Genomic DNA, 144,179 nt, shown 5'->3' with positions numbered 1-144,179 from the left:
TTTGGGAGGATATGCTATGGGGAGGAAAATTTCCCCAGGGAAAAATCTGGGAAAGATGGTATTTCAAGAGGGCTTTGAAGATAGGGACAGTGGTGGTCTGACCAAAAGGAAAGGGGAGGGATTCCAGATGAGGAAAGGGCGTGAGCTAGAGGCCAGAGGTAAAAGAGATGAAGGCAAGAGGTTCCCTTGAAGCCAATGGTCAGGAGTTTTTCCTTGAAGGGAAGAGGAGTAGGTAGTTATTGGAGTTTTTGAGGAGGGGAGATATGTGAGCAGAATGACATTTTAGATCAGGGAAGAGGTTGGAGGCAGATATATTCATTCATTCATTCAATATATCTGTTCCAGCATCATGGATTCTTCAGTATGGGTTTTTCTTTGCTTGGTTGTGATCACTTTGTTACTCCTAATAACTCAGTTAATAATAATAATGGCATTTATTAAGTGCTCACTACGTGCAAAGCACTGTTCTAAGCACTGGGGAGGCTACAAGGTGATCAGGTTGTCCCACAGGGGGCTCACAGCCTTAATCCCCATTTTACAGATGAGGTAACTGAGGCACAGACAAGTTAAGTGACTTGCCCAGAGTCACACAGCTGACAATTGGTGGAGCCGGGATTTGAACCCATGACCACTGACTCCAAAGCCCGTGCTCGTTCCACTGAGCCACGCTGCTTCTCACAGCTAGTAGATAACTAACAGAGAAAGAAACTAAATCCAGAAAGACCAAATCACACATTCTAGAGTCAGTGAGAAATTTGAAATCAAAGCAAAGGCATTAACCCAGGACTCTGAGTTCCAGGTTTTACTGAACCTTACTCCTCAGCCAAATTACAATGGGATAAAAAGGAAATAAATATCATCTCACACTCATTCAGCTGCTACAAAATTGCCCAAATCCAGACTGGATTCTCACACTAAAAACAGTAGCAAGTGGCAAAGAGCATGGTTTTGTTTCTAGAATGGATTATTTTTGTAGTTGTGATTGTTGACTGGAAAGTTGAGATTTAGTGAGACCATTCAAAACATGGTTCTTCAGGCTTTCAGAAAGCAATAGGTTAACACTAACTGTCTTCACTGACCAAAAGTACAGTCTTTTTCACCTGAAACAGCTAATTGAAATAGGAAGCAAAAAGGCCAAAGTAATACAAATATTGAGGAAGGAAAAAAGAAAATACAGAGATAGAGCTAAGATTGATTCATCTTTTCATCCTTAGAAATCTTGAAAAGGGAACTCTATCCCAGTGCAAATTGCAATGAAGAAGGGCGATCTGGTGGATAGATCATAGCCCTGGGAGTCAGAGGACCTGGATTCTAATCTTGGCTCCACCATTTGTCTGTAGTGTGACCTTTGGCAACTCACTTCACTTCTCTATGCCTCAGTTCCCTCATCTGTAAAATGGAGATAAGACTTGTGAGCCCCATGTGGGACATGGACTGTGTCCAACCTAATTAGCTTATATCTACCTCAGTGCTTAGTACAGTGCCTGGCACAAAAGAAGTGTTTAAAAAACGGCATAAAAGAAAATTAAATCCCAGTAGCTTTAAAGCCACTCAGTAGCCTGTCCTGAGATGTTCTGCAGGCAGTATTTGAAATAGAAAGAAGTCAACTAGCATGTTTGCCCATGACATGATATGGAGTATATTTCCATCTGACTCCTGCTCACTCACAGACAATTTTCCATTTCTAATTATATTATTGCAAGCCTTAGGGCTGTTGTTTCTTGTTTTTGTTCTTTATTCCTCTTAATCCACCTACTAATCTTGGCCCAAATTCCCTAATTCAGAAATGTACATGAAGCCAGAGAGGGAAGAGTGAGGTGGAACAGGGAATGATCTGGCCTACCAGAAATGTGGGCCAGGCCAGTTTGGAGAACACTGAACAAGACAGTAAAGTTGGTGAGAGTCTGACGGATCTTGGCCATTCAAGAGCCCCGGGAGCCTTTCTGTTTCCTTCACTTTCCTTTGTCATGCTACATGATTAAGTCTTTCAGTTAATGAGAACAACATTTGTATTAAGGAACTCTAAATGCGTTCTCATGAAATATATGAATTGGCAATGCTGCAAATGTTACAAGTTGAGTTTAGATTCATTGTGAACCAAGTGTGGGTTTTTAATCTTTGTCATTGCTACTGAATGGCACAGTAGCTTCCATGACAGGATTTGAGAGCTGGAGTTGCCTTGAGGAGCTGGTATGATAGAGGTTCTCAGGAAGCTGGGAAGAATCAGACTAGGGTCATCTCTGCTTGCCCCAGAGTTAAGTGATCTCCATTATAGGGCCTTTAAGCAAGAGGGTTTAGTCGATCCTTTCTATCAACTGGCTGTAGACAGCATTGTTCTCTGTCCAATCAAGTGGCAGAAAAGTGAGAGCGTTTTTGTCTTCCTAAGGTCACTGACCCCATTGCTGCAGCCCAGAAATAGGAAATCGGCTGAAAGAGGAAGCGGTTTTGAGAGCAAAGGTTCCTCAAAGAAAATCAGACAGGAGAAGCAGGCTCGGGATTTGTTGTCACTGGAGCTGCAAAACATCAAAGTCTGATCAAGAAGTTGCAAGGAAAAGTCTTGGAAGCAGAACCTGTGGGTGACTCAAATTTATTTCCTTGAAACCACAGTTCTGCTCCAAAGAGAGACACTTTCTGGGAAGGTTGTGCTTTGTAGGGTCACAGAATAAAAGTGTGATTGCTTCTATTTGAATAAATACTAGGCTTTAAATCATGGAGAATCTCCTTCTTTGTGGGGTCATGGAGAGGAGGTCAAAGGTGACTGAAGGGAGGTTCTCCATGGCTGCCTGATGTCAAAATAGAAGGCAGCCTTTATGTCTGCTTCTACAGACCGACAGCGAGCAGCATTCCTCTAAGACATAGAGAAGCAGCATTCCTCTAAGACATAGAGAAGCAGCATGGCCTAGTGGATAGAACACTGGACTGGGAGTCTGAAGATCATGGATACCAATCCCGGCTCTGGCACTTATCTACTGTGAGACCTTGGACAAATCACTTCACTTCTCTGGGCCTCAGTTACTTCATCTGTAAAATGGGGATTAAGACTGTGAGCCCCATGTGGGACAGGGACTGTGCCCAACCCAATTATCTTCTGTCTACCCCAGCACTTAGAACAATGTCTGGACCATAGTAAGTGCTTAACAAGTACATAGAATGGCATCTCTTCTTCTTTCACCCTGAAAATGGGCTGATTCCAATCCCTCCCCAGTGGCGTAGGTCTCAAAAGATCTGCTCTCTGCAGAACTAGGTGCTCCAGAAATCCTGTTGATGGTGATTTGCTGATGTTCAGACAGGGAGATAGTCAGGATGATATTGTAGCTCAAGGTTTAGATTCACGCTAGTGCTGGCCTGAGATGTAGTTCAGGCTAGCATCTTCAGATAAATCCAGGACTAACTCTTGAGGAAAAGCAACTCCAGGCAACCTGAGAACTGCCCAAATTTCTGAGAGATCCTCCAGATGATGGATGATCCTCAGCTTGGCCAGGCCTCCCAGTTCCCCTCCAGAATAGGATGCTCTCTGGAACACTAAGAGAGATGAGGCTCCCAAGGACCTGAACATTAATAAGGAGTAATTCTTCTCCAGGTGGGATTTTCACCTACTTTGGCTCCCATTCTCCTTTTTCCCCCAATTACCCACTGCCAGGTGCCCTATGGGAAATAAGCTCTTGGAAAGCAGAGCTGGCGGTAGGAAGGGAATCGGTAGACAGGGCTAGGAAGGGAGTTGCTACTCCCTCTTAAACATTATATTTGGTTGGACCTTTGTATGATTTGTCTGAAGTTTTTCTTGTTTTGATGTGGCCTCATCTCTGCAGCCACATTGAGTGGGTCTGGAGAAAAGGTGGTCCCAGGATTCCCTGGAAAGAAATCCCATAGTTCATTCATTCATTCATTCAATCGTATTTATTGAGTGCTTATTGTGTGCAGAGCACTGTACTAAGCGCTTGGGAAGTACAAGTTGGCAACATATACAGACGGTCCCTATTTAATCACTGTACTGATTCCATCCCCTAATGGGAAAAAGGGCATCCAGAAATATCCCTTACCAAGCAAACCACCATGTCCAAAGCCCCTGGTGTATCGTGAGCATTCAGTTATTCAGCATATCCAGTTATATTTTAATTGAGACAAATATCCCATCATTTCCACCCCTGCACAGTCCAAAATTTAGACACACCCCACTGCTCACAATCACTAACCATTAACAGACAATCCATCCCCTATTAGTGACAGCTGGCTAAGCCTTAAAGGAATTTAGTAAACAGGATGGGTTTTCCACCATCTCTCAAAGACTTGGCTGACAAGATATCAGGCCCCAGAGCAAGAGGATGGACTCTTGTGCATCTCAAGATTCTGTACAACCCCTGTGATTCTGTGATCATGTCACATGCCTTACTAAACCGAAGAGCAGTGTGGCCTAGTGGAAAGATCACGGGCCTGGGGGTAAGAAGGATCCAGGTTCCAATCCTGGCTCTGCAACTTGCGTACTGAGTGACCTTGGGCAAGCCACCTCACTTCTCTGTGACTCAGTTCCTTCATCTGTAAAGTAGGGATTAAGACTTTGAGCCTCAGGTGGGACATGGACTGTGTCCAACCTGATTAGCTAGTATCTACCCCAGCGCTTAGTACAGTGTCTGGAACATAGTAAGCGCTTAACAAAAACGATAAAAAAGAGCTTGCCTCTCAGAATGTCTCCAACACTTTAGCCACATGATGAAATGGTCTCTTAAAATTGACTGGATCCAATCAAACAATAAATCAGTTCTTCAAATTCTTGTACTCTCCTAAATAGTTAATACAGTGCTCAGCACATGGTTGGCATTCCGTGAATATGATTGATTGATTGATTGAAAGCAGCGTGGCTCAGTGGAAAGAGCACAGGCTTGGGAGTCAGAGGTCATGGGTTCTAATCCCAACTCCGCCACTTGTCAGCTGTGTGACTTTGGGCAAGTCACTTAACTTCTCTGTGCCTCAGTTACCTCATCTGTAAAATGGGGATTGAGACTGTGAGCCCCATGTGGGACAACCTGATTACCTTGTATCCTCCCAGTGCTTAGAGCAGTGCTTGGCACATAGTAAGTGCTTAACAAATGCCATTGTTATTCATAATTATTATTATTAACCACTACTCCCAGTGGGATCAATGAGCAAAGTCCTGAGAACCTGCAAATGGTTTCTCCAGTGCCAATGGCTTCCTTGCCGTCAGTCACGTTCCTGCTTGGGGGCAGGGTGTGATGAGGAGCAGGCTGACAAGGGAAGCACCACTTTTCCCCACAAAGGTTTTATTTTTTACTTACAGGACCCATTATGACTGTTGTAGGGTAGAGCCATGACCCAGCAGCTGGTTGTCTCGGTAGTCTCTGCAGCTCTCATTGCCCACATTAGCTGGCTTCTTTTCAGGAGTCCTCGTAATCCGACAAAGAAAGCCTCTTTTCTTTGGAAATAAGGAAGTCTTTGACTAAGGTGACTGCACCTTCAAATACGGCCAAAAATATTATTACCCGTGGAAGTAAGAGATAAGAATAGTAGATAACCCAAAGGCCCATATAATCCCCAAACCTCATTTAGTCATTAGTTTCCAGATTCTTCACCCAAACTGGGAGAAATCAAGCTGTAAATCAATCAATCAATCAATCAATCGTATTTATTGAGCGCTTACTATGTGCAGAGCACTGTACTAAGCGCTTGGGAAGTACAAATTGGCATCACATAGAGACAGTCCCTACCCGATAGTGGGCTCACAGTCTAAAAGGGGGAGACAGAGAACAGAACCAAACATACCAACAAAATAAAATAAGTAGGATAGAAATGTACAAGCAAAATAAATAAATAAATAAATAAATAGAGTAATAAATATGTACAACCATATATACATATATACAGGTGCTGTGGGGAGGGGAAGGCGGTAAGGCGGGGGGATGGAGAGGGGGACGAGGGGGAGAGGAAAGAAGGGGCTCAATCTGGGAAGGCCTCCTGGAGGAGGTGAGCTCTCAGCAGGGCCTTGAAGGGAGGAAGAGAGCTAGCTTGGCGGATGGGCAGAGGGAGGGCATTCCAGGCCCGGGGGATGACGTGGGCCGGGGGTCGATGGCGGGACAGGCGAGAGCGAGGTACAGTGAGGAGATTAGTGGTGGAGGAGCGGAGGGTGCGGGCTGGGCAGTAGAAGGAGAGAAGGGAGGTGAGGTAGGAGGGGGCGAGGTGATGGAGAGCCTTGAAGCCCAGGGTGAGGAGTTTCTGCCTGATGCGCAGATTGATCGGTAGCCATTGGAGGTTTTTGAGGAGGGGAGTGATATGTCCAGAGCGTTTCTGGACAAAGATAATCCGGGCAGCAGCATGAAGTATGGATTGAAGTGGAGAGAGACACGAGGATGGGAGATCAGAGAGAAGGCTAGTGCAGTAGTCCAGACGGGATAGGATGAGAGCTTGAATTAGCAGGGTAGCGGTTTGGATGGAGAGGAAAGGGCGGATCTTGGCAATGTTGCGGAGCTGAGACCGGCAGGTTTTGGTGACGGCTTGGATGTGGGGGGTGAATGAGAGAGCGGAGTCGAGGATGACACCAAGGTTGCGGGCTTGTGAGACGGGAAGGATGGTAGTGCCGTCAACAGAGATGGGAAAGTCAGGGAGAGGACAAGGTTTGGGAGGGAAGACAAGGAGCTCAGTCTTCGAAGCTGTCAATGCTGAAGGAGTCTGATAGGCATATACGGTGGGACTTCTCACTATGGCCACCCTCTCCTCCTCCTTTTTCTTCTTTCTCTCCCTTTACAATTGCCACTGGCATTGCTAGGTGGGGAAAAGGGACTTACACACATGAGCCCACTGTTGGGTAGGGACCGTCTCTATATGTTGCCAACTTGTACTTCCCAAACGCTTAGTACATTGCTCTGCACACACTAAGCACTCAATAAATATGATTGATTGATCCATCAATCAAAGGCATTTATCGAATGCTTCTGTGAGCCTGTCTTCTAGACTGTGAGCTCGTTGTGGGCAGGGATTGTCTCTATTTGTTGCTGAATTGTACTTTCCAAGTGCTTAGTACAGTACTCTGCACACAGTAAGCCCTCAATAAATACGATCAGATGAATGAATGAATGTTTACAGAGCATTGTACAAGCATTTTTTTTATCGTATTTATTGAGCGCTTACTATGTGCAGAGCACTGTACTAAGCGTACAGTAGAACAGAGCTGGTATTTGCGTTCCCTGCCCACAGTGAGTTTACAGTCTAGAGTGGGAGAATATGGTGCATATATGTGCTCCAAGAAGGAGGAGGAGGTGTGCAAACTTTGGCCTAGAGGTCCACTGATTTTCCTCTGCCCCAGGGCACCAATAAATCAATCACTGGAATTTACTGAGCATCCATTGCCTGCGGAGCGCACTGTACTAAGCTCTTGGGAGAGTATGATACAAAAGGGTTGGTAGAATACACCAGAGGTTTAATCTCACCCTGCCTTGCATTAGACATTCAGACCTTTCAAGTAAGGCCGGATTATTCTTTTGACTATATATCAACCCACTGAAATCATTGAGAAGTTTGGCTCCTACACTCCTCTCTCTTTCACATATAAACTTCTTTAGGAGGCTAAGAATGCTATAGAGGATCAGTTCAGTAGTCCATCCAGTCAAGTTTCTGACAATAGCAACAGAGGTCACTTTCAGAGGAAATGTGATGCTTGGCCCCCTTGACATCCATCCGCACCGTGTGGATGTACTAATGTACCTTCCCTAACTTTTCCTCTATAATTCATTACAGGTCTCTCCACCCATTAATCTTTTTGACCCTTCTTGAACTAACTTCAAACTAACAGTCCCAACATTTCCCTCTCAATACATTCACATCCACACATGTCCTATTCACAAACCAACAACATCTAAAACCATGTCTTTGATGAACGGGGATTTGTTCAAAAAATATAGTGTGACAATCGCTATAGCCCAAAGAGTTTGCTCTGAAACATTCAGAGGGACATAGTGCTATGTTCAAAGTGGAAAAGAATACAAGATTTGGGGCAGCCACCCATATTTAGCCTACTTTAGATATGATTTTTATAATACATTTTTCTATAGCTACTGACCCGTCCACCATGATCGGCAAATTATTCTTCCTAATGTCAAGAATTTCCATGACACTGCTATTTTTTGCTTCGAAAAAATAACCAGGGATGTCTAAAACAGTTTGGTTTTTCAAATGTATAAATGATTTTTAAAGGGAGATAGATTAAGTTTAAGTTTAAATATAAAGGAAATGTTTCCTAAATATATTAGCTAACACACTAGTTATGAGTTAAGCATTACAGTTCACTTCATTAAACAGTTACCTACTCTCCATAACAAGAATTGAAATGATAATCAAACTCACCCAGTGAGGGTTTTTCTAAGTGTTCAAGGTAGGTAAGCAGCCACCCTCAAAAATGCCATACTCTGCACATTCAGTAGTTTGGAAACACTTCAGGGTCTATAGCTCATGTTATATGTAACTCTTTAGCTTTTCAACCTTTTTCAATTAGCAGAGGTTAGAATTCATCCCCCCTGCCCAGGTTTGCTTTCACGACAGAGTAGCAGCAACCTGAGAGCTGGGCAAATGCTCTTCCTTGTCCTCTGGAGGGGTCGGTAACCTCTGCTTGAAGATGAACCAAAGTGGTACGTGTGGAAAGAGCCCTACAGTTCATGGCCCCCACCCACATAACATTTGATGTCATGAGGGAGAGGGGAGAGAAGGGGAGAAGCAGAGAGAAGAAAAGGGGGGAAGCAGCATGGCCTAATGGCTGGAGAACATGCCTGGGAGTCAGAAGGACTTGGGTTCTAATCCCAGCCCTGCCACTTGCTTGCTGCATGACCTTGGGCAAGGCACTTCACTTCTCTATGCCTCAGTTACCTCATCTGTAAAATAAGGGTTAAGCTGTGAGCCCCAAGTGGGACATGGACTGTGTCCAACCTGATTAGCTATTATCTACCCCAGGGCTTAGTATAGTGCCTGGCACGTAGTAAATGCTTAACAGATACCATTAAAAAAGAAGGTAGCGGGGAGGTTGTGGGAAGGAAGAAGGGGGCAGAAGGGTGCCCAACACCGGGTAGGCCCCGCGGAGCACCTGTCAGCCAAAGTCGCATGTCCGGGGAACTCCGCATGGAAGGGCGGGTGGGCACCGACTATCAGAAGGCCACAGACCCAAGCACTGCCTCAGGGCCGGAGAGGCTCTGGGGGACCCTGGGGCCTGGACTCAAGCCCCTCTGAAGAGAGAATCTTCATCCAGATCCACTCAGGGGAGGAAGTTTCTTCCCCAGGTGTCAGCGGGAGGGAGGGAAGCCCCCCGCCACCTCTCCACCCTGCATGCTCCCACGCACTCAGCAGTTTTTCAACCCTCGCTCGACCTGCCACTCCTCCCACTCCTGCCCACCACAGACCCCCAGTTTCCCCCTTCCCCTTCCCTCCCCCAGGTCTGGAAAGCTGTTGAGCAAGGAGGGAAGTAGGCAGGTGGTCTCTGGGCCCCCTCCTCCCGCTCCTCCCCACCCACAGGGCCATTTCAGAGATGATTTTAGTGCCCGCAGGAAAGGCTGGGTGAGAAGGGACAGAGAAATTTGGAAATCATCGAAACAAAGGGCCAATAACAAGCTCCGGAAACCCTGACTCAGCAGGGACAGCAGGCCATTTTGGCACAGACACCTGCACACTGACATCCTCCACACTGATCCTCTTGGATGAGGACAAACCCTGTCTATAAGCAACTTTATAAATGTTCGTTCAAACAGGAGGTTCCTAGGTCTATGCAATGAGTATATTTGGTCTAATAAATGTGTCAGACACAGGGTGAGTGGGGCCGATATCAGGGGAACCTGACCCAGGGCAGAAGCAGGGGAATGTCAAGGTGGAGTCACTGATGACATGGCAGTTGGGCAATCAGTCAGACTGTTTCCACTGAAAAAAGCTAAAATGACACTGAGGTCAACTTAGCTGTTTTTCCTTATCCTGGCAGCTTTGCAGGCAGGCTCCAGGCTGCTGCTGTTGGGCTATTCTCCCAGAGGACTAGCTGCACGGGAAAACACCCGCCAGAAGGGAGGAAGACAGAGGCAGAGGATGACCTGTTTTCTCTCTGTGACCAAGCAGACCTTATCGAGCACATTCCTGTATGCCAAGGACAATGGAGCTGAACAAACACTCCGATAGGTCTGATCTTCTGCAGTCGGAAATTTAACTGGAACGATATCAGAGTATGTCCCAGAGGAGTCTGGATAGGGCAAAGCTGGCTAATATACCGTCAGAGGTAGGGCAGAGTGTGAGAAGGCCCGTTCTGGGCATTTCCCACAAACCCATGCTTCACAATAATAATACTAATTATTAGTAATTGAGGCATTTGTTAAGCACTTACTATGTGCCAGGCACTGTACTAAGCACTGGGGTGGATACAAGCAAATCGGATTGGACACGGTCCCTGTCCAACATGGGGCTCACAGTCTTAATCCCCAGTTACCTCATCTGTAAAATGGGGATTGAGACTATGAGCCCCCCAAGGGACAGGGACTGTGTCTAACTTGATTTGGGCGGGGTATCCACCCCAGCACTTAGTCCATTCATTCATTCATTCATTCATTCATTCAATTGTATTTATTGAGTGCTTACGTATGTGTTGCCGACTTGTACTTCCCAAGCGCTTAGTACAGTGCTCTGCACACAGTAAGCGCTCAGTAAATACGATTGAATGAATGAATATGCAGCTCACCACGATGGGGAAAGCCTGGGGATAAACAAACCAATGCATTCTGCTCCCTGAACTAGGGATCCTGAGGTCAGAGCCCTGGAATTGTAGGCAATATGCTAAGCTAGCCTTACAGCCCCTGCTATGCCCTTCAACATCCTTTTTTCTCTAAGATTCAGTTTCCATCAGTAAAAATGTTGGGGTTTTTGGTGGGGTTTTTTCTTATGGCATTTGTAAGTACAGGAACTTGTTAGAACTTGTTACTAAGTGCTGGGGTAGATACAAGTTAATCAGATTGGACACAGTTCTTGTACCAAATAGGGCTTCACAGTCTTAATCCACATTTTACAAATGATGCAACTGAGGCACAGAGAAGTTAAATGACTTGCTCAAGGTCACACAGCAGACAAAGTGGCGGAGCCAGGATTAGAATGCAGGTCCTCTTACTCTCAGGCCCATGTTCTTTCCATTAAGCCGCACTGCTTCTCTAATATTATTCCTAAACCTTTATAGATGCCGGAGAATTATCAGTGTTAGCATCGGTTGATTTTATCAAACATCTACTGAGTGCAAAACATCGTACTTGCACTGAGGAACATACACAAATATAAAAGCAGAATACCTCAAAAATCTTCTATGCTAATGGAGAAGAAAGTAGACATATATGGTATACATTGCATGGTTAACAGTAAAACAACAGATTTAAATGAGTGACAGGCGATTACGTTCACACATGTGAATATGCATAGGTACATATACACATATAAATTCCTAAGTAACAAATAAATCAACAAATATAAACACATGCTGAGATGCCTGTTGGGATGATGTGTAATCACAACTCGCGGAGGGACAGGATTGCTCAAGGGGTGCTGAATTTACCTTTAGGAATCTAAATGATTCCCTTCAGAGAGATTCCCAGCCCTAAATTCCTTTTGAATGGTTTAAGGTTGGATCTTCATTTACGATGGAAGACTTCATCCATGTCAGTATGGAATAATACAGGAATGTTTCTGGGAGGAGGTGACTTGTTAGATGGTCTTTGAAGAATGGGCAAGATGTTATTTGGTGAAATCAATCAGTCGTATTTATTGAGCGCTTACTGTGTGCAGAGCACTGGACTAAGTGCTTGGGAAGTACAAGTCGGCAACACATAGAGATGGTCCCTACCCAACAGTGGGCTCACAGTCTAAAAGAATGAAGAGTGAAACTGAGTGGGGAGGATGTTCCAGATAGTGGGGATAATTTGAGCAATGGGCAGGAGGTCTAATCCTGGCTCTGCCACCTGTCTGCTGTGTGACTTTGGGAACTAACCTAACTTCTCTGTGCTCAACAAATGTCATTAAAAAATGTGCAGGAGAGTTAGGAAGATGCTTGGGAATATTGAGGAGCACAAGCGAGACTGTCCATATTATTTATTTGATCTTTACTAGAAGAGAGCTGTTTTTTCATATTTTGTAGGATTTCCATTTTCATTACCTTTCTTTGTTATTTGTTGCACTGCAGTTTGTTGTGAACTGTGTAATACATGGACACAAACTGTATGGTTGCACATGGGTGTGTACCTCACACTAAAGAAGATGTCACCAACAGTGAAGTTTACCCAGGGTGTATGTGTGGTTGAGAAAGCCAATATGAGGCCCATTGTCCTATCAATGCAGGGAAAACCTAAAAATGCCTTTGGATGCTGTTGGATTTTCATTTTCAGTGCCGAGCAGTAATTGTTCATTTGACTTCTCTCAAAGCTTTGGTTCAAAAGGTCACTTTCTGTCTTGATTTCTGCTCACCACGCTAATCTGTTTCCCACTTGTGTCTCAGTTTTCAGCTGAGAAATGATATTCTCTCAGGTTTTTGCATCCGAGAAACAATTCCTATTTTCAGTGCCCCGATTTCAGCTCATATTACAGCAGCCGTTTGGGTTTTCCAACAATCATCCATTCTCCTCAAATGTTCGGCCCTCAAAGCTGCATTGAGGAACGTAGCTTCAGTGTGAAGAGCCTGACTTGGTTGCAGGACTTTGTTGCTTAATGATCCTGTCTTGCCACTCGATGCTGAAGATGGTCCGTAAATGACAAAATAGAACTGTTCAAAGACGCGGTTCCCATGACGAGTCCTGGTCTTGCAAATCTTGTGTAGAAAGTTAGAATAATACAACTCTGTAGACCACCACCTTAAGTTGAAATGTGTTGCATTGCCACCACATTCTCAAAGGATGTGTTGACCTTTTTGATTCTGTTTTCCTCTTTGTTGTTTATCCTTGCATCAGTAAACGGTGTTTTGCATCTGTAGCAGAATTCTGTGACCCGGTTTCACTCTGTATTTCCAAATAGATCTTTTTTTCTGTATGGAGGGCTTCTTGATACAGGCTGATATGTTGTTTCAGTTTTCTTCTGACATTATCAGTTCATTGTTCCTGACTGATTCAGTAAGGCAGTTTACAATCATTTCCATGTCTTCTTGGAAATGTGCTTCTATGGCAACAAGCAGTTACTCTTGAATACTGCCTCTAGGACTTCAAATAATGTTCATGTTGAAATCTGGGAGGTTTTTATGCTATTTTTCTAGTGCTTACTTCTAGACTGTGAGCCTGCTGTTGGGTAGGGACTGTCTCTATATGTTGCCAACTTGTACTTCCCAAGCGCTTAGTACAGTGCTCTGCACACAGTAAGCGCTCAATAAATACGATTGAATGAATGAATGAGTTAAAAACTGTTCTAAGCAGTAGGTTCTAATCCAGGTGCTGCCATTTGCCTGCTGTGTGACCTTGGGCAAATCACCTAACTTCTCTGTGCTTCAGTTTACTCCCTGGTAAATGGAGATTAAATATCTGTTCTACCTACTATTTAGTCTACGAGCCCCATGTGGCTCAGGGACTGTGGCTGATAATAATAATGTTGGTATTTTTTAAGCGCTTACTATGTGCAAAGCACTGTTCTAAGCGCTGGGGGGATACAAGGTGATCAGGTTGTCCCACGTGGGACTCACAATCTTAATCCCCATTTTACAGATGAGGAAACTGAGGCACAGAGAAGTTAGGCGACTTGCCCATAGTCACACAGCTAACAAATGGCAGAGCCGGAATTTGAACCCATGACCTCTGACCCCCAAGCCCGTGCTCTTTCCACTGAGCCACGCTGATCAAATTGTATTGTCTCAATCCTAGGGTGCAGCACAGTGCTTGGCATATAGTGCAGAACAAAGTCCACCACTGTACTTCAAAAACCATGTATGCTGTGCCACATTATGGTCTGGAGCTCCAGTGATATTCTGGAAATGTGTGGTCAGCAAACTCCTGCAGCAGGCAGTCCAAGTACTCTCCCAAGTGCTTAGTACAGTATCTTGCACACAGTAAGAGCTCAATAAATATGATGATTATTAATAATAATAATCTTCCAGCAAATGGAGAGTAATGAGATGGCACAATAATAGTGGCTATCTGATCTTCTGCCTAGGGGAGATGGTGGGATTTTTGAAATCCCACAGCATCCCCTCATGTTCCAGGTGTTGAAGAACACTTAAGAATTTAAATGTGAGAACTTTAAAGAGCATAAGGGCCACATCAATCCTCCCTGATACTTGTAGCTAATCGATTTTATGAGCCCCCTCCCCTACTCCCCATAATGCTTGGAGTCATAATGCCACATTCATTCAGTGGTATTTATTGAGCGCTTCACTGTGTACAGAGCTGGAAGAAACTTCAAGTCACTTAGTACAATTCTCTGCCTTGGCACATCAGCTGTTTCAGATAGATGAATGGTTATCCCATTTTTTAAGGCATCCCTAAAGCATTCATAGAATTTGAAAGAAAAAGATAGAGCTCGTCCATGTCCTACCTCAAGCTTTGCTCGCAGTTTTCGATTCTGCTCCCAAGGAGCTTGAGCAATCAGTGTTGAATAGTTTTTACAAGTGCCAGCCCTTCTTTCAGAAAGTCTCCCCAACAACTGAAGCCTAATTCTGCCCTCCGATTCTGTGCAGACAACTTGGGACCTCAGCTCTAAGCCAGCCAGCCAGCCAACCTTTGCCCCTTCCGTCGACCAAGGGCTGTCTCTCAGATTTTACCTCTGCTAGGGTTCAAAGGCTTTGCTCCATCCTTCCCCCTCTATGGGCAGGCAACCCTTGCCCCCATCTCCAGTATTCATCATCTGGCTTCACCCAGCCTCGGGCTTTAAGGCAAATTCTCACTGCTGAACTGTCAGTATCCCGCTCGGCCAACTTGCCAGGCAAGTCAACTGACAAGATGTGAGTCTCCAGACCCACCCCCAAGAATTGACTGGTGAAGCAAAGCAGAATGTTGGCAATTTCGGCCTGCCAACTCCAACCTCCAAACTGAGGCAGTAGACAGGCTAAATTTAGCCTTTCTGTTGCAGCCCCGTTATCTAACCGGCAGGTCTGACCCAAGCGAATCTAGGTCAGAGACATGGGTAACCAGCCCAGGCATGGATGGCTGGAGCGGGATCCATTTTCCAGCATAGGGAGTCCATTCCCAATCCATTTGGGTTAAATAATTATAATAATGTGTGGTATTTTTTAAGCACTTATTACATGCCAGACAATGCACTAAGTACTGGGGTAGGTATGAGGTAATCTGGTTGGGCGTAGTCTCTATCTCGCATAGAACTCTCAGTCGTAATGCCCATTTTACAGATGAGGGAACTGAGGCACAGAGAAGTGAATTGACTTGCTCAAGGTCACACAGCAGACAGGTGGTGGAGCCGGGATGAGCACCCAGGTTCTTCTGGCTCCCAAGCTCATACTCTATCCATTAGGCTTCCTGCTTCTCATGCCTCCCAGGGATTGTGGGGGTCATAACAGCGTGGCTCAGTGGAAAGAGCCCGGGCTTTGGAGTCAGAGGTCATGGGTTCGAATCCCGGCTCCGTCACTTGTCAGCTGTGGGACTTTGGGCAAGCCACTTCACTTCTCTGTGCCTCAGGTACCTCATCTGTACAATGGGGTGAAGACTGTGAGCCCCACGTGGGACAACCTGATCACCTTGTATCCCTCCAGCGCTTAGAACAGTGCTTTGCACATAGTAAGCGCTTAACAAACACCATAATCATCATAACACCCCGGCGATGTGTCAAGAGAGACTCTGAAAGTGTCCAGGCTCCAGGGTTTGAGATATGGAACACACACCTAGAGAGAATAAAGAGATCTGAAATCGCATGCTCTGAGCTTCCAAACCCTACACCCAGGAGTTGTTGATGCTTAACCCTATCCCTCGTAGAAACCCACATGCTTAGCTGATGGAAGACCCCAAAGGAGACGCCATTCTAGGGAAGTTGTTCTGCCCCTTGGCACATATCTCACCTCCAGATGGAGGGAGAAAACAGAAATAGGGAAAGGGCCATGATATTGGCTCCTCAGACTACTTGCCCCCTTTCTCTCATTCCAATTTTGGTTCCCAAATCCAGATCACACAAATGTCTTTTAACTTTTTTTAACTTACATTTTATTTATTTTTATTTTGTTCTTTCAGCTGATTTCTTCCCCTTCTCCTCCCTCCTCAGGCTCTCCCTTTCCCCTCATTCTTTTCATTAAGACCACTAGAGCTGCAAATGTGCCAGAGTCTTGCAATTATTGTGCAATGGTTATTGGCCAGGTTTTGTGTTTTTTGCAATGATTAGGGCCGAGGACCAAGGCAAGGTGGGTTGTTCCCTTGAAATGATGCAAAAGGGAAAAAGAGGGGAGAAAAGAATGAAAGTTCACAGGAGAAGGGCTGATGAGATTCCAGACAGGTGAACATCTCAGAACCTCATTTATGCTGTTAAAAATAAGGGCACATACCCTAGAACACTGAGGAAGATTGGCAGGAAAGGTTTGATACTTGTAGTGTTAGGCTACTAAACATCAGGACACAAACTCCTGGAGAAAATGTCTCTAACTCTAGACTCTAAGCTCACTGTGGGCAGGGAATATGTCTGTAACATTGTGCTGTACTCTCCCAAGCACTTAGTACAGTGCTTTGCATAGAGTAAGTGCTCAATAAATATGGTTGATTGATTGAACTGCCCTTAATAAAGCATATGTGGAAGCACATGCATAGAGAAGCAGCGTGGCTTAGTGGAAAGAGCCCTGACTGGGAGTCAGAAGGTCCTGGGTTCTAATCCCGGCTCTGGCACTTGTCTCCTGTGTGACCTTGGGCAAGTCACTTCACTTCTCTGTGCCTCAGTTCCCTCATCTCTAAAATGGGGATGAAGACTGTGAGCCCCACGTTGGACAACCTGATAACCTTGTATCTACCCCAGCGCTTAGAACAGTGCTTGAAACATAGTAAATGCTTAACAAATACCATTATTATTATTATTATATGTTTTTAAATACTGGACTAGGCTAGTGAGGAAGCTTGTTAAAATCTTCCTCAAAGTTCTTCAAAATTAGGATAACTACCCGGCCATCTAGAAAGTCAAGCCAAAAGGCCCCTCGATGGGCTGGACAAATGCCTCAATTTATTTCCAACCTTATGATCCTATAAGTATAACAAATTACCTACAGCTCACACTATAAATTTGTTAAAATATTCCACAACTTTCAAAACGTATGAATGTAATCCTTGTGAAACCACTGTTGCGTCCCAAATCTGTGTGTCTTGTTACAAGTAAATTATGGACATCAATGTACTCCAGACCAACCTGTTAAAAAATTTCAGCAATGATTAAAAAGAAGCCAGTGGTGTGTGAAATAGAATGAATGATCGGGAGCACAATTAAAAGTTAAAAATGGTTATGGGGATTGTTAAATTCAAACATCCTTTCATTAACAACATTGACTGAAGTGGTAAATCATTTCCAAATAGTCACTTCAAAAGGTCAACTGGAAGATGAATTCCCTCTGAATCGAATTCTATTTTTGTTAATTATGTGTCTAGACTCATCTTTCGTCCAGTAAAAAGCAGAACTGGCTTCAACCCGAAGTTTCTGGAAATCTATCAAGCGCTCAGAGTTTCTGACTTGTTTTTAGGGGTTGAGGCTTTGAATAGGGGTAATGTATGATGAGCAGACCAAGGTTTATCACAATGCCAGTAGATTCCTTATCTCTCTCTCATACACACATACACACACACATATACACATACATTCTCACACAAACACGCATCATGCATATCATGCATATACTTAATGATACGGACTGTCCCATTGAGAATGACAAACAAACCATAGCCATGAGACTTCAGTTCTGAAGGCCTGTGCAGAGGTCTTGATTATAGCGAAATCAATCAATTGTGAGTGCTTACTGTAGTGATTTGCTTTATTTGTTTGCACATCATCATCATCAATCGTATTTATTGAGCGCTTACTATGTGCAGAGCACTGTACTAAGCGCTTGGGAAGTACAAATTGGCAACATATAGAGACAGTCCCTACCCAACAGTGGGCTCACAGTCTAAAAGGGGGAGACAGAGAACAAAACCAAACATACTAACAAAATAAAATAAATATCATGGTTGTCCTATGGACCCTACATTGTCCTTTTCAGTCATACCTTCATTCATAGCTGAATCTCACCATAATAACCAGTTGCTTAGAACACATTCAGTTTTACATGGCTAGAGAATACCCCGGAGAGAAATAGAGGTCAAGGGAGAATCAAGGGATCAGCGAGTCTTAGATGTACAAGTGGGGAAATCAATCAATCATACCCATTGAGTATTTACTGTGTGCTCTCCCTCTCTAAATTCTCAGCTTATTGTGGGCAGGAATGTGTCTGGTTGTTGTTATATTGTAATAATAATAATAATGACGGCATTTATTAAGCACTTACTATGTGCAAAGCACTGCTTTAAGCGCTGGGGAGGTTACAAGGTAATCAGGTTGTCCCACGTGGCTTACAGTCTTAATCCCCATTTACAGATGAGGTAACTGAGGCCCAGAGAAGTTAAGTGACTTGGCCAAAGTCACACAGCTGACAAAATGGCGGAGCCAAGATTTGAACCCATGACCTCTGATTCCAAAGCCCGGACTCTTTCCACTGAGCCATGCTGCTTCTCTCCCAAGCACTTAATACAGTGCTCTGCACACTGTAAGCACTCAATAAATACGATTGATTGAATGAATGATAGTGGTGCACTGTAATAAGCGTTTGGGAGAGTGCATTACAGAGTTGGTAGACACATTCTCTGTCCACAACAAACTTAAAGTCTAGAAGGCCAGTGACACAAGATTAGCTCACCAAAGAGTAATTCTGGGGGAGCAAAACTAACATTTGGAAGAACTCCTTCACTTAGTAGTTGGGAGAAGACAGAAGAGAGGCCAGCTATGGGGTCAAAAAAAGGAGTTGTCAGAGACTTAATGAGAACCAGGTGAATAAAGGAACTTTGGAAGCCATGGCTGAAAAGTCCACCGAGGAGAGGAGAGGGTCAAAAGCAATGGAGAAAGTCAAAAATAAACACAAGAGAAGAGGCTGCTGGCTTGGTCAGGAGGAAATCACTTGGAACCTCAGCCAAAGCAGGACTGAAAGAGGGATAGGGGAGAGTCGAGTCTTGTGATTCTTCTTGACCACCAATACCCCTGAATGTTTTTTAAAAAAACAGCAATTGTATAGCACCTTCCAAGCAAGGAATTCAGAGCACTTGCCCAACATCAACGCTCACAACAAACCCATGTGAACTACTATTATCTCCATTTCACAGGGAAGAAACAAAAGCTTTCGAGAGTGTCCTAAACCACCCTATAATTTGGGGCAGAACTAGGACTGCACCGCAGAGGCTTTCGTCCCAAATAGATTCAGTTTGTAGTCTCCTTGGCTGAGTTCCTGATCTCGTTACATGCATTTTTCCCCCATCACACTGGTTCCCTCCATATCCCATCTCCTTGTGTAAGCCACAAAGACTGTTTGAAAACATTATGTCCTGCTGTTCTGTGGTGCCCAACATCTCAGTATCTTTAAATTAAAATGCAAATACAAACTATCTATTTTAACCCACATAGACAAAAATGTATTGAATCTTGTTGCCTCTTCAATCAATCCCAAAACAAACCCACGACAAAAAAAAAAAAGGAATGACAATTGCAGACCGAAAATCCTAACCCCAAGCGTTCTACTCGCTAAATAAAACAATGCATGTCCTCCACATGGTACTGTCTCACAGTATCTGATATCTGACGATTCTGATGGGAAATAACTCTTTAGGCAACATGGTGTCCGGTACCTTTCTCTTTATAATCATAAAGACCCTACTGCGTGGCAGATATCCGTCTTTTTATCATCATCAATCGTATTTATTGAGCGCTTACTGTTTGCAGAGCACTGTACTAAGTGCTTGGGAAGTACAAGTTGGCAACTTATCCAAACTCAGGCATGCACATAACTTCACATCTCCTCCAAGAGGGCTTCCCTGACCAACCCCTCATTTTCCCACTCTATTCACCCTCTCTTCTGCATTGCGTCCACACTTAGGTCTGAACCTCTGAAGCATTTTGATATTCACCCCACTCCCAGCCCCACAGCACATAGACTTCTGCACATAGCCTTGTAGTCTGTTGTTTCCCCTATATGAAATTTATATTCATGTCTGTCTCCCCCACCCATCGAGGCAGTAAGTTCCTTGAGCCTAGGGATCATGTTGACTAGAGTAGGGACTGTCTCTATATGTTGCCAACTTGTACTTCCCAAGCGCTTAGTACAGTGCTCTGCACACAGTAAGCACTCAATAAATACGATTGATGATGATGAAGATATTCTCCCAAGTCTTTAGTACCACGCTCTGCAAACAGAAGCCCACAATAAATACCACTGATTGATTGATCCCTATTGAAAGCTCACCTCCTCCAGGAGGCCATCCCAGACTAAGCCCCCCTTTTTCTGTGCCCCACCCGCCGCCGCAACTCACTCCCTTTTTTCTACCCTGTCCTCACCCCACAGCACTTGTGCACATATGTACATTTTATAGTTCTATTTATTTTTATTAATGATGTGTATATCATCATCATCAATCGTATTTATTGAGCACTTACTGTGTGCAGAGCACTGTACTAAGCACTTGGGAAGTACAAATTGGCAACATATAGAGACAGTCCCTACCCAACAGTGGGCTCACAGTCTATATATATCGACAATTTGGTTTATTTATATTGATGCTATTGATGCCTGTTTACTTGTTTTGATGTCTGTCTCTGCCCTTGTAGACTGTGAGCCCGTTTTGGACAGGGATCGTCTCTGTTGCTGAATTGCACTTTGCAAGCACTTAGTACAGTGCTCTGCACACAGTAAGAACTCAATAAATATGATTGAATGAATGAATTGACTGATATAACTTGAAGAACGAATCAGCCTGGGCATTTCAACCACTGGATAAAGGGGCTGTGACCCCTCGATTCACTGGTTCTTCTGAAAATCTGGCCAAATCCAGAGAAGGGCAATCTCCACATGACAGGTATGTCAGCAAGAAGTATCTTCCCCAGCGCTTAGAACAGTGCTTGGCACATAGTAAGCGCTTAACAAATACCAAAATTATTATTTTGCATGGCTCAGTGGAAAGAGCCCGGGCTTGGGAGTCAGAGATCATAGGTTCTAATCCTGGCTCCACCACTTGTCAGCTGTGTGACTTTGGGCAAGCCACTTCACTTCTCGGGGCCTCAGTTACCTCATCTGTAAAATGGGGATTAAGACTGTGAGCCCCATGTGGGACAACCTGATGACCTTGTATCCCCACAGTGCTTAGAACAGTGCTTGGCACATAGTAAGCGCTTAACAAATACCAAAATTATTATTTTGCATGGCTCAGTGGAAAGAGCCCGGGCTTGGGAGTCAGAAGTCATGGGTTCTAATCCTGGCTCCACCACTTGTCAGCTGTGTGACTTTGGGCAAGCCACTTCACTTCTCGGGGCCTCAGTTACCTCATCTGTAAAATGGGGATTAAGACTGTGAGCCCCATGTGGGACAACCTGATGACCTTGTATCCCCCCAGTGCTTAGAACAGTGCTTGGCATATGGTAAGCATTTATCAAATGTCATTATTATTATTATTATTGGGACTTTGTTAGGAGGGTAGGATACCATACCGACAGCTGAATGCTCGGAGTGAACAGCCAAGGAAGGGAATGTTTCATCCAGAGAAGCATCTGCTAGTGATTAGGTTTGCATTTTGCAAGTATTTGCCCCTAAGAATGTAGAAGATGGTCCAGAACTTGTCCTGGACTTGTACAAGCTGTAAAACTGATTTACTTGTAAAAGTGGTATAAATGTGCAGTATGTAAACAATACAAGAATGCCTGTTTCATCCTCTCAAAAGTACATAACAATCTAATTTAAATCCCAAACCAAATCCAGCAGAATTGGGCCATCCTTTGCAGCCAGAAGCAGAGAGCTGCCTAAGATGAATGAACGGCAGGGCAAGGTCGTCGGCTCATGATGTAAGGTGTGTGGACAGGGGATTTAGCAGAAAAGTGGTTGATCCTGCAGGAATAGTTATCTCTCTATTCCTGCAGCCAGGAATCAAATGTCGGTGGGAAAGCGAGGGAGGAAGTCTCAGCCCTGTATTCTGGGGTGTTACGGCCAGGAAACTGAGTAAGCATTTTTTTCTGATTTACCACAATCCATAGTCCCTAAATTAAAATTCAAAGTTCTGATACCATTCACTGCAAATGATGCTCTGCTATGGACCATAAACTGTGGAAAGGATGAGGTAGGTGTGATTTATATAGAAAGCAAACATACCATTCACTGATTTTCTGTTTCTGTTTCACAGGCACTGCCAGTAGTGCAGAATCGAGCCTTAAATCAAAACGTATTTCTCAGAATTGGAATCTTTTTTAATAATTGCAGAGAAATAAGAGTCATGGGCATATTCTTCTAACTAGAATAAATCAATCCACTTTTTAGACCCTGCAAAGAGCAAATGTTCCTGAATTAATTCTAATTGGGTTATCTATAAATTAACATTAAGAAGAAGGAAATCTTCTCAAAGGGTAATGTTCTTCATACTAAGAAGTCATTGCCTCATAAACCGGGTTACTTGGTCACTTTGGATAAATGAACCAATCGATTAATCAATAATATGTATTAAGCATCCGCTGTGTGCAGGACGTTGTACTAAGCACTTAAGAGACTACAATAGAGTTAGAATCAAACAATCAGTGGTGTTTACTGAGCAATTATGGTGTGTAGAACACTGTACTAAACACTTGGAAGAGTTGGTAGGCACAATCCTTGCCCTTAGGAATTGACAAACTAGCAGGGGAGACAGGCACAAAAGTAATTACAGATCGTAGGATGGATTTGAGGATATGTTAGTGCCTAAATAGGAAACAGTGTAAGTCTATATGTCCAGAAGTGTTACGGGTGGTTTTGATTACAGAAGTGTGTAGGTGGCAGTGGAGAAAACTTAAATGGAGTCAGCCTCCTGAACGGTGTGGGATTTCTGAAGGTTTTGGAGATGGGCAGAGCTGTGGCCTGTCAGCTATGACGGGGGGAAATTTCTAGGCAGAAGGGAGTCAGCAAAGGTTCAGAGCTGGTGTCAAGAGAAGACCTGGTGAATGGGTGCATTTGAGAGGAACGGAGAGTGCTAGCTGAGGTGCAATGGGAGAATGACACAGAAAAGGGAAAGAGTTGATGGAATCCCTTAAAGAGTGTCTTGAGAAGAGCACGGGCCTAGCAGTCAGGAGACCCGGATTCTAACCCTGGCTCTATCTCTTCTCTGCTCTGTGACCGTGGGCAAGTCATTTAACTTGCGAGTGCCTCTGTTTCCATATCTGTAAAATGGGAATTAAATCCCTTTCTCCCTCTCTCTAGACTATGAGCCCCACGTGGGAAAGGGACTACATCTGATCTGATAATCTTGTATCTATCCCAGTGATTAATACGATGCTTGGCGCATAGTAAAGGCTTAAATACCACAGTTGTCATTACAGCCGGTTTTAGGACTTTCTACCTGATGCAGAGAGGAATGGGTAATCATCGAAGGTTTGAGAGGAATGGAGAGAAGAGGAATTGAACGGAATAATATTTTAGAAAAATGATCCAGGAAACAGAGTGATAGATGGAGAAGCAGCATGGCTCAGTGGAAAGAGCCCGGGCTTTGGAGTCAGAGGTCATGGGTTCAAATCCCGGCGCCGCCAACTGTCAGCTGTGTGACTTTGGGCAAGTCACTTCGCTTCTCTGTGCCTCAGTTCCCTCATCTGTAAAATGGGGATTAAAACTGTGAGCCCCCAGGGGGACAACCTGATCACCTTGTCACCTCCCCAGCGCTTAGAACAGTGCTTTGCACATAGTAAGTGCTTAATAAATGCTATTATTATTATTATTATTATTATTATTATTATTATTATTATGGGGTGGAGAGGGGAGAGTCTGAATGCTGGGAAACTAGTGAGGAAGCCAATACAGGATTCTAGCAGCGAAAAGGAAAGTGCTTGTACCAAGGTGGTGATGATTTGGATGGAAAGGAAGGGCAGATCGGGAAGATGTTGTGGAGGAAGAACTGATAGGATTTAATGACAGAATGAATATTCACTCAATCGTATTTATTGAGCACTAATGTGTTAAGTGACTTGACCAAGGTTACACAGCAGGCAAGTGGTGAAGGCAGGATTAGAACCCACATCCTCTGACTCTCAAGCCCGTGCTCATTCCACTAAGACATGGAAACACTGGGGATGTGGAGACTGCAAGGCAGTGAAGGAGGGGAGGTCGCAGCATTGGTTGGGGGGAAGTGGCCCTTCCCATGTGGGATGGGGCATGGGTGAGGCCTCAGTCCCTGCTTTCTACTGTTCCTGGTCATCAGGAGTGGCAGCCCCAGGTCTACCTACCATTTAACTCTGTCTCAAGGCCCGGGGCTTCATGCCTTTAGTACAGTGCTCTGCACACAGTAAGCGCTCAATAAATACGATTGAATGAATGAATGAATCTCTAGTGGCTAGCCATCCCTCTCACCAAAAAAAGCCAGCTTATTTACCACCACTGCCACTCCACCTGAAAACCCACTTACTTCTTGGGTGATGGTAGTTACATGAGTGGCAGGAGTGGGGCCAGGAATTAAGAGACGGTGCCAGGAATGGGTGGCAGAGTCCACCAGGGTTCAGTTAGAATTTCTGTTTTTAGCACTGGATAAATACCAAGATTAACGCCTTCAGAAAGAGGGAGGATGGTGGTGTCCTCAACTGTGAAGGGAGTTAGCTGGAAACCTGCCTGTGCCTCCATTTCCTCCTTGTATTATAATAATAATAATATGCTTTAAGCATTTATTAAGCAAGAGAAGCAGCGTGACTCAGTGGAAAGAGCACGGGTTTGGGAGCCAGAGGTCCTGGGTTCTAATCCCAGCTCCACCACTTGTCATCTGTGTAACTGTGAGCAAGTCACTTAACTTCTCTGTGCCTCAGTTACCTCATCTGTAAAATGGGGATTAAGACTGTGAGCCCCATGTGGGACAAACTGATCACCTTGTATCCCCCCCCAGCTCTTAGAACAGTGCTTCGCACATAGTAAGTGCTTAACAAATACCATCACTATTAATGCCATCATTATTTACTAAGTGCCAAGCACTGTACTATGTACTGGAGTAGACACAAGATAACCAGGTGACACATGGGATTCACAGCCTAAGTAGGAGGGAGAACAGGTATTGAATACTGAACAAAGTTGTTAAGTGAGTTACCCAAGGTAAGTGGCAGATCTGGTTATAGAAATCATTTCCTCTGACTCTCAAGCCCATTCTCTTTCCACTAGGCCAGACTACTTCCGCACAGGGAGTTGACAAGGGCAAAATGAAATAACTGAAAACTCTATGGAAAAACAAAATAGTGATGTACAAAATCATGCTAATTTAATAATGCAAATAATTATACTTTTAAAATATCATAATTGCATACTATCATATTTTATCCTCTATAGCTATTATCCACTGACAAGAGTGGTGTTATTTCTAAATAATTTCCTTCAGGTAAAATTTGGGAATCTATTGAAAGCACAAAAGTGACACTTCGCTTATAATTAAAGAGTAGTTTCAAAATTTGAGCAGAATGACCATATAGAGATGATCTCAACCTTTAACATTTGTCCCAATTGACAAACATTAACATTACTCATTGCAACTTGGCATATAAAGATGGATCTTGACAAGTGAGTTTTCTTCTCTCCTGCCTTAAAGGCACTTTAACCTTTTTAAATCATTAGATGACGAAGAGACACATAACTGCTCCATTTTTTCACCTAATTTTTGTTACCTTAAAAAATAGATGGGGCATTTATACAGCTCATATAAGAATGTACCTTAGCAATAAGAGTACATCTACATCTCCTCCCCTGATCTCTCTCCCTCTCTCCAGGCTCGCATCTCCTCCTGCATTCAAGACATCTCTACTTGGATGTCTTCCATTCACGTCAAACTTAACATATCCAAAACAGATCTCCTTATCTTCCCACCCAAACCCTGTCCTCTCCCTGACTTTCCCATCACTGTAGACGGCATCACCATCCTTCCAGTCTCACAAGCCCAAAACCTTGGTGTTAACCTTGACTCATCTCTCTCATTCAACCCATAAATTCAACCCGTCACCAAATCCTGTAACATCTTGGAGTCCCCTTCCTTCAAGCCAGCAAAAAACGTATCCTGTTTTTTTCCCTTTATAATTATATAAAAAAACCCATTAAATCCTAGAAATTCTCTGAGGTGTCTTGTGATTAAGCCCTAGGGATGCTAACTTCTATTGCATTGTCCAATACTTGTAGCCTCCAGAGATCTTTCCTAAGTTCTTCTTTTACCTTTAGGGAATAGTATTGTCTTAGGACAACACTGGTTGTTGTGCTCCTCCTCCTCATCAATGGTATTTATTGAGTTCTTACTATATGCCGAGCACCATATCTAAATCTTTAAATCCATATTGCTAAGAGTAGTTCTTATCGAATTTTGATTTTACAATTCTCAGGGTCACTAAATCCACATAAGCAAAGACCAGTGGGTTTCGTATAACTCTGGCCTTATCCTAGATCCTAATTATTTGTTTTAGAGCTTCTCAGAAACTCAAACCACTTCACTATAAACTTAGGCAAGCCAGAAAGTTTGCAGGTAGAGCCAAGCCAAAGGGTCTGGTTTGGGTCACGGAGCCAAAATATGAATCGAGCCATTTGAGCTGACTAGACACATATGCATAAGAAAATACATAAATTGATATATATGTATATATATTCATATATGTATATTATATATATTTAGAAAGGAAGAAAGAAAGAGAGAGAAGGAAGGAAGGAAGGAAGGAAGGAAGGAAGGAAGGAAGGAAGGAAAGAAGGAAAGAAGGGGAGAGAGAGAGAGAAGGAAATAAAGAGAGAGAGAGAGAAGGAAAGTAGGAAAGAAAGAGAGAAAGAGAAACAGAGAGAGAAAAAAAGAAAGAAAGAGAAGGAAGGAAGGAAGGAAGGAAGCAAGGAAGGAAGGAAGGAAGGAAGGAAGGAAGGAAGGAAGGAAGGAAAGAAGGAAGGAAGGAAGGAAGGAAGGAAGGAAGGAAGGAAGCAAGGAAGGAAGGAAGGAAGGAAGGGAGAGAGAGAGGGAGGGAAGGGAAAGGGAAAGGGAAAGGGAAAGGGAAGGGAAGGGAAGGAAAGGAAAGGAAAGGAAAAAAGGAAGGAAGGAAGGAAGGAAGGAAGGAAGGAAGGAAGGAAGGAAGGAAGGAAAGGGAGAGAGAGAGAGAAGGAAGGAAAGGGAGAGAGAGAGAAGGAAAGAAAGAAAGAGAGAGAGAAGGAAAGAAGGAAAGAAAGAGAAAAAAGAAAGAAAGAGAGAGAGAGAAGGAAGGAAGGAAGGAAGGAAGGAAGGAAGGAAGGAAGGAAGGAAAAGGAAGGAAGGAAGGAAGGAAGGAAGGAAGGAAGGAAGGAAGGAAGGAAGGAAGGAAGGAAGGAAGGAAGGAAGGAAGGAAGGAAGGAAGGAAGGAAGGAAGGAAGGAAGGAAGGGAGGGAGGGAGGGAGGGAGGAAGGAAGGAAGGAAGGAAGGAAGGAAGGAAGGAAGGAAGGAAGGAAGAAAGAAAGAAAGAGAGAAAGAGAGAAAGAGAGAAAGAGAGAAAGAGAGAAAGAGAAAGAAAGAAAGAAAGAAAGAAAGAAAGAAAGAAAGAAAGAAAGAAAGAAAGAAAAAGAAAGAAAGAAAGAAAGAAAGAAAGAAAGAAAGAAAGAAAGAAAGAAAGAAAGAAAGAAAGAAAGAAAGAAAGAAAGAAAGAAAGAAAGAAAGAAAGAAAGAAAGAAAGAAAGAAAGAAAGGAAAAGGTCACCACAGCCAACAGGGAGTAATGACAGGAGTATTTTCACTGGCTTGGCTTCACCTTGGCTCATCTTCATTTTTGGATGCAGAGTGAAGTCAGGGCCATATTCTAGCTATCATGAATTCGCCTACCTCTGGGTTTTTGACATGAAGAAATAGAAACTGCAGGAAATTATTTCTACAAATGGGACAAGTCTTGGTGGGGATTTTACTCCACTTAGAGGTATCCCTCCATTAATCCATGCTTACCAGGGATCTCTTCAGCAATAAAAGGATCATTCTGTAAATAAGGAGGCTTGTGTGGTATCTGAGTGAAAATGTCTGTAGACTACTTTTGCTTCTTGGAATTTAGGCAGTTTTTTTTAAATATTTGTAGGGATCTTAACCTTTATTTGTTCATTTTTCCTTCCTCCAGGCCTCTGAGGTAAATCGATATTGTTTTTCCTGATTTTCAATTTTTCTGATAAAACTGAAGCCCAAAAGTGACTTTTCTTTTAAGGTCGCATAGCCTCAATGAATGGGCCAGGAATTGAAACTCTAAAGTGAGGGCGGGCCCGGGGCACCGGCCAGGCGGAGGGGCAGAGCTGGAGGCTGCTGATACAATTGAACGATGACGCTTCTCTGCATGGGTCTGAACTGGATTCCCCCCCATGTTCAAAGGTTGGGCCATGGATCTCTCCCGGCCACTTTGGTGGGGTGGGGGGCGGGGAAGAACTGTACTTTCCAGGCGCTTAGTACAGTGCTCTGCACACAGTAAGCGCTCAATAAATACAACCGAACAAATTTATTTTATTTTGTTAATAAGTTTGGTTTTGTTCTCCGTCTCCCCCTTCTAGACTGCGAGCCCGTTGTTGGGTAGGGACTGTCTCTGTATGTTACCAACTTGTACTTCCCAAGCGCTTAGTACAGTGCTCCGCACACAGTAAGCGCTCAATAAATACAATTGAACGAACGAACGAACGAGGGGGCACCCGTTGGGAGCCACAGAGACTCTGGCTGCTCTGGCCTCTGCCCCCGCAGTCCACCAGCCGTTCATTCGTTCAGTTCATTGTCTTATTTATTGAGTGATTATTTTGTGCAGTGTTCTAGGCGCTTGGGGAAGAAAACTATCACCCTAAAAACAGACATCTTCCCCGCCTACGACGAGCTACAGTCTAGAGCTTACAGTCTGCAGACATTAATATATATCAGTAAATTACAGATAGGAACTTAAGTTCTGTGGGGCTGGGCCAGTGGGGATGAACAAGTCAGGGCAACGCTGAAGGGACCTCCTTCCCTTCCCCACAGCACCTGGATATATGTATATATGTTTGTACATATTTATTACTCTATTTATTTTACTTGTACATATCTATTCTATTTATTTCATTCTGTTAGTATGCTTGGTTTTGTTCTCTGTCTCTCCCTTCTAGACTGTAAGCCCACTGTTGGGTAGGGAGTGTATATGTTGCCAACTTGTACTTCCCAAGCGCTTAGTACAGTGCTCTGCACACAGTAAGCGCTCAATAAATACGATTGATTGATTGATTAAGTCCAAGTTATCTTGGTTGTGTCCAGCCCACGACAGCACGCTATCTCAAGTATGTAACAGAGATAAGCATCCTTCAGTATTGCTAAGAAACAGTGAAGATAAGCAGCGTGGCTCAGTGGAAAGAGCCCGGGCTTTGGAGTCAGAGGTCATGGGTTCAAATCCCGACTCCGCCACGTGTCTGCTGTGTGACCTTGGGCAAGTCACTTAACTTCTCTGAGCCTCAGTTATCTCATCTGTAAAATGGGGATTAAGGCTGTGAGCCCCACATGGGACAACTTGACCACCTTGTATCCCCCCCCCCCAGCGCTTAGAACAGTGCTCTGCACATAGTAAGCACTTCACAAATGCCATCATTATTATTATTATAAAAATGGTCCTTGTGTAGGGATGACAGACAAATTCAGGAAGTGTTCCGTATTCTTTGCTTAACAAATGCCATCATTATTATTATTATAAAAATGGTCCTTGTGTAGGGATGACAGACAAATTCAGGAAGTGTTCCGTATTGTTCAGTCCATACCACACTCTGCTCCCCTATCATTTTTCTACAATTTCTTTCAATTCACATCACTCCCCTCCTCAAAATCCTCCAGCAGCTTCCCATTTCCCTCAAAAGCAAACAGAATCTCCTAAGCCATTGCCATTACTATTCTCCGGAATCTCTCTCCCTCCTACACACCCGCTCTATCTCCCAGTACCTTCCAGTTTCTTCGTCATTCCTCCTCGGCATCTTGTTCTAGAATTTTCTTCTCTGGCCCCTTGTTCATGCCTGTCTTCCTACCTGAAACTCCCTCCTCCTTCAATCTGCCAAGGCTTAGTCCTCCCTGTCTTCAAAGCTCTCCTGAAAGTCCATCTCATATAGGAGGCTGGCCCTGGCTGAATACCATGACCACAGGTCATAGTACTAATTGCATATTTCTTACTGGTAACTGTTTCTTACACTCCACTTTACTCACTTTTTATATATTCACTTTTCTATACTCTTGCAATTATCAATTAATTATACCTAGGTTCTTCCTCCCAGGCCCCTCTATTTGTAAATGTCACGTCTCCTCATCTCTCTCATTAGATTGAAAGCTCTCGGAAAGTTGGGCTTCTAAGCAGTGTGGCTTAGTGGAAAGAGCACGGGCTTGGGAGCTGGAGGTCGTGGGTTCTAATCCCGGTTCTGCCACTCATCATCATCATCAATCGTATTTATTGAGCGCTTACTATGTGCAGAGCACTGTGCTAAGCGCTTGGGAAGTACAAATTGGCAACATAGAGAGACAGTCCCTACCCAACAGTGGGCTCACAGTCTAAAAGCGGGAGACGGAGAACAAAACCAAACACACTAACAAAATAAAATAAATAGAATAGATATGTACAGGTAAAATAAATAAATAAATAAATAAATAAATAAATAAATAAATAAATAAATAAATAAATAAATAAATAAAGTAATAAATATGTACTAACATATATACAGGTATATATATACAGGTATATATATACACTCATCAGCTGTGTGACTTTGGGCAAGTCACTTCACTTCTGTGTGCCTCAGTTATCTCATCTGTAAAACAGGGATTAAAGACTGTGAGCCCCACGTGGGATAACTGATTACCTTGTATCTACCACAGCACTTAGAACAGTGCTTGGCCCATAGTAAGCACTTAACAAATACCGGCATCATCATAATTATTATTATTATTCTTACTCCTTCTATCGTTCTCTCCTAGTAGTAATAGAAATGACATTCATTGAGCCGCTGTAGAGCAAAATGCACCGAGGAACGGTCTGGCCCCGCGGAAAGTACAGGAATGGGAGTTGAGAGACTCAAATTCTAATCCCAGTTCTGCCCTTTGCCTGATGTATGACTTTGGGCAAGTCATTGAACTTCTGTGCCTCAGTTCCCATACTTATAAAATGAGAATTAAATGCCTGTCTTCTCTCCCCCTTAGTCAGTGGACCCTGTCAGATCGACAGGGACTGTGTCTGATCTGATTGCAGTGTATCACCCCTGGCGCTTACTACAGTGCTTGGTACATAGTAAGCACCTAACAGATAGTTAGCAGTAGTAGTAGTAATAGTACTCTCTTCCTCCCTTCAAGGCACTGCTGAGAGCTCACCTCCTCCAGGAGGCCTTCCCAGACTGAGCCCCTTCCTTCCTCTCCCCCTCGTCCCCCTCTCCATCCCCCCATCTTACCTCCTTCCCTTCCCCACAGCACCTGTATATATGTATATATGGTTGTACATATTTATTACTCTATTTATTTATTTATTTATTTATTTATTTTACTTGTACATTTCTATCCTATTTATTTTATTTTGTTGGTATGTTTGGTTCTGTTCTCTGTCTCCCCCTTTTAGACTGTGAGCCCACTGTTGGGTAGGGACTGTCTCTATGTGTTGCCAATTTGTACTTCCCAAGTGCTTAGTACAGTGCTCTGCACATAGTAAGTGCTCAATAAATACGATTGATTGATTGATTGATTGATTGATAGTAGTAGTATTAACTAAGCAAACCAATATGCCAGAAGTACACCAAAGGCAAAAGCCATGTTCCCTTTGTACAAGAAGCTTACCCTCAGGCGCTTAGTTCTGTAGGTGCTCAAAATACCAACTGACTGACTAAAAATATTTTTCATGCTTCTTAACTGTATTCCATTTCATATTTGAAAATATCTACCCTTACCACCTTATTTGACAACACTGTCCCTTTCTTCATTGAATACGCTCTGAATCATTATACATAAATGGTCACAATTTGTAAGAGATAATAATCCCCAAGAAGTACCTCTTCCTGTAAACTAGATTTTTGAAGCACTATAAAAATACATAGAATTTTTTAAAAAATTTAAAACTCTGAACCTAACCTTAGAGAAAATTAAGGAAGGCAGATTCTCCCAAATCCTTAATGTAAAAAAGCTTATCTGCAAACACTTTTTTAAAATAATATAGTTTTAATCAGTGGAATCTTTAGTATTTAAAAACTTTTGCCACATAGCATATTTTGTGCACTTTAGGCTTCAAAAACAAGCTAGGAAAGAACTCTCTTTCCCACCACCAGAACAAGTAATACCGATTTTTCAATAGAGTGACATTAAAGAATAGGATGGGTTTTAACACACATTTTCCATAAATGTCATCTTTATATTTGAAGGTTTTACCATGCCATTTGATAGTATTCACAGCCCAGAATGCTAAAGATGACGTTTGTCCAGAGGGTGAATTCGAAGTTCCCAACAGATCAAGATTGAATGCCCGAGCAGTAATAAAAATAGAAAAACACTATTCTTGGTGGATTTTTTTCTTTGGTCTAATGTTTGAAATCTTTTTTTTTTCCCCAACAGTCTCAGTTATTCGACGGAAGCGATAACTTTGTTGATATGACTTTTTAGTATCTCGAATATTAGGGCCTATTTAATAGAATATTGCTAAGGGAACGTAATTGAATCAATGATTTTTCATCTCTGAGTTGTAATGGAAGATTTAGATTGGGAATTGGAATTTGTTGGATTTGGGTTGGTCTATGGCCCTGGTCTTCTTCAAGCTGACAGTCATCTCATAATGCTCTATAGACCCAGCACAACTTTTGCCATGTTATTAGTAGAAGTAGTAATAGTAAGAGTAATATAGTTTTAATATATCTACTAATAATGGTATTAAGTGCTTATGTTCCAAAGCACATGAGAGAAGCAGCACGCACTAGGGGACAGAGAGTCAGAGGACCGGCATTCTAATCCTGGCTCCGTCACCTATCGACTACATGTCCTTGGATAAGTCACTTAACTTCTCTGTGCCTCAGTTACCTCATCTATAAAATGAGAATTAAGAATGGGAGCCCCATGTGGGATACGGACTGTGTCCAATCCAATTAGCTTGTATCTAACTCAGTGCTTAGTACAGTTCCTGGAACATAATAAGTGCTTAATAAATACCATTTCAAAAAGCACTATGCTAAGCATTGGGGTAGATATAAGATAATCAGATTAAACAGAATTTCGTGCCCTACAAAGAGTAGAGAAGGTAGTATGACTACTTCAAGGGCATATTTATTACTCTATTTATTTATTACTCCATTTATTTGTACATATTTATTCTATTTATTTTATTTTGTTAATATGTTTTGTTTTGCTCTCTGTCTCCCCCTTCTAGACTGTGAGCCCACTGTTGGGTAGGGACTGTCTCTAAATGTTGCCAACTTGTACTTTCCAAGCGCTTAGTACAGTGCTCTGCACACAGTAAGCGCTCAATAAATACGATTGAATGAATGAATATTCATTTCTCTAAACAAATGTCCAAAAAAATCATAGTTTAGAAGGGATCCCAAGAGGTCACTGAAACATGGCACTTGGAAAATACAAGGGTGTGGTGTAATTACATCCAGGAGTTACATTGAAAGTTCCCTGTGTCAGGGATCATGAATCCCAATTCTACTGTATTCGCCCAAACTTTTAAAACCTTGGCAGTAAGCACTCAATCAATCAATCAATCAATCGTATTTATTGAGCACTTACCGTGTGCAGAGACCTGTGAGAAGCAGCGTGGCTCAGTGGAAAACAGCCCGGGCTTTGAAGTCAGAGGTCATGGGTTCAAACCCCGGTTCTGCCAATTGTCAGCTGTGTGACTTTGGGCAAGTCACTTAACTTCTCTGGGCCTCAGTTACCTCATCTGTAAAATGGGGACTAAGACTGTGAGTCCCACGTGGGACAACCTGATCACCTTGTAACCTCCCTAGCGCTTAGAACAGTGCTTTGCACATAGTAAGTGCTTAATAAATGTCATTATTATTATTATATATGTATATATGTTTGTACCATTTATTACTCTATTTATTTATTTATTTTACTTGTACATATCTATTCTATTTATTTTATTTTGTTGGTCTGTTTGGTTTTGTTCTCCGTCTCCCCCTTTTAGACTGTGAGCCCACTGTTGGGTAGGGACTGTCTCTCTGTGTTGCCGACTTGTACTTCCCAAGCGCTTAGTACAGTGCTCTGCCCACAGTAAGCGCTCAATAAATATGATTGATTGACTGATTGATTACTAAGTGTTTGGGAAGTACAAGTTGGCAACATATAGAGACAGTCCCTACGCAACAGTGGGCTCACAGGGATAAACCCCATTGGTTGATTGAATGCTTGAAGATTCAGCTAGTGAAGTGGAAATTCTTCTGAGATTATAAATGGAGCATAATGTCTTCCAATCAAGACAGTAGTGAAGCTGGTAAATCATGCCAAGCTCCTGTCTACCATCATCATCATCAATCGTATTTATTGAGCGCTTACTATGTGCAGAGCACTGTACTAAGCGCTTGGGAAGTACAAATTGGCAACATATAGAGACAGTCCCTACCCAACATCATCATCATCATCAATCGTATTTATTGAGCGCTTACTATGTGCAGAGCACTGTACTAAGCGCTTGGGAAGTACAAGTTGCCAACGTATAGAGACAATCCCTACCCAACAGTGGGCTCACAGTCTAAAAGGTCTGAAAGGTGATGAGGTTTTCCCACAGGGGGCTCACAGTCTTCATCCCCATTTGACAGATGAGGGAACTGAGGCCCAGAAAATAATAGTAATGATGGCATTTACTGAGCGCTTACTATGTGCAGAGCACTGTACTAAGAGCTTGGGAAGTACAAGTTGCCAATGTATAGAGACAGTCCCTACCCAACAGCGGGCTCACAGTCTAAACGGTCTAAAAGGTGATGAGGTTTTCCCACAGGGGGCTCACAGTCTTCATCCCCATTTTACAGATGAGGGAACTGAGGCCCAGAGAATAATAGTAATGATGGCATTTACTGAGCGCTTACTATGTGCAGAGCACTGTACTAAGCGCTTGGGAAGTACAAGTTGCCAACGTATAGAGACAGTCCCTACCCAACAGTGGGCTCACAGTCTAAAAGGTCTGAAAGGTGATGAGGTTTTCCCACAGGGGGCTCACAGTCTTCATCCCCATTTTACAGATGAGGGAACTGAGGCCCAGAGAATAATAGTAATGATGGCATTTACTGAGCGCTTACTATGTGCAGAGCACTGTACTAAGCGCTTGGGAAGTACAAGTTGCCAACATATAGAGACAGTCCCTACCCAACAGCGGGCTCACAGTCTAAATGGTCTGAAAGGTGATGAGGTTTTCCCACAGGGGGCTCACAGTCTTCATCCCCATTTTACAGATGAGGGAACTGAGGCCCAGAGAATAATAGTAATGATGGCATTTACTGAGCGCTTACTATGTGCAGAGCACTGTACTAAGCGCTTGGGAAGTACAAGTTGCCAACATATAGAGACAGTCCCTACCCAACAGTGGGCTCACAGTCTAAAAGGTCTAAAAGGTGATGAGGTTTTCCCACAGGGGGCTCACAGTCTTCATCCCCATTTTACAGATGAGGGAACTGAGGCCCAGAGAATAATAGTGATGATGGCATTTACTGAGCACTTACTATGTGCAGAGCACTGTACTAAGCGCTTGGGAAGTACAAGTTGCCAACATATAGAGACTGTCCCTACCCAACAGCGGGCTCACAGTCTAAACGGTCTAAAAGGTGATGAGGTTTTCCCACAGGGGGCTCACAGTCTTCATCCCCATTTTACAGATGAGGGAACTGAGGCCCAGAGAATAATAGCAATGATGGCATTTACTGAGCACTTCCTATGTGCAAAGCACTGCTCTAAGTGCTGGGGAGGTTCCGAGGTGATGAGGTTGTCCCACGGGGGGCTCCCAGTCTCCATCCCCATTTATATTTTACATTGATGAATAAATAAATAAATAAATAAATAAATAAATAAATTAATTAATTAATTAATAAAGTACTACCCTGTACTGATCCCAAGGGCATGCTCAATTAAACTTATTCCCTTATTCCTGGTGCAGGCTGCCCCCTGCTGGAGGTCCACTTCCTCAAGCAACTAAACGTGAAGCCATCCAGGAGCCCAACTAGAAAGAGAATCCTTTGAACATTATCAATAAATGGTATGAATGAGTGCTTACTGAGCACTTTGGAGAGTACAATACAACAATCAATCAATCAATCGTATTTATTGAGCGCTTACTGTGTGCAGAGCACTGGACTAAGCGCTTGGGAAGTCCAAGTTGGCAACATATAGAGACAGTCCCCACCCAACAGTGGGCTCACAGTCTAGAAGGGGGAGACAGAGAACAAAACCAAACATACGAACAAAATAAAATAAATAGAATAGACAGAGTTGGTAGACTCTTTCCCTTATCATCATCATCATCAATCGTATTTATTGAGCGCTTACTGTGTGCAGAGCACTGGACTTGGGAAGGACAAGTTGGCAACATATAGAGGCAGTCCCTACCCAACAGTGGGCTCACAGTCTAAAAGGGGGAGACAGAGAACAAAACCAAGCGTACTAACAAAATAAAATAAATAGAATAGACGGAGTTGGTAGACTCTTTCCCTCATGACTAGGAACTTACACTCTAGAGGGGGAGGAAGTGAAAAAAATTCCAAAATGAATAATTCTTCCTATCTAAATTAACCACTTCCCAAAGTAGCACTAATTCTGTTTATTAAAAAGGAAGGCACTGAATGAGGGGTGGGAGGGAGGGGCTGGAATGGGATGGAATGGGATCGTCCCTGACTCCCCATCAGAGAGGGAAAAAACTTGATATATCTCCCCTGCATTTGCCAGAAAATATGGTGGGGGAAACCAGTGAAACAAACTACAGAATTTAGCCAGAAACGGGATTGGCCATGCCAGAGGGGAATGCACGGAAGCAGTTCATTCTCCCCTCTTTCCTGATCCAGTCTCATTATATTAATTAATTAATTAATAATGGTATTTGTTAAGCACTTACTATGTGCCAAGCACTGTTCTAAGCACTGGGGTAGATACAGGGTAATCACGCTGTTTCACATGGGGCTCACAGACTTAATCCCCATTTTCCAGATGAGGTAGCTGAAGCACAGAGAAGTGACTTGCCCAAAGTCACACAGCTGATTAATGGTGGAACCGGGATTAGAACCCACGACTTCTAACTCCCAAGCCTGTGCTCTTTCCTCTAAACCACCCTGCTTTCCCCAGAAATTGACACATAGTGAGTGCTTAACAAATATTTGGTAGTATACTTAGTAGTAGTAGTAGGGAAGCAGCATGGCAAGTACCATCATTATTATTATTGGTAGTAGTAGTCTCGTTAATAGTAAGAATAGGAGTAGTAGTAAGGTTGAGTGTGCATGCCCATACAACCATTTCTTCCTACACCAATTCTACTTGTGCCAATTTATGGATCGTGTTATGCTGAAGCAGACACATGCTGCTGGAGAACATTCCCTAATTTTTCCATTATGTTATGTCCAAATTTAATAACGAAAAAATGTGTTGTCACCAAAATGGATGTATAAAGTTACTCCACTTCTATCTGCCTGGTGCAAATTTGCAAGAGAACTCTCCCCCCCCACAACTCCCTGCTGCTTTTATATTCAAATTCTGGCTGTTATCCCTTGAAATGAAATCCTAAAGAAAGGCTGGATTCTCTTTCAGATTTCAGGTACCCCGAAGCAATGCCTGGGCTTAGTCCTAAGAATTTTCACACCAGTCAGTATTAGCTTCAGTATTAAACAAAGTCTCACTGATCATACACTCCGAATTTGGGAAATGAGGCCAACAGCTCCAGACTTCATTTAAGCCTCTGAAGAATTTCACTGGAATAAATTTTTGTGCAGATATGACAAGAAATCTTGTCAAATGATGCCTTCACAAAGCACACTGGTCTAGATCTTTTCAAATGTAGGCAAACTTTGTATGTAGTTTATAGCTCACAACATAATTTGTAATCTTTGTTTCCTCCACATCTCATTACTCTTTATCATCATCGTCATCATCAATCGCATTTATTGAGCGCTTACTGTGTGCAGAGCACTGTACTAAGCGCTTGGGAAGTACAAATTGGCAAGATATAGAGACAGTCCCTACCCAACAGTGGGCTCACAGTCTAAAAGGGGGAGACAGAGAACAAAACCAAACATACTAACAAACTAAAATAAATAAATAGAATAGATATGTAGATTTAGATTTGACAGGTAGTTTAATAAGTTTCCTCCTTTGTAAAATGGGAATTCGATACCTGTTCTCCCTCATACACAAGACTGTGAGCCTCATGTAGGACAGGGACTGTGGCCAACCTAGTTAGCTGGTATCTACCCAGTGCTTAGAACAATGCTTGCTCCTTTTGTTCTTCCCCCCTCCCAGCCCCACAGCACTTATCAATCAATCAATCATACTTATTGAGCACTTACTGTGTGTAGAGCACTGTACTAAGCACTTTGGAAGTACAAGTTGGCAGTTAGGATGCCTGTCTACTTGTCTTGTTTCGTTGTCTGTCTCCACCTTTCTAGGCTGTGAGCCCGTGGTTGGGTAGAGATGGTCTCTGTTGCCGAATTGTACTTTCCGAGTGCTTAGTACAGTGCTCTGCACACAGTAAGCGCTCAAGAAATATGATTGAATGAATGAATACATATCTGTAATTTATTTATTTTGATGTCTGTCTCCCTGCCTGTAGACCGTGAGCTAGTTGTGGGCAGGGAATGTGTCTATGCTCTCAATCAATCAATCGTATTTATTGAGCGCTTACTGTGTGCAGAGCACTGTACTAAGCGCTTGGGAAGTACAAGTTGGCAACTCTCCCGGGTGCTTAGTACAGTAAGCGCTCAATAAATCTGATTGAATGATGAGTAAGCACTTAACAAATACTATAATTATTCTGGGCAATATTGATTGTATTAATAAATTCACAAGCTAGCACTTTTGATGATTTTGCAGTAATTACACTTTAGCCATTTTAAAAACTCAGGTTTGCTCTCTTGCGTACATCTGGTACAAACTAATAGCTGGTGACTTTAAAATGCCGGATATTTTGACTTGTGCTTAGTAACTTAACAACATACTCTATTTATTTATTTATTTTACTTGTACATATCTATCCTATTTATTTTATTTTGTTAGTATGTTTGGTTTTGTTCTCTGTCTCCCCCTTTTAGACTGTGAGCCCACTGTTGGGTAGGGACTGTCTCTATATGTTGCCAATCTGTACTTCCCAAGCGCTTGGTACAGTGCTCTGCACCTAGTAAGCGCTCCATAAATACGATTGATGATGATGATGATATACTGGTATTTGGTTTGTGCTTATTATGTGCCAAGCATTATACTAAGCACCGGGGTAGCTGCAAGCTAATAGGGTCAGGCACAGTCCTCATGATCATTAGGCTTACAATCTAAGGGAGAATAAGAATGAGTATTTAATCCCCACTTTACAGATGGGGAAACTGGGGCTTACAGAAATGAAGCAACTTCTCCAAAGTTACACAGCAGCTAAGTGGCAGAGCAAGGAATGGAACCCAGGTTCCCTGTCTCCCAGGCCCTCGATCTTTCCGGAACCCAGTTTCCCACCTAAACTGCTAGTGGGTCAGACGACGGTCTATATTATTCATCCAGACTCCCGCCTCAGCTAGTGGCATTGGATGATTAGAAGAACACCGTGATTATTTCCCACTTTGCCATGCATGCTAATACTTAGAGATGCAGCAACTTGGTAGTTCTGGCCTGCTGTGCTCCTAGTGCAGCAAAGCTGGGCAGTGAGAGGATTCCTTGCTCCCCTCACACTCCCCTGAAGCTTCACTGTTTCTGCAGTGCTTCTAGGAAACATACTTCCAGTAACCCAAGCTTGACAGGGGGCATGTGGATTCTGGACCCTGTGAATATTGGCAAGAGGCGCCAGAAAGTATACAGAGAGGCAGAATGTTTTAAAAGCACCGGCAGGAAACAGATAATAATTGCAGCAGACGGATCAGGTGAGAAGCAGCGTGGCTCAGTGGAAAAGAGCCCGGGCTTTGGAGTCGGAGGTCAAGGGTTCAAACCGCGGCTCCGCCAATTGTCAGCTGTGTGACTTTGGGCAAGTCACTTAGCTTCTCTGGGCCTCAGTTACCTCATCTGTAAAATGGGGACTAAGACTGTGAGCCCCACGTGGGACAACCTGATCACCTTGTAACCTCCCCAGCGCTTAGAACAGTGCTTGGCACATAGTAAGTGCTTAATAAATGTCATTATTATTATTACTTTTAGACTGTGAGCCCAATGTTGGGTAGGGACTGTCTCCATATGTTGCCAATTTGTACTTCCCAAGCGCTTAGTACAGTGCTCTGCACATAGTAAGTGCTCAATAAATATGATTGATTGATTGATTGATTGATCAGGTCTACTAACCCTATTCTACTCTCCCAAATGCTTCTTAGTTCAGTGAGCCGCATACTAAAGACTTAGAGAAGCAGCGTGGCTCAGCGGAAAGGAGCCCGGGCTTTGGAGTCAGAGGTCATGGGTTCAAGTCCCGGCTCTGCCACTTGTCAGCTGTTTGACTTTGGGTAAGTCACTTCACTTCTCTGTGCCTCAGTTGCCTCATCTGTAAAATGGGGTTTAAGACTGTGAGCCCCCCGTGGGACAACCTGATCACCTTGTAACCTCCCCAGCGCTTAGAGCAGTGCTTTGCACATAGTAAGCGCTTAACAAATGCCATCATTATTATTATTATTATTAAATACATTTAATTGAGAAGTGCTTAGTACAGTGCTTTGCACACAGTAAGAGCTCAATAAATGATTGATTGACTGATTGGCAGACATCCCTCCTCCCAACTGCACAGCACACTGTGGAGAGTAAGAAAGGGAGTGCCAGGGTCAGGGACTGTTATTAATAACAGTAGTAATAATAATAATAAGAATTGTGGTATTTGTTAAGCACTTACTATGTGCCGGACACTCTCCTATGGCCTGGGGTGGATACAAGCAAATCAGATTGGACACAGTCCCTGGCTCACAATCTTAATCCCCATTTTACAGATGAGGTAACTGAGGCACACAGAAGTGAAGTGACTTGCCCAAGATCACACAGCAGACAAGGGGTAGAGCCGGGATTAGAACCCAGGGCCTTCTAACTCCCATCCACTAGGAGATGGGATGTCATCTAGGCCAGTAGCCTGACCTAGGTGTTCAAAAGAATCCCGCTCAACACTTACTGAATCCATGGAGGGAAACCTCGGTGAGTTTAATGCTAGAAAATCTCTAAAACCAAAACAATAGATTCGATTATTGCTGAGAAATAGCCCTTGTTTATCATAACTAAAGAATAGCAGTTAAAACATAAAGGAGCAAAATAATGCTAAGACTAAAGCTCAAGGTTTGACTAGCAAATTAAATGTTAAAGGAATGCAAACAGACATAGAAATTTCCAAAGATGTTAAAAGCCACCTTTTATTTACTTTTGAGTCATATCAGATTTCACATGAAATCTAAGTTTCACAGTAACACAATTCTGTGTAACAGCAGATCATTTAAAACAACTCTGATCACTTGATAGAAACTGTACTAAAATCATTAAGTTAATGTTGACAGTGAAAAGCAGCAGCCAATTTGATAAGCCTGTGGAAGTTTTCAGGGACTGTTTATGGGATGATAAAGGAATGGAGTCACAAGTCTCATATAGAAAACTGGAATGCTTGAAAACCAACCGATTAAATATATACTTTGGTCAATTTTCAGTATTTCTTTCCAATATTTCTGGCTCCAGACCTTGCACAGATCCTGAGACTGAGCCTCAAACCCTTGGTAATCTTTCTGCATTGCTACTCCCTCTCTGTAGTGAATCTAGGCCACACGCATAAAGTCTGACTTTATATACACCAGATTGCTCTGTACTACTTAAGGAGGAATCAGTTGTATTTACTGAGCACCAACTGTGTGCAGAGCACTTTACTACGCTCTTGGGAGAGTACAAGATAACAGAGTTGGTGGACATGTTCCCTCCCCACAGGAAGCTTACAGTCTAGAAGGGGAAATGGACATGAATATAAATATATCATCATCATCATCAATCGTATTTATTGAGCGCTTACTATGTGCAGAGCACTGTACTAAGCGCTTGGGAAGTACAAATTGGCAACACATAGAGACAGTCCCTACCCAACAGTGGGCTCACAGTCTAAAAGTATATATATTATGGATATGTATGAAAGTGCTGTAGAGCCAAGGGTGGGGCGAATAAAGGGTGAAAATACAAGTTCAAGAGTGACGCAGAAGGGAGTGGGAGAAGAGGAAATGAAGGCTTAGTCAGGGAAGGCCTCTAGGAGACATGTTTTTAATAGGGCTTTGAAGGTGGGGAAAGTGATCGTCTGTCAGACATGAAGAGGGAGGAAGCTCCAGGCCAGAGGCAGGAAAAGGCCGGAGGTTGGTGGCAAGATAGATGAGAACCAGTGAGTAAGTCACTGTCTTTTTAATCACTTGATAGTCTCTTCAATTTCTGCACTTAAAGATGTTTAACTCACTTGTTTTCTTATTATCAAGTGTCGTGGAGTTGTTTCCAATTCATAGAGACTCTATAGATATATTTTCTCCAGAGCGTCCTGTCCTCTGCCACAGTCCGTAACTTCTCTAATGGTTCTTCCGCTATCATTGTTATGGTGTCTACCCATCTAGATGCTGGTCTGCCTCTTCCACATTTTCCCTGGACTTTTACCAGCATTAGTGTCTTCTCCAGAGAATTAGTCCTCCTGATTCTGTGACCAAAATATGCTAATCTAAGTCAAGTCATTTGGCCTTCCAAAGACCACTTTGGCTTAATAGATATGCTTACTGTGTATTGTACTCTCCCAAGGGCTTAGTACAGTGCTCTGCACACAGTAAGTTCTCAATAAATACGATTGAATGAATGAATCTACTCCCGTGCCCAGTATAATGTCTGGCACATAGTAACAAAGTAACACAGTAACAAAGGAGAGTCTTCTGTCTTCTGCTCCCCGGGGACAGGAAAAATAGTCATTTCAGCCTTTATCATCATCATCATCATCAATTGTATTTATTGAGCGCTTACTGTGTGCAGAGCGCTGTACTAAGTGCTTGGGAAGTACAAATTGGCAACATATAGAGACAGTTCCTACCCAACAGCGGGCTCACAGTCTAAAAGGGGGAGACAGAGAACAAAACCAAACATACCAATAAAATAAAATAAAAAATAAAATAAAATAAATCTAAAAACCCTTTAGATGGGTTTTGTAGTTCAGCTACAAAAGATCCGCTTCTGGGATGAACTGGTCAGGAGACCACCTATGAATTGAGCCCATGGGATGGAATCTCTTTCAAAAGTCGACTTTCTCTCAGGGTGTTAGAAGAAACCACCCCATGACTCCAATACTGGGAAGAGTCATCACCGGATCACAGTAACAGCTGGGGCTAGGGAGGCCCCCTTTCCCATGCAGAGTCTCTGATAAGTGTTTTTGTTTCTTGGTTTTGTTCAAATCATATCCAAGTTATGGTTTCAAAATTTCCCCAGAATCAGCTCTGAAATGGAGTCACTAGACCCCTTGAACTGGATCCGCTCCCACTAACTGCATATCAATCCTTTCTTTGTCCAATGCTCAAACCAAACCAAATTTTTGAGGGTTTTGAATTTTCACAAAGCTTCAAGTTTTCATGAACATTATTACACTTCCTGATTTTTACTGGGTCGGGCAGTGGAAAAACTGACCTTTTCGGTGCCAGCCCAAGCACTGAGATGATACGGAAGCAAAAACGTATGGCTAAGAAGCGAGCATTGGAGGTCTTTTTGGATAAGGCTAGATTCCTGCTACCCATCGCTTTTTCTTGGGGTAGATTTCTATACTAAGCCTTTTCTGTAAATCAGTTATTTTGGTTGAACTCTCCTACGGTGAGTTCATGGGACCACTGTGGTCACATAAGGAATCCTGCCATACTGTTCACTGTGATGCAAAGGTCTCCTACAATTTGTTCAGCTTAAATTGTAATAGACAATAAAATGGATTGATAAATCTCTTGTACTGGCAATACAAAATATATTAAGAATTTTTAGTTAAAACATTGTTGCCCCTAGTTTCCTTTGCCCCTTACTCTCAGTCACTTACCATACAGCAAGCACCCCACTGTTATCCACTGTGTACATCTGTCTTACCCATAAAAGCTGGATTGAGGTGACACATCTTCAATGACTGTAGACTGATTTCTATCCAGGGCCTCATTGTTTGTGATTCTTTTTTGCCACTTAATCATGAGTATGGTAGTTGAAGAATTCTGGTGAACTTACTAAAACAGATGTAGTGTTGACGAATGCCTCACAACTCTTATTGACTGCTTACCGTTTGCAGAGCACTGTACTACGTTCTTGGGAGAATACAATATAACAGAATAGGTAGATGTGATCCCTGGCCACAAGGAGTTTAGTCTCCAGGGAAAGTCTACTTATAACTCACTCTCCTCAAATCCACCACATCTTAGTTCTCCCTGTCCGCAATGCCCTTTTGAAATTCTGCTTCTTCCCGAGGTCTTTTCCAGATCTCGGATTCCTCCCTTCAAGGTCCTACTGAGAGCTCACCTCCTCCAGGAGGCCTTCCCAGACTGAGCCACTTTCTTCCTCTCCCCCTCGTCCCCCTCTCCATCCCCCCCATCTTACCTCCTTCCCTTCCCCACAGCACCTGTATATATGTATATATGTTTGTACATATTTATTACTCTATTTATTTTACTTGTACATATCTATTCTACTTATTTTATTTTATTTTGTTAGTATGTTTGGCTTTGTTCTCTGTCTCCCCCTTTTAGACTGTGAGCCCACTGTTGGGTAGGGACTGTATATGTTGCCAATTTGTACTTCCCAAGCGCTTAGTACAGTGCTCTGCACATAGTAAGCACTCAATAAATACGATTGATGATGATGATGATCAACTTTCCTTCTCCCCAGGCCCACATCCATCCTATTGCCATCCCAGTTAATCTGTATCACCTTAGTTCTTTTGAAAATCACCCCTAATTATAATTCAATCAATCGTATTTATTGAGCACTTACTGTGTGCACAGCACTGTACTATGTGTGTATACCTTTATTTGAGCACTTCATCCTCTTATTCGTAACTTCTCTTTATGTCTATTTAAGACTTTGAGGAAAGGATCATGTATTCTTCTTCTCTGGCCCTCCCCCAAGCCCTTAATTCAGTGCTCTGTGAACAGTATAAATAGTGTTGATTGTTTCTGAAAACATGAATAGGTATTGTAAACTGGTTGTCAGGACAGAGATCATGTCTTTTACCACTATTGTACTCCGCCCAAGCACTAAGTAATAATTATGACAGTTGTTAAGCACTTTACTAGGAGCCAAGCATTATAATGAGCACTGGGGTAGATACAAAACAATCAAATCAGACACAGTCCCAATCCCAGTTAGGGCTCAAAGTCTATGTAGGAGGAAGAATGGGTATTTAATCCCCATTTTACAGATAAGGAAACTGAGGTTTAGAGAGGTTCAGTGACTCGGCTCCTCGCCCCAAGCCGCACAGCAATTAAACAAGTGACAGAGTCGGGATCGGAATTCAAGCCACCTGACTCCCAGCCCTGTGCTTTCCACTAGGACATCCTGCTTCTCCACTGCGCTGCAAAAAATAGGCTCTTAATAGAGACAATAATTGATGGATATGAGACGATGAAAAGAGATTATGGACTACTACAAGGGAGGGAAAATGTCTAACTCATATTTTTGAACTTCTCAAACACCTAACACAGTACACTACATTAGGCTGGCGACAGATAAACTGGATAACAGATGACTTTAAAGAATCAAAGCAGTGCTCCGAGGCAATCACCACCCTGAAGAAAACTAAAATTACGTTATCGGCTTTCGGTGAATATAGAATTGAGGATTTACTACAGTGGAAGGCTGCCACCAGTTTGTTTGCCTAAAAGCCATTCCTACTAGATGGGGAGCCCTAGGTAGGACCCAATTATATTGAATCTACCCCAGCCTTTAGTACAGTGCTTGGCACATAGTAAGCACTTTAAATACCACAGTGATTATCAAATGGTGAAGTCAATAAAAAAGACCCTGAAAAATACGTTAAGGCATTCTGCACGTCTTTTGGCAGAATAACGGAATATGGCCTGGTAGAAAGAACGTGGGCCTGGGTTTCAGGGACCTGGGTTCTAATCCCGGTTCTGTACTAAGCGCTGGGGTTGATACAAGATAATCAGGTTGGACACAGTCAGGTCCCACATGGGGCTCAAAGTCTTAATCCCCAATTTACAGATGAGGTAGCTGAGGTGCAGAGAAGTCAAGTAACTTGCCTAAGGTCACACAGCAGACAAGTGGCAGAACCTGGTTTAGAACCCAGGTCCTCTGACCCCCAGGCCTGTGCCCCGTACGCTAGATAACCCTGTCTTTCGTAAAGAACTTGAATGTTGTTTTTCTTGTTCCAAGGAGGCTACGAGAGGGCTTTGCAGGCTTCTTTGTTCTCTAAGGTCTAGGCATTGAGTAATCTTAATGACTGGATGCTATTTTTGATACATTGATGGTTTTGTTAGCCTACATTTAGAATAATACGAGCTGAAGAGCAGTCCTTCGCTCAGCACCTTGCTTGGCAGCAGTGAGACCCATCTTGCTTTAAGTCGCACTGATGATCAAAAGGATGCCTTTTCCACATTTGGGAATGGCTATCTCCCTGCGCATCGGAATTTACCAATATTATCAACTAATCAGATTTGGATATTCCCGAAAAGAACCGTTCCAGAGCTTCAGAAAGATTTCTGTCTCTTTCTTGCTGTTCGACAATGGCAGGATATCTATGCTAGGAAGAGGAGCGGAGTCCCTTTGCTTTAAAGGCAAGTGGAGGGTCATGAGGCGGTCACTCGTCTGATTGCAAATCCACATCTGGATCTGATTGAATTCCTGCAGAATGTACAAGCAAGGAAGGGACTTAACGCTTCGACTTCCGTGCCAACTCTTCTTTAATAAACGGAACACTGAAATAATGCTACAAGGCTTCAAATATGCTGTCATCAACAGCAACTTTGAGAAGAAAGGTAAGAGAGCCGAATGGGGAGATTAGAGGATTAACTCACTTCTTCCCACTGCCAACATGATTCTAACCAGAATCACACTGCACCTTCTCTGGCCCCTTGCCATTCGGTCTGATCTTCGAACCAAAGGACGATCAATCGGTCAATCAATCAATGGTATGTCTTGAGTGCATACTGTGTGCAGACCAACTTTATATAACAGTGTGGCTCAGTGGAAAGAGCACGGGCTTTGGAGTCAGAGGTCATGGGTTCAAATCCCAGCTCCTCCAATTGTCAGCTGTGTGACTTTGGGCAAGTCACTTCACTTCTCTGTGCCTCAGTTACCTCATCTGTAAAATGGGGATGAAGACTGTGAGCCCCACGTGGGACAACCTGATCACCTTGTAACCTCCCCAGTGCTTAGAACAGTGCTTTGCACATAGTAAGCACTTAATAAATGCCATTATCATATAACGAGAATCTTTCTCATCAGGCCACTGATGAAAATAGTTGACCTGCAATGTGATGTCAGACTTTGCCACATAATGGATATAAAAGTGCAGGGTGCCATTCAAAAGGTTTCATAACGCTTCGGGCCATGAACCTCACTGAAAATTTTTGAAAGCGTTCAAGAAAGGCCAGAGGCAGATGATTATCCCCTTGAGATCCAAACACAAGAAGATAGATGAGAATGAATTGTTTCGCAGAGGCAGCACGCTCCTGTGAACAGACATCAAGCCTGAAAAATACCTGAAGTTATGTATGAGCCAACAATCATGACACACAACTAGTGATTTCCATTAGCAAGTCAGAACTCAATTCTGTCAACGAATATTGCCACGGATCATCATCATCAGTCGTATTTATTGAGCGCTTACTGTGTGCAGAGCACTGTACTAAGCGCTTGGGAAGTACAAATTGGCAACATATAGAGACAGTCCCTTACAGATGTGGGCCATTTTCCAATGATGCACAAATAGACAATGAAATAGAGCAGCAACATGGCTCAGTGGAAAGAGCACGGGCTTGGGACTCAGAGGTCACGGGTTTGAATGCCGCTCCGCCCCTTGTCAGCTGTGTGAGTTTGGGCAAGACACTTAACTTCTCTGTGCCTCAATTACCATTGTAAAATGGGGATTAAGACTGTAAGCCCCACGTGGGACAAACTGATCACCTTGTAGTCCCCCCAGTGCTTAGAACAGTGCTTCGCACATAGTAAGCGCTTAACAAATACCATCATTATTATTATTATTATGGCCTAATGGAAAGAGCGCAGGTTTGGGGTCAGAGGACCTGGGTTCTAATTCTGGATTGGCCACTTGTCTTCTCCTGTGTGGCCTTGGGCAAGTCACTTCACTTCTCTGTGCCGCAGTTACTTCATCTGTAAAATGGGGATAAAGACTGTGAGCCCCATATGGGACAGGGGCTGTGTCCAACCTGACTTAACTGTAACTACCCCAGCACTTAGGACAGTGCCTGGCACATAGTAGGCGCTTAACAAATACCACAAAAAAGAAACAAAAACAAATACCATGAAAAAAATAGAGACAGAATTAGAAAGATAAGCCTGGTTTTTGAGAGACTGACAAAATAAGACAAAAATAGGGCATAAAGGTCTAGGAGTATCCAACTTCCTCTACAGCTGAGACCTGGGCCTACTGCAAAAGATACGTCTAGCTCCTTGAGCGGTTTTACCTGTGCCAACTAGAAACCATATTTAACGTCAAATTCATTAATTCATTCATTTATTCAATGGTATTTATTGAGCACTTACTGTATGCAGAGCACTGTACTAAGCCCTTGGGAGTGTACAGTATAACAATAAATAGACACATTTAGATTGTTAATAGGACAAGATTATCGATAACATGATTCTAATACATGGATAGCTTATTGAAGGCACATCTCCTCCAAGAAGCCCTCCCTGCCTAAGCCCTCATTCCCTCTTCTTCCACTCCCTCCTGCGTCGCCTGTGCTCTTGGATTTGCTCCCTCTTTTCACCCCTCCCTCAACCCCACAGCACTTATGTACATATCCACAATTTAATTATTTAGAATAACGTATTTCCCTCTAGACTGTAAGCTCTTTGTGGGGAACGTGTCTAGCTATTTTGTAATATTGTACTCTCCCAAGAGTTTAGAACAGTGTTTTGCATACAGTAAGCACTCAATAAATACGATTGATTGGTAGATTAAAATAGAATTGAGGATATGTTCACATTCAACCAGCTTCACTAGGCAGGAAATGAGAGACTAGATTCTTCGGCAACTACTAATTGGTGACCCAAGAGTTTGGAACAGTGTTTTGCATACAGTAAGCACTCAATAAATACGATTGATTGATAGATTAAAATAGAATTGAGGATATGTTCACATTCAACCGGCTTGACTAGGCAGGAAATGAGAGACTAGATTCTTCGGCAACTACTAATTGGTGAATTTTAGTGGGGAGAGAGCAAGCAATGACAAAGTGAAGCCCAATCATAAACAATGTGTTATAGCACTAGACTACTGGGAAATGATATTAGGAAGTCTAGCCTGGTGTGAATCAGGAAAGGAGTTGTTCTCCTTGAACAGAGGTTTCCGGGAACTTGGACTACCAAGAAGCAATCCCAAAACAGTGACAAACTCTGCAAATAGTAAATGCAGCAGTGCAGCAAAGAACTATCTTGAAGTGTATATACTATGAAATGGATTTTCAGTCTCCCACAGCTCTTTTCAGCCACTCTCACATACATAGTAAGGATCTCATCATTAGTAGTCATCTTACAAAATAAAAGACTCCTTTATATAGATAGAAAGGAGAGCTCCAGTTAACAAGCTTCAGGATACGATGGCAGAGGGATGTTGAGAGTAGGGAAACACAGCCCCCTTGATAACCTAGCTGCATTTAAAAAGATGATTGTAGGATAGAAGTGGTCCAGAAAAAAAAACAAACCTAAAAACATTAGGGAAACATGGTGCTTGGAGACATAACCGCCTCAAGTACTATAGTAAAACTGTACTTAAAAGAAATACTTTTACTTTTAAGGTTTTTCCTAAATTCAGACCGGACTTGTCCCTTAGTCTGAACTAATGAATTGTACTTTTGAGAAACTTTAAAGATTACCCTAAAGTTTGGGGCTTAGGAGACAGGGAAGACAGTGGAAACAGGGTAAGCTTTGACAGTAGGACAGAAACATCGTTTCCATTTATTAAGCTCCAAGCAGTGACAGGATAGCAATCAATCAGTTGTATTTATTGAGCGCTTACTATGTGCAGAACACTGTACTTAGTGCTTGGGAGACTACAAGAGAGTTGCTAGACACATTCCCTGCTGGCAATCCAAGCAGCTATGTCCTAAAGCCAACCTGATATCTGTATATAGATATAGATATCTGTATATAGATATAGATATAAAGCCAACCTGTATATATGTATATATGTTTGTACATATTTTTTTACTCTATTTATTTATTTATTTAATTTATTTGTACATATCTATTCTATTTATTTTATTTTGTTAGTATGTTTGGTCTCTGTCTCCCCCTTTTAGACTGTGAGCCCACTGCTGGGTAGGGACTGTCTCTATATGTTGCCAATTTGTACTTCCCAAGCGCTTAGTACAGTGCTCTGCACATAGTAAGCGCTCAATAAATACGATTGATGATGATGATGATGATATCTGGGCCGATGAAAAGAGAAAGGTCATAGATGGAGTGTGATACTTGACAGCTTTTGTGTACAAGAGCTAGAAGAAACTATGAGAATGGGTGAACTCTCCAGGATAGGAAGTACAGAGAGGAAAAGAACTATTTAATTGGTCCTCGCCGAAACTTACTTGAACCACACCACAAATAGAGTGATTGAAGAGAAAGAGAAAATTTGTTTTTCAGAAGTTTTACTACTATGTTGTTTGTGCTTTTGTCCATGATTTTCAGTTACCTAAGCTCACAATGAATCGCTTGGGGGCATTTAATTCTAACACCAATAAAAAAAATCTACTATGCTCCATCGCACATCACAGTAACCAACATAAAAAGTCTTTTTTTAAACTTGGATTGCTTCTACATAATTAAATGGTTATGGGAAAACCTCATAATGTCCAAGGCTTATGAGAGTTAAGAAAAAATAAAGGAAAACATGAACCAGCTTTTTTTAAACCTCAGAATGGTTTTGTCTCAATTTGGGATGATTACTAAACCCAATCTTCCAGCCATTATTTTAAACATCAAATATAATGGAGTTGAGCTTTATTAACACCATCATACTACCAGAACAGTGTCAAATTCAAAGATCCTTTTTTTCAAATTCCTTTGTGTAACAGGCAAACTCATACTCAAGATAGTGGCAAAATAACATCAAAAAGATAAGGACTCGGGGGAGAGTTTTTGTTTGTAAATACCCTTCCCTGTGGCTTCAGATGATGATATTTACCATACGGGTGACCTAAATACAAAATAAAAGATCTTAAAGGGATCAGATGTTTTGGTGATAGCATTCATATTATTAGTTCACTGAATTAGTCAGTACCACAATAGTACCACAGTGAATAGTCATTCTATAAATGTATTTTGAAGGAAATGATAGAGGGGCAGCATGGCCTAGTGGAAAGAGCAAGAATCTGGGAGTCTCAGAACCAGGGTTCTAATTCTGACTCTTCCATTTGCCTGCTGTGTGACTTCAGGCAAGTTACTTAACTTTTCTGTGCTTTGGTTTGCTCATCTGTAAAATGAAGATTCAATACTTATTCTCCCTCTCCCTTAGGCCCATGTGGGCAGGGTCTGTTTTCAACCTAATCATGTTGTACCTACCTCAGTGTTTAGAACAAGCCTGGCATACAGCAAGCACCTAACAAATACAATGATTATTATTATGGTTGTTTTATTACTATTATCTTATTGGGATTAGGGTCTTGATACGTCTTAAAATGCATTCAACAATGCGCTTTCTTCCTGAGAGAATTTTAGCATTAATTCTGGATGTCCTTCTTTCAATTCTGAATTGATTAAAACAAACAGTTGAGGGCTATATCGTTAAATAAGAACATGATAGCCTTAGCAATAACATACTGAGTTCCATCAAGTGCTTAGTACAGTGCTCGGCACATAGTAAGCGCTCAATAAATACGATTGATGATGATGATCAAAGGTCCACCCTATGCCCAGAGAATTCTGTTGCTGACAGAGGCAATAAGAGACTTGGTAGTGGTTTCCAAATGCATGCAGAAAGGTTATTTTACTAGAGTAGCTTTCAATAAATGGAAGACCAAGATTTTAGTTTTGCATTAAATGAAGTGACTAAACTACACAGCCAAAAAGAATGGTCAAGGTCATACATTTTCAATCAAAGATTTCATTTACTAAAGCCAATTTTAAAGTAATTACATCTTCATCGGGGATTAGACTAAATAACTTTAAAGGCTGTCATCATCAAAAGAAATTGACTAAGTTTCAAAAATGATTTACCAGAAAATCCTGCCATAAAAAGGAGCAAGAGAGATTATGATGTCCTGTGGTTTGGGTTCCTAATAACCCATTTACAAACCACCACTAATCTTCTTACATAACAGCATTCTACAGAGATTCATCAAATCCATTTCAAGAAAAGTTACACTTAAAGTTAAACAAAGCTATACACCATTAAAGGCTAAATACATGATTAGCAATATAAGAGATTAGTGTCCTTAATATATAAATCTTGCATAAAAGGATGCAGGCATAAGCCTTTTGAAGTGGTTCCTTTTCACTCTGGAAAATATATAAAGGTAGGAATGATTTACGGTCTGTCAGTTTACAAGATAATTTATCTTTCTTTTTAAATCTGTTTCCTCTCCTATGCAAACACATAGCAAATGAGAATGATAAGAATGAACATCTCATCCTACATGCTATTCCTAACTCTTTTTCTGTTTTCCCAGGGTTTTTTACTTTCAGCAACAAAAGCTATGCGAAACGTAGAGGACGGTGGCATGCTACTGAATACGTTCAGCCTAGGGAAAGCCCTTCAGAATGAAGATACAGCAGAAAAATCAGGAGTTTCTCCTTCTCTCGAGCATTTCAAAGCAGAGGAGAGCAGCTTTATGAATGATGAGGAAAACAGAAACCCAAAGGTATGCATTTTTATTGACTTCCTACCTTAATGCAAATTTGAAACCTAAGTAGTCCATTTAATAAAATTTAAAACTGGTGAATGGATCTTTAGGTATTTTTAACATGCAAAGTAGATGAAAAATGCACTAAAATCACTTTAAGACTTGTGGCCTTGATGAGCACTGGTGAGCCAAATGCCTGAGGAGCCTATTCTGCGAAAAAGGTATTTAAACATCAAATGTAAGGCAGAGCATCTTCAACTGATGTGAGGAATGTCTACGTCAAAGGTGAAACTTTTATTACTGATGCCAAAACTAAAATATAACTGAATTCTTTCCCTCCAGAATGAAGTCTCCAGGCACCATTTCTTAAGCCATGGTCTGCCGTTGAACCTGGCTTTTAAACAGTTACCTTACCTTGCGCTGAAAGGATCAGTAGCAGTTCCAGCTGATAATGGAGTTCAGAATATTGAATCAGCACAAGAAAGGAGAGAGACTGGGGATGAGGAAAACTCAGTTAAATTTCCTATAGGAAGGAGAGATTTTGACAGTGAGTATTTTTTTCCGTCTTGATTTTATTTCATGTATAATGCTTAAAGTGAATCTCTAATGCACACGATAATGAAAAACAAAATCATAAGCTTAAATACAATTCTGACTGATTTAAAGTGAAATGTTGACCATGTTGATATTAAACTTTTTAAATTATTATTTTATTTTATTTATAATCATTCCATTTCACGTCTAGAATCATGAAAATCTGTAGAATCAGAGTACAATCCTTTTAACAATCTAAATTTTAGGAGTTTTTTGGGTTTTTTTAATTCAGTGCTTAGGTGCATGCTGGGAAGAGTCTACCGACCTTGTTGGCAAATCTGATACCTGTTGGTCCACATCATCATCTCTGAAGAAAACAAAATCCTGCGGTGGCCAGTGAAATAAAATCCTTATGTTGCTGTGATTTTGATATTGTTATAGATGTGTACTCAGTAAATGAACGTATTTTGAACCAAATGCTTAAGATTTTCTTTAGGTGATCAAAATGTAACAATCTTGTTGTATATTAAAATGAAGAATTCTGCACCAACCCTGACTTCCTGGTATATTTGACTGATAATTAACATAATAGACTTCTTTTTTCCATTGAATTTTAACAGGGGAAAAGTTATCTGTGAACTTTATACTTTAAACTTTCAAAGGCTCATAGTATTTTTTGTGCAGGTTTAATATGTGGTAGGGAGGGGGAAGGCAGGACAAATTTAGAATCTAAAAAATGAAGTTATTTTTGCCTGGCCAGTAATCAATTTATTCCTGGCTGTAGGTTTCTTGCCTTTTGCGGCTCCAGGTGGTTTGCTGTACAGTTTATTCTGTGGGTTGCTTGATGTTTTAGATCTCTTAACATTATGTTGAGGTGGTTCATTGTCATTATCACAGCAAGTGTTTTCACTATTTAAATCCACCTGTTCTCTATTTGAGTTCTTGTGTAATGGCTGACAACTTGATTTTCTGGGTACTTTTTCCCTTTTCCTTCTGTTCAGATCAACATTTCCACAACTCATTCCAAGTGACGGTTTTTCAACAGTTGAGTTCACACCTATTATGTAAGATGCATAAAAAGGAGTAGACAAAAATAAACATTTAGGATAATTATTCAGAATAGTTACAGTTCAAAAACATTTACGTTTTTAAAAACATTTTTTAAAAATGCTATTCTTTCTCCTAAAAGTGTTTCTTTTAAAACTGACCAAAGAGGGGAAAACGATTAACCTGAAAGGAGAAACGTGATATTTGGGGATATTGGGTAAAACTACGGGATGTGTGATTTTACAACGTACTCAAATAATTTAGATCAATTCATCAATCAGTGTTATTTATTGAGCACTATCTGCAGAGCACTGTACTAAATGCTTGGGAGAGTAAAATATGACAGAGTTGGCAGACACGTTCCTTGCCCACAATAAGCTTACAATCTAAAGATAACAATGTTCGCCTCCCTCCACCTCCAAACCACCATTTTTTCCTTGTCATGTTAAACTCATAAGGTGATTATTTTGGCAATTTTTCCTCCTCACAGAAGAGCATGAGAGATATTTTTAAGTTGTGTGACACCCTTAAACCACCCAATTTGTAAGGTTAAAAAGCATCTAGCACTCGGAAAACTCTCAATAGGTTATTGTTGAAATCAAAATTAACTGCCTCAGAAGATAGTGGCAATGTAATATGAAGGAATTAACAGCCATCATTAAGCTGGATCAATATGGAATCAAAATCCAAAGTCATATCTTAGGTACATTTTACAATTTTGCAAAAAGTGAGCTTTATTTGGTTATCTATGTGTTATTAGATCTAAGGTAGATATGAAATGTTAATATATTTCAACCTAAATTACCAGATAGAGGGGCATTTTCCAAGTCAAGAGAAAACTCTTGTTTCGATCCTTGGTAAATGGAAATCGGCAACTGATTCATACTTCCAAATTTATCATTCTTCTTGGTCATCAAGTCTTCTTTATATGTGCAGGCAAATTGTGACTTAATTAGAGTTTGTTTTAACTGGTGAGGGAAGAAAAGGAACAGTTAGTTTAATTTAATCTTCATAAAATAAAGGGAAAAGGTGAAATTTACCATCTCTTATTAGCTTAGTTGCTTAGTTCTTTCAGGGAAAAGGTGAAATTTACCATCTCATATTAGCTTAGTTGCTTAGTTCTTTCAGGCTGGAAGTTACTATCTCATTCGTTCATTCATTCATTCGTATTTATTGAGAGCTTACTCTATGCAAAGCGCTTGGGAGAGACACATTATCGGCCCACAACAAGCTCACAGTTGGGGTGGGGGGACAGACATTAGTAGACGCAAATGAATAAATAAATTACAGATATATACATATATGTGCTGTGGGGATGGGAGGGAGGATGAATGAAGAGAGCAAGTCACGGAGACGCAGAAGGGAGTGGGAGGAGAGGAGGGCTTAGGAAAAGCTTCTATGTCAGCATTCCCACCTATTGTATCCTACTCGTATGCACTATTAGATGGTGCAATTAATCAGTAGATGATATTTATTAAGCATTTGCTGTGTACAGAGCATTGTACTAAACTTGTGGGAGAATACAGTGCAACGAAGCAGGTAGACTGGTCCCTTCTCACAAGAAAACTGCAGAGTAGATGGGGAGAAAGGAATAAAAAGAAATTTCACATGGCTATATACATGAATGCTGGGATGGGTGGGGTGAAAGTCAAAGTGCTTAAGGGATACAGAATCAGGTGCACAGATGACACAGAAGGGAAGGTGAATAAGGGGCAGGAGGACTTAGGGAAGCCTCTTGGAGAAGATATAATTTTAATTCAAATGATCAGTAAGGGTTGTTTATGGTTCGTATACTTGACACTGGGTACAGAATATACTTTTTTAAACGAAGTCAATTATTAAATTGATTTTACAACTGAAACGTTTTAAAATGCTGTGTACAAAATCCCCTTCAAGTGTTCTCACTGAAAATTGAAAAATTCTACAGTCTAACAGCCACCGAGATCACAGCTTATTCAGAAAAAGTTAGAAAGACCAAAAATATAACCGAAAACTTAGAGAAAATTGATTAAAGCAGAGGGAAACAGGAAGGAAAGGGAACTGGTATCCTAGGAAACTGGAAAATGAAAGAGGAAAAGACAATCTGTAAAGTTGGTAGAGGAAGTAGCCAGAAAAAAATCTTGAAATAAAAAGTTTGTAGCTTGGTCTAAGACGTAAAATATTTTATTTAAAAAGGAAAGTGCTGCAGGAAAGCCTCCCCAAATGACATAATGTTAAAAAAAAAAAAACCGAGGGGGACAACTCTACAGTAACACTATTTTTGAACTCTCCTGTAGCTTCACAGTACTTTTCCTTCTAAGATCCCAAACTGCTTCAGAGAACATTATTTTATTCATGCATACCACAACCCAGCAAGGGAAAAGGGGCTATTTCCCCCAAAAAGGGTGTTTGAAAATAGGTAGTTACATTGGTTTCCAACTATCCATTAGATTTAGCTAAAGTAGTTATGGCAGTGGTACATGGGGGATGCCAGATCAAGGAAGTAAATTTATTCCAGAGCAAAGTGACTCCCATGGCTAATACTTTCTCTCAAAACCAAAACTTACAAAGCTCCAGCTCATGTCAGCTTTCTTCTGGGGCCATAGGAGAATGGTCATTCCTAAAATATATTTGGTATATATATATATATATATATATATATATATATATCTGAATTGCATCTAGAAACAGGTTATGAAGACCTTGTGTCCTTAAACATTGCACTGTCTGGCAAACCGTTTGATACAGGATTTTATGAGGAGTAATGAGTGCATTGGTGTTATCTAGTCCAGAATCTGCAAAGGAGTATATATTAAACACAGTTAAATAGATTCAGTTAAATACATTCAGTTCCTCCTCATAGATGCCATCAAGAAAAGTTAGTTTCCATATATATATATAGCTTCATATTTTTTTTACAAGTGCCTCTTCTGACTGCTTTTTATTGAACCCTTTGAGTTGATGTTTGCTCCAGGTTTTTGCATTTGGTCTTGACCAAGACCTCCATGACCAGGGATTTCTTTTATGATGGATCTATCCCAAATGCTTTCCCTCAATGTTTTCTTTTATGCATATATGTGAGCGTGTGTGTGTGTGTGTGTGTGTGTGTGTGTGTGTACGTGCATGTGTGTGGGGGGTTGGGAGGAGAGAGAGACAAAGAGAGAAAGAGATGGACTTGAACCAATTTTTTTGATCCCAAGCCCTTAGGACAAGGGATCATCGAAGTTCTGACAGGTACGTTTAGTAACCAGTGAGAGGGAAGCCTTTCTCATTCTTTTCTCCCTTCAAGTATTTTGTGGAGAACCATAGTATTTTCAGAAACTTGGTGTGGGAATTCCAACTGGTTAAAAATGGCAGGCAGCAAGGCCCAGTGGAAAGAACACTGGGCTAGAAGTCAGCAGATCCAGGCTCTACTCCCAGCTCTGCTACTGGCCTGGTGTGTGATTTGGGGCAAGTCATTTACCTCTCTGGGCTGTTTCCTCATCTGTACAATGGGGACAAAACACCTACTGATAATCCCTCTTACATTGTGTATATTTTTGTACATATTTATTACGCTATTTATTTAAGTATTTATTTTACTTGTACATATCTATTCTATTTATTTTATTTTGTTAGTATGTTTGGTTTTGTTCTCTGTTTCCCCCTTTTAGACTGTGAGCCCACTGCTGGGTAGGGACTGTCTCTATATGTTGCCAACTTGTACTTCCCAAGCACTTAGTACAGTGCTCTGCACACAGTAAGCGCTCAATACGATTGATTGATTGTGAGCACTATGTGGGACAGGGACTGTGTCCGATCTGGAAATCTTGTATCCAGCCCAGTGCTCAGCACAATGCTTACGCATAAGAGCACCTAATAAGTGCCGTAACAATAAAGGTGAAAATGTGGAAATTTTTAAAATAATCTGTTCCTTATCCCATACAGCACTATAGAAGAATCCTCAATTAACTAAAAGAGAATGCTAGTTGCTTTTTTTGCTATTCAATGGATTCTGCTCCAAAATAAGAACAAATTTGGTGGATCCTAAGATGAATTCATTGACTCCTCCCCAATTCAAATTACTTTCTTCAATTCCAAATGATTCATGGAAGCATTATCTATTTAAGGATGGAAAAATAAATCCCATAAATTTGTTTGCTTCACTAGACTGTATTTAAAGATGTTTCTTTTTCTTTATAAAAACTGAATTTCTGTTCACAAGATTAGTGGTTAGGTAGAAGTGGGATAACTTCCTGTTGCAAATCTTCCAAATCTCTGTTTATTTGCTTTGGAATCACAAAAAGGCAATACAATTCTTCCTCAAAACAGTTTTGAAGTACCAAACACCTAAGAATAATGTCCAGACTCACACATGCTGTTAAAGCCATTTTATGTTCAAGTCACATGAGAGAAACAGATTGAAGTTTTCACTTTGTAGAGCTGGTTTTTTTCCACTTGGAAAGATTACTCTACTCAGTAAAATTGCAATGAACTTCAAACTTGCCAAGATTTGGTACAGTCTTTTGCCACAAACTCTTTTCAAATTAAAATTATTAGTAGGTTCCCAGTTTGAGGAAAATAGTACCTCATATAGGAAAGCCTGACTCCAGTTATAAGAATGAGTCAAACTAGTGAAAAGTCACTGCTATTGTCATAAGCCAGATACACCAACAATGAAATAGAGGTTCTAAATTCACATTGCATTTCTAAATACATCACCAAACTTGAAAAAAAAGGTCTGAAGAAGCTTTTTAAATCTGTAACTAAAAAGCTAATTTAAACATACTTTTTCTTCCTCCAGTCATTTTTCCTGCATTTCTAACTAGTAAAAAGTTTCCCAACTTTCCTCTATTCCTCAGCATAGTGCCCCTTTATGACAATCTTTTTTTTTTTTTACTTTCCATGGTGATGGAGAGGTGGGGAAGATATAGTTTCCATATTCTTATCTGACCTTCCCTCTTTTCCATTATTCTAAATTATAATCATTTACCCTTCAGGGCTATATCTCCATGGCAACTACTATTGCAGCCAAAACTTCAGCTCAGTTTTGGTTCAGTTCAAAGCAATAATGGTTTAAACCTATTCATACTGGAAAATATTGCCCCAAATATATTTTTTCAGTTCAGTTCCCAGATTGAAGCTAAAAAAAATAATAATTCAGGTTCAACTGCAGTTAGCAGGATAAAACCACACCGGCCAAAAAGGAAACCTCACCATTTGGGCTGGACTTTGGTTCAATTCCTCAATTTGAATATTATTAAATATTTGTGCTACAATAAATAATATTGAGTAATGATCTGCGAGTATGGAGATTAGGTTCCATCGTTTGATCCACAAGCTAGCTAACTCTGTTTGTTTCCTGATCACAAGTGGAGATGACATTATTTAGCACTTAATCAATCATAGGAATGATTTTGTGGGGGTAAACATTAGTTCATTACAATATCCTCTAGTTAATAAATCTATCTGGATACATATGGTAAAATGTTTTGAATTCCTGAGGAGAATTCGCTGTACAGTGTCTTCTCCTCTTGATGATCACTGATTGAAATTTCTACCAGATGTCTTCCACAGTTACTTTAGGGAAACCTCGTCCGAGACAATGTTAACTTTGAATTGATGCATTTCCCTTTAAATTGAGTTTACTGATTGAGATAGCAGAAATAGTCTTTAAATGAGTATACCCACCACTGGATGATTGCAGGGGATGGATATTTCCAAAAGCAATATCAAAATCACACTGTGAAGCACTGTGGCTACTGGAAAAAAGCATGGGCCAGGGCATTCAAGACCCGAGTTCTAATCCCAGCTCTGCCACTGGTCTACTGGGTGACCTTGGGCAAGTCACTTCACTCCTCTGTATTACCTCATCTGTAAAAAAGGGTCTAAAAAACTGGAAGTTCTAGCTGGGACAGGGACTGTGTCCAACCTGATGACGTTGTATCCATTCCCACGCTTAGTACGGTGCCTGGCAAATAGTAAGAGCTTAATAAGTACCATTTAAAGAAAAAAATTCATCAAAATTCCCAATTTACTCACGCTTCCTACTTTTAAAATCCTCGTGTTCAATTGCTAAGAAAGACAGTGTAACATTGCAGATCATGTACTCTTTCCTCTGTCAAGGGAGTCATAGCAACATAAGCTTTACAAGCTGCTAAACTGCCTTGCCATGGTTACCTTGGTAGTAAATTTTTGCAACATTTTTGTTATTCTAAAAACTGATATCCCTGGCTAGTACTGGGGTTGGTGTACACCTGGCTAAAGAATCCCTTTAGCGCTTGCTTAAAAAGAGTTTTACACTGTAAAACATGTATATAAACACCAACTTGATCCTTCTTTTCTGTTTGCATTTTGCAAAGCTGTTAATAGTTACAAAGAAACCAAAAATGTTCTCCAACAAGTTTTTAACAAATGTTTTTTCATTCGTATAGAAAACATTTCAAAATAGGCCACCCTTTGCAGAAACAACTTGATTTTCAAAAAGCTCTAAACGAAATACACTGCAGAAACTATTTTTACACCTGTGAAAGAAGTGTCAATCATTTTTGTATTACCACAATGTTGAGAAATATAAAAATACTAGAGACATAACAACAGGAGAAAATTTCATTTCATTTTCTCTTAACCATTCCTCCCTTGAAGTTCTGTGAGGATGAATAAAACAAGGTAAATAAGCCAGGACTGTATAATTCCAAGATGCTTGTAATTGACTGAAAATTTTAAAAGTATTTCAGATGATTATTAAATGGGGATAAGGCAGATCAGAACTAAAGATGACTCCAGAGACATAGAACCCACCGAAAAGCATCTTACTCTATTACTTTCACAGTTAATCCTAAAAATAGATAATTGATCTGAGCTGGTAGATGAGTGCCTATGGGAATAAATTTAGAAATGAGTCAAGTCTCCATCCATTTGATTCTTGAAAACAAATGTACGTATCTGACATTAGATTTAAGACTGGAGAGCAGCAGGCTGAACTGAAAAGCAGTGTGGCCTTGTGGATGGAGCATGGACTTGGAAGTGAGAAGGACCTGGGTTCTAATGCTGGCCCCACCACTTTTGTGCTGTGTGACCTTGGGCAAGTCACTTCACTTCTCTGTGCCTTGGTTACCTCACCTGCAAAATGGGGGTTGATACTGTGAGCTGGATGTGGGACACGGATTGTGTCTAACCTCATTAGATTGTATCTTATGTTGCCGATTTGTACTTCCCAAGCGCTGAGTACAGTGCTCTGCACACAGTAAGCGTTCAATAAATACGATTGAATGAATGAAGGAATCTACCTTAGGGCTTAGTAAGTACAGTGCCTGACACAGATTGAGCTCTTAACAAGTACCACAACTGGGTTTTTGACTGTTTATAATCCATAACATGCTGTCTTGTCCAATTTTCTCAGCACTTCTGAGGGTTGTTATAAATGGCTGTCCATTTTCTGCTTTCATCTAATGGCACGATTATGTCATTGTGCTTGCCACTTTCCCCTCATTAGCCTTAAAACCACAAGCTCTTCGAGGGCAGGGCAAGTGTCCTTTTTCATCTTAAACTTCCTCTAATCATGTAGGTGCTTTGCATAAGTAATCGCCCAATAAATATTAATTTTGAACCTCTTATAGCCTTCATTATTTTTGTTCATTTAATTGTGCACTCAATTACGTATCTCAATTCCTCTATTTTAAAATATTATTATGGTTGCTTGGGGCAAGGAAAGTGACATTTCTGATTTTTATTTCCCAAGTCAATCAATCAAAGTGCTTACTGTGTGCACAGCACTGTACTAAGCGCTTGGGAAGTACAAGTTGGCAACATATAGAGACGGTCCCTACCCAACAGTGGGCTCACATTCTAGAAGGGGGAGACAGAGAACAAAACAAAACATATTAACAAAATAAAATAAATAGAATAGATATGTACAAGTAAAATAGAGTGATAAATACGTACAAACATATATACATATATACAGGTGCTGTGGGGAAGGGAAGGAGGTAAGGTGGGGGGGATGGAGAGGAGGAGGAGGTGGAGAGGAAGGAAGGGGCTCAGTGTGGGAAGGCCTCCTGGAGGAGGTGAGCTCTCAGTAGGGACTTGAAGGGAGGAAGAGAGCTAGCTTGGCGGATGGGCAGAGGGAGGGCATTCCAGGCCCGGGGGAGGACGTGGGCCGGAGGTCGATGGCGGGACAGGCGAGAACGAGGCCTAACGGTGAGGAGATTAGCGGCAGAGGAGCAGAGGGTGCGGGCTGGGCAGGAGAAGGAGAGAAGGGAGGTGAGGGAGGCGAGGTGATGGACAGCCTTGAAGCCGAGGGTGAGGAGTTTCTGCCTGATGCGCAGATTGATTGGTAGCCACTGGAGATTTATGAGGAGGGGAGTAACATGCCCAGAGCATTTCTGGACAAAGACAATCCGGGCAGCAGCATGAAGTATGGATTGAAGTGGGGAGAGACACGAGGATGGGAGATCAGAGAGAAGGCTGATGCAGTAGTCCAGACGGGATAGGATGAGAGCTTGAACAAGCAGGGTAGTGGTTTGGATAGAGAGGAAAGGGCGGATCTTGGCAGTGTTGCGGAGCTGAGACAGGCAGGTTTTGGTGACGGCTTGGATGTGAGGGGTGAATGAGAGAGCGGAGATGAGGATGACACCAAGGTTGTGTGAAGAAGGTTCACACATTGCCTAGAAGGTTTAATATATTATTTTATTCCAAACAATTATACTGCACCTTAGCTTTTTTCTCTTTCCCTATTGCCTTTTGAACACGTTCTCTCAGAGGCTTCAGAGATGGCCCACTCAAATGTATGGGAGATCTATAGGAGAAGAATGAAGAATTCAATCAGTCAGTGAATCAATGGTATTTATTGAGCACTTACTGCATGTACAGCACTGTACTAACTGCTTGGGAGAGTACAATACAGTAGAGTTGGTAGAGACAACCCCCATCAACAAGTAGCTAGAAATTATAAATAAATGAAAATTCAGAGATTTCTTCCACTGACTTCTGAAAATATAATCTCATAAGAAGTGACTACCACTGGCTGCCAGCAGTAAACTCGGGTGGATTGAATGAAACTGTTCTCCCACCTAGCCCAATCCGATGCTACATATCCACCCGCTTCAACCAAGCCTGAAGAAGAGAATTGAGCTCAATAGATGAAAATCAAAAGAAATTTAAATTGCATTTCCATCTCAGCGAGAAATTATTCTCATGGACCAAATACATTTTAGGGTATTGTTAAGACACAGAATGCAATTGTGCCAAGGGGTCAGAACAAGTTCCAAAACACTTTTTGGAATGCCAGAAGTCACGTAGACAAGAAGCCATTAAAGCAGACAAATTATACAAATGGACAAGTAATAAGTTTAACCGAAATTTTACATACAACCACAGGGTTGAATTTTACAGCCTCAAATCATACGGGTTCATGTTCCGTGACTACAATTTGTTGATTGTAATGATGATGATGATGGCTGGGAAAAACTTTGCTGGTGAAATGGTCTACCAATCGATGGATTCATGAAATTAATGTGCAAAATCATTCTACATTAACCTTTACAAAATGGCTTTAAAGAAATATCCTAGTGTTTTCCTATTTAAAAATGAAAATATATTAAACTCCAACACCTAACAGTGACCTTACTACTCACGTGAAAAGTGTCAAGATGGAGATACCAGGGCATGAAGTTACATTTTCAGCACCATGTAAAAGTTCAGCTTTATTTTTGGTAGGAGGACTGGCGGCTTCTTCATCCAAAAGGACTAGTAAAGCCTTCACAGTATCTCTACCACAATATGCCGTGCCATGATTTATAGCATGTGGTTTTGGCTGAAAACAAAAATATTTTCAAGTAAATGTAATACTAATTATTGTCACACCCCTCTAAAGAAACCCCAGAAAATACCACTCATAGGCATGCAATTTACAACAGGAAATGACATTAAAGGTAAATTAAGACACCAATTTTTAAATGTCATATCTGTCCAAATGGAATTTTTCTTTTCAGCTTGTCAAATGGCACATCAAACAGCTGGAAAAACCTAAAGCTAGAAAGCTCTTCACTAAATATATCCACAGACTTCTTTCTCAAGGAACTGGGACACCAATTTAAATAGAATACTGAGAGATAAAGCCACGGACAAGAACTAAGTTATGTCAGAGAAAGTTCCCATAAATGAAACAGGAACGAGGCAACCAAAAAGCTGATAGAGGACATGCAGTGTCACCCCAAACTCCCAAAATGCTACTGTCTTCTGATAAAACTGGCCAGTAGTCAAAGATAAATTACAGACCGATAACTAGAATCTTGAGGTTTCAGAATTACAGGTGTATCCCACAATTCAACCTGGTTATGTTCCTTGAAAAAGTGATTGTACTATGAATAGTTACATCTTGGAGAATGTTTTCCAACAGATTTGCATGTTGTAAATTACTATTTATTCTAAAATGTCAGGAAAAGTAATGTGAAAGTCCTTAACAACTATAACCCGCAATGACAAGAGCCACAAATCTACTGTTTACTAAAATAATTTGGGGCAAAACATGACAATATTTGAAAAAGGCGAAGATGTTATATGCTCAGTCTGCAGGAGGCTGCAGAAACGATCTGTCAGAGTAACAGCTGAAAGTATAACTGCCACTAGGCTTTGGGGGGAAGGGGGTTTAATGGTATTTGTTAAGGGCTTACTATGTGTCAGGCACTGTACTAAACGATGGGATAGAAACAGGCTTACCTGGTTGGACACAGTCCCTGCCCCATATAGGGCTCACAGTCTTCATTCCCATTTACAGATGAGGAAACTGAGGCCCAGAGAAGTGAAGTGACTTGCTCAAGGTCACACAGCAGACAAGTGGTGGAGCTGGGATTAGAACCCAGATCATCATCATCATCATCAATCGTATTTATTGAGCGCTTACTATGTGCAGAGCACTGTACTAAGCGCTTGGGAAGTACAAATTGGCAACATATAGAGACAGTCCCTACCCAACAGTGGGCTCATCTATCCTTCTGAGTTCCATCCACTAGGCCTTGCTGCGTCTGTAGGTTACCCCGCTGGAGTCTGAAGCGGTGTCCGGATAAACGGGGGTCTGGGACAGCCCTTCCTTGAATATTCAATTACTTTTACTTATTCTGCTATTTCATTCCAATCCCAATCAATCAATCGTATTTGCTGCACTCTTACTGTGTGCAGAATGCTGTACTCAGCCCTTGGGAGCGTATAATAGGATTGGTAGGCACATTTCCAATATGTTTGAACTATTTCTTGGAGGCAGTGTAGCTTAGTGGAAAGGGCATGAGACGGAGTCAGAAGGTGTGGGTTCTCCACCACTTGCTTTCTGAGTGACTTTGGACAGGTCTCAAACTATGTCCCAGTTTCCTCATCCCTACAATGGGGATGATACCTATTCTCCCAACCTTTAAGACCATGAGTCCCTTGTGGGACAGGGACTGTATCCAGTCTGCTTATCTCACATCAATTCTAGTGCTTGGCACCTAGTAAAGACATAAAGGATATCATCATTATTACTATTTGTAAATCATTTTTGCCAGTCTTCTTCCCCATCTTCCCGTCGGATTATGATCTTCATGAAGGTCCAAGAATGTGTGCCTTGCTTCTTCTACAATCTCCCAAGTGTTTAATACAATGCTTTGCACTCAGTAAGCACCCAATAAATACCCAATAAAGAAACTGAGGGGATCACAGTGGCTTCAGAGCAAGTTGGGGGTTGGGAGAGGGGATCGGTGTTCCCCTTGAAGAAATGCTTAGGTTACACGACTCTTGCTCACAGCTATGACATCGTAGGAATCGAAGGGAACAAATTTTTCCCCACATCATGTTGGTCAAAGGATCCTGCTAATTATGGGAGTGGTTTTTCAACTTTAGTGAAGAATTTGTCCTATTTAGGTTTCGGGTCCTCTTTTCTTCCTAAAGTACCTTGTAACAGGCTAACCCTTTCTGAATACCCACTTGTACCTTTGAATTTCACTGTCCATCAGCATCTTCTTCAGTCATTTATAAATTCACCCATTCTTTTGAAAACTGATGTATATTGCAGTCCACACCCCCACTTTTTTTTTTAACCAAAAGGTTTTCTCAAATGTTTCAGAAACGACCTGACAATTCCATGGTTTTACCAAGAATGCCAAACAAGGGCTATACAATCTCCACATAATAGCAGCCCTCTTTAAATGGGAAAATCAGAACTTTAGAATTGCTGTTGAATTTCAAGGTTTACGATAATTTGAAAGAAGAGTAGAATGAAAGAAGTTCTAAGAGCTAAATCTGACACACACACACACACACACACACATATATATATATATATATATATATATATATACATAAATTGTTTTCCTTATTAATTTTGGATAGAATGCAATTGCAGAATCGGTAAATATTCCTGACAACACGCATCTGTCGGGGTACAACACCTTACAAATTCAGAAGCAAGAGTTTGATATGTGCGCACACACTATTAAATGGAGTAACTCGCAGCCATGGCCAATTTTTTGCTAATCTTTTATATGTATGGCATCATTTCTCTCACTAAGATAAATAGATTACCTCAAAACCAAGTTAGGACAGAGCCAAGTTTTAGACTGATTTAAAAGGGATTGCTGTAAATGTCACCGGGTAGCTAGCTGTGCTATGGAGTGCAGAGAATCAATCAATCGTATTTCCATCAATCAATCAATCGTATTTATTGAGCGCTTACTATGTGCAGAGCACTGTACTAAGCGCTTAAGCTTAGAGAAGCAGCGTGGCTTAGTGGAAAGAGCCTGGATTTAGGAGTCAGAGGTCATGGGTTCTAATCCCGGCTCCACCGTTTATTAGCTGTGTGATCTTGGGCAAGTCACTTAAATTCTCCGTGCCTCAGTTACCCCAACTATAAAAAGGGGATTAAGACTGTGAGCCCCATGTGGGATACCCTGATTACCTTGTATCTACCCTAGCATTTAGAACAGTGCTTGCCCATAGTAAGCGCTTAACAAATATCATCCCCATCATCATATGTGTCTTTTGTAAATACTGGAAGAGAATAATATTACGGAAGGAACATCTGTCATGTAGCTATTACTGTAGATAACTCATAAAAAAGATAAAATTTAACCCCAATCTTTAAAATTTAATTTAAAAAAGCACAGTTACCCCGGTAATGGTATTTGTTAAGTGCTTACTATGGGCCAGGCACTGTACTAAGTGCTGGGGCATATATAAGCTAAGCAGCTTGGATACAGTCCATGTCCCACATGGGGCTCATGGCCTTAATCCCCATTTTACAGATGAGGTAACAGACACAGAGAAGTTGAGTGACTTACCCAAGGTCACCCAGATGAATAGCGGACCCAGAATTAGAAACCAGGTCCTTCTGATTCCCAAGCTCATGCCCTATCCACTAGGTCATGCTGTTTCTCATAAATGTTTTTTAAACTCCTCAAATTCATACTATAAAATGGATTTGGAAGTTTGGGTAGTATGAAAGCATAAGGACATTATAACAGTATAACATTTGGACAAATTTTCTTTCAAAGACTCAGTGCAACGTTAATACAAAAGAAGTGGCCTAGGTGAGGGGATTTTCTGCAATAGAGACTAAATCAAATTTCTAAGTTTTTCAAAAGATGATGTTTTCCCTTTAAAAGTTAAAAAAAAAAAACGGAAGGAAATCCATTACCCGTGCTGGGCTAATTCCAGGAGTGCTAAACGTGTCTTCTTCTTGAGAATTAATAATATTTTCAATCTTCAAATCCAAATCTTGAACAACTTCCTCTACCGCTAAACAGAACGGATCACCAGGACTTCTCCCCTTTATCAACTGCATTTTGATTATCGATAGTATTCGATTTCCTGCAATTCTAAAGACAGGTATTAGTTCATGTCACATTAATTTTTGCAGTGTTACAAAATACCTATTAGTTTTTAAAAGTCTTTATATTTTATAAGTGCTACAGAGTACCCTAACACTGATCCTTATAACCACCTAATAAGCATTTTTGAAATTTCTAGTGTAAATTTATCTTCTTGATAAGAAATCACTTTTTAAACACTTGCTACACAGTCATTTTATAGACGAACATTCATCTATACATTTAGGGCTCATTAAAATGTACTGCATAATCTTAAGCGCTTAGTACAGTGCTCTGCACACAGTAAGCGCTCAATAAACATGATTGAATGAATAGTAGTGAAGCAGTGGAAAGAGCCCGGGCCTGGGAGTGAGAGGACCTGGGTTCTTATCCAAGCTCCACCACCTGTTCACTATGTGCCGTTGGGCAACTCCTTTCACTTTTCTGTGCCTCAGTTTACCTCATCTGTAAAAATGGGGTTCAGACTGTGAGCCCCATGTAGGACATGGACTGTATCCAACCTGATTAGGTTGTATCTACTCCAGCGCTTAGTACAGTCCCTGGCACACAGTAAGCTCTTAACAAATACCATCTTAAAAAATAAACAGAATAAGGCTTGGGAGCCAGACTCTAATCAATCAGGTCTTGAAAGTCTAAAAGTAATGCTCAATCCAATATAACTTCAGTGAAGACAGTGCAAATGGAGGATGGATGAGAGTAAAATACCCTAATAACTTTTAGACTGTGAGCCCACTATTGGGTAGGGACTGTCTCTATATGTTGCCAACTTGTACTTCCCAAGCGCTTAGTACAGTGCTCTGCACACGGTAAGCGCTCAATAAATACGATTGATGAGGATGGACAGTGAAGAGAGGATAATAAAGCAAGACAGAAGAGTTGTTTGGAAGATGCAGTGAAGCACAATTTCAAATAATGAGAAGGGCGAAGTGGGAAGGGTGGGGAGCAGTGCTTTGCACATAGTAAGCGCTTAACAAACGCCAATTATTATTATTATTACCCACCCTGTCGCCCTGTTTTCTCCAGAAGGAGCAGCGTGGCTATCGATGCCTGTCTACTTGTTTTGTTTTGTTGTCTTTCTCCCCACATCTAGACGGTGAGCCCACTGTCGGGTAGGGATTGTCTCCATTTGCTACCAAATTGTACTTTCCAAGTGCTTAGTACAGTGCTCTGCACACAGTAAGCGCTCAATAAATACGAATGAATGAATGAATGAATGAAATAATGGGGTACAGCTGGAATTTTCAGAGCCCACAGGGATGACGGATAGATTAGTCCAGCATGTAGTATTCAGAAATGGGGTGGGTGTTTCAGAGCAGACTTCAGAAGATAACAAGATGCAAAATTGAGTATGCTGCCCGCCACGTCAATGCGCAAGTAAAGCAGCAAAGCAAGGAGGTCATTTTTAAGGGAGAATTGTGAGAATGTAACAAACGCCAGTACCCTTTCTCCTCACTGCCATGGAAGGATTTTGGGAGGAACAGTGTGATGATGGCCCTCCTTAGATATCTAACCATGATAATCAAGCAATCATATTTATTGAGTACATACTGTGTGCAGAGCACTGTACTAAGCACTTCGGAGACTACACTATAACAGAGCTGGTACACACGTTCCCCGAGACGTCATTTCTATTATTCCTGTTACCTCTAATAACCTCGTCCTTGAAATGATCCAACCTCTTTCTTGAATTGAGCTGTTTGACACACCCATAATAAACGAATTATAAGTCGGCAGCATCACTGTTTGAACTCGATACTCAGATTTCGGAGCCCGGGACCATCTTGCCTAAATAATCTGGATGAGGAGCAGAAGAAACATCCCTCCACCAAACAAGTCGTTCAAAGGAAATGAAGGAGATGTGAAATCCAGCCAGATTCCAAAAGGGAACTCTGCAGGAGTCCTTTGAAAATCTGTAAAGCAATCTGTGAACATGTCTAAGAGAGACTGTCCAAACCCAATAATTGTCAGCAAATGATACTTTACTCAGAAGGATCTTCTTGAAAAGGAATGCGGGGGGAAACTAAGACTTGAACCAGAAAACCCAGACGAAAACCACAAACCCTTATTTCTCAGGTCTACCTAACCCCAAGTACTTATTAGGTGATAGAGAGCTTTCTTACCACACTGGAAAACACAGGAGCTGCTGCTCTCAGCAAGGTCAGAGCCAAGAGGGAGTCAGGCCTTGGCTAACTCCCTCTGAGAAAACTCTGGGAGCTTGGCTTCCCCTAGAAAAGCACCTCCAAGAAAAATTGGGGAACTTGGCTCCACTCTGAACATCCCCTTTCTACTGCAAAATGTGTAGTCAGTCAGCCCCTTTGCCTATTGGAAAGTGGAGTTTCCCCTTTCCTTCTCTGCCATCACCTTGCCCACCTTCAACAAGGGACCTGCTTACCGATTTTGAAATCGCACAGCTTCCACAAACTAGTGCTATGTACTTAAATACAATCAAAGTAATAACAGCAGTAGATTACTGTAATAATAATAATGATGATGGTAGTTGTTAAGCGCTTACTATCATCATCATCAATCGTATTTATTGAGCGCTTACTATGTGCAGAGCACGGTACTAAGCACTTGGGAAGTACAAATTGGCAACATATAGAGAGAGTCCCTACCCAACAGTGGGCTCACAGTCTAAAAGGGGGAGACAGAGAACAAAACCAAACATACTAACGAAATAAAATAAATAGAATAGATATGTACAAGTAAAATAAATAGAATAATAAATATGTACAAACATATATACATATATACAGGTGCTGTGGGGAAGGGAAGGAGGTAAGATGGGGGGATGGAGAGGGGGACGAGGGGGAGAGGAAGGAAGGGGCTCAGTCTGGGAAGGCCTCCTGGAGGAGGTGAGCTCTCAGTAGGGCCTTGAAGGGAGGAAGAGAGCTAGCTTGGCGGATGGGCAGAGGGATTGGGGGTATTCCAGGCCCGGGGGAGGACGTGGGCCGGGGGTCGATGGCGGGACAGGCAAGAATGAGGTACGGTGAGGAGATTAGCGGCAGAGGAGCGGAGGGTGCGGGCTGGGCTGGAGAAGGAGAGAAGGGAGGTGAGGTGGGAGGGGGCGAGGTGATGGACAGCCTTGAAGCCCAGGGTGAGGAGTTTCTGCCTGCTGCGCAGATTGATTGGTACTTACTATGTGCCAGGCACTGTATTAAGCGTTGGGGAGGATACAAGCAAATTGAGTTGGACCCCAAACTTGCCCCATGTGGGGCTCACAGTCTCAATCTCCATTTTACAGATGAGGTAACTGAGGCCCAGAGAAGTGAAGTGCCTTGCCCAAGGTCACACAGCAGACAAGTGGCAGAGCCGGGATTAGCACCCATGATCTTCTGAATCCCAGGCCCCGTGCTCTATGCAGTATGCCCTACCGGCATAATCGAACACATGAAAGTCGTAAATAAAGATTTCATGTGTTAAGGAAAAAAGGAAAGTTCTTACAACGGGAAAGATGCTCACAAATAAAAGAATGACAATCATGATTATATTCAAATCCAGAGAAACAAAATTGAACTTGGAATATGAGGAAAGGTTAGGGACATTACACCATTGTACTTTCTGCAAATCTAAAAGAAAGGGAATGGTTTTTCCACTAATCCAGTACCCTGAGCCATCATTGTCTATGCTCTCTTAATTTCTATTTTAATATTAAAAATAAAGCTATAGAATAAAGAATATGACACGTAGCCAACATAAAATAGATAGTTCCTACAAATGGGATGCCATTATATGACTCACAAAGTTGTGAATATGAAACTGACATGGCAGATAACTATTAACAGCTTCATTTTTATATGACTATAATAGATCAGTTTAAAGAAGTTTAAGAAACATTTAACTTATTCCAGATCTGGAAAAACTTAAGATTTTGATCAATTTAAGACAATAGGATAAAGAAACATGTAGATAAAACTTCCAAATAAATTAAGATACAGGCTCACTGATGCACTAAATGGATTAAACTCTGTGTTTAAGAATCTCATTCTCTCCTCAACTGTCACTGCCATCTGAACCAGAGGGATACTAAGCAATCCTGAGATAAGAGTTAAGCATTGGGATCAACCCAAGAACCTACTTCTGCCCACATATATCCAGGAACGGAAGAGGGGAAAAATCAGCACAGAAGCATCAATAAATAATATGAAGGACTGGACCTCTCGTTGTTATTACTTCTAGCTAAGGAACATGTCCCTGAAATTGTGTTTACTGATATTTGGTTTCATTTATTACTCTGCGTAACTCTATCTTGTGAAACTGCATTTTGATAGTCAGTGAACACATCTCAGGCGCCTGAAGGTCTTTTCTTCAGTACTCACAAAACATGAAACCTGCCTGATACGGCAACATTATTTGTCACAGGGAAATTCTCACGAGGCACTGATTAATCAAGTAATCTCAGGGTTCATTCAGGGAGCAGTTTCTGAGGGACTTATTTTTGGCCTTGGAAAATTTCAGTACCAGACAATCAGAATGACACTAGCTAGAGGCCCCTGGAAGAGAAACTGAAATGACAGCCATTATTTTTAAGTGCCTCATTTTTACATATTACCATTTCTGAAATCATTTTTTCAAAGGCACTTTCTCAGGGGCAATGATATTTTTCAATGTGACACTGTATCACAATAACAACATGATTAACATCAGGCATCTTAATCCCAAATTATTTACAGGACATCTAGCCCTTGATAAAATGGATATGCATCAGATTCTGCTGAAACAAAGACATCATGGCACATAATTTATTTAACAGATTATACAGTATGCATCCTTTCTGGGAATAAGTCCTTATTGGAAAAAGATTAGAGGAGTCTACAGACAAAACAAAAAGCCATGGGTATGGACAATATTCAAAGGTTTGATAAAATATAAAACAGACTCCTAATGCCTATTCCAAAAACAGGAAAGAATATGTCAAAACTTTGTTACGGCAAAGTCAGTATTTTTCACTTTGTCCAATTTCCTTCACAGGAAAACAACAAACTTAATTATTTGACATAAAAACTGGGGGTGAATGGATGTAAATAATGGTTCCCAGGGATCAAAGCTTTGCTAACAGAGTTCAAATTTGGGCTGGGATGGGAAAACACTGAAAGAACTAGCTCGGGCTCCTTGTGTACGAACTGAAAGTTGGGCATGTGGAGAGCTGCCAAATTCTTTAGCCAGTCAGTGACCATCGTAATCTCAGTGGCCTGGGATCTTAATTTTGAGTCCTGGTCCTACATACTCACAAACTCTCAACGAGTTCTACAGACTGAGGAGGTCCGTGAAAGTAGATGAGGAATTGGCATGGCTGCCACTCAGCCTTCATGTTTCTTTGGGCCCCCGTGGATAAATATAGATGAATGGGAGACAAGGAGGGGGTAAAAGGTACCTTCACCATCATTGTGAGCTTGGGAGCAAAAGCAAAAAATTTGAAGATAGCTGAATTCCTCAAATGGGGCCAGGACACAGCCACTGTTGCCCAGTAGGAATGAGCTCAGATACTAGAACACGTCTCTGGGAAATAGAGGTAAAATACATATAGCAAACATAGGCATAGTATAATGGAGATGGTCATATTAGGCTTAGGAGAGGTACAGAAAAGGGCAGACAAGATGATCAGGGTCACGGAGAAGCGCTTAGTACAGTGCTCTGCACACAGTAAGCGCTCAATAAATACGATTGATGATGATAATAATAATAATAATAATAATGGCATTTATTAAGCGCTTACTATGTGCAAAGCACTGTTCTAAGCGCTGGGGAGGTTACAAGGTGATCAGGTTGTCCCACGTGGGGCTCACAGTCTCAAGCCCCATTTTACAGATGAGGTAACTGAGGCACAGAGAAGTTAAGTGACTTGCCCAAAGTCACACAGCTGACAATTGGCGGAGCCGGGGTTTGAACCCATGACCTCTGACTCCAAAGCCCGTGCTCTTCTCCACTGAGCCACGCTGCTTCCTGATGATGATGGAGAAGCTTCTGTGTGCAAATGGTTCCAAACGATTAGGACACATCACACAGGAAAGATGAAAGCAGAAAGGAAATGGGATCGAAGTTTAAAAAATCAGGAAGAATATGGATAGGGTGAACGTGGAAGTATGATTCCGCAAATTCCACAACAGTTAGATAGAGGAGCACACAATGAAGCATGAAATTTCAAAACAAGCCTAAGGAAAGACTTCTTCCCACAGCAAATAATAAATACATAGAATTGAAATTATGATGTCTGAGTGAGATTTAGGAGAAATGTAAGAATTGGGATGTGTTAATTTCCTTTAAGTGAAAGGAAATCATGATCACAAATCCTAACACCTTCCAAATAAAAGAAAAATATCCTGGACACACCCACAATCTAAACAGTGGCATCTTATCAACTATGTTGCAGTGCAACAGAGGGATCTTGAGGATGTACAGATCCCAGCGGCCATGCGCGGAGCAGAACGTTGATTGGTCCACATTGCAGGCTCATACGGACTACGTGTCAAAATGAGACCTCCAGACTATCAAGAAGGCTAAACATTCAGCTCCTGGAGAACGAAGACATCTGCACAGAACACTGCGGCAATAATTCAACAGCTCAGTTGGAAGAGAATCCACAATACAAACAACGAACGGGCATTTTCCCAAGATACTGTCTGCCCTCTAAAACAGACACGTCAAACTTGCACGGGAGGGTCCGCAAGATGTGTGAGGGTCCGTGTGAAAGTTGACTGGAAGATGGGAGCAAGGAGGAACCTGAGGCGGTTACACCCCTACTCAGCCGGTTCCTGGCTCCTGGCACCTGTCCTGAGCCGAAGCCGCTTCCGGTTATGGAATTCTGGAGCCATTTTGCGCTCGGCCCTCTGTGTCGGAAAACTGGAGAGAGTGGTAGCAACCACCGCGTTGGATCTTGAAGCGGGGTTGCTGGGCAGAAGAGAGGGGTGCGCCTCTTTCTGTTGTCTCTATTTCTTGCTGGTTCTCTTCGACTACTGAATCAATCAATCAGTCATATTTATTAATAAATATGGACAATAAAACAGAGCTGGTGGAGGGGGCTGCACTTACCCCAGCTCCGAGGAAGTCATCGCAGAAGTCAGGGTTATGAAAAATACAACAGGTATGGAGGGGCTTCTTTCCTTAAACACTGACACAAGCCCTTCTCAATAATTGGAATGCTAAGGGGATGCCACAGGATCGCAAAGATGCCACCGCTACCATCACCACCTTCAAGATGCGGCAGTTATCGAAGAATATCATTACCTCCACCTTGGCCGGAAGTTAGTGAGAGCACTCCTGAATCGACCACTGACAAATATAGTAAACTGGACACTTCCTGAGGACAGCTTAGCACATGCTCTTTGCTGCAAGTCAGCTGCATAAGGCATCAGGGCTTCTATAAGCTTTTCATAGACCATTCAAGAGCATATGAATGTCTCCCCCTTCTAGACTGTGAGCCTGTTGTTGGGTAGGGACCGTCTCTATACGTTGCCAACTTGTACTTCCCAAGCACTTAGCACGGTGCTCCGCACACAGTTAGCGCTCAATAAATTCATTCATTCATTCAATCGTATTTATACGATGTATACATAGATACATATATATTCATTCATTCAATCGTATTTATTGAACGCTTACTGTGTGCAGAGCACTGTATTACACATATATTCATTTATTCAATTGTATTTATTGAACGCTTACTGTGTGCAGAGCACTGTACTAAGCGCTTGGGAAGTACTAGTTGGCAACATATATATATATAATATGCATACACATCTGTGTGTGTGTGTGTGAACATATATATAGGAAAAACAGCTACAAATGGTCACAGAATTCAGTCCTTTACGCAGTGCACAGACCAACAACGCAATTGTAGGCAAGGAGGTAGAGAAAATTGAATCAGAGTGTGTGGGCAGTGTGATATTACATGTCAGACCTAACTAATGGTCTGAAATAGCGCTGCCTAAACTTCTCTTTAAACTTTTAGACTGTGAGCCCACTGTTGGGTAGGGACTGTCTCTATATGTTGCCAACTTGTACTTCCCAAGCGCTTAGTGCTCTGCACAAAGTAAGCGCTCAATAAATACGACTGATTGATTGATTGATTCTCTAAGACCAAGACACCTGAGCTCCCTAGACACTATGTCCAACTTCTGAAGCAGTTCTATAAGAATCACTTACGGACCACACATCAAATAGCAGGACAGGAACACAAACGACAGTCTTAGAATGAAATGTTTGATCACGTGCTGAATTGCAAGCCAGTCAATCTCTGGTTGGAGCTATACTGTACGTCAAGATACTCAATCAAATCTGTTGATGGTGCAGAGAAGGAAGGAGAAACTTCATTTCCCAAGGGGCAAAGTAACTATTTAATCACATTTCATAGCTTTAAGAGGTCGTTCTTGGCAGAACCAAGCTCCCAGAATTCTCTTGGAAAGTCTTCGCAGCAGCCTCATCCTCTTTTCTCTTCAACCCTGTGGCTGTAACTGAGTGCTCCTTTTGTTACGATCCCAGCCCTGAGAACACACAGTGTGTCTCCCTCAACACAAAATCGATACTTGTGGGAAATTCAGTCAAAGGAATGAGGGTTCTTGATAGTAAATCTTGACTGTGCCATTCTGAAAATCACTCGTTTTTTTAGTAAACGTTTTCAGAGCACGGTAGTATTTCTTGGCAATTATTGTGTTTTTGTAAATTCAGTCTCAAATTGTTCATCAAGGGCCTTGCAGCTTTCCAAGAGGTCTATACAGAATTCCCATTCAAATCCAGGCTGCATTCCTTACCTCCTTTATTTTTTTCTGAAGGCCCTCCATAGAGGAAGGCTGATATTTTTGACTCCTCATTCAGGGCACTTTATCAAGGTGGTCTGAATCGCATGGGGAGTCACAGTCAGTTTCTTAGAAATATCATAAATTAGGGGCTTACTTTCCACAAAGTACTGTGCTAAATTGAAACTATGGTCTTCTCAATCTTTCTGTGGCGGGTGGGACATATGAGGAGAATGGAGAAGTGCTCACTGTACCTCATTGTCTCATCAATGACCCCTGATCATGTCCTCCCTCCAGGCTGGAACTCCCTCCTCCTTAATATCCACCAGACCTCCGCTCTTCCCGCCTTCAAAGTCTTACTAAATTCACATCTCTTCCAAGAGGCCTTTCTTGATTAGCCCCTCATCTCCCTAGCACTTGTCTTCCCTTCAACATGGCCTATGCACTTGTATCTCCATTCATTCTTATTCGTTATTTCTGCCTCTACCTGGGTGGAATTTTCCTTTTTCTCATTCTTCTATAATCCCCATTTTCAGCAATATCTGAGATTTAGAAGTGTATCAGTACTATATAACGTCTTCAGAATCCTCAGCGCTTCAGGTTTTAAGGCAGTGTTCCCTCCAAATTATGAGATGTTTTCGACTACCTGAGAATGGAGTTTGATCTTACCGTTTCAACCTGAAACTGCTATTCCAAACTGGAGATACTCATTTTTAGTTCAATCACTGAAGTAAATCAAAGAAGTGAGCCCCCTCCCTCCAGAAAAATACTGATCTCAATTTTGAGAAGGTAGAGGGTGATTAGCAAAGGAACAAATACTATTTGATTATGACTGAGCTGCACCAAATTTAAAGTACACTCATTTTTTGGCCTGAGTAGGAGTAGAGAAGCCGCATGGCTTAGTGGAAAGAGCACAGGCTTGGGAGTCAGAAGACGTGAGTTCTAATCCTGGCTCCACCACTTGCCTGCTCTGTGACTTGGGGCAAGCACTTAACTTCTCAGTAACTCAGTTACCTCATCTGTAAAATAGGGGTTCCAAGACTGTGAGCCCCACGTCGGGCAACCTGATTACTTTGTATCTATTTGGCACATAGTAAGCACTTAACAAATACCATAATTACTATTATTATGACTCTATGGATTTTAATCCAAGTTGGCCAATTTACCTATAATGTATCAGAAAGCCTTACCTGGGATTTGGAATTTCTCCAAGAATTTCTTCCAGTTTATCGATGAAATGTACAAAATTTAAAAGTCCCTTTACATGTGTCCGCAAAGGGTCAGATTGTAAAGGTGCATAACCTTTCCCTCCAAGTTCTATTGTTCGAATAAAGGATGTTGCCACCTATAAGAGAAAATATTACTTAAGCAACACTACAATGGAGGCGGACGATTTAGACACATAATAAAATGTATCTGGATTAATTTTTATCATGACTGGGAAATGAAAATAAAAGTAACCATTTACATCAAGATTTTTGGTCAAATTTCATTACTCATTCAAAATTTTTGACTGTCAAAACATATCTGTAAGCCTATTTACTTCTGGGTTTTTCGACTCGTAAGAGGTATCTAACCCTTGGGATTACTCTAAGAGGTAATTATCATCATCAATCATATTTACTGAGCGCTTACTATGTGCAGAGCACTGTACTAAGCGCTTGGGAAGTACAAATTGGCAACACATAGAGACAGTCCCTACCCAACAGTGGGCTCACAGTCTAAAAGTAATTATCCAATTAAATATTTAAATTCTCTTTTCTTTTTTTTTTGTGGGAGAAATGGAAAGGGATTCAATCATTCAATTGACCTTGTTAACTGACACAATAACATTGATAGCTCCATAAATGCAAATGCCAGATTGTGAAGTTGCATCAAGTCTTTCAGTGTGTGACTGCACACAAACATAAGAACATACAAAACTGTAATAAGTTTTTAAAAGGTATGATTCCACCAGTCCACGGGCTTTGGATGTCAAGAATTTTCTCTTTAATAGAGTATGTGTGGCTCATATAGTCTTGTATTCATGATGAAACAAACATATTTTGGCAACACATATGGATTTCTACAAAGATGGCTCACACACTAGAGAAACAGACCCTTGAGAATCCTGAGAAAAACAGATGAATCAACACTAAACACATGAATCTTTAATACTAAAATATAAAGAATAAAAATAATGGAGAATTCATAATTTTTTCCAATTTCCAGTCATTTTATCTGACATCTGACCTAAACAGGTAACGAAGTACATTTCACTTCTGGATTTAAAAAGAAAATGCACGTTTACTATTGACATAACTTTTTCCATTTTTTTCCATCACCGAAGCTGACAGACAGTCTGACTTAAACCAGACATAAAGCACATTTCATTTCTGTTTTTAAAAAGACAGTTCACTCAATGTCAAAATAACAGAGATAGTTTAAAAAAACAGAATGTATTTACCAAGAAGATGGACATTTGTTTCTGCTGAGCAGCATGTTTCAGGTCCGTAAAGGCCTCTCTACCAAGGCCTCTATCAGGAAAGTTGAGAATCTGAGCCAAGGCTAAGTCATTCCTTGAATTCACCAAGAGGTTCAAATATGCAAAGATAAGTTTCTTCACCGCTAATTGCACCTATTCAAATAAACATCAAGTTAGCTTCTTGATAGATGACTTTCGCATGAAAAATTAATCATTTGTGAACGACGTAGTTTCAAACTCCTGAATAGCTGCCTCCCACTGGCCTAGTTTCAAACAGACCTCGTCTCTCAATTCCACCCTAGTTCATACTATCTGCTCCAGCCAGAAATATTTACCCACCCCCACAAGTACATTTTCCTGTCTCTAAATCCTCACGTACACCATTATTTTAGCCCGGAACATCCTCCTCACTCCTCTGCAGCTTCAAAACTTTTCTCAAACCTCACTTCCTCTCTGAACTGTTTCAGGATTTTCTAGTTGCTTCCCAACTTCCTTAATCTCCCCCTACAATTCCATACCTCCCTTCCCATCACATCAATTGCTTGTATGGTTGTACATATTTATTACTCTATTTATTTATTTATTTATTTATTTATGTTACTTGTACATTTCTATCCTATTTATTTTATTTTGTTGGTATGTTTGGTTCTGTTCTCTGTCTCCCCCTTTTAGACTGTGAGCCCACTGTTGGGTAAGGACTGTCTCTATGTGTTGCCAATTTGTACTTCCCAAGCGCTTAGTACAGTGCTCTGCACATAGTAAGCGCTCAATAAATACGATTGATTGATTGATTGATTTAGCAGTTGTGGGTCTCTACAGCTGTGGCTGGGTCATGTTAGCATGCCTTTATTATTTGCGTGCAGCACTACCGTGTACAGAGAGCAATGTTCCAAATATTGAGAAAGAATGCACAGATAGAAGATCTCTGAGGGCAGAGATCACGTCTACCAACTCTATTGTATTCTCCAAAGTGCTCTGCACCCAGTAAGCGCTCAATAAATATCACTTATTAATTAACTGATTGATTGAATTAGATCATAAGCAACTCTAGTTCTGTACCCTCCCAAGTGCACATAGGAAATGCTCAATAAATACCCCCGATGATTGAATGAGACACAGTCCCTGGTCCTGAAGGAGCTGAAAATCTAAGAGTATAACGTAGGAGAGAAGACTGGAGACAAACACGAAGAAAAAGATGAAATAATCAACATCATTATCAATCATCAATCATATTTATTGAGCGCATACTATGTGCAGAGCACTGTACTAAGCGCTTGGGAAGTACAAATTGGCAACATATAGAGACAGTCCCTACCCAACAGGGGGCTCACAGTCTAAAAGGGGGAGACAGAGAACAAAACCAAACATACTAACAAAATAAAATAAATAGAATAGATATGTACGAGTAAAATAAATAAATAGAGTAATAAATATGTACAAACATCTATACATATATACAGGTGCTGTGGGGAAGGGAAGGAGGTAAGATGGCGGGGATGGAGAGGGGGACGAGGGGGAGAGGAAGGAAGGGGCTCAGTCTGGGAAGGCCTCCTAATAATAAAACACTAAAGCAATGTACAAAATAAGGACAAATTCCAAAATAAAAAAAAATAATAATAATGGTACTTTTAAGAGCTACGTGTCAAGCACTGTTCCAAGCCCTGGGGAAGGTACAAGTTAATCAGCCTGGACATAGTCCCTGTCCCACATAAGGCTCACAGTCTAGACGGGAGTGAGTAGGGTTAAAAACCGAGGTAACTGAGGCACAGAGAAGTTAAGTGACCTGCCCAGGGTCACACAGCAGAGCTGGGACTAGAACCCAGGTCCTCTAGCTCCCTGGCCCGTGCTTTATCCACTAGGCCATGCTGGGGTAGGGTGCTGAGCTAGAAGAGAATATCAGGCTCCTTCGTGGTTCAAAGTCCAACAGTCACATCACAGCCAGGGACCGTTGCAGTAGCCATCACAGCCTGCCCAAGGTTCAAGGTTTTGTGGAGGCCTCAGATTGCAGATGCTTCTGTCCTTCTTCCCAGGGTGGGAAAAAGCAGATTGGGATTGAGGATCTAGGATGGTGTGGTCGGGGGAGCCAGTGCAGGCTCCCAGGGAGGCAACGTGGCTGTCCGTCGGGGTGGGAAATCCAAAACACCCTGCAGCTGCTTCTGTAGCATTTGACAACAAACACATTGTTGTCCGCCGTGTAGTCATTAGCTTTAGTCCTCCTATCCCCATTACACTGTAAACTCTTCAAGAGGGCAACTCTGTTGTCCACTTCCTTTGAAACAACTTCCCCAAGTGCTTGGTCAAAGATGCCGACTCTTCATTTTGATGTGGAGGCAAAAAAGGAGCGGGAATCTGGTTGGGGAAGGGGAAGGTGATGAGGGGCTGGGGGTCAAGTTTCAAAGAGCAAATAGGCTGGAAACCCATACTATGGGTCTGTTCTGCCCTGATGAAAAACTGTCAGGTCTTGTCAAAGATGTGGGATGAGACAGTCTGGGAAACCAGTGCTTAGTACAGTGCTTAGCACATCGTAAGCTATTAACAAATACTATTTTTTAAAAAAGGAACCCAGAGAGATATGGGGAGATTGAGGCCATGGTCTCTAAGGAGCAGACAACTACAGTACAGAATGGAGGCTAAAACATTTTCTTGATGGACTGTGAGAATAAGTGCAAAAAAAATCAATTCTAGATCTAACTGCAAAAACAAAGCTTAACTGCTCTTGACAGGCTGAGGAAAACAATGTAAGCAAATGTGTAAATTTGAAGTTATTTATTTAGCACATTTCCTTTGAGGATCTTAAGACATTAACAATCAGTGAAGAGAACTGTGGATTCTAAAATCTTCAGTTGTGTCTTGGAAATATGTAAAACCTCTCTCCAACCTCTATTTTACAGTTGATAAGCTAGGGACATCATCTCGAACAACTTGAGATTAGATTCCCCAGCGAATGAAAACACTCCCCAGTCAGACTGATGATCATGGAGTGGAAGCACTCTTAAAATCAGGAACACATGCATCTGTGACAGTACTTCCAAAGAAGATTCATATTTTTAAAAATTAAAAGCCCTCCGTGGGGAAATGGCAGAGAGGTTGCTGAGCAGTAAATCTTGGAGTGAACTCTTTCTTTTCAATGTACTGAAAACAAAGAAATTTCTAGTTCGTCTTCTTTAAATGTTTCAAGAAAACCCTTCGTGGGGTTGGAAAAAAAAAAGACAGCGCACTTTAGACTCTTGCTTCCCTGTTAATTATCTACGGGATTTCACAGCGAGTCAGTGAGTCAATTCTGTGTTCGCTGAGAGGGAGGGGTGGACTGTGTTACAAATTCTGGCATGGCTGGGGGTATTTACTGGATGGAGGGCAGCAGACATTTAGCATCACCAGATACACAAGCTCCACAGCTGCCCACTACCATCTGCAGCACATAAAACTCAACTATGAACTAGCAGGGACATAGGAGGTGGACTCAGAGAGCAGGAGTTACATGTTCTCTGGAATATTGTTTCCAACCGCCTTCACTTATGCACTGGCTCTCCTTGCACACAAACCTTGAAGGAGGGAAAGCTCTACTGCTAACCGCTGCCCTATAGCCCAAACTGAGGCTTCCTGAAGGCCCCCTGTACTACTGGGAAACACCTATTCCTTAATAAGTAGAAAATTCTCAGAGAACGAAGAACAGCGTCTTGTCTTATGCTGTCGAGTCGTCTCCGACCCATAGTGACACCATGGACACATCCCTTCCAGAACGCCCCATCTCCAACTGCAATCGTTCTGGTAGCGGATCGTAGAGTTTTTTTAAATATGGAAGTGGTTTACCATTGCCTCCTTCCACGTGGTAAAGCTGAGTCTCCGCCTTTGACTCTCTCCCGTGCTGCCGCTGCCCAGCACAAGTGAATTTTGACTTGTAGTAGACTGCCTGCCACTCCCCAAGCTAAGAATGGAAGGGGTCGGCCTCTGCTTGACTCTCCCTCCCGTAGTCGAGACTGGTAGAGGATTGAAACTCTCCAGGTGCTACACGCCGAGAGGAAGGCAAAAAGATAGATTGCAGCATATCTGAAAAGCAACTCTGAGTATGCCTTTCAATTATGCAAACATAAAGTATTATTGAAGCGTGGCAGAAAAATGGGAGGAATCCCCAAATCCCCCACTTTATGAATAGAGAGCTTCCAAAATTGGATTAAGATACTTAGCAGCAATGTAGAGAAGGATAGTGGATAGGGCATGGGCCTAGGGGTCAGAAGGACCTGGTTTCTAATCCGAGCTCTGCCACTTGTCTGCTGTGTGACTTTCGGCAGGTCACTTTAACTCTCTGGGCCTCGATTACCTCGTCTATAAAATGGGGATTTAAGACTGTGAGCCCCATGTGGGACACGAACCGGTCCAACCTGATTAGCTTGTATTTACCCCAGCGCTTAGTACAGTGCTTGGTACGTAGTATGTGCTCAACAAATACCATATTAAAAGAAAACCCATAGTAAGGAAAGGATATTGAATTCTAAATGCGCCTTAAGAAGGATCATCTCATTTTTCTATATATTAAGATACTGCCGTTGATCTAAATACAAAAAAGAAGAGCTAACGTTGAAGAGAGCTAGCTGGTAAAAAAAAAAAAAAGTGGAGTCCAAGTTTTCTTCTTAATCCAGTCTGAGTCATCTTTTTAAAGTAGTGCTCCATTTCCTAGGCAGAGGATTTGTTTGAATAACAAATTGCTTAATGGCGGAGAGAGATGTTAGCTAAGGCAGTTATGTGAAAGTAACAATCGAGATTCGCTCTTCCCTAGAGAAGAAGAATGCGAGCAATCAAAATTAAAAACTGCAAATTTTAATATCACTTTGTAAAGTCATATGGATCCAATCTTTATCCCTTTGACATTTAGGAGCAGTAATATGGATTTGCCAAAAGTGAAAACTAGCAAAGAAAAAGTAAAGCTCACTCAGTCATCAGAAACTTCATTCTTCAATTTTTCTACATTTAATTTAATCCAGATCCACAGCTTCGCTACCCTTACAAAGTCCAAGAACAATGAAGATTTACCATTATGAATTCACCATATCTTTATTGGGTACTAGACCAGGGCTTCAGGACCCTCATATGAATATTAAAGCTGGAAAATTTCCTCTTTCAGATCGGGAGAGTGGGCAGATATCAGGAGAAAATATCTTGGATTCTTTTCCGTTAGTGTCTCCTTTCCTTTTGGCAAGGATGAACTCTCATCCCCATCATTATGGTTAGAAAACATGGCAGTTATGGTTCCCCTAGTGTTACATTCTCAAATGAGTTTTGAAACGTGCCCATGAAAAAGCAATCGAGAGAAATATGGGTCTGGTGTCCAAAATAATCAGCGTTCATAAAAAGCTGACCACAAGGTTTTGTATCTCGTGAAAGCTCAAAAATAAGAATATTCTTGAACATGAGCACGTTATTCATTTTAATAAATGGATTGTTTTTGTTTTGCCAAATAACAAAAGCCACAAGTAGCAGCATGGCCCAGTGGAAAGAACATGGGCAAGAGAGTCAGAGGACCTAGGTCTAATCCCGGCTCTGTCACTTGTCTGCTTTCTGACCTTGGGAAAGCCGCTTAAGTTCTCTGTCAATCAATCAATCAATCAATCAATCGTATTTATTGAGCGCTTACCGTGTGCAGAGCACTGTACTAAGCGCTTGGGAAGTACAAGTTGGCAACATATAGAGACAGTCCCTACCCAACAGTGGGCTCACAGTCTAAAATTTAACTTAATTTCACTTAATTTATCTCATCTGTAAAATGGGGACTAAAGCTGTGAACCAACCTACACCAGCATTTAAGAATGAACCTGGCAAACGGTAAGGTTTAACAAATACCATTAACTAGGGTGATTTTTTAATAATAATAATGATAATAATGTTGGGATTTGTTAAGCGCTTACTATGTGCCAAGCACTGTTCTAAGCACTGGGGGGATACAAGGTAATCAAGGTTGTCCCACGTGGGGCTCACAGTTTTAATCCCCATTTTACAGATGAGGGAACTGAGGCCCAGAGAAGTTACGTGACTTGGCCAAAATCATATAGCTGACACGTGGCGGAGCCAGGATTAGAACCCATGACCTCCAACTCCCAAGCCCGTACTCTTTCCACTGAGCCACACTGCTTCTCAAGTAATAATGGCATTTGTTAAGCTATGTGCCAAGCACTGTTCCAAGCATTGGGGGGGATAAAAGGTAATCAAGGTTGTCCTACGTAGGGATCACAGGCTTCATCCCCATTTTACAGATGAGGGAACTGAGGCCCAGAGAAGTTAAATGACTTGCCCAAAGTCACACAGCTGACAAGTGGTGGAGCCGGGATTAGAACCCACAACCTCTGACTCCTTCCACTAAGCCACACCGCTTCACACTGTGCTTCACACACTTCACTACTGACGGGGTAGTCCAGTTTTCAACTGGTCTGTCTCCCCCCTGACGTGGATTAGGCCTTGGATGCCTTCATGCTGGATGTTTTTATTTTTTAGCACCCATCTTCCCTCTCCTCAACTCTCACTGGCGACTTTTGCGACCCAGAGGCGGGACCTACGCAAACAGGCGTGTAGAAAGAGCATGTAATGGCGCTGGAGCAAGCTTGAGAGTGGGGGGTGAAGGGTTCCCTCCTTTCCGTCCAGAGAAATGCTCTTGGGTCAGGTAAATTCAGACAGACACTGACCCGATGTTGTGTTGTCCGTTCAGCCTATCGCATACGGTGACATGGATACCCATCAGGACTATCAATCATCACCCTGAAAATAAAAGCAATGCTCTGTTTTGGAGTTGGGCTATTTATTCAAGCTTTTGACAATCCCAAGTTTCTTGTTTCCATCTACACCAGGATTCTTGGTCCTGAGAGGTTCCAGTTTGTGTTAGAGTCCCTTCAATACTAGCCAAGGTAGTATTAAAACAACAATAATAATGACATTGTGAAGCACTTACTGTGTGGCAACAACTGTGCTTAGCACTGAAGAGCCAAGAGCTCTCCAGAAGCCCTCTGTCAGTCCCTTAAATGTACTGAAGTCACCGCGTCTGGGACAGACGGGCGCCTTAACCGGAGCGACTCCATCGCTTCCCAGAACCCGCTGGTGTTATCTGTGCTCATCATTTCTATGTCCTGAATCAACCCAAAAATCCCACTAATGAAAAACGCCATGCTTCCATCATGGAAATACAGAATCGGAGTTGAGAAATCAGAGCGGGTATAACCGATTTTTTTATGGTATTTGTTAAGCACAGCGTGCCAGGCACTGTACTAAGCGTTGGTTGGGTAGACAGAAGATAATTGGATTGGACACAGTCCTTGTCCCATATAAGACTCAAAGTCAAAATCCCCATTTTACAGATGAGGCAACTTAGGTCCAGAGAAGTGACTTGCCCATGGTCACGTGGCACACAGGTCGCAGAGCCAGGATTAGAACCCAGGTCTTCCCAAGGCAGTGTTCTTTCCATTAGGCCATGCTGCTTTTCAAACCTAGATTGAAATGCTGCATTTCCCTTACAGAGAAATATACCAGACTTCTGGAAATTTTGGTAATTCTTTGTGCTATATATATCCCATTTTTCTTCACCAGCATTTTTTTTTTACCTTTACATGGTCCCGGTTGTGTGTGGTGCTGGGTGATGACATAACATAAGCGTTAGTATTATCCTCTGATCCACAAGACAATCCAGAAATAAAATCCAACAGTTGAACCTGCAATAAATCCAGAGTAAATTTTGAAATTCTATACAGTATTCAAAAGATTTTTAACAATTGGTCCCATATTTGATTTTTATATCCTTTGATATAAATATCTTTTGACATTTTTGATATCAAAAAATCCTTTGATATTTACATTCAAATTTCATTTAAAAAGCCTAAGGACACTGATCCAAACGAGTTTCGGAAAGCTCCCAAAGATATGGGAAAGGAGGGGAGAAAATTACAAAATAAAAAATTCAAAGATTTTAACTAATTTTCTTTTAACTATACAATCACAAAACACTTTTTCAAAATCTAGCAACTGTGCGGAGTCAACTCACAGACTTTAAATCAGCAGCATCAAAAACAACAATACCCTTGCCTGGTCGGGGTGAATTTGAGGCTACGACAATTTTGGAATCCACCTGTCTTAAGAAGCTTATTTTTCAGCCCCAGAAGGAAGGCTTGGCAACTAGTGTTTGCAGAAAAATCCAATGCAGCAGGAATGGAAACAACTACGTTACATTACTGAGGAAGTGATACTGACATTAGATTGCTTAGTTTTATATACTATGCTCCACTATTGGTCCACAGCTACACACAAACAACTACTACACACAGAAGTGTGTAGTAAAAGAGCAAAAGAGCCGGCTCTTTTCCACCCAATCCTTCTAGCATAGCCTAGCAGAAAAAGCACGTGCCTGGGAGCCAGAGGGCCTCAGTTCTAATCCCAACGCTGCCACTTGCCTGCTGTGTGACCCCGGGCAAGTCACTTAACTTCTCTGTGCCTCGGTTTCTTCATTTTCTCCCCCTCCTTTGACTGTGATCCCCCTGTAGGACAGCCGCTGTGTCTGACTTGATTGTTTTCTATCTACCCCAGAGGAAGTACGCTGCCCGACACGTAAGCACTTAAATATTATTATTATTTGATTCCAGAAACTGTTCTGAAACATGCCAAGCTAGTAGGAGTGGGTGGGAGTGGGCCCTGGTAACTAGGCAGGTGTGATACTGGAGGCTTATGGTATCTGAATCACTAATGTTGGTTGGAAACTTCAGGTTTGTCCAACACAATCACTGATGACTTGGGTTAAGTGTTTAATGCAAAAGCTTGTCTCAAGCCGATTTTGGTAAAAAGAAGTGTTTCTTCGGAAAAAGTATCTCTGGGAAACACACCTTCATAGACAGGTTCAGTGTCAAATCCTTTTCTCCAGCTTGTCCTTGTTCATTCTCACGTATGCAAGTCTACGACACACCTTCTGTTCTCTCTGCAGCTCACTGGGGCCTTGTCTTCAGGTTTTATCACTGAATCCGATCTTTGATTTCTGCTTCTTGGGATCCAATTTGTTAGGCAAGAGAACCATCTGTTGTCCAGATCGTGAGCTACATTGACCCTCCCATCTTTCTTTTGCTTTGGATAAAGCTGAAAATCCATTTGGAATTCATATGCTTGCTGATTTCTTTTATGGAATGTAGTCCCAAAAAGAAACATTCCCCTTCAGTTTTCAGCTATCTCCTCTTCCTCAGTGGGGTCAGGGCAGCAGAGTCAAAGTTTTATCTTTTCTTCTTCAAGGGGAGCTCTCATTGCCCAACTGATTTCTTACAGTTCTTGTCATTTTATTTCCAATTCCGCTGCATCGATGCAACAAACAAGAGTGATGGACCTATTAAGTGCTTATTATTGTGCAAGCACTGTGCTATACACCAGGTTAGATATAAGATAATTAGATTGGCATGGTCCCTGTCCCTCATAGGGCTCGTAATCTGTAAAGGAAGGACACAGACACCTTATCCCCATTTTACAGATGAGAAAACTAAGGCTTGGAGAAGCTCCAGTGATGAGCCAGGACCAGAACCAGATCTCCTGATTCCCAATCCTGTGCACCTCCCCATAGAGTAGTCATTGTCGAAGAGAAAATATATCAGTTGCCTGCCATCAGTTCTGATTCCTTATTCCCAGTTGAGCTTGTTGAATTAGTCTCCAGAAAGGCTATAAATTCCTGTGTCAAGATTGTATATCCTGGATTAATTCCACTTTCTAGATTTATATAGCATGGATTGTTGAATTTCATGATTTCCACTAGGCAACTGGAGCTCATCTTCTCCTGGAAGCCTATATACACTGAATTGATTCCAGTCTCACTGAATATTAGATTTTATTCAATCGAAGCCTCTCGTAGTTGACAAACGCAAACTGAACTTTAGTCATCTCTGTATTTTTTAGTTAGCAAGCAGGTAGTTGGAGATATTTCTTTACATTTTAACATGAACTTTGCACAGACTGCATTTTTGAGAAGACAGATAACAGAAGGCAGTTTAGGAGACCTTTGGAGTTTCTTTTCTTCATTCGCATTATTGTCCTTGTCTTTCCACCTGTCCCTTGAATTACTGTGCCAGGACCATGGATAAATTTTAGCCTTTTATTAACCCTACCTGAACATTTTCTGTATTTTCTATTTTAAATTGAATTGCTATTATTTTTGGAAGGTAGGAATCGGTAGGTATGATAAAAAATTTTCCTTTTAATGAGGCTTTTTTAGGCCCATATTGCAGTAATTTTCTGTTTACCCACTAGAATGAGACTATTTTCTTCCCAGAGGTTTTAATGACAATCACGATCACAAATTTAGCAGGTTAAAATGGAGTCATCTAGGTCTACAGTCAAATGAAACGTTAGAAATAATATTCTGATGGGTCTAAGCAACTGAGACAGTCACCAAGACAGGTAGCCTGACTCTGCACCCCAATCCAGAAGTGCTATTTTAAGGATAGGGGTATTTTGGAGGGGGAGAGAGTATCTAGAATGGAAGAAAGTTTTACAAAACAGTTTATGTATGTTGCAAAATATGTGGGTGTCCCAACAGACTCAGTGTTTATTCCAGCTACAGCAACTGAAACAGTATCTGTGCTGCTTGCGCCAACAGTCTGAAAAAAGCTCACAGAACTCATTTGACTCTAGATGCTAACATGAACTCCGCACTCTAAATCCTACAAACTCACTCATCAGCCAACTTTAGCACTTGCGATTTATTTCGACCCATCCTCAGAATTCATTTATATATGTCCGTTCAATTATTCAGTTTGGACCACACTAGTGGTAAATATTTTTATGCTGTCTCACCATTCAAAAGTAAAAGCTCCTTGTGGGCGGGAAACATGTCACTTTCTTGATTCTGTACTTTTGATGCTATTGATGCCTGTCTACTTGTTTTATTTTGTTGTCTGTCTCCCCCCTTCTAAACTGAGCCTGTTGTTAGGTAGGGATTGTCTCTGTTGGCGAACTGTACTTTCCAAGCTCTTAGTACAGTGCTCTGCACACAGTAAGCGCTCAGTAATGCGATTGAATGTATGAATAATAATAATAATGATGGTATTTGTGGAGTGCTTACTATGTCTCAAGCACTGTCCTAAGCACTGGGGTAGATACGAAGGTAATCAGGTTGTCCCACGAGGGGCTCACAGATTCAATTACCATTTTAAAGAGGAGGTACAGGCACAGAGAAGTGACCTGCCCAAAGTCATACAGCTGATAAATGGTGGAAGAGGGATTAGAACCCATGACCTCTGGCTCCCAAGCCCATGCTCTTGCCACTACCACCATGCTGCTTCTCTAGGCACCTAGATGAGTGTCCTATACCAAGTGGAAGCCTAATAAATACTAATACTACTCAATAAGCATGATTACTACTCACTCTCTCTGTTGGTCACCAATCCCCTACTGGGGACTACCCTGAGACTTCTGAAACCAAGCTGACTGACTGATGAAACCAAGGCCCTGCTGAGAGCTCACCTCCTCCAGGAGGCCTTCCCAGACTGAGCCCCTTCCTTCCTCTCCCCCTCGTCCCCCTCTCCATCCCCCCATCTTACCTCCTTCCCTTCCCCACAGCACCTGTATATATGTATATATGGTTGTACGTATTTATTACTCTATTTATTTATTTATTTATTTTACTTGTACATATCTATCCTATTTATTTTATTTTGTTGGTATGTTTGGTTTTGTTCTCTGTCTCCCCCTTTTAGACTGTGAGCCCACTGTTGGGTAGGGACTGTCTCTATGTGTTGCCAATTTGTACTTCCCAAGCGCTTAGTACAGTGCTCTGCACATAGTAAGCGCTCAATAAATACGATTGATGATGACGATGATGGAAAAAAGGTTCAGAAATCATGAGGTGGACCTAATAGATCACGGCTCCAACAACAGTAATGGACCTACTCTTCTCTTTACTGCGTTTAAGGCAAAAACAATGCTTCTAGAACATCCGCTGGCAAAGTCCCTTCAAGTAATCTGTTGAATACAGCCAGATGTTTAAACCGAACTCCTGTGAAAGTAACCTTAAAATGATGCTACCATGCAGAATTTTGAAGCAAAAGTTTTTGTAAAGATAGGGTTCTTAGAATCCTGCTAAATCAGGAAAAGCAGTAATTACCTGCACTTGTCTGTAGTTATACCTCTTAAGTTCCTTGAAGGCAGGGATCGTGTCTATTGATTGAACTGCAGCCTTCCAGGTGCTTAATACAGTGCTCTGCACGCAGTACGGATTGGATAGATACTACTCATCGATGGGTAAAAATCATTGCATCTTTTAGCATTTTCTTCCCTGAAAAATTGGTAATAGTAGCTAAAGGAAAAGGGGCATTTAATAACTCCCAAAAAGGAGTCACCCCAATTAAATGGTCAGTGTCCTTCTCAAGGAGTTTTTAAAGATGTAGTCTTCTTCAGAAAAGGCATATATTCATTCATTCAATCGTATTTATTGAGCGCTTACTGTGTGCAGAGCACTGTACTAAGCGCTTGGGAAGTACAAGTTGGCAACATGTAGAGACCGTCCCTACCCAACAGCGGGCTCACAGTCTAGAATTTTGCACATTCAAAACTTCAGAAGAACCCCCAACAAGCCACTTCAATAACTTCAGAACTTTAAAGACTGAAGCTTACACCTTAAGAAGTTATTTATTATTCAACTGGTACTGTAGCAAAAGAAAATACTCACAGGAGACATTTCTTCATCTTCACATTCAGAAGCTAGCATACTACACTTCTGGTACACATCAATCAGATCCAGTATATTGCTGTTCTTCAAAAAATCATCATATGTCTTCTTTATTTCTCCATAACGTTCAAGTACTTTCATGTCTTGGTACGGCAGGTCTAGTTTCTCATGTAGTAAGAACTTCCAAGTCGCCAAAACATCACTAAGGGAGGCTGTGAATTCTCCAGACTGCTAAAGAATATAAAAGGAAAATAATCAGCAAAGCTAAGTATTTCTCATAGAGCCATAAGTTGGGATTTTGTGACGATTTAAGTTGATCATTTATCGTTCTCCTAAAATGAGATGTGAAGAGACAGTTATAGAAGAAGAGATAGGGGACCAAGAGTTTGCTAGCATATAAAACACCTGGAGGTTATAGCTCTGAAGTCTTCTCTGAATTTCTCCAATTTCTTCCCAAAAATATAAATTTAATTTAGAGTTATCAAGAATGTAGGGTATAAGTAGTGCAGATTCAATCAATCACTGGTATTTATTAAGTGCCTACTGTACGAAGAGCCCTGGGAAAGTGCGATACAAAAGCGGCATAGATGATCCCGGCCCACAAGGTGCTTAAGACTAGAAGGAGATTGAGAGACATTCCATTCCGCTTGAGTTCTTGAAAGTTGTTATATCAGAGATTTTTAAAAATATAAAAGTGAGGTCAAGCAATTTTTTCAAGTTCCAACATAAAATGTTCTGAGGAATTTATTATCTGACAACCCATCTCCCCACCTTCAAACCCTTATTAAAAGCACATCTTCTCCAAGAAACCTTCCCCAACTAAGCCCTCATTTTCTCTTCTCCCTCTCCCTTCTGTGTTGTCCTTGCTCCCTTTATTCATCACCTTGCCCCCATCCCCACAGCACTTATACCTGTAATTTATTTATACTAATGTCTGTCTCCCTCTCTGTAAGCTTGTTATGGGCAGTAAATATGTCTATTGTTATATTGTACTCTCCCAAGCACTTAGTACAGTGCTCCTCACACAGTTGAGAGCTCAAAAAATTCACCTGAATGAACTTGGATTGGCACCCTTTATTCTCCCCTCCCTCAGCCCCACACTTATGTACATATTTGTAATTTATCTGATTAATGTCTGTCTCCCCATCTAGACCGTAAGGTCATTGTGTATATATGTATATACGTTTGTACATATTTATTACTCTATTTATTTATTTATTTTACTTGTACATATCTATTCTATTTATTTTATTTTGTTAGTATGTTTGGTTTTGTTCTCTGTCTCCCCCTTTTAGACTGTGAGCCCACTGTTGGGTAGGGACTGTCTCTATATGTTGCCAATTTGTACTTCCCAAGCGCTTAGTACAGTGCTCTGCACACAGTAAGTGCTCAATAAATACGATTGATGATGATGATGATGATGATTGTGTGCAGGAGCATATCTACCAACTCTGTTACGTCGTACTCTCTCAAGTGCTCAGTAAAGTGCTCTGCATACAGTAAGTGCTCAATACGATTAAGCACTTCCTGAGGGGGTTACAATCTAAGGCTCACATTCAAACAGGTACATTCCACCCCCGTTTTCAGGTGAATAAACTGAGGCCTAGAGAACTAAACTGTCAGCAGTTGCAGAGGTGGGATTTGTACCGATGTCTTCGAACTCCCAGTTCCATTTCTTTCCACTAGATATAGAATTATATTTCATTTAAATGCGCTCCCATAAAAGCAAAACACCACTATTAAACCCTACCAACCTTGCATTTCCCGGTCTCAAAATTATGGCCCCTGAGTGGACTCTCTATTGCTAGTGAATTTTTTGGCCTGTACCCCTCTAACAAATCAGTGCTAAAAAACCAGCCAGGTTTCATTTCAATAGTTGTCAAATTGCAAAGGTGTGCCTAAACACCATCCTCTCTAGTTTTCTTCCCTGCTCAGCTTGCCACTTTTTCCAGGAGAAATAACATAGATGGCAATCTGTCTTGGATTACTTCCTCGTTTCGGAGAGACTCTATCGTTTTGGACACATTTTGTTCCTCAGTGTGAACATTTCCTTGCAACCCTTACCTAAGTGTACAATCTTCTTGATAGATCCCTCTTCAACATTTCCCTTTTGTTGGGGCCATGGGTGAATTTCACCGAGTGCTTTCTGTTCCTGTATTCTTTTACAAAGAATCAAATCTTCTAGGCCTTAATTATGGTGCCCTTCAAAGAAGACCAGATTTTTAGTCCAATAAAGAATTTGACTATTGCCTTCCCTTGCTGAACGCTCACAAGTTGTTGTTTGGTTTTTCTTAATGTTGTTCAGTGGCTGTGTGGGGGTGAAATGATTGTACTCTTCTGTAAAATCTACTTCTTTACATCAATATTAAATAGTTTGCAGCAGCAGACAGCTGTAAAATCTACTTCTTCACATCAATATTAAAGAGTTTACAGCTGCAAGTAGGAAGGTATGCCAACACTAGGAAGACACACTTGAGTCTAAGAGGGAAGGTAGCAAGAGGCTGTTGTGTCAAAGTCCACGTCAAGTGGACTCCACAAAGACCACAGTGGTGCGGGTGTAGTTATCTTGGTTCGGCGCACGCGTGGCTTCTTCGACCAGGAGACCCTGCTCCCCTAAAGCTGGGGGAGACTGGGCATGGTCTGCTCTAGGCCCTCCCCAGCTCCAGCACTGCCTCCTGTTAGGAGGCGGAGTTAGGCTGAGCTGCAGCAGTCATGGGAGTGACAACAGCCCAAGTCTTCATCCAGGCACAGGACAGCGCTGGCACAAGCTCCACAGGAAGCTCTAGTCCATTCCAATGCTCCTATAGGGAGGCGGGAGGGATCTGGGGGTACTTGAGGCCTCATTCACTCCCACGGCTTCAACTATCATCTCTATGCTGATGACACCCAGATCTACATCTCTGCCCCTGCTCTCTCCCCCCTCTCCAGGCTCGCATCTCCTCTTGCCTTCAGGACATCTCCATCTGGATGTCTGCCCGCCATCTAAAACTCAACATGTCCAAGACTGAACTCCTTGTCTTCCCTCCCAAACCCTGCCCTCTCCCTGACTTTCCCATCTCTGTTGATGGCACTACCATCCTTCCCGTCTCACAACCCCGCAACCTTGGTGTCATCCTCGACTCCTCTCTCGTTCACCCCTCACACCCAAGCCGTCACCAAAACCTGCCGGTCTCAGCTCCGCAACATTGCCAAGATCCGCCCTTTCCTCTCCATCCACACTGCTACCCTTCTCATTCAAGCTCTCATCCTATCCCGTCTGGACTACTGCATCAGCCTTCTCTCTGATCTCCCATCCTCGTGTCTCTTCCCACTTCAATCTATACTTCATGCTGCTGCCCGGATTGTCTTTGTCCAGAAACGCTCTGGGCATGTTACTCCCCTCCTCAAAAATCTCCAGTGGCTACGAATCAATCTGCGCATCAGGCAGAAACTCCTCACCCTGGGCTTCAAGGCTGTCCATCACCTCGCCCCCTCCTACCTCACCTCCCTTCTCTCCTTCTACAGCCCAGCCCGCACCCTCCGCTCCTCTGCCACTAATCTCCTCACCGTACCTCGTTGTCGCCTGTCCCACCATCGACCCCCGGCCCACGTCATCCCCTGGGCCTGGAATGCCCTCCCTCTGCCCATCCGCCAAGCTAGCTCTCTTCCTCCCTTCAAGGCCCTACTGAGAGCTCACCTCCTCCAGGAGGCCTTCCCAGACTGAGCCCCTTCCTTCCTCTCCCTCTCGTGCCCCTCTCCATCCTCCCACAGCACCTGTATATATGTATATATGTTTGTACATATTTGTTACTCTATTTATTTATTTTACTTGTACATATCTATTCTATTTATTTTATTTTGTTAGTATGTTTGGTTTTGTTCTCTGTCTCCCCCTTTTAGACTGTGAGCCCACTGTTGGGTAGGGACTGTCTCTATATGTTGCCAACTTGTACTTCCCAAGCGCTTAGAACAGTGCTCTGCACACAGTAAGCGCTCAATAAATATGATTGATGATGATGCAGGCACTGCAGGACACTTGGCCCTGATTGGAGTTGCCCCCCAAGCTTCCTGCCTCCCGTACCCCCGGAGTAAGTCCAAATCCCAGTTGGAATTTTATTTCTGGAAAGGAATGAATTTAGCAGGGACAGGGGTGGTGCTGAGGGAGGACCCAAATTCACATCGCATGAGCAGCACCAAACCCCCACTGTTTCTTCAACAACTGTGTCTACCAACTCTGTTGTACTGTAGTCTCCCAAGCACTGAGTACAGAGCTCTGCACAGAGTAAGTGCTTAATAAATACCATTCATCGATTGACCATAGCAACCTCCAGGCTGCTCTGGTTTTGCTTACAAACTATTTCTAATCAATCACTGATGCTAAACACTTTACCTTATATAATATGCTGAAAAGCACTGGGTGGACATAAAGTTGCCCACCCCATTTGAAGATGACTTCACTGAGGGTGAATTTTACCCATATGCATGGATGTAGCTGAAAAGACCGATGCATAATAATTAGTTATAATCATCATCATCATCAATCGTATTTATTGAGCGCTTACTATGTGCAGAGCACTGTACTAAGCGCTTGGGAAGTACAAACTGGCAACATATAGAGACAGTCCCTACCCAACATTGGCCTCACAGTCTAAAAATTATTATTATAATAATAATAATGATGATGATAGTTGCATCTGTAAAGTGCTTACTATATGCCAAGCATCGTAGTAACCCCTGGGGTGAATAAAAGATTATCAGGTTGGCCAAAGTCCCTGTGGGACTCCGTCTAAGGGAGAGGGAAAAAAGGTGTTAAATCCCCATTTTACTGATGAGGAAACTGATGCTCAGAGAAGTTCAAGGACTTTGCCAGGTCATTCTTGGCAAGTGGCAGAGTCAGGATTAGAACCTGGATCCAATGATCCCCTGGCCCTTGCTCTTTCCACTAGGCCACACGAACTCTTGCTGTTGTACTGACATGTTTGCTGTTCATTGGGACTGGGACAGATTTTTGTTTCTCCTTAGTCTCATGATCCTATCGAGGCTTCAACTTTAATTATTTTATCTGTACATATTTATTATATTTATTTTATTTTGTTAATACGTTTTGTTTTGTTCTCTGTCTCCCCCCTTCTAGACTGTGAGCCCACAGTTGGGTAGGGACCGTCTCTATCTGTTGTCAACTTGTACTTCCCAAGCGCTTAGTACAGTGCTCTGCACACAGTAAGCGCTCAATAAATACGATTGAATGAATGAATGAATGAACGAACTGCAAAAGGGCAATATGTCAGGGCCGGTCTGTCAGCCATAGTTGGGTTGCAACACTAAGCTGTTCTCTGAGGTTACACTTTATTTGAACCTTGCTAACCCTGATAATCTAGCCCTCCTGCTTTCAGGCCTTATTTCAGCTCATCTTGCAGCAATGATTTAAAGTATTCTACTGTCATTCAATTTATACAGACATTTGTTCTGGTGAGCAAGGCTTTGATAACCTAGCCCTTTTTGGTTTTTATTGTGCTTTCAATTGGCTTTTGAGTCTGGCACTTAAGTGACATTGACGAACAGCTTGGGAAAGAGACGCTGAGACACAGTAAGCGCTCAATAAGTACGAATGAATGAATGATCTGCAGATTACAGTTGTTTATTGAGCTAGACAGGGCTAAAGCTCTGAAAACTTCAGTTTGATGCTAACCTGATGCCCCAAAGATGGACACCTCCTACAAGACATTCAACAATACCATTTACCACTGTCTGTGTGCCTTAATAAGCTTATATCTTTAAGAACTCATTGCTGCATATATCAATGCCTAAAAACTGTCTACATGACTTTAATTAATGCTCATAACCCATTGACTAAGAATAATTTGCCAGAAGATCAGAAACACATTCCAACACTAGGGTCCATATGCCTGTGGGCAGGCTTCACAGAATAAACTGAACCGTATTTCCACCGGCTACTTATTCCCTTAAGTAAAACTGCCTGCCCTTGATCTTGGGAGAAGAGGTTTTGACTGAATTAACAGTATTAGATTTATAAAAACATTTAAAATTCATAAAAAAAGCGCTACAAATATCAATTTTCATGATCAGGTGCCCATCATGACAGCATAATCTACTATTTACACCAGACCTCCTTTACCCCAGACATGCTGGAATATGGAGAAGAGAATTTATCCTGAGCCCTAACATGATCAGCCATTTGATTGAGGCTTATGAGCTTAGTGAATTTCCCACAGTGGGCAAATTGGCCAAATCTCAAGGTGCCGAGAGCTATGAGGTCAGTCGATAATATTTAATAAGAACAGAAGAAAAATAAACAGATGAGAATTAAACATGGACCCTGGCTTCCAAGGGATTCACAGTCCCAGATTAATGGTGGGGTGAGGAGGGTGGGGGGGTGATAGAGCCAATCAATCAATTGCATTTATTAAGCACTTACAATGTGCAGAACCCTGTACTAAGTGCTTGACAGAGTACGATAGAATTGGTACACTTGTTCCCTGACCAGAGCGAGCTTAAAGTCTAGAGTGGGAGACACACAATAAATAAATTCTGGATCCGAAGGACTCCCATCTTTTACAATAATTATGGTATCTGTTAAGTGCTTACTACGTGTCAAGCACTGTTCTAAGCGGCAGGGTTGGCACAGATGAATAATTTGTATGCCTGTCCCAAAAGTACTTCCTACTATATCCTTATTCTTCCTCCTGCCCCTACTATTTTTATTTGTGAGAGAACCAGCTTGGCCTAGTGGAAAGACCAGGGGCCTGGGAATCACGTGACGAGTTCCAGCCCTGCCACTTGTGTGTCCTTAGACAGTCATTTAATGTCTCAGTTCCCCACATTTAAAATAGGGATGAAATAACTCTCTCCCCTTTAGACTTGTGGCCCCATGTGGGACAGTCACTCATTCATTCAATCGTATTTATTGAGCGCTTACTGTGTGCACAGCACTGCACTAAGCGCTTGGGAAGTACAAGTCGGCAACATATAGAGACGGTCCATACCCAACAACGGGCTCACAGTCGGAGACTAAATCCAACCTATCTTGAATCTGCTCCAGCGCTGGCATACAAGAAGTGCTTAAAGAGAAGCAGCGTGGCTCAGTGGAAAGAGTTCGGGCTTGGGAGTCAGAGGTCTTGGGTTCTAATTCCGGCTCCGGCAATTGTCAGCTGTGTGACTTCGGGCAAGTCACGTAACATCTCTGTGTCTCAGTTACCTCAGCTGTAAAATGGGGATGACGACTGTGAGCCCTACGTTGGACAATCTGATCACCTTGTATCATCCCCAGCACTTAGAACAGTGCTTTGCACATAGTAAGTGCTTAACAAATGCTATTACTATTATTATTAAATAATAGAATGATCACCATTTTTGACTGTTTCCCCCACTGGACTCTAAACTCACATAGTAGTAATAGAAGCAGCAGGAGTCATTGCATTTATTGAGCACTCATTGAGTGCAAAGCACTGCACTAAATATTTGGAAAGCTACAACATATGGGGAGAGAAGTGGGAAACAATGGAAAATAACTAAGTTTTAAAAACCAAAACCAACCCTTCTCATCCTCAACGCCCGCCTAGAAATGGCAAAACCCCCGATGTTCTAAGTATTTCCACTGGCTGCCCGCGGTTTTTGTTTTATTTGTCCCCTACGTCTGATGCAGGGTGGGAATGGAAACCTGAAAGTACAAACCTCCAAGACAATCCTGCCCCAAAAGAGCAAGTCTTGAGCCATTCTCCTGCTTCAATCCAGGGTATTTATTGAGGGCTTGAGGTGCAGAGCACTATAAGAAGTGCTTGGGAAGAGTATCAGATAATCAAGTTGGTAGGCATGATCCCTGCCCAAGAAAAACTTAACAGACTATAGGGGGAAGACAGACAAAATTAATTACAGATGGATTATGCAAGTAAGTGTTATGAGGCTGGGATGAATATCAAAGGGCTTCCACCTGTCCTTGACTCCTTCTAGCTTACGGAACAGTTAGAGTATTTCAGATTCACCGACTCAGTTATCCTCAAAACTGTCTCCACTGAACTACTGTTGCTAGAGTCTCTTTGCCCAGAATCATGAAAATAAGATGTATTTGGTGAGACTAGGCCAGTCACTTATTTTCCAGTTGTGTGTTCCAAGACCACAAGATTAGAAAAAGCAAAAATAAAAACTGGCTCATAACATTTCTATATTTGAAACACTATTCTCCATATACTTATATTAAAAAATATTCTCCCCGCCACTAGAGATGCTTTAAATTAGCTTGGGTTTAGTTATCGTCAATAGCGTTATTTTTTTTCTATAGAGAAGCCTCAATTGAAAGTTGTCTCTATTCAAGCCATTAGCAAATTTAAATGGTAGTAGACACGAACGTGCTCACATTATTCCCTTAAGTAAAACTGCCTGCCCTTGATGTTGAGAGAAGAGGTTTTGACTGGATTAATGATATGAGATTTATAAAAACATTAAAAATTCATAAAAAAATGTGCTACAAATATCAGTTTTCTTGATCAGGTGCCCATCATGACAGCATAGACTACTATTTACACCAGTAACAACCAACTGATAGGGCTTGTGGTCAATCAGAAAATGTTTTTGCTAGGAACAAACGTGCCAGCTGGCTAGCATCTGAAGGAAGTTCAAACTGCTCTATGCTTTAAATCTCTGACAAACATCATGAATATTGTATTTCCCAAGGATAAAATGTGAAAAGCAAGATTTACGCATTTTTCAGAACATTTTTTTTGGGGGGGGGCGGGGGTTATGGTGTTTGTAAAATGATAGACGAATGATACCAACAATGGTATTAAGCTCTGGGGTAGATATAAGATAATCCGGTTGGACACAGTTCCTGTCCCACATAAGGCTCACCATCTTAATTCCCATTTCACAGATGAGGTAACTGAGACCCAGATAATTTAATTGACTTACCCAAGGTTACAGCAGGCCAAGTGGCAGCGCCAAAATTAGTACTCAAGTCCTCTACCTCCTAGGGACTTGCTCTTTCCCCTACACCACGCTGTTTCTCAATTAGTTCTCAATCTAGCTATGTTTTTTGATAGCAGTATACTTTGGGCACTTTGGGTCTTAATTCAAAAATCGTATCTAAATCTAGAATTTGATCCTAACCTAATTTTATATTTTTAAAAAGCAGGATTAAATCCTTTAGAAAGCACGCTAGTTGTAATACCAAGCCCTAGTGTTTAGTAGTTGAAAGATATACCATCAGCTTTCTTCGCCCATCAGCGTAAATAATTAAATTGAACATTCTGTTCTAGTGGCTAGAGCATGAGTCTGGGAGTCAGAAAGTCTTGGGTTCTAATCTCAGCTCCGCCGCTTGTCTCCTGTGTGAACTTGGGCAAGTCACTTCTCCTCTGTGTCCTCTTCTGTAAAATGGAGACTAAGACTGTGAACCCTGTGTGGGACAGGGACTGTGTCCAACCGAATTATCTTGTATCTACCCCAGCGCTTAGAACAGTGCCTGGCACATAATAAGCGCTCAACAAATACCATTATTATTATTATAATTCTGCTATCATTTTCAGTTGCTATATTAATTACCTTTTCTTACCATTTCCTGTCCCCAATTCCAAATAGCCTGCAATGGTCACTGAGCCCCAGGGGAAGCTTGGCCAGTAACAAACGGAGGCCGCTTGCTTAAACTACATGACAATTTTCATTCATTCATTCAATTGTATTTATTGAGCACTTACTGTGTGCAGAGCACTGTACAAAGCGCTTGGAAAGTACAATTAGTTTGATACACATTCATGCACACCTCATGCCATAGTTCTTTATAATTAACTATTGGCTAGCTTTCCTACTTTAAAATTTTGCTGAAGTTCACTTACCTGCTTGTTGATCTCTGCCACTGAAAGTTGCAAGGCCAACAACATGAAGTCCGCACCACATACTGTTGTCCTCTCAGAGTTACAAAGCCCACGCCATCCTTTTCTAAACTTTTTGATCATAACTGAGACCGACTCCTGAAGGGTAGTCATTCTCCTAAAGAAAGGAGAGAAAATAAGGTTGAGGATCAAAGGAAGGTTAAAATGACCTTACCAATAAATTAGTTTCAGGCATACCATAATGATCATTACATTAATATTCTGCACTTACCAGCAAGGTGACTACTAACAACTTCAGGCAAGGCAGAAATTGAGCTGGTCTGATACTTTTCTTTCATTTCATTTGGCTCAAGACAATCTTTTGGAATAGGACAATCCACTGCTTTGGTTAAAATCAGGCGTAAGATATTATTCATTCAATCGTATTTATTGAGCGCTTACTGTGTGCAGGGCACTGTACTAAGTGCTTGTTTTAGGCACACAATATAAATTTGCAAAAAATATTTGTGGATGACGAAATGTAAAAAGGAGAAATAAAATTACTGGATCCGAACAACCATTTAACGACTATTCTGTCTGTGACAGGGGCAAGGATGCTTGGTAGATGTGAGATGGCCACCCTCCTTGAATAGTTAAGGAAAAACCATCTAACGATGTTCACTTCTACATCATTAACTCACGGACCACTTATCCTGAAAGGTCCCCAAGCCCCTAGTGAATCAATTCCAACTGCACCACTTCCCATGGTAACGAACCTCATACATTTATAACCTGCTATGGAGAAGTGATTTCTTTTATTTGTTCCTAACCTACCCGTCTCCAGGATTCAGTGCCCTATTATTCTTATGTCATGGGATCTGGTGAGCGATTCAAGTTCTGTCCTGTTCACACCTTTCATCATTTTGAAGACTTTCATTTCTCTTTGCCTTTTCCAACTGAGTCCTAAGTCTTTTTTTGTGTTACCCCGTTTCTATTCCTCTGAACACTGTGATTAATTAATGACAAACAATGGTATTTGAGTGCTTACTTACACAGACTACTGTACTGAAAGCTTGGAAAAGTACGCTATGGTAGAGTCGACAGACAGTGTGTATTAACATGGTGTCATTCTACTGATGCTTCTCACAAACTTGCTGCCATTAGCTACAGATTTTTCCCTATCACCTGAATACACCCTATTTGTCTTCATTACTACCAAGCAAAGCACACTGCTTTTTCGTCTGGCAGCCCTGTGACTCCACCCAAGTCCCTCCACTTGCTCAAAGCCCTCCTAAAAATAAAATAAAATAAAGTCGCCTCCTCCAGAAGGTAAAGGTCACTACTGTAATGTGGTCCTTGGGTTCTTGAGGACCCTGTATTACAGAAAACCTCCTTATAATAGTCACTGATTCAGTGGGAATTAATGAGTTGGAGGGTAGATTCATTCATTCATTCATGGTGCAGAGATATCACCATGGCTCACATTTGACAATAATAATCGTATTTATTGAGCGTTTACTGTGTGCAGAGCACTGTACTAAGCACTTGGGAAGTACAAGCTGGCAACATATAGTGACAGTCCCTATTTGTTAGGTGCTTACTATGTGCCAAGAACTGTTCTAAGAGCTGGGGAAGATACAAAGATAATCAGGTTGTCCCACGTGGGGCTCAGTCTTAATCCCCATTTTACAGATGAGGTAACTGAGGCACAGAGGAGTTAAGTGACTTGTCTAAGGTCAAACAGCAGACAAGCAGCAGAGCTGGGATGAGAACCCCTGTCCTCTGACTCCCAAAGCCCGTGCCGTTTCCACTAACACTACAATAAATAGAATTTTCCTGCCCACAATGAGCTGACAGTCTGGAGGGGGGGAAACAGATATTAGTATAAAAAAAATTACAGATATGTACGCAAGTAAGTATGCTTGATTGATTGATTAGATCCTAGCCAAAATACAGAGTGGCTCAGGGTTGTGGCAGGGCCTTGTCTAAAAGTGCTAGTCATGTTATAAAGTCCTTTTGCCTCTGTCCCTCCCTTAATAATAATAATAATCGATCGTATTTATTGAGCGCTTACTATGTGCAGAGCACTGTACTAAGCGCTTGAGCACTGTACTAATAATAATAGTTATAGTATTTGATAAGCATTGACTATGTGCCAAGCACTGTACTAAGCAGTGGAGTAGATACAAGGTAATCAGGTTGCCCCACGTGGGGCTCAGTCTTAATCCCCATTTTACAGATGAGGTCACTGAGGCACAGAGAAGCTAAGTGGCTTGCCCAAGGTCAAACAGCTGATAAGTGGCAGAGCCGGGATTAGAACCCACGTCCTCTGACTCCCAAGCCCGGGCTCTTGCCATTAGGCCACTCTGCTTCTCTGTGGCTCAGTTACCTTAGCTGTAAAATGGGGAGTCAAAGTGGGAACCCTAGGGGAGACAGGGACTGTGTCCAACCTGATTACCTTGGTCTACCCCAGCGCTTAGAACAGTGCTTGGCACACAGTAAGCATTTAGCAAGTACCCTAATATTTATTAAGTGCTGTAGGATTGAAAACCCCGCCAAGAAGCACGTGCATAGTTAAGAAACAAACAAGCCCGGCGGAGTGCGAAGAAGCAAAGCAGTAGCGTGGCTTAGTGGAAAAGCCCGAGCTTGGAAGTCAGAAGTCATGGGTTCGAATTCCGCCTCCGCCACCTGCCTGCTGCGTGACTCTGGGCGAGTCACTTCACTTTTCTGTGCCTCAGTTACCTCATCCGTAAAATGAAGATAATAATAATAATGGCATTTGTTAAGCGTTTACTATGTGTCAAGCACTGTTCTAAGCGCTGGGGAGCTACAAGGTGATCAGGCTGTCCCACATGGGGCTCACAGTCTGAATCCCCATTTTCCAGATGAGGGAACTGAGGCTCAGAGAATTTAAGTGACTTGCCCAAAGTCACACAGCAGACAAGTGGCGGAGTCAGGATTAGAACCCACGACCTCTGAGTCCCAAGCCCGGGCTCTTTCCACTGAGCCACACTGCTTCTCTAGTCTGTGAGTCCCACGTGGGACAACCTGATCATCTTGGATCTATCCCAGCGCTTAGAACAGTGCTTGGCACATAGTAATTGGTTAAGAAATAGCATGATTAATAATAATAATAATAATGATGACATTTATTAAGCACTTACTATGTGCCAAGCACTGTTCTAAGCGCTGGGGAGGTTACAAGGTGATCAGGTTGTCCCACAGGGGGTTCACAGTCTTAATCCCCATTTTACAGATGAGGGAACTGAGGCCCAGAGAAGAGAAGTGACTTAATAATAATAATAACAATGGCTTTTATTAAGCACTTACTACGTGCAAAGCACTGTTCTAAGCGCTGGGGAGTTTACAAGGTGATCAGGTTGTCCCACAGTTTTAATCCCCATTTTACAGATGAGGTAAATGAGGCCCAGAGAAGTTAAGTGACCTGCCCAAAGTCACATAGCTGACATTTGGCAGAGCTGGGATTTGAACCCATGACCTCTGACTCCAAAGCCCGGGCTCTTTCCACTGAGCCACGCTGCTTCTCTTGCCCAAAGGCACCCAGCTCACAATTAGAGAAGCAGCGGGCTCAGTGGAAAGAGCATGGGCTTTGCAGCCAGAGGTCATGGGTTCAAATCCCGGCTCCGACACTTGTCAACTATGTGACTTTGGGCAGGTCACTTCACTTCTCTGGGCCTCAGTTCCCTCATCTGTAAAATGGGGATGGGGACTGTGAGCCCCCCGTGGGACAACCTGATCACCTTGTAACCTCCCCAGCGCTTAGAACAGTGCTTTGCACATAGCAAGCGCTTAATAAATGGCATTATGATTACTATGAATTGGCAGAGTGGGGATTGGCAGAGCGGAAGACCCACTCCCCGGTGCCGCTCGTGAGACTGAGCCCCTTCCTTCCTCTCCCCCTCTCCATCCCCCTCATCTTACCTCCTTCCCTTCCCCACAGCACCTGTATATATGTCTGTACATATTTATTACTCTATTTATTTTACTTGTACATATCTATTCTATTTATTTTATTTTGTTAGTATGTTTGGTTTTGTTCTCCGTCTCCCCCTTTTAGACTGTGAGCCCACTGTTGGGTAGGGACTGTCTCTATATGTTGCCAACTTGGACTTCCCAAGCGCTTACTACAGTGCTCTGCGCACAGTAAGTGCTCAATAAATACGATTGATTGATTGATTGATTCTCTGGGCCTCAGTTCCCTCATCTGTAAAATGGGGATGGGGACTGTGAGCTTCCCATGGGACAACCTGATCACCTTGTAACCTCCCCAGCGCTTAGAACAGTGCTTTGCACATAGCAAGCGCTTAATAAATGGCATTATGATTATTATGAATTGGCAGAGCGGGGATTGGCAGAGCGGAAGACCCACTCCCCGGTGCCGCTGGTGAGACTGAGCCCCTTCCTTCCTCTCCCCCTCGTCCCCCTCTCCATCCCCCTCATCTTACCTCCTTCCCTTCCCCACAGCACCTGTATATATGTTTGTACATATTTATTACTCTATTTATTTACTTATTTTACTTGTACGTATCTATTCTATTTATTTTATTTTGTTAGGATGTTTGGTTTTGTTCTCCGTCTCCCCCTTTTAGACTGTGAGCCCACTGTTGGGTAGGGACTATCTCTATACGTTGCCAACTTGTGCTTCCCAAGCGCTTAGTACAGTGCTCTGCACACAGTAAGTGCTCAACAAATACGATTGATTGATTAGAACCCAGGACCTCTGACTCCCAAGCCCGGGCTCTTTCCACTGAGCCACGCTGCTTCTCCTTAATCAATCAATCAATCGTATTTATTGAGCGCTTACTGTGTGCAGAGCACTGGACTAAGCGCTTGGGAAGTCCAAGTTGGCAACATCTAGAGACAGTCCCTACCCAACAGTGGGCTCACAGTCTAAAAGCGGGGAGACGGAGAACAAAACCAAACATACTAACAAAATAAAATAAATAGAATAGATATGCACAAATAAAATAAATAGAGTAATCATCATCATCAATCGTATTTATTCATCATCATCATCAATCATATTTATTGAGTGTTAACTGTGTGCAGAGCACTGTACTAAGCGCTTGGGAAGCACAAGTTGGCAACATCTAGAGACAGCCCCTACCCAACAGTGGGCTCACCGTCTAAAAGGGGGAGGCGGAGAACAAAACCAAACATACTCACAAAATAAAATAAATAGAATAGATATGCACAAATAAAATAAATAGAGTAATCATCATCATCATCATCAATCGTATTTATTGAGTGCTTACACTGTGCAGAGCACTGTACTAAGCGCTTGGGAAGTCCAAGTTGGCAACATATAGAGACAGTCCCTACCCAACAGCAGGCTCACAGTCTAAAAGGGGGGAGGCGGAGAACAAAACCAAACATACTAACAAAATAAAATAAATAGAATAGATATGCACAAATAAAATAGAGTAATCATCATCATCATCATCAATCGTAATTATTGAGTGCTTACTGTGTGCAGAGCACTGTACTAAGCGCTTGGGAAGTTCAAGTGGGCAACATATAGAGACAGTCCCTACCCAACAGTGGGCTCACAGTCTAAAAGGGGGGAGATGGAGAACAAAACCAAACATACTAACAAAATAAAATAAATAGAATAGATATGCACAAATAAAATAGAGTAATCATCATCATCAATCGTATTTATTCATCATCATCAATCGTATTTATTGAGCGCTTACTGTGTGCAGAGCACTGGACTAAGCGCTTGGGAAGTCCAAGTTGGCAACATCTAGAGACAGTCCCTACCCAACAGTGGGCTCACAGTCTAAAAGGGGGAGGCGGAGAACAAAACCAAACATCCTAACAAAATAAAATAAATAGAATAGATATGCACAAATAAAATAATAAATACATAATCATCATCATCATCATCAATCGTATTTATTGAGTGCTTACTGTGTGCAGAGCACTGTACTAAGCGCTTGGGAAGTCCAAGTTGGCAACATGTAGAGACAGTCCCTACCCAACAGTGGGCTCACAGTCTAAAAGGGGGGAGAAGGAGAACAAAACCAAACATCCTAACAAAATAAAATAAATAGAATAGATATGCACAAATAAAATAAATAAGAGTAATCATCATCATCATCAATCGTATTTATTCATCATCATCAATCGTATTTATTGAGCGCTTACTGTGTGCAGAGCACTGGACTAAGCGCTTGGGAAGTCCAAGTGGGCAACAGATAGAGCCAGTCCCTACCCAACAGTGGGCTCACAGTCTAAAAGGGGGGAGACGGAGAACAAAACCAAACGTACTCACAAAATAAAATCAATCAATCAATCGTATTTATTGAGCGCTTACTATGTGCAGAGCACTGGACTAAGCGCTTGGGAAGTACAAATTGGCAACACATAGAGACAGTCCCTGCCCAACAGTGGGCTCACAGTCTAAAAGGGGGGAGACAGAGAACAGAACCAAACATACCAACAAAATAAAATAAATAGGATAGAAATGTACAAGATAAATAAACAAATAGAGTAATAAATATGTACAACCATATATACATATATACAGGTGCTGTGAGGAAGGGAAGGAGGTAAGATGGGGGGATGGAGAGGGGGACGAGGGGGAGAGGAGGGAAGGGGCTCAGTCTGGGAAGGCCTCCTGGAGGAGGTGAGCTCTCAGTAGGGCCTTGAAGGGAGGAAGAGTGAGGGGCGTCCATCAGCTCAGCTCACCTCAGCTCCCCTCACGAGGCCCGAGGCCTCGCCGCCTCAGCCGCTTCCCCGCGGGTCGGTTCGAATGTGGGCCGGCTTGGCCGGGCGGCCAATCACAGCGCGCGACCTTTGACCCGGAAGTATAACCCGCCAGGCCCGAAGTGGGCCGCTCGCCCGCCCCCTCGCCTCAGGACAGGCCTGAGGCGCCCTCTGACCTCCATCTTTGGTGCGTATTTGAGGGGCTGGGGACGGGGGGGGGGGGACTGCCGCCGCGCCCCGCCATTCAATCAATCAATCAATCAATCAATCAATCGTATTTAGTGAGCGCTTACTGTGTGCAGAGCACTGGACTAACCGCTTGGGAACATCTAGAGACAGTCCCTACCCAACAGTGGGCTCACAGTCTAAAAGGGGGAGGCGGAGAACAAAACCAAACATCCTAACAAAATAAAATAAATAGACTAGATATGCACAAATAAAATAAATAAATAAATAGAGGAATCATCATCATCATCAATCGTATTTATTGAGCGCTTACTGTGTGCACAGCACTGGACTAAGCGCTCGGGAAGTCCAAGTTGGCAACATATAAAGACAGTCCCTACCCAACAGTGCGCTCACAGTCTAAAAGGGGGAGACGGAGAACAAGACCAAACATCCTAACAAAATAAAATAAATAGAATCGATATGCACAAATAAGATAAATAAATAAATAGAGGAATCATCATCATCATCAATCGTATTTATTGAGCGCTGACTGTGTGCAGAGCACTGGACTAAGCGTTTGGGAAGTCCAAGTTGGCAACATATAGAGACAGTCCCTACCCAACAGTGGGCTCACAGTCTAGAAGGGGGAGACGGAGAACAAGACCAAACATCCTAACAAAATAAAATAAATAGAATAGATATGCACAAATAAATGCATGAGAATAATCAGATAAATAAATAAAATAAATATGCACAAATAAATAAATGAGAATAATCATCATCAGTCGTATTTATTGAGCGCTTACTGTGTGCAGAGCACTGGACTAAGCGCTTGGGAAGTCCAAGTTGGCAACATCTAGAGACAGTCCCTACCCAACAGTGCGCTCACAGTCTAAAAGGGGGAGACGGAGAACAAGACCAAACATCCTAACAAAATAAAATAAATAGAATAGATATGCACAAATAAAATAAATAAATAAATAGAGGAATCATCATCATCATCAATCGTATTTATTGAGCGCTTACTGTGTGCAGAGCACTGGACTAAGCGCTTGGGAAGTCCAAGTTGGCAACATAGAGAGACGGTCCCTACCCAATAGTGGGCTCACAGTCTAAAAGGGGGAGACGGAGAACAAGACCAAACATCCTAACAAAATAAAATAAATAGAATAGATATGCACAAATAAATGCATGAGAATAATCAAATAAATAAATAAATAAAATAAATATGCACAAATAAATAAATGAGAATAATCATCATCAGTCGTATTTATTGAGCGCTTACTGTGTGCAGAGCACTGGACTAAGCGCTTGGGAAGTCCAAGTTGGCAACATCTAGAGACAGTCCCTACCCAACAGTGCGCTCACAGTCTAAAAGGGGGAGACGGAGAACAAGACCAAACATCCTAACAAAATAAAATAAATAGAATCGATATGCACAAATAAAATAAATAAATAAATAGAGGAATCATCATCATCATCAATCGTATTTATTGAGCGCTTACTGTGTGCAGAGCACTGGACTAAGCGCTTGGGAAGTCCAAGTTGGCAACATAGAGAGACAGTCCCTACCCAACAGTGGGCTCACAGTCTAAAAGGGGGAGACGGAGAACAAAACCAAACATACTAACAAAATAAAATAAATAGAATAGATATGCACAAATAAAATAAATAAATAGAATAATCATCATCATCAGTCATATTTATTGAGCGCTTACTGTGTGCAGAGCACTGGACGAAGCACTTGGGAAGTCCAAGTTGGCAACATAGAGAGACAGTCCCTACCCAACAGTGGGCTCACCGTCTAAAAGGGGGAGGCGGAGAACAAAACCAAACATCCTAACAAAATAAAATAAATAGAATAGATATGTACAAGTAAAATACATAATTAGAGTAATAAATATGTACAAACATATATACATATATACAGGTGCCGTGGGGAAGGGAAGGAGGTAAGATGGGGGGGATGGAGAGGGGGACAGGAAGGAAGGGGCTCAGTCTGGGAAGGAGTCCCTACCCAACAGCGGCCTCACAGTCTAGAAGACTTCATCCAATATAGCTTTAACTCTATTTGCTCAGACGGTTTTAATAAATGATAATAATGGCATTTTTTTAAGCGCTTACTATGTGCAAAGCACTGGTCTAAGCGCCGGGGAGGTGGCAAGGTGATCGGGTTGTCCCTCGAGGGGCTCTCAATCAATCAGTCAATCGTATTTATTGAGCGCTCACTGTGTGCAGAGCACTCTACTAAGCGCTTGGGAAGGACAAGTCGGCAACACATAGAGACAGTTCCTACCCAACAGTGGGCTCACAGTCTAGAAGACTTCATTCAGTATAGCTTTAACTCTGTTTGGTCAGACGGTTTTAATAAATGATAATAATGGCATTTTTTTAAGCGCTTGCTATGTGCAAAGCACTGGTCTAAGCGCCGGGGAGGTTGCAAGGTGATCAGGTTGTCCCTCGAGGGGCTCACAGTAGGGACTGTCTCTATATGTTACCAACTTGTCCTTCCCAAGCGCTTAGTACGGTGCTCTGCGCACAGTAAACGCTCAATAAATACGATTGATTGATTCATCCCCATTTTATAGATGAGGGAACTGAGGCCCAGAGAATCAATCCATCAATCAATCGTATTTATTGAGCACTTGACCCCCTCTCCATCCCCCCCGTTTTATCTCCTTCCCTTCCCCACAGCACCTGTATATATGTTTGTACATATTTATTACTCTATTTATTGTACTTCTACATACCTGTTCTACTTATTTTATTTTGTTACTATGTTTGGTTTTGTTCTCTGTCTCCCCCTTTTAGACTGTGAGCCCACTGTTGGGTAGGGACTGTCTCTATATGTTGCCAACGTGTGCTTCCCAAGCACTTAGTACAGTGCTCTGCACACAGTAAGTGCTTAATAAATACGATTGATGATGATGATGATCCCCATTTTATAGATGAGGGAACTGAGGCCCAGAGAATCAATCAATCAATTGTATTGAGCGCTTACTGTCTGCAGAGACTGGACTAAGCGCTTGGGAAGCACAAGTTGGCAACACATAGAGACGTTCCCTACCCAACAGTGCGCTCACAGTCTAGAAGGAGTGAAGTGACTTGCTCAAAGTCACCCAGCTGACAGTTGGCGGAGCGGGGATTTGAACCCATGACCTCTGACTCCAAAGCCCATGCTCTTTCTACTGAGACACGCTGCTTGTCAGATTTTGACACCTGTCTACATGTTTTGTTTTGTTGTCTGGCTCCCCCTTCTAGACTGTGAGCCCTTTGTTGGGTAGGGACCGTGTGTATATTGTGTGTGTGCAGAGCACTGTACTGAGCACTTGGAAAAGTACAGTACAATAGAGAGTGACAATTCATTCAATCATATTTATTGAGTGCTTACTGTGTGCAGAGCACTGTACTAAGCACTTAGAAAGTACAGTTCGGCAACAGAGAATTCCCTACCCAACGACGGGCTCACAGTCTAGAAGGAGGAGACAGTCAATAAAACAAAACCAATAGACAGGCAGCGATAGCATCAAAATAGATAAATAAAATTATAGATATAGACACATCATTAATAAAATAAATAGAATAATAGGTAAAATATACACAAGTACAGTGGGGCGGGGAAGGGGGTAGAGCAGAGGGAGGGACAATCCCTGCTCACAACAAAATCATAGTCTACAGGGTAGGGATTGGCATAAATCTTGTCTTCCCAGGCACCAGCACCCCAAACTACCACCCACCTACCTTTTTTCAAAAAAAAAAAATATTTGATAAAGGCTTGCTCAATGCCAGACACTGAACTAAGAGATGGGATAGATTCAGGAGAATCAGGTTGGACCCAGCCCGTGCCCCACATGTTTAAGTGGAAGGGTGGCTAAGTAGTGGATCCTCCTTTTACAGTTGAGGAAACTGAGGCACAGGTCCCGCACAGCTACCTAAGTGGAAAGAGCCCGGGCTTGGGAGTCAGAGGTCATGGGTTCTAATCCCAGCTCTGCCACTTAATAATGATGGCATTTATTAAGCGCTTACTATGTGTAAAGCACTGCTCTAAGTACTTGGCTGTGTGACTTTGGGCAAGTCACTTCACTTGTTGTCCGTGCCTGTTCCCTCATCTGTTAAGTGGGGATTAAGACTGTGAGCCCCACATGGGGCAACCTAATTACCTTGTACCTACCCCAGCCCTTAGAACAGCGGTCTGCACGAAGTAAGTGCTTGACAAATACCATCTTCATCACCTGTGCCCCCTTTTCCCCCTGCATTGAGGAGAGCTGCAGCACATAAGGGGTTAAGAAAGGAGCATTCACTTGGGTCTGCCTCGGAAGGTGGGTTCAGCCCAATTTGGCCTTCTTTTTCTGCTCCCCTTATTCATTCCCCCCTCCCAGCCCCATAGCACTTGGGAATACATATCTGTAATTTATTTATATTAATGTCTACCTCAGCGCTTAGAACAGTGCTTAACACATAGTGAGTGCTTAACAAATTCCATTACTATTGCTATTGTTATTATTGTGTCGGTCTCCCCCTCTAGACTGTAAGCTCATTGTAGGCGGGGAATGTGTCTACCAACTCTGTTCTGTTGCATTCTCCCAAGCGCTTAGTACAGTGCTCTGCGCACAGTAAGCGCTTAATAAATGCAATCCACTGACTGATCTGACTTGTGCCGGAGCCCCGGCTTCAGGTGGGACAGACTGGAAGAAAATATACATCAAACTGAGAAGAAAGGAGGTTCCTGGATAAAGTTGCCAAATCTCCAAATATTCATTCATTCATTCAGTCGTATTTATTGAGCGCTTACTGTGTGCAGAGCACTGTACTAAGCGCTTGGGAAGTACAATATTGATTAATCTCATGTTACCTGCACTAAGCCTAACTAGTTTTGGACTCACACGCGGTGCCGCAAGTATTGTTTGAAGCCCACATTTATAATACAAACAGATGATCGTGTCTACCGACTCTGTGGTACTCTCCCAAGCGCTAAGAACAGTGCTGTGCACACAGTAAGGGCTTCGTAAATACTATTGATTGGTTAATTTAGGTGATAACTGGAAACCACAGTCTACCCCTTTGAGCATGGCATGGTCTGTTGTGTTCTATCTTGGAGAGTTTCTTGTTTATAATTTTTTTTAATGTCCAGTATTTTTTAAAAAACTCCCAGATCTGCTTGCCCACAAACTAACCATTAAAACCGACTGAAAACTTTTTTTAAAAATTAAGTGATGCCTTTTGTGTCCCAAAATCACTTAGGGTTTTTGGAAATGTTTTGCCTTTAGCAAATGTAGCTCAAGTACTAAGCAGAGAGAATCTGGTGTCATTATTTTGCCAGATTTTAAACTGACTTGACCATGAGCATTTTTTTACGTGGAATGCTTGTTCCTGTTTATCCAGTAGTGTTGTAAAATCATAGGCTTGTTTGTATCATCTGCTAAAGGAATGTTATTTTGATGCACTATAACTACCAGAATATTTTTTATGGTGTGTTATGGAATTTCTAACTCTCCGTTTATGTTGTACTGTAGTTCTGTGACCTGGTCCAGAAGGATTTTTTTTTACACCAACTTGAACTTTGTCACTCAAGATGAAGCAAGACTCATCACGAAATGCCGCCTACGTGGTAGACTGTGAGGATTATGTGCACGTGGTAGAATTTAATCCCTTTGAATGTGGAGATGAAGGAACGCTAATTGCGTATGGTGGCAATAATTATGTCGTCATTGGAACATGTAGATTTCAGGTAGGTCTGCAAAACTATTGAAGCGTTTCAGAGAGCAGTGAAGGGAGATAGGGAGAAGTCTTAAAGAAGTCATCTTTTTTTCCACAGAGGTTCTTGTGGGCAGGGAATGTGTCTGTTGTTACATTGTACTCTCCCAAGAGCTTACTACAGTGCTTTGTAAGCGCTCGATAAATACGATTGAATGAACGAATGAAAAGTTAAGTGAATTGTTTGGATTAATTTTGGCACTTTTCAGTAAACAGAGGTTAGAACTTGAAAACGATAATGCTTGTGGTACTTATTAAGCACTTACACTGGGCCGAGCTTAGGGGACACCCGAGATAATCAGATGGGGGACACAGTCACTGACCCACGTGGGGTATAGTATTTAAGCTCTGTTTTACCGGTGAGGAAACTGAGGCACAGAGAAGTCAAGTGACTTGTCCAAGACCAAACAACAGGCAGGTTGCAGAACCAGGATTAAAACGCCTGACTCCTAGTCCTGGTTTTTTCCTCAAGATCACACTGCTTTTCAATTTCTCTAATGTAGCTTACTACAGTACCTCTGTGATGGGCTTCCCTTCTCTCTTTGTCCCCCCTCCTTTCGAGACTCCTTTCATACATAGCAAAATCATCATTCAGTGTGAATATCCTATGAATCCTTTTTGAACTGATGCATGTCTTCCCGGAGGAAATCCTCCCCATAGTAAGGATGCATCCTTCTAGAACTGGAACCATGGTATTCTCGGATCCAGCCACGGTCTATTCTTCCATTCTGCAGTTTACTAAAAATTGTGTTCCAACTCAGACTTTTCTAAAAGGTAGTTATTTGTTTCTTTATAGGGATAATGTTCAAATATTTTCTAAAATCTTGACCGACACCATGTAACAAGAGTTTTCTTATGGCACAAACCAGGTGTCCGAAACACCTCTGTCGGTTAGGGTAAAGTGTAAGATTGTCTTGGATGTGTGGAAGTTGCCATTTATTAATGTATAATTTAGGAAACTGATTGCAATTCCTGTAATTCCTCTAAGTAAAATATGGTGCTTTTCTTTCTCTGAGCTAATTTACACATCTCTGTACGTATGTCCAGGAGGAGGAGGCAGAACTGGATGGGATTCAGTATAAGACACTCCGCACATTTCACCATGGAATCAGAGTCGATGCCATAGCGTGGAGTCCAGAGTCTAGGCTTGATGCTTTACCTCCCCAGATCAGGTTTGTATTGTTTTAATTTCACTGAATTTGAAAGTTATCTGGCTTATGTTTAAGTGCCTCGAGGTCTCTTGCTAGTACTTCTGTATTCCAGTATTTTAGAAAAATCATGATGAGCCCAATTCTAGTGACTAAAATCATTTGCTGGTAGTTATTTAGGCAGTTCGGGTGGATCGTTCACCTTCAAATCTGCTGAAGGCAGTTCAGCAGATTTATATATATATAAATATAATATATATATATATAATATATATTTATTATATATATATATAATAATATATATTAATATAAAGGTGGTATTTGCTTAGCTTGCTGCTTGCTGAGACTTGTTCCTTTATAGGGATGATCTTCAAATATTTTCTAAAATCTTGAAGTTGAACTGAAATGCCGACTTCATTTTTCATTGACTGATGCGGGGAAATAAACAGCTCCCTAGAGTCCGAAATAATTAAGCCCTTTCTCAAGTGTTCAGCTGGTTAGTGAGGAATATCTTTAGGCCCTGGGAGTGACTTTAATATTAGAGCCATTTTCTAAGAGCCAGTGGCCTTTTCAAGAATACTTAATATCTCCTCAACTAGAATTTTGTTAGATAGTTCTAAGCAGCCTAGTGGATAGAGTAGGGCCCTGGGAGGCAGACGGACCTGGGTTCTAATCCTGGCTCTGCCACTTGTCTGCTGTGTGACCCTAAGTCACCTCACTTCTCTGTGCCTCAGATTGTAGAATGGAGATTGACTGAAAGCCCCATGTGGGATATGGACCGTGTCCAATCCGATTAGCTTTTATCTATCCCGGAGCGTAGAACGGTGCTTGGCACATAGTAAGTGCTAAACAAATACCATGATGATTATTCTAAGTTCATTTCATAACTGCAAAAGTAAATCATAGAAACATCAAGTGAGCTATAACGACTTTGTTCATTTCAAAGAACCCTTAATAGGCATCAAAAGAGAATCTTAGTACAGTGCTCTGCACCCAGTAAATGCTCAGTAAATACCACTGATTAATTGACTTAGTCAACTTCCTGCTTAAAACACATGCTGACAGAAGTGTAATTAATAGATTCTTAAAAGTATCAAATGAAATCAGTCTTTTCTTAGACATCTTAAGAAATCACCAGTATTGCCATATTTGGGGGCCTTAGGGAGGCACAGACAGTTGCATGGCATAGTAGATAATGCTTGAGCCTGGTAGTTAGGAGGTCATGGGTTCCAATCCTGGCTCTGCAACTTGTCTGCTGTGGGACCTTGGGCAAGTCACTTTACTTCTCTGTGCCTCAGTTCCCTCTTCTGTGTAATGGGGATTGAGACTGTGAGTCTCAGGAGGGACAGGAACCATGTCCAACCCAGTTTGCTTGTATCCACCCCAGTACTTAGTACAATGCCTGGTGCACAGTAAGCACTTAACAAATGCCACTATTATTATTATTAATTATTGTTATTAATAATAATAATATACCAAGCACTGCATAAGTGTTTGGGCCGGGCCTCACAGTCTAAGGGGGCAAGGAGAACAGATATTTAATTCATTATATAGATGAGGAAACTGAAGTACAGAAAACACAGCAGGAATGTGGCAGAGGTTTTTCCAAACATAGAGTGGTGGCTTAATCTCCTTGCTGCCCAGGATGCTTCTTATCTCATTTTATTTTTTATTTTGATAATATACTAATTCTTCTTGGCTGTCCTTTGTTTTCTTCCAGAAACAGGGTTTGCTGGTGTTTTGCTTTTTGGGGTTTTTTCCCTCCTCCCTAGGCAGGTTCCCTTGCTCTGACCTCTTGGTATCTCCACCTGTAGAGATTATAGTGGAGAAGGAGTTGGAAGATGATGATTGCAAGGTGCCTGGTTCTCTCAAACCAGATGAATTGCCAGTGCAATAGTCCTGGTAAGGAAGAAGACCAAAAGTAGATGGCAAAGCCTGCCAACCAGCCATTCTTTCTGCAGACATAAGTCAAATTCTGTAAGGAAACTCAGAGTTAGAAGTAGTATCACTTAGCTACAAATCCATTTCTTCTGTCAGCACAGTACAATTTCACAGGTGATGGTCATTCACCTCATGGATAGTCAGGGTAAAATTAAATCTTTCCACTGGAAATGGATCCATTCAAAATATTCACTTGCCCCATAGGCAGTCTGTTGGTTGATATTTTTAGTGATCTTTAATGCGATGGATGTTTTCAATTTTATTGCTCACTCTAGGTTTTGTACTGCCGCTGCTGATAGGAAATTAAGAGTATTTTCTTCAGATCTACAAGAGAAGAATGAGTATAAGGTATGGTACATTGGGTTTTGGGGTTTTTTTTCGGGGGAGGGGGTTTAGCATTTAAGCACTCACCAAATACTGGGTACTTTACTCTGGGGTAGATACAAACTAGTCAGGTTGGACACAGTCCATGTTCCACATGCAGCTCATAATAATAATCCCCATTTTACAGATGAGTTAGCTGAGGCACAGAGAAATTAAGTGACTTGGCCAGGGTCACACAGCAGACAAGTGGTGGAGCCAGTATTAGAATCCAAGTCCTTCTGAGTCCAGTTAATCAATGGGATTTACTGAGTGCGTACTATGTGCAGAATACTGTACTAAGCAGTTGGGAGAGTACAACAGTTGGTAGACTTGCTCCCTACCCACAACGAGCTTACAATCTAGAAGGGGAGTCAGACATTAATGTAAATAAGTAATTTATCACATATATGTACATATCTTTAGATTACAGATGTCCACAAGAGCTGTGGGGTTGACGGTGGGACGATTATCAAATACCAAAGGTCCAGATCCAGACATGTAGGTGCAGAAGAGAGAGGGAGCCGGGGAAAAGAGAGCATAATTGGGGGAAGGCCTGCTGGAGATGTGACCTTAATCACACTTCGGAGGCGGGAAGGGTGGTGGTCTGGCATGTCAGTCCGTCCTTCCATCTGTCCGTCCATTTGTCCATCCATCTTTCTGTCTGTCCGTCTGTTTGTCCGTCTGTCTGTCTGTCTCCATCTGGAGAGATGGATGTACAGACAGTCTCGTGGACCTGGGCCGGGGGCATGCAGAGAGCCTGACTCCCCATCTCAAGCCCCATCCCCATACCACCTTGTATCCCCCCCAGCGCTTAGAACAGTGCTTTGCACATAGTAAGCGCTTAATAAATGCTATTATTATTATTATTATTATTATTATCTCAGCCCTTGCTGTCTGTCTCTCATTTCCTCGCCTCCCCTCCCCTCCCAGGAACACATGCTGTCTGCCACTCACCGTCACGTCCTCCCTTTTCCCCCCAACAAGGTCTACTCGCTGTTCTGGTTAAAACAATTTTTCTTGCTCTTCAGCTTTCAGCTGTATTTTGTTTACATCATCATCATCAATCGTATTTATTGAGCGCTTACTATGTGCAGAGCACTGTACTAAGCGCTTGGGAAGTACAAATTACAGTCCGGCATTCTTTAGTTCCTGGGCCTTGGCTCCCCCATAAATGATCGCTAATGTTCATATTCTAGGAGAGCGTGAACAGTTACATATGGCTTGCAAGAGACAAACAGTACTCCTCTAATTGTTATTCACCTCCACCAATGTTTTTTGCACATCACAACCTATCTAAATCAGCACTCTTAAAAAGTGTACACTACAGCAGGATTAGGAATACACTCAAGAATGTGGATTTCCTGTACACTTTCTGGTTAGACGGCAACAGCGAAATTAGGGTTTCTTCAGATGGGGCGTGCCTAGTTTGTACACCTGAGTAGTGTTGTGCTGAATGTTAGTAAGTCATGCAGTAAAGTGCATTATGTTGTTGAAAAGACAATTTTAGTTGCCATCATCTGTGAAGATGTACACACCCAGTTCTTAAATGAATAGAGACTATTGAATAGGTACACAGACACAATATTCAAGACGGGAATCAAAAATAAAATAATTAAATGTGGTTTGGATTCTCTCTTAAAACACATGGCGGGTTTTCTTTTTTTACTTGCATTTGTGTAATAAAAGAATGAATTTTTTTGAAATATTCCTAAAGTCACTGGAGGTACTCTCTTGGTAGTATTGGTGACTAGTGGGAGATTTTAAAATTAACACCTATTCTTCCCCTTTGTGTTAAATTCTGTTTGTTAACGCAGAGCATCTGTGCAAGTATTGTGGCTCAGCACTATTAGTATTGTCTGTAGCAACCTTTTCCTAGTCCTCTGAACTCTTCAGATTTGTCGTTTGGCTGCCTAGCGATTCTGTAGCTCATGGTCTCTTATCCTATGACTGAAGGACCACCTGGGGCAGGCTCAGCAGAAATCCTGAAACTCTTTTAACGCAACAGACGGAAGGTCATCAAGAGCCCTGGGATCGCCTGAAACTCTTTAACTGAACAGGCAGAGAGCATCATCAAGACTTTGGATTGCTCGTATTGGAAGGTTCTATATTCATGTAACACATTTTGAAAGAACCACTTTACAATCGAAATGTAATTGTAGGAAGCAACTGATACGACATCATTTTGCATCCCACATAAACATTTCATGTTCAGTTTTTCTAACGCAAAGTATAGTGAAAACTAGAAAAAGTGGAAGGAAGCGTAGAATTTGGTTCATTTTAGAATCAGTGGGCTAGAAGGGGAATTGATTTTTCTGATCTTGGGCAGGTCAGTGGGACTAAATGCCAGATGTGAACTCCAGGGCAAGTATTGCAACTCTTCCGTTGTCCAGACACTTAGTACTTGGCTCAGCAGACAGTAAATGCTGAGTGGAAGAAGCATGAAGTGGTTTAGCGGATAGACCGTTAGCCTGGAAATCAGTAGATTCAAGTCTGTTCTTAGGTCTAGTCTAATGGGAGAATTGCGAAACGGGTCAAATCACTTAACCTCTCTGTGCCTCGGTTTCCCATGTGACGGAGAGGTGATAAGGGCAAGGAGTTGTTACAACCTATCTTGAATCTAGCACGTAGCAATCATGTAATAAATAGAGGAAGCATCTACTATTCATTCCTGGGATGCTTTTGAGAAAAGACAAGGGAACTAAAAACAATGAATTGAATATTCTGCCTTTTTTCCTGTGGAAATAACATGTTATTCAGATTATACAGATTATACATGTTATACAGATGTAACAGATATAACGTTATACAGATTGCTTGTGAATAATTTGTTAAAATGTGTATCCGTGGGACTCTAAACTATAACATTGCTGGAGAACTGTCTGTAGAACAAATAAGGCATTCTTGTGAAAATATCAAGTGGAACTGGTGTGAATCATATTTTCATTTTGAAATGTCTTGTTAGGTTATAGAGGGCCATTCAGACTATATCAATGATTTGGTATTTGCCCCAATAGATGGTCAAGAAGTTGCAAGTGTGAGCGATGATCATACATGCAGGTATGTGAATTTCCATTTCTTAAAGGATAATAGGAAAATATTTGTAACAAGGTCACTCCAAATATAAAGTTAGAGGTATGTTCTGAACATAAAGTTTAGAACTTGAAATTTGAATTCTGAATCCAGTCAATGCAAACCTTAGATCTATGGCCTTTGGGCATTTGGTATTTGCCTCAGCCTCAGCCTCTCAGCACTTAGGTACATATCTATAAACTATATATTATGAATTATTCATATTAATGTCCGTCCGTCCCCCCCACCCTTCTAGACTATAAGCTCATTATGGGCAGGGAATGTGTCTACCAACTCTGTTGTATTGTACTCTCCCAAGCACACAGCAAGCACTCAATAAATGCCACTGGGGGATTGATTAAATACCATTGATTATTATTTAGTTACCTTTTCCTCTTTTAAAGTGACATTAAAAATGAGCCCTGTTCCTCCTCAATTTTACAGGAAAAATTTGTCATTTTCTCTCTCCCACCTTTTTCGGTGACTTTCGCCATTTGCCCCCCAAAACAGAGATGCGCCTCAGCGCTACCACCAAGGAAGCAGCCATCCATAAACACAGGGTTTCCCCCTCTAAATTGTAAGCTGCTTTGGGCAGAGCGTACGTCTCCTACCTCTATTGTATTGTACTTTCCAAAGTGCTTAGAACAGTGCTGTGCACACAGTAAATACCATCAATCGATTGATAGGGTTGTTCTTAGACTGCTTAAAAACTTTCTCTCCCTAAAGAGTCTGGGTCTATTCCTAATCCACGTGAATATCACAGTGTAAAGTGATGCTGTCATATCTGTTGTTTGCTGTGCCCCCCACCCCCTCAGAACCCCAAAAGTAAATTTGTGAACCGTTTTGGGGCCCTAAATGGAGAAAGGCAACAGACTGTTGCTGTTTACCATTAAAACGCCAACTGAAGATCAAGAGACCAAAAAGATTTTGAATGTAATTACAATTTGTTTTTACTAAGGAACTTTATCTGCATTCTCCTGTTTTTTAGTCTACTTTATTGCCTTTTCTCTTATGAACTGTATCACATCAACTAAAAACAAGCTAATTCGACAAAATAGGCTAGCCGACACCACTATTTAGGGGATGCAGTATAGTCTACTGGAAAGAGTAGAGTGTTGGGAATCGGGAGTCGGTAGGTCCCCAGCTCAGCCAGCGGCCTGCGGTGTTACCGTGGCCGTCACTTTATCTCAGTGGTAAAATGGAGATGCAAATAAAATGTGAGCCCCCTCCCACCCCACTAGTGCGAGAGGGAATGTCCTAGCTGATCAATCAATCAATCAATCAATTGTATTTATTGAGCACTTACTGTGTGCAGAGCACTGTACTAAGCAAGTTGGCAACATATAGAGACAGTCCCTACCCAACAGTGGGCTTACAGTCTAAAAGATAATGTATCATCATCAGCTAGTAGCACAAAGTGCTTAACAAGTGTCACAATTACTATGTGAAGAACTTTCCAATATTGTTCTTTGTAGGAGAAGTCTTTGTGCAAAGACCATTACCTTTAGGCATTGTTGAGTTGGTCTCCGATCTATATAAGAGGTTGCTTCCTTTCCCCATTAGGTGGCAAATCATCATCATCAATCGTATTTATTGAGCGCTTACTATGTGCAAGCACTGTACTAAGCGCTTGGGAAGTACAAATTGGCAACATATAGAGACAGTCCCTACCCAACAGTGGGCAAATCCTAATCATCTTTTACCCACAGCCTGGTTCTTACCCATTTTTGCCCTTTAACCCCAAAATACTTCTTATAAAATACTATACTTCAATGGAATAATCAAGTTTGTACTACCTTGATTTTTATAAAGTGCTTTTATTCCTGAACTACTTTTTAATGGCATTTGTTAAGCACTGGGGTACATACAGGTTATACGTGGGGTTCACAGGCTCAGCAGGATGGAGAACAGGTATTGACTCCCTATTTTGCAGGTCAGGGAACCGAGGCACAGAGAATTTGAGTGACTTTAAGTCACTTGGCATGTGGCAGAGCCAAGATTAGAATGCAGGTCCTCTGATTCCCAGGCCTGTGCTCTTTCTACTAGGCCACACTGCTTCCCTAAACAGCATGGTGAGAATGGACTAGAACTTTTATTTGGTATAAAGTACAGCATGAAAGAGACCGAGATGAGCTTAATATTATGGGAGTTCTTTGGGGAAGGTGTCCACATAAGCCGTGGACTATTGGTGTCTGTCTCCTCCTCTAGACTGTGTGAATGTAGTCCGTGAATTTGTCCGTTTATTGTTGTAGTGTACTCTCCCAGGCACTTAGTATAGTGCTCTGCACACAGTAAGTGCTCAATAAATACCATTGACTGACTTATTTGAAACTAGCACACACAAAAGCAAAAGGCAGAGAGGAATGGAGATCACACCTAACTAAAGCGGAGTTAAATCAAAGGCAGGGGCAAAGGCAGAGACATTGGATGAGCCGTATTTCCGATTGCCCTAAGCAAAACATTTGTTGAGTGTTGCTTTTGGGAAGGTGCCTTATTTTAAAGTACTTTTTACCACTCTAGGGGTTAGTACAGTGCTCTTCTGCACACAAAGTGCTCAGTAAATATGATCGATTGGTAGGGGTTGAAGCCACCAGGTAATTTCCCATTTATCTTTTCCCATTCATAGCTAGCATTTCGTCCGCCTTTTCCTCTGCTCCTCCTCCCGTCCCCATCACCCCTATTCCCTCCCTCTGCTCTACCCCCTTCTCCGCCCCACAGCACTTGTGTATATTTGTACATATCTATTATTCTATTTATTTTATTAATGATATGTATATATCTATAATTCTATTTATCTATTTTGATGTTATTGTTTTGTTTTGTTGTCTGTCTCCCCCTTCTAGACTGTGAGTCCGTTGTTGGGTAGGGATTGTCTCTATCTGTTCCCAAATTGTACTTTCCAAGCGCTTAGTACAGTGCCGTGCACACAGTAAGCGCTCAATAAATACGATTGAATGAATGGACCAAGCTGTTTTAGGAGTGGTAGCTTTAGGATGTATGCGAAACAGCTTATTTCTGCCAGTTGCAGACTTCTGGTTAGGAAGGACTCTCCTGGGGATTGGCGATGTACTCTTGGATTTCAACAAAAATTCAGCATTTCATGAAAATTGTTTAAAAAAAAAGCAATTTACAAAATATACAAGTTTAAATCCTTTTGACTAAAAATTCTAAATGTGTAAGTATATGAGGAAAATAAGGAAAAATGAGTGAGATTTGAAAATAATTTGGTTAGAAGGAGGATTTTTTGATTTGATGCAGAGCCCTAAGATTTTCTGTTAAAAGTTTTACTCTGCCGTGCCTTTCAACAAAAGGACTTCAACAGGCCTCGAGAAGCAGAATTTATCCAAAGTAGATATTTTTTCCTTCTTCACCACAAAATGTGTTGTTGCTGGCGCTTTGAAAGGGGTAGGGAGCGGAAATTACAGTTCCGTAGAGCAGCACGTTTGCAGAAGCACACCTTGAAAATGCCCAGATTAACCACAAGCCAAATAAACCACTCCCCAAAAGTACAAGTACTCTTGTTAGATTGAGAACCAAAATGTAGTTTTAACCACTGCTTACTCAAATTGATGAATTCCACTCTCGCTTCTAATGTTAATAATATGTGCACAAAGGTAAATGTTGCACAGTTTTAATGAGTAAGAAGAATGTAAAGATTTCATAGTATGTTATGATTTGGAAGAATGTTGTTTTTTGTGAATTAAGCATATGGATTGCTTCGTAGAAAGTAGTCCGATTTTTGTAGTAAGCATTTAGAAATCTCTTGCACCCAAAACCTGGCGATCGTATATGCAGAGAGATTTTGGGCAGTATAATATGGTTCAATTCATATAGATTGAGACTGGGGATTTGGAAACTAAGGGGTGGAGAAAATATCCCTGGATTCTTAAGTACCATGATCATGTAGCATTTTGGTAGTGAACATTGTGTGATCTCTAATAATGCCCTGCATGTGTAACTTTGTTTAGCTTCCATTCTATTTTCCTAGATTTTCGAAACACTGCAACTTGACTTCTGCGGCTTTGGCTCTGTAGACCCTGAGCACCCTGTGGGACAGGGACCTTATCTGACCTAATTAATTTGTATCTTCCCCAACACTCAGAACAGTGCTTGACACATAGTAAGCACTTAACAAATAATCATTACTTCATATGGCTATCAGAAAGCCAACTCTGCATGCAAGTCAGTAATTTCTTTCATAAATGTATTTGGCCCTTGAATTAAAAAACACTCTGAGTCTCACTGGGATAAGATTTCCCCACAAAATCCCCCTTGCCCTTGTAGCATTCATTTTCAGTGTATGGTTAAACTTTAGTCTATGAACTGGCCCAAAGGTTTTTCTTGGAAATAATGAAATATTAATACTCCCCGTGTGATATTACTGCTGTTTATATTAAGTCTTTTGTTAGATGCAAAAAAACCTTTCTTTTCTAAATTCCTTAAAAATGAGATCATTGCATGTGATCTGTTTGAAAACTGCCATATGGTATTTTTGTGGAATCAAGAGTGTGCTAATGTTGAGGTTTGTTTCTAAGTATAATGGCTTGTACGGTAATCCATCTTTCAAGATAGTTTATTTCAAAAGATATTCACATCTAAATTTACCTGTAAAACTGACATGCTGTTGATTCACTCAGTATTAATCCTCACATCCCCCGGGCCTGGAATGCCCTCCCTCTGCCCATCCGCCAAGCTAGCTCTCTTCCTCCCTTCAAGGCCCTACTGAGAGCTCACCTCCTCCAGGAGGCCTTCCCAGACTGAGCCCCTTCCTTCCTCTCCCCCTCGTCCCCCTCTCCATCCCCCCATCTTACCTCCTTCCCTTCCCCACAGCACCTGTATATATGTATATATGTTTGTACATATTTATTACTCTATTTATTTATTTATTTTACTTGTGCATATCTATTCTATTTATTTTATTTTGTTAGTATGTTTGGTTTTGTTCTCTGTCTTCCCCTTTTAGACTGTGAGCCCACTGCTGGGTAGGGACTGTCTCTATATGTTGCCAACTTGTACTTCCCAAGCGCTTAGTACAGTGCTCTGCACACAGTAAGTGCTCAATACGATTGATGATGATTGATGATGAGGTAGTACTGACCTGTGAAAATAAACTTACTCCACCAAAACTAGATTACTTGTGGAAATAGTCATCCCCCTTCATAGAGGACTAAATTCTTTTTTTCATTTAAATAGCAAGAACCTTAATGCATCAATATTATAATGCCCAGTTCCTATATGACGTCCCCCTCATTTTCCTATCCTACGTCTTAGACTGTGAGGCTCATGCAAGATAGAGTCTGTGGCCAATCTAATTTATCTTGTGTCTAGCTCTGTGTTTGACACAAAGTAAAAGTGCATAATAAATACTGACATTGACATTCCCGGGCATACCTGTGCATCCATAGTACTGTAGTTGGGCACTTGATTGTACATTTCTCTCAGCTACGTGTTTAACCAAGTTAAACCAAAAGCAGCATAAAACCAGGCCATCTATAACCAAAAGCAGCATAAAACCAGGCCATCTATAACCAAAAGCAGCATAAAACCAGGCCATCTACTAGTTGCCATGTCAAAGTTTAGGGCAGAAAGGGTCATGGGAAAATGGACTTAAGTGTGTAAATTCAGAGAAGCAGCATGGCTCAATGGAAAGAGCACGGGCTTGGGAGTCGGAGGTCATGGGTTCAAATCCCCGCCCTGCCAATAGTCAGCTATGTGACCCTGGGCAAGTCACTTAACTTCTCTGTGCTTCATTACCTCATCTGTAAAATGGAAATTAAGACTGTGAGCCCCACGTGGGACAAACCTGATCACCTTATATCTGCCCCAGCACTTATAACAGTGCTTTGCACATAGTAAGTGCTTAACAAATGCCATTATTATTATTAGTATTAATAAATTCCAACAGGCAGGCACAGCCTTCTCTGCCACTCTCAGGACTTTCTGCTCCTCTGCTCTTCTCCCCTCCCCATCGCCCTGACTCCCTCCCTCTGCTCTATCCCCCTCCCCTCCCCACAGCACTTGTGTATATTTGTACATATTTATTATTCTATTGATTTTATTAATGATGTGTGTATATCTATAATTCTAGTTATTTATTCTGATGCTATTGATGCCTGTCTACTTGTTTTATCTTGTCTGTCTCCCCCTTCTAGACTGTGAGCCCGTTGTTGGGAAGGGATGGTCTCTATCTGTTGCCGAATTGTACTTTCCAAGCACTTAGTACAGTGCTTTCCACACATAAAGCACTCAGTAAATACGATTGAATGAATGAAGCCAACATAATAAACCGAGAAGGAGCAGCCAGAGAGGTAGGAAAACTAAGAGAGGACACCGTCAGTGAAGCCAAGGTTGGGTAAAAGTTCAAGGAGAAGGGGGTTATCTGCAGTGCTGAGGGCAATTGAGAGGTCTAGGAGGATTAGGAGAGAGCAGAGGCTGTCAGATTTTGTGAGAAGAAGGTCATTGGTGACCTTAGAGAGGGCTGTTTCTGTAGAGCAATGGGACGGAAGCCAGATCGGAGGGGATCAAGGAGGGAAGTGGAGGCAGCAGGTGTAAGCACCTCTCTCAGGAAGTTTGGAGAGGATTGGTAGGAGGAAGATGGAAAAAAAAAAAGTGGAGAGTATCTGATAAAATAGAAAATAATTTAACTAATTAAGCTCAGCCATTCTGCACTTAGGGGAATGAAGGAGGCAGAGATTATCTTTTCCTGTACCATCTTCCATGATCTGCTGCAGACAGACACAATTAACTTAAGGAGTCAGAGCGGCAGGACACCACCTCAATCCATCAGGCCCGGGGAGTGAGTATGTTTACTCCTGCTCTTTTTGTTTCCAGATTCTTACTTATGTATCATTGGGTTTCATCAACTGAAGTCTAGGCACTTCTTTCCAAAAGGATGTGGTTTGTGTTTACACAAAGGGACCGAATGGGCCCAGATGCCCATTTACTGCCAGCTGTTTTCCCTTTTGTCCATATAGTCCCAATTGGTAGACCAGAAATTTCCTCGCAAAGTGAACTCCCAAGCAGGCAATTATCTAGCACTTAAAAGTGGAGAACGTTAGCATGAAAAGAATAAAACCCCTGCCACTATCAGTTAAAAAGACCTCTGAGACAATCCAGGGCAGTTCCCAAGAATGGTTATAATGCTGACTCTTTTAATTTTTATAAACCTTTTCATCTGTAGAATATCAAAAGTGATCATATTTGAAAACTAAATATGCAGGAATCATTTTACGTGCTAAGTGTGCCCAACTCTGGGGTAAATTGGGCCACAATTTTAATATTCATTGGGTTGTACAACAGTTCAGAAGAAAAACCTGGCCAATTTCAAGAACAAAATCCAGTGACATAAGACTGTTACCAAAAAAGAACAGAATCTCTTCTCCGTATCTGGAGAGCTGACTCCTGCAGCTGCTCAGTGTCCTCTAATGTTCATAATCTGCATTTTTTTCTAATCAGTCCATTCTGAGGTATCAGTAACATCACTTCTCAATGGACTGAGCTATTCATAGCTATTTAATAATAATAATAATAATGGCATTTATTAAGCGCTTACTATGTGCAAAGCACTGTTCTAAGCACTGGGGAGGTTACAAGGTGATCAGGTTGTCCCACGGGGGGCTCACAGTCTTAATCACCATTTTACAGGTGAGGTAACTGAGGCACAGAGAAGTTAAGTGACTTGCCCAAAGTCACACAGCTAATTGGCAGAGCCGGGATTTGAACCCATGACCTCTGACTCCAAACTATACTACATTTCCTACATATACATACATAGCACCTTTAGGAAGTATAATAATGGACAAAGTAATTTAACTTGTTTTTTGTAGATATTTCATCAGCAATCAGATTTATTGAGTGCTTCCTACATGCAGGAGACTATACTAAGTGCTTGGGAGAGTACAGTATAACAGAGTAGGTAGAGACGTTCATAGATATATAGGAGATATATTGTTCTAGATTGGACAAAGTAATTTAATTTGCCAGTTTCTGACTGCATAAAAAAGGCAGATGAATGTTGGTATTATTATCCCTACCCTCAAAATAATAATAATGATGGCATTTATTAAGCGCTTACTATTTGCAAAGCACTCAAAATGCTTGGAGTTAGGCATAGCAATGCAGATCCAAGGTTGGAATGCACAGCCAGAGCAAATTACTGTCTGTGTGTGTCTCTCTTTCTCTCTCCCTCTCTTCCCCTTTCTCTCTCACACGTGCATACTTACCTGAGTGAATTCTTGCTGTTTTGAATACCACTTTTATGGTTTCCTTTAGTAGTAATTCTTCATATGTTCCCGCAGTGGTGGTAAATTTTTTCCTTCTCCACTCTCCAAAGGAAGGTTGGTCAAAGTATAAAGATCCAGATTGTTTGCAAATAGCCATCATGGTAAAATAACGGTTACCATTATTTTAAAGAGGGAAATACCTTGTTTTTTTCCCCCGACAGGCCAGAAGGAGTTGTGGCACTCTGATTTATTTAGGTAGTTCAAGCCTAAAATAGATGGTGGAATTCTTTAAATAGTAGAATCATTTGAAAGATTGGGCTCTGATATATTGAATACCTCCACAGACAATCTTGCCTCCATAAACAGTGACTTTCTTTGCAATAAGCGATGCCAAGAAAATGCAGTGATACCGTTTCTTCAAGGGTAGTGTGTTAATCGTCACTAGATTGAAAATACCAAATAGCCTAAGCAGTCAACAAAATGAGGAAACTGAAGAATTCTAAGTGGAAATTGCACTTAGTTGCAGTGGGACTTTAAATAATACTGACCAGTCAAAAAGAGAGTGACCAAGAATGTTTCATTGGCAAGTTTGGAAAAGGAGAGCTTAGCGAATGACCAGCGCAATTGGTCACTTTTGCCGAGGCCAAAAAAAACCTGTATATCGTGGACTCAGTGTAGTACAAGAACCACATCAGTGGACAAGGAAAAGCCCCAGGGAAGTCTCTCAGATCTGGATTGATTACTGCTGACAGACTTTACAAAGCCTTGGCTGATGTCTCAACAATAGGCGAGAGCATAATTTTCACTGGCTCAGACCACCGGAATTGAAATTAAATATTACTGCCCAAGAGAACCATTAAAAGACCGTGGATTTAGAGAAGTATGTGGTGGAAGGGAGGGGGGACTTGGTGGTACGTTAAACTTGAAATATAGCTCCTACAGACGAACAGGCAGAGATTATGATATCCAGTACTTTTCATACAATGTGGATTTTCATTATGTATTTTGGCTAAGAAGCCACAGTGAAAATAGGAAAATTCTTCCAAGAGCACATGCCTGGATGTCAGAAGAAATAGTTGTGTATATAAACGTGGCATCTAAAGGCAAGATTACCATAACACGAGTTGTCTTTAACAAGGGGCTCTTTGAGGAAACAAACCCTTCATTTTAAGAACACTAACTGTATTCCCTACAGCAGTAGTGAAACAACTCCAGATAGGAAGCCAAGAGTTGAGGCAATGACACCGAAAAGTATGCTAGAAGTGCACGCATTAAAATCAAAGGACACGATGCTGAGGAATTCAGGAGCCTTTTGTAAGAACATTGAGATTATTTTAGAAGGACAGACAGAACCTGCCACTTCATCAAATTTCTTAAGAAATGAGAAGAAATTGAAAAAGCTAGTGAACTGTAGTTGTAGCAAATTGTTAGAAAACATTACTGGAAATATTAACAGCAGCAGGATTAAGAACAGGCAGGGAATGCATCTGCCAACTCTGCTGTATTGAACTTTCCCAAGTGCTCAGAACAGTGTTCTGCACATAGTAAGAGTTCAGTAAATACCATTGATTAATTGGTAATTAATTAAAAATAGATATCAAACCACTTTTTTAATCTTCTAATAGTCTAACATCTACAACTCCTGCTCCTCTGTTATATTGTAGTCTCCCAAGTGCTTAGTACAGTGCTCTGCACAGTTAAGCGCCCAGTAAATATGATTGATTGATAGGCCACACCTCTTCTCAAGTCACTTAACTGCTCTGTGCTTCAGTTTCCTGATCGGAAAGATGAGAAAAAGGTACGTTGCTCTCCTTACCTCCTAAGTTGTGAGCCCATGTATTGTGTTAATGTTTCCTTATTCTCTTTTTAATCTTTCCTCCTTTGTCTGTTGCCAAACTCTCAACCTCCTCTTTTAGATTGTGATACCCTGAGACCCGGAGACACAGTTTCCTCAGTGCCACCGCAGTGCTCTGCACATAATGGGTGCACAATAAATAGCTCTGAATGAATGAATCATTCAGAGAGCTACTTGTGGCTCCTCATATTGTAACAAGAAAGGTGGTGGTTAAAGTTGATGTCAAGAAGTACATAGCTAGTAAGACTTAAGAGGTCCATATGAGGTGGAATACTGAAACCAAAAAATTACAAACACTAAACTGAGGAGTCCATTAGTGAATCCATGAAGGGCCTATGTGGACCCATGGTCAGTTGTATTTCTGTCATTATTTTGCCAGTCCTGACCATCAGTGGATTAAGCAGTTAATTCATGGGCATCATTCTCGCTGCCTTCAAGAAATCCTTTAATCAGCATGAGCTTTTTAGTAATTAAATCTTATAGAAGCGCAGAATAGTTTAACAAAGCAGAGATAACCAACTATGCTGTCAGCATACTAGAAGGGATATGTAATGGCATTGAGATTTCTGACAAGGGCTCGGGCCCCTGTGATTTTGGCCAGTTTGAGGAGGAATTTACCACAACACTTCTACTGCCAAATTTTGAAGTTTTAAGAAATTGTGGCTAGTCTTTTTTGATCTGCTGACCCCATTTTATTACATCTCCATTTGAGCATCCTTTTTGTAGTGCCAAAACACATTATTAGAGCGGTAGCAATTTCTGGTCACCTAGTTTATCCAGTCTTTTACTAGTATAATTCAGGAGTAAAAGTGTGTGTTTACACGTATGTACGTACATATATACTTGTCTAGCTGTAGTCTTATAAACTGTCCATAAAAAAGCTCTTGGCAAGCCATGAGGGCATGGATTAAGGTGGGGAGTAGCTAATCTCCATGCTGGTGAACCTCCCCCAGAAAGTTGGATGTCAGTTCTTTTCTTAAAGATATGACAGTCTTCTTTGATAGCCCCTTCTAGTGTTTTACACCCTTGATAGTGAAGTCCTTCCTAATGTTCAACCTAAACCTCTTCTTTGAATTAAACCCTTATTCTTCAGGAGACATGGAAATCAAATGGTCAGCAGCCTCTCCATAAAAAACTTCTTTTGAAGAAAGAAACTATCACCCCTTGGCCTCCTTTTCTGTAGGCTAACCAGCCTGTGTTCTTGTAAATGTTCCTTAATGACTATACTTTACAACTCTAATTGCTTTTCTCACTCTTCTTTGGACTTTCCAGCTTTTCTGCACCCTTTTGAATATACAGTAACCAAGTCTAAGGCCAGTACTCCAGTAAGGTTCTGGTCAGATTAGAGAGGATAACTGCATGATACATTCTTGTTGATATATCTCAGAAGCATAATGTCTTATAACAATAGCACTTAATTGTTGCCTCCTATTCAACTTCTAGTTAACTATAACTCATGTCTCTTCTTGACTATAGGCAAATCTAGGTTACAGCCAGATGACATGGTCTTCCCTGTTGCTCTCTCTAGAGGGGTCCTCATCCTCACCCTCTCCCCCAGACTCACTGGGAAAGGGGGAGGTAACCGTCCTCTTTCTCATTCTCCAATGCCTCTTTCGCACCATTCTACCTCTCGCATCCCTTTCTTTCCCTTCCTTCACGTACTAGTAACAGTCCACATACTAGAAACAGTCATCTACCACTCCTCCCCCACCTCCAATTTTTCGAACCATTTTAATCCCTTTCTCATTTTAATCCCATTTTTAATTCCTTCTGTCCATCTCCATTCCTACTTTGGAGACTTCAATATCCACATAGATGTTCCTGATGACCCTTCTGTTGCCCACTTTCCATCACTCTTCAACTCCATGACCTCCTGAACACCCCAGCGTGCCCGCCAACTTGGACATACAGTTGATCTCATCATGTGGGCAGGGACTGTATGCTTATTGTAGTGTTGTACTCTCTTAAGCGCTTAGTATAGTGCTCTGCATACAGTAAGCGCTCAACAAATACAATTGAGTGAGTGAATCTCTAGTCACTGTACAACCTCTAGCCTCACCAACTCTCAAATCACTCTACCTGACCACAATCTCTTCACCTCTCCTTCACATCTCCAAGAGGCCTTCTGTAATTAAGCCCTCTTTTCCTCCTTTCCCAGTCCCTTCTGTGACACCCTGATTTGCTCCCTTTATTCACCCCTTCCTTAGCCCCAGGGCACTTATGTGCATATATGTAATCTATTTATGTATTTATTGAATGTCTGTCTCCCCCTCTAGACTGAACTCACTGTGGGTAGGGAATGCGTGTGCCAACTCCGTTATATTGTTCTCTCTCAATTGCATAGTACAGTGCTCCACACACAGTAAGCGCTCAATAAAAACGATTAATTGACAGCAACTCCATAATATTTGCAAGATGAAGATGCACAGGTTGCTGACATGACCCAGGATAATAATTAATAATTGGGATATAATTGGGGCGGATACAAGCAAATAATAATAAAGATGGGATTTGTTAAGCGCTTACTACGTGCCAAGCACTGTTCTAAGCGCTGGGGGAGATACAGGATAATCAGGTTGTCCCACAAGGGGCTCACAGTTTTCATCCCCATTTTACAGATGAGGGAACTGAGGCCCAGAGACGGGAAGTGACTTGCCCAAGGTCACACAGCTGGCAAGTGGCGGAGCTGGGATTAGAACCCACGACCTCCGACTGCCAAGCCCGGGCTCTTTCCACTGAGCCACGCTGCTTCTCCTCAGGTTGGACCTAGTCCCTGTCCCACATGGGGCTCACAGCGTTCATTATACGCATTGTATAATGTGTTCATTATACAGATGAGATAACTGAGGCACAGAGAAGTGCAATGATTTGGTTAAGGTTTCACACAGACACGTTACGAGGCAGAGTTTGAATCCAGATTCTTTTGACTCCCGGGCTTGTGCTGTACCCATTAGGCCTCCCTGCTTCTCATAGGAGCTGCTTAGGGGATCTGTAAGCCCTGGCTGCCCAGTTTTTGTCCAGTCACTGCTAGTAAATCAGCTCCCTCTCTTCAGCAGAAGTTGGGACGGAAAATATTATTAGTGTCCTTGGTTCGGCCCTTTCCAGCGGCCAAGTGCCTCACTTCCTTTTCCCAAGAGATGGGCTACTGATGTGGTTTGACCCAGCTATCTCCCCCCGCTCACTGGACTCGGTCTGAATCAGTTTGACTCATCCATGTCCAGGATCCAGGGTCTCAGTGCCCACACCCTGCAAGTTTTCCAGGAGTTCCAGGGCCAACACCCCTTCCCAACCCTCCAGGGAAACTCTTGGAGTGACTCTGGATTCGTTGACTCCTTTATTATCCGCCAGGTGCCACTTGGCGAAACAGTTCCCTTAGATGATGGAATCTTTCTGTATACGCTTGTCTGGATCCCAAGATCTTTATGTTTTTCTCCGTCTATCTCAGTTTCAAAGTGAATGGAAGGAAGTGTTCTGGTGTGTATTTGCCCGGTTTTTTAAAACAGTCCGACAAGATTAAGAGCATATTAGAAATGTGAATGAATAGACTACTGCTAAAAACCATTCTTTCATAAAATTCACCGTGGTAGTATGTCTTTCCGTAGAGGTAAAGTAGATGCTACGTGGCACTTTATAAACAAAAAAGACAAAACAGAAGTATTGTTTGCCAAACTTAATAACCAAAAGCTCTTTAGGGAATGAAGTGCAGCTTCATGAATCCTTGGACAAATAGATTTACCATCTTCAATTAGATCATAATTCTCTCCCTGAACAGTAATTTCCTATGAAAAGTGTTGCTTTGCCTTGGAATAATTTATAAGGCAAAATTTCTGGAAGTGGAAGAAAGTACACGTCTAGATTACCTAATCAAGTAGATATTTATTTTTAAAATCTCTTTTGCTGCACAGAGGGTGCTGGATCGTCAAAATTGTAACTCCTCCTTCTTCTCCAGGGAAGTCAATATTTGATAGATTGGTGTTTGGCAAAGATGGCATTGTTCACCAAAAGTATTATATTTTTAAAAGTAATGTTTTGTTAGAATTATGATGTTTCATTTAAAACCGTGCTGAATTAATAAAGAATTAAGCAGCCAACCTGAAATGGGATGAACTGAAAGGTGAGGAAGCCAAAGAAATTTCAAATCCAATAGAAATGGGTGTTTAACTTAATCAGGGGATTGGGCGAGGGAGAGAGGGAGGTAATAGGCAAACATGGGCCCTACCTGAATCAGTTTTTTTCTGGCTGGGGCTCTAATATATCAGAAGCTAAACATGCATTCTTAAAGCAGGCACAAATGGTATTGCTGTAATGGATTGAAAAGTACATTGTTCAGAGAAGCATAATGGAGACTCAAATTTAACTTCATACTCTATTTTGTGTTCTCTGTGGTATTGGTTGATAAATCATTGGTATTTATTAATAATAATAATAATAATAATGGTATTTGTTAAGTGCTTACTATGTGCAAAGCACTGCTCTAATAATAATAATAATAATGGCATTTATTAAGCACTTACTATGTGCAAAGCACTGTTCTAAGTGCTGGGGAAGTTACAAGGTGATGAGATTGTCCCTCAGAGGGCTCACAGTCTTAATCCCCATTTTACAGATGAGGTAACTGAGGCCCAAAGAAGTCAAGTGACTTGCCCAAAGTCACACAGCTGACAATTGGCAGAGCCAGGAGTTGAACCCATGCCCTCTGACTTCAAAGCCCTTGCTCTTTCCACTGAGCCACGCTGCTTCTCAGCTTCTAAGCACTGGGGAGGGTACAAGGTAATCATGTTGTCCCATAGGGGGCTCACAGTTTTAATCCCCATTTTACAGATGAGGGAACTGAGGCCCAGAGAAGTTAAGTGACTTGCCCAAAGTCACACAGCTGACAGTTGGCAGAGCCGGGATTTGAACCCATGACCCCTGACTCCAAAGCCCGGGCTCTTTCCACCGAGCCACGCTGCGTCTCCATTTATTGAATGCTTACTATGTGGCAAGCACTGTAGTAAGCACTATGGTAGATACAAGATAATCGAGGAAGATACAGTTCCTGCCCCCTATAAGGCTTTACAGTCTTAATCCTCATTTTTACACATGAGGTAACTGAGGCACAAAGAAGATAAGCGACTTACTCAAGATCACCTTCCTTCCTCTCCCCTTCGTCCCCCTCTCCATCCCCCCATCTTACCTCCTTCCCTTCCCCACAGCACCTGTATATATGTATATATGTTTGTACATATTTATTACTCTATTTATTTATTTATTTTACTTGTACATATCTATTCTATTTATTTTATTTTGTTAGTATGTTTGGTTTTGTTCTCTGTCTCCCGCTTTTAGACTGTGAGCCCACTGCTGGGTAGGGACTGTCTCTATATGTTGCCAACTTGTACTTCCCAAGCGCTTAGTACAGTGCTCTGCACACAGTAAGCGCTCAATAAATACGATTGATGATGATTGATGATCACACAGCAGACAAGCGGAGGAGCCGGGGTTAGAACCCAGGGCCTCCGACTCCCAGGCTTGTGCTCTTTCCACTCGATTACACTGCTTCTTGGTGTTTTAAAAAACAAAAAAGCTGTCCGTTCAGAATTCTTAATTAGCTCAGAGATGAATTAAATGTTACTCAGCAATGGCAAAATGTCCATATTGACTGTTTCCACCGACCATTTCAGAAGACAAGCATTTTCCAACTAAAGTAATCCAAAAATGCCTATTTACCTCAGCAGATTCATCATCATTTGACAGCCTGTTGCTTGCAGAAAGGCAAAATGTAGATTAGGTGGTTGTGGATGTACGCTAATTTAGAAGACAGCCTCAGCCCTAGAGGGATTTATAATCTGTAATTTATAATTACAGAGAATCAGTGTAATTCCACGAATGTCAGGGAGCACTTTTTCTACAGAAATCATCAAGTTTATTCAGTGATTATTTCTGTTTGTGATTTTGACACGAAGTAATTATTTTTCCTTATGGAATCCACCATTTTACCCAATGAGTAAAATGAATCTTTCTATGACTCTAAGTAAACTTTCAAGACACATTTGTGCAGGTAAAGAAGTTTGGTTTATAATAGATGATGTATTTTAATGCAAGAATGACTCCACCACTTGTCAGCTGTGTGACTTTGGGCAAGTCACTTAACTTCTCTGTGCCTCAGTTACCTCCTCTGTAAAATGGGGATTAAGACTGTGAGCCCCATGTGGGACAATCTGATTACCTTGTATCCCACCAGTGCTTAGAACAGTGCTTGGCACATAGTGAGCGCTTAACAAATGCCTTCATTATTATTATTTTTTTTAGTATTGTTAAAACGGTGTTATAATGAGTGTTCTTTCATCCTTAACTGTAGTGTTAGCTGTTGTTTGAATTCTAGGGCGCGTTCTCATCCTCGGTAAAGGTGGAATTAAAATACAAAGGTCCTTTTATTGTAAGTCCAATTTTGCCGACTCCCTTGGTATTGGGGAATATGATCGTAGTGTGGCTGCTCACATTCTTTCTGGCTGAAGGTGTTTGGTGCCATTCTTTCAATTGGTATTTTGATCCACTTACCCAACATGCTAGTATTTCTTAGTGTTATTTAGAATGTGGGCCGTTGGGTTTCTTTTTATTGGCAAATGATGACTGCTAATGCATGACGTGTGTAAATACATTGCAGTGTGTTTAGACAAATAAGAACATAGCTCCTGAAAACTCCCAAACATCACTCATAATATAGAGAAGGGAAGGGACTGTGCCTGTTTATTGTTATTGCATACTCTCCCAAGCACTTAGTACAGTGCTTTGTACAAAGTAGGCACTCAATAAATACAACTGACTGACTTGACTAACATCAACCTTCCTATGGATAAGCTATTTGATGTGATTATACTTGTACCTGGGCCACACTCTTTAAAAGTGGAAAACTTATTAATACATTCTTTGTAAAATGCTTAACGACCTACTACATTATTGTTCAATAAAAGAATATGAAAATGGTAACTAGAAGCGCTAAATGCAGTGCTCTGCAATTGATGGTATTTATGAGCGCTTACTCTATGCTGAGTACTGAATTAAGCGTTTGGGGGAGGATACAGTACAACTACTGCACACAGTCAGTACTCTGTTAATACCAGTGATAAATTGATTTAATGTCTTTATGGGATTAGTGGTCGATTCGGCATAGTGCAAGGAGCTTCCATGGGTCCATGGTGGTGGGAGCAGTGGGCCGAGAATCGGATTAGGAAAAAGGAGAGAGGAGAGGAGGAGAGACACTCCCCCAAATTATCTTCCCCTTGGGACAGGGAACATGTCTAACAACTCTGTTGGATTGTACTCTCCCAAGCACTTAGTACAGTGCTCTGCACACAGTAAAAGCTGAATAGATACGGTTGATTGATTGATTGATTGACAGGAAGGAGCTAGAATCTCAGTTGTATCACACACACACACACACACACACACACACACACTGTCTCTCTCCCTCTCTGTCTCTCTCTGCTTTCTTCTGCCGTAGCCCCATGTCTTTTGGGGCTGCCTAGCTTTAAAGCCTGCTTCAAGCGGGTCATGAAGTTGTGGAATTTGTCACCAGCCTGAGAGAGTTCATTACATTCGTTTATTACCTATTCATTCCACTACAATAACCATGGGAGTTGTACATATGATGGACAGGCCAAAGCAAATTATTTACACATCTTTCGGTTTTTCCACAAAAGAGTGTTTTGTTTGCATTCAAAGCGGTACTAAAACTCATTTGACTTACTAGTTAAAAGTAGTTAATATGCTGATGTTGTAAATTTAATGGGTTTTTTTTATAGTGGCACAGCAATAAGTACTTTACTATTGTACTCTGTCATTAGGGTTTGGGACTTGGAGGGGAATCAGAAAGCTCATTTTGTTCTTCGTTCCCCTGGAATGAGTGTTTGCTGGCATCCCGAGGAGGCTTTTAAGGTTAGTTTTATAGCTCTGTTTTTCTTTTATCGACATTTATAAAGGAGGCATAGAATATAAACATTCTTGAAATTAGTGGCAAAAATACTTAGATCAACCTTTAATTACCTTAATTTGCTGTAGAGATATACTGTCATTCTAGGTGTTAATGCCCTGAGAAGTTCTTTTTTAGTATTACAGATTATAGTTCATATACAATGAGTGGAGTAGGAATTATCTAATTCAGTTTAAAAATGGCACCCAAGAGCAGGAAACAGGAGGGAGATGGTATATTTGATTTTGCTGTGACGTGACGCATCCCCGGACACATAGGAACATACAACAGAAGTAAATCCATGGCCCCTTCACTTACAATTTCCACTGGTTCAATAAAGCCTGTTTCGATCATCCTGCTTCTCCTGAGCATAGACTGTAGTGTCTTCGTTTAGAGTGCACCCCGTCATCTGAGTCTTAGAAATCAATGACTGTGTCACTTGATACTGTTTAAAATGAAAATGATATAAAGAAATGCTTCTTTAGCCTGAAAACACCACAAGCAGCAGCTCCAGCAACATCCCTGCCCTCTGTCCCATACATCGTCACCCATATTCTCCGTTATCACCCATGTATAATTCAGGTAATAACAACAGCACCTGATTTTGTATGGGTATTAGGAACACTATCTCTCTTTTGAGACTGTGGTTGTGGTCTTCTGCTGTTCTCAAAGTTATAGGACTTTCCCCCTGACTGTACTAATGCTAATGACTGTCCTTTTTTTTATTTACTTACAGTTGATGGTGGCGGAGAAGAATGGAATAATCAGATTCTATGATCTCATTACGCAGCAGGCTATTCTGTCTCTTGATTGTGAGCAGATGCCGTTAATGTCAGCTCACTGGTGCTTAAAAAACACCTTTAAAGTTGGAGCTGTTGCCGGAAACGATTGGTTAGTCTGGGATATTACTCGCTCAAGGTATTTCCTCCGTGTTTTTTTCCTTCTTTAAAGAATCTTTGAATTGTAATTTATGTAGCCCTAACCATCACACTACTAGTGATATTCTAGAGATAAAGGAAATCTGTTGATTCAGACCCAGTGACGGGAAACTATGAGTTCACTCTTGGCATGCCCTTGATGATCAGAATTGCTGTTTTTAAATTCCCGCTAGGAGTTTTTTATGTTAGTTCTATTAGGTTTTTTTAATGCCTTAGAGTTGTTCTCTTTCAAAACGTTCAGTGTGCACTGATCATTTTAATTATTACTTTTGACTAGTTATCCTCAAGATAAGAGACCTGTCCATATGGACCGAGCCCGCTTATTCAGGTACGGTTTTCTATTTATTATGAAACCTTTTGACTTTCATTCAGTTAACGAGAAGCCATGTGGTCTTGTAGAAAAAGCATGGGTCTGGAAATCAGAGGTCCAGGGTTTCAATCTCAGCTCTGCCACTCATCTGCTCTGTGACCATGACCAAGTCACTTAACTTCTATGTCTCAGCATCCTCAACTGTAAAATGGGAATTCAGTCCCTGTTCTTCCTCCTCCTTAGGATGCAATTCCCACGTGGGACAGTGCTTAGAACAGTGTTTGACACATAGCAAGCGCTTAACAAATGCCATAATTATTATTATTATTACTAATTCAGTGGTATTAATTTAATTACTTGAGCTGTATATAAACTGGTGTGTGTGCATGCGTGTGTGTGCATGCTCTTCTACATCGGTCCCCGGAAAAATTCAGCATCTCTCTCATTGGTTCTATTCCTGAATGATATGCTTTTTAACAATAAAAATTTGTAAATACTGTAGTGAATTCACACATGAGCAGTTTATCACATCCCAAGATTTAAAAAATCAGGAAAATTGCCAAGAATTGGGTCATCCTGAGCATGTACATTAAGTGCTTTGGCTGCATCACGGGGACTAACCTTGCTCCGACACCTAGGAAAACCAACTTCATATATGTGGGTAAAAGAGCCCACCAGTTAGTGCATGGTGCTTGAATCATATCTGAGCCTTTTCCGGGTGTTTGTGTCTGTTTTATAGTTCTGTATTTTGGCTTTCATTATCATCATCATCATCATCAAGGTATTTATTGGATGCTTACTATGTGCAGAGCACTGTACTAAGCACTTGGGAAAGTACAATACATTCAGCACCCTTAAAAGAAGTAGTCAATCATTCAATCAGTGGTGTTCCCTGAGAGGGATTGTTGTATCAATTCCAAAAACAGTGAAGTCTCAGGAATAAAAACTGTTGAAATGATTGTGTAGGTACGTAATTTTATTCATTACAGTTTTTAACTTCATGGCTTTTGGTAACCTGAAAATCAATCAACCACATTTAATAAGTGCTTACTGTTTGCAGAGCACTGAACTAACCTCTTGGAAGCGTACAATATAACAGGACACATTCCCTGCCCACAAGGAGCTTATAGTCTAGAGGGAATATATTTGTTCAACTCAGGCTGCGATTTATTCATTTCAATAATTGGCTTTATTTTTTTCCTTTTGGCCTGTCTTAGGTGGTCAACAGTAAATGAAAGCTTATTTGCAACCACGGGCTACCCTGGAAAAGTGCCGAGCCAGCTTCTGATGCATCATCTAGGACATCCTCAGGTACCGTCCCGTATCCCTCCACTCTTTGTTCCACTTTCTCCAATCCCCCGCAGAATTTTTACTTCACAAATAGGACTATTTCTTATATTTACACAAGCATCTTTGTTCAGTCTGCGGCTAAATTATAATGAGAATGAAGAGCCACATATATTCTACAGATACTGATCCGAGCTCTCCCTCTCCTGAGCCAGGTGGCACCCCAATCACAACCTGCTTCCTTAAATTGCAGGGGCATTAAGGCCTAGAGCCCTAAATTCTAGACCCTGGTCTTCCCCACCCCACTTTCGGTCCACACCCGCTCGGCTACTCACGTGCCCCGTCCCACTGTCTGCTCTTCAATAAATAATATAGAGGACCGAAAGCGAATCTGGGCAAATCCAGAGATTGGTCCAGACTCATTTTAGGATTTTTTTTTTCTAGAGCTGCTGGGAATTGTAGTGCCAGGAAACAGTCGGGGAGAGCCCCACAGGTTGGAATTTCCTAACATTCACAGTAGTAACCCGGACAATACTTCAACCCATCCTAGTGCCCATAAAAGGTGGAAGGTAGGAAAGTAAGGACGTCTGAAGGACAGGAAACTGTCTGAACCCACCTTTATGTGGGTCGATGCGGATTAAGTTTGTCCAGAGCTCTAAGAATTAACCAGTGGAAAAAATAGGCAATTGGAATGGCCAGAGAACTAGAGCATCTTTCAAATGAGAACACACTGAAAAGAAATGGACTCATGCCTAGAAAGATGGAAATGAGAAGGATGGTGATTAAAGTATTTAAATCTTGAGGAGTGTGGACAAGGTAAACACCATATCATCCAAAGTTTCCCATTAAAGCTTAAAGATGCTTTGGTCAAGACAAGCAGCTCATGGCTTCATGCTGTCATTTTGTTGGCTTTGGAAGGCTTTGCCCAATATGTGAGAAGAGCATTCTCTTCTAAGCCCAATGGGGGACCAAACAGGCTCAATTTAGAAATGAATGAAATGAAGCAATTTTAACAGTTTCCTTCTTTAACTTTAAATTTTTCCAGATCTTTATTTAAATTATTTATTTGAGGAAGTAGTCGGGCAATAAAAAAACTTATTTGTATAGAAAAAAAATAACATTTTCTTTAGAAGAGATTTTCCTTCTGTAGTTTTTCCATTTCATCATGTGACATTTAATTTTTTTTCTTTTTTTTTAAGCCTATCCTGATTGGCTCCGCATCTGTGGGATCCGGTTTGTCCTGGCACAGGACTCTCCCACTTTGCGCAATTGGTGGGGATCACAAGTTGTTGTTTTGGGTGACGGAAATGTAAAAGAGTTGTTGTGTTTGTCCACTGCACTCTCAAATTACGTGACTTTGTAATAAACATTTTAATAAATATTGGTGGAGTTCTCTGTCTTTAAAATATGGACTAGTTTTAGGCCATTTCAAACCATAGTATTGTGATTTTTATGAAAACAAGCGACAAAGCCTATTTTTGATAATGTGTAATTCACCCACTTATTAATTCAGAGGTGAGTTGACTTGCATATGTGCAGGTTCATATTTTCAGTATGCAATGTGTGTGGGTTGCTTCTAGGTTAAATGAAATAGCTGAAGCTGCCGAATAAGCAATGCACTTTACCAACTGTCAAAACGTGAAGTGGCGTCTATGCATTCTCTTTCTCTCTCTCTCTCTCTCACACTCACACACTTATACTCTAGTCCTTCTGACTCAGTTTTCTAGCTCCTGCCTATCAATCAGTGATATTTACTGAGCACTTAACTGTGTGGAAACACTGTACTAAGCACTTGGGAGAGTACACTACAGAAGAGTTGGTAGTCATGTTCCCTGCCTCCAATGAGCTATCCTTGAAGCATTGGACAGTGTCCACCCTCGGTAAAAGAATTCCATCACAGACTTCCGCTCTGTCTCCCCCATGGAAATCCTTGGATTTACCAAGTACAAAGCAGTGACTGTCAATCATACCTTTATTGGACGGGAGACGTAAGGGGAATGGATGTCAGCATGCTATCCAAACTGCGGCTCTTTGGTGGTCTGAAAATGAGAGATGAAACAAAGACACAGTGAGGCAAAATTTAAAAGGATCGGACACTTT

At 41.7% G+C, this 144,179-nt stretch overlaps 3 protein-coding genes across 5 annotated transcripts; 2 read left to right on the top strand and 1 right to left on the bottom strand.

The window, feature by feature from the left end:
- The first annotated feature begins 53,003 nt into the window (after positions 1 to 53,003).
- On the top strand, positions 53,004 to 54,366 carry PMCH (pro-melanin concentrating hormone). The gene is made up of 3 exons (XM_038756383.1): positions 53,004 to 53,304; positions 53,629 to 53,833; positions 54,113 to 54,366. The coding sequence occupies exons 1-3, from the start codon at positions 53,047 to 53,049 to the stop codon at positions 54,160 to 54,162; spliced, it is 513 nt and encodes a 170-aa protein (XP_038612311.1). The 5' UTR covers positions 53,004 to 53,046; the 3' UTR covers positions 54,163 to 54,366.
- LOC119936850 (PARP1 binding protein) lies at positions 54,304 to 109,100 on the bottom strand. Its single transcript, XM_038756384.1, has 11 exons — positions 109,056 to 109,100; positions 102,366 to 102,519; positions 92,545 to 92,775; positions 87,458 to 87,565; positions 79,860 to 80,030; positions 78,604 to 78,758; positions 68,489 to 68,669; positions 64,461 to 64,639; positions 63,538 to 63,622; positions 55,673 to 55,835; positions 54,304 to 54,877 (listed from the first exon to the last, which is right to left on the bottom strand). Exons 2-11 carry the CDS (start codon positions 102,513 to 102,515, stop codon positions 54,543 to 54,545), a joined length of 1,758 nt encoding a protein of 585 aa, XP_038612312.1. The 5' UTR covers positions 102,516 to 102,519; positions 109,056 to 109,100; the 3' UTR covers positions 54,304 to 54,542.
- An 80-nt stretch (positions 109,101 to 109,180) lies between these two features.
- Positions 109,181 to 143,458, top strand: NUP37 (nucleoporin 37). 3 transcript variants are annotated; one of them, XM_038756873.1, is made up of 10 exons: positions 109,181 to 109,260; positions 114,755 to 114,969; positions 116,043 to 116,167; positions 118,360 to 118,432; positions 121,410 to 121,504; positions 139,420 to 139,510; positions 140,281 to 140,462; positions 140,760 to 140,810; positions 142,010 to 142,103; positions 143,279 to 143,458. In XM_038756873.1, exons 2-10 carry the CDS (start codon positions 114,814 to 114,816, stop codon positions 143,390 to 143,392), a joined length of 981 nt encoding a protein of 326 aa, XP_038612801.1. In that variant the 5' UTR covers positions 109,181 to 109,260; positions 114,755 to 114,813; the 3' UTR covers positions 143,393 to 143,458. The 3 variants fall into 3 exon arrangements, with proteins under 3 accessions (XP_038612801.1, XP_038612800.1, XP_038612799.1); XM_038756872.1 differs by having other exon boundaries at positions 139,378 to 139,510; positions 140,281 to 140,435; XM_038756871.1 differs by having other exon boundaries at positions 139,378 to 139,510.
- Positions 143,459 to 144,179: the final 721 nt, after the last annotated feature.

Source organism: Tachyglossus aculeatus, chromosome 14 (genome assembly GCF_015852505.1).
Source record: "Tachyglossus aculeatus isolate mTacAcu1 chromosome 14, mTacAcu1.pri, whole genome shotgun sequence".
Taxonomy (NCBI): Eukaryota; Metazoa; Chordata; class Mammalia; order Monotremata; family Tachyglossidae; genus Tachyglossus; species Tachyglossus aculeatus.
The sequence above is the reverse complement of the archived record's forward strand: the minus strand, read 5'-3'. Positions and strand labels throughout refer to the sequence as shown.

Excerpts from the sequence above, each read along its gene's own strand:
- NUP37 (XM_038756871.1), top strand. The coding sequence starts at position 114,814 with ATGAAGCAAGACTCATCACGAAATGCCGCCTACGTGGTAGACTGTGAG. Across the intron at positions 121,505-139,377 it reads AGCGATGATCATACATGCAG|TGGCACAGCAATAAGTACTT; the intron begins GTATGTGAATTT and ends TTTTTTTTATAG. Across the intron at positions 140,811-142,009 it reads GACCGAGCCCGCTTATTCAG|GTGGTCAACAGTAAATGAAA; the intron begins GTACGGTTTTCT and ends GGCCTGTCTTAG.
- LOC119936850 (XM_038756384.1), bottom strand. The coding sequence starts at position 102,515 with ATGACTACCCTTCAGGAGTCGGTCTCAGTTATGATCAAAAAGTTTAGA. Across the intron at positions 80,031-87,457 it reads ACAACCGGGACCATGTAAAG|GTGCAATTAGCGGTGAAGAA; the intron begins GTAAAAAAAAAA and ends TTATTTGAATAG. Across the intron at positions 63,623-64,460 it reads TCCATCTTGACACTTTTCAC|ATCTCCCATACATTTGAGTG; the intron begins GTGAGTAGTAAG and ends CTTCTCCTATAG.
- PMCH (XM_038756383.1), top strand. The coding sequence starts at position 53,047 with ATGAGAATGATAAGAATGAACATCTCATCCTACATGCTATTCCTAACT. Across the intron at positions 53,305-53,628 it reads AGGAAAACAGAAACCCAAAG|AATGAAGTCTCCAGGCACCA; the intron begins GTATGCATTTTT and ends CTTTCCCTCCAG. Across the intron at positions 53,834-54,112 it reads AGGAAGGAGAGATTTTGACA|TGCTTAGGTGCATGCTGGGA; the intron begins GTGAGTATTTTT and ends TTTTTAATTCAG.